The sequence below is a fragment of the Magnolia sinica genome, chromosome 4, assembly GCF_029962835.1.
Source record: "Magnolia sinica isolate HGM2019 chromosome 4, MsV1, whole genome shotgun sequence".
Classification (NCBI taxonomy): Eukaryota; Viridiplantae; Streptophyta; class Magnoliopsida; order Magnoliales; family Magnoliaceae; genus Magnolia; species Magnolia sinica.
In genome coordinates, this window is record NC_080576.1 from 15,991,948 (window position 1) to 16,119,112 (window position 127,165).

The 127,165-nt window shown below is 40.5% G+C and overlaps 5 protein-coding genes and 1 non-coding gene across 13 annotated transcripts; 3 read left to right on the forward strand and 3 right to left on the reverse strand.

The window, feature by feature from the left end:
* The first annotated feature begins 12,594 nt into the window (after window positions 1–12,594).
* On the forward strand, window positions 12,595–24,095 carry LOC131242575 (thiamine biosynthetic bifunctional enzyme TH1, chloroplastic). 3 transcript variants are annotated; one of them, XM_058241302.1, is made up of 11 exons: window positions 12,595–12,747; window positions 13,885–14,223; window positions 14,338–14,412; window positions 20,638–20,713; window positions 20,801–20,876; window positions 21,159–21,293; window positions 21,891–21,955; window positions 22,041–22,133; window positions 22,277–22,401; window positions 22,896–23,152; window positions 23,340–24,095. In XM_058241302.1, the coding sequence occupies exons 1-11, from the start codon at window positions 12,706–12,708 to the stop codon at window positions 23,881–23,883; spliced, it is 1,827 nt and encodes a 608-aa protein (XP_058097285.1). In that variant the 5' UTR covers window positions 12,595–12,705; the 3' UTR covers window positions 23,884–24,095. The 3 variants fall into 3 exon arrangements, with proteins under 3 accessions (XP_058097285.1, XP_058097286.1, XP_058097287.1); XM_058241304.1 differs by lacking the exon at window positions 12,595–12,747 and adding an exon at window positions 12,865–13,022; XM_058241303.1 differs by lacking the exon at window positions 22,041–22,133 and having other exon boundaries at window positions 22,274–22,401.
* Window positions 24,096–27,269: 3,174 nt separating this feature from the next.
* Window positions 27,270–27,342, reverse strand: TRNAA-UGC (transfer RNA alanine (anticodon UGC)). The gene has a single exon. It is a non-coding gene; the product is annotated as a tRNA-Ala (tRNA).
* Window positions 27,343–29,040: 1,698 nt separating this feature from the next.
* Window positions 29,041–40,478, forward strand: LOC131242576 (NAD(P)H-quinone oxidoreductase subunit T, chloroplastic). The gene is made up of 2 exons (XM_058241305.1): window positions 29,041–29,407; window positions 39,923–40,478. The coding sequence occupies exons 1-2, from the start codon at window positions 29,100–29,102 to the stop codon at window positions 40,341–40,343; spliced, it is 729 nt and encodes a 242-aa protein (XP_058097288.1). The 5' UTR covers window positions 29,041–29,099; the 3' UTR covers window positions 40,344–40,478.
* Window positions 40,479–64,565: 24,087 nt separating this feature from the next.
* On the forward strand, window positions 64,566–68,606 carry LOC131242577 (LRR receptor-like serine/threonine-protein kinase RGI2). The gene is made up of 2 exons (XM_058241306.1): window positions 64,566–67,499; window positions 68,015–68,606. Exons 1-2 carry the CDS (start codon window positions 64,667–64,669, stop codon window positions 68,494–68,496), a joined length of 3,315 nt encoding a protein of 1,104 aa, XP_058097289.1. The 5' UTR covers window positions 64,566–64,666; the 3' UTR covers window positions 68,497–68,606.
* Window positions 68,607–80,753: 12,147 nt separating this feature from the next.
* LOC131242578 (uncharacterized) lies at window positions 80,754–98,623 on the reverse strand. 6 transcript variants are annotated; one of them, XM_058241309.1, is made up of 10 exons: window positions 98,348–98,621; window positions 98,187–98,252; window positions 93,538–93,618; window positions 93,348–93,401; window positions 91,787–91,855; window positions 86,875–86,937; window positions 85,412–85,494; window positions 84,006–84,071; window positions 83,795–83,898; window positions 80,754–81,125 (listed from the first exon to the last, which is right to left on the reverse strand). In XM_058241309.1, the coding sequence occupies exons 1-9, from the start codon at window positions 98,591–98,593 to the stop codon at window positions 83,856–83,858; spliced, it is 771 nt and encodes a 256-aa protein (XP_058097292.1). In that variant the 5' UTR covers window positions 98,594–98,621; the 3' UTR covers window positions 80,754–81,125; window positions 83,795–83,855. The 6 variants fall into 6 exon arrangements, with proteins under 6 accessions (XP_058097292.1, XP_058097293.1, XP_058097290.1 ...); XM_058241310.1 differs by having other exon boundaries at window positions 80,754–81,193; XM_058241307.1 differs by having other exon boundaries at window positions 80,754–81,131; window positions 98,348–98,620.
* Window positions 98,624–101,512: 2,889 nt separating this feature from the next.
* LOC131244047 (endoglucanase 10-like) lies at window positions 101,513–116,780 on the reverse strand. The gene is made up of 7 exons (XM_058243713.1): window positions 116,619–116,780; window positions 105,793–106,249; window positions 105,417–105,727; window positions 103,978–104,436; window positions 103,120–103,255; window positions 102,486–102,658; window positions 101,513–101,896 (listed from the first exon to the last, which is right to left on the reverse strand). The coding sequence occupies exons 1-7, from the start codon at window positions 116,778–116,780 to the stop codon at window positions 101,513–101,515; spliced, it is 2,082 nt and encodes a 693-aa protein (XP_058099696.1).
* Window positions 116,781–127,165: the final 10,385 nt, after the last annotated feature.

The window sequence follows — 127,165 nt, forward strand, 5'->3', positions numbered from 1 at the left end:
CAAAATCCAATTCTCCTACAGTTTCACTAATTTCGATAAATTTTCATTCACCTCTATGTCTTCATCCCCGAGTGGGTTGGAATTATCAAATTTGGTCCAGTATTAAGTCATTTGGACTAGGATGATGACTCCGTTCGTCTAATCACTCAATTTCCGGCTCGCTCCTATCAATGTCCCGGAAAAATTAACGGACACAGTGAAGGTAGGTGAAGATTTTAAGGGGATAGGTTGGGGAGAGGAATTTGACTTAGGCTGGTTTGGCTAGTGGCATTAAGCTGTACGAAATGAGATTACAATGCTAATCCCAACTCACGATTAGGAAAGGCATGTCTAGAATGAGTGTGGGATGGGATTCCAGATTAACTTCCTAGGCTTGCTAGATGAGCCTGGTGTTGAGAGGCGTGATGTGAGATTTTCAAATCTCATGATGATGGACTTTCCAAGTAAATTTCAGAAGGAAAACCGAAAATTTACCTCTAGTTGGATACATTCCAACAGGTCATCATGGAACATGGGATGCGCTCATCCCATGGACAATACCTTACACCTACATTAATCGTTACTCTAACATTCATTTCACCATAATCCCACCTACTTCAGTTGGCCCAACGGGCCCTAGGAATTTGGTGGACTAAACTAGCTAAATCTCCTAGTCAATCATTTCGAGTCTTGCCATCAACTTTCCAATTTCTTGCCCGGGAATGGGCCGTGGTATTGTAAGACTCTCGGATCTCCCTTTCTAGCATTATTATTCCATTTCTCACTACCCATTCCTAACTCCTTGGAAGTCCTACCCTCAGTCTACAATTGCTGGTTCAGGGTCTGGGATGGTTCCTAGCGTTCTAAGTTCCTATTACGTTTCCTAATACGTATCCTCTCAAGTCAGCGGACGCGTTAGTGAGTTCATAACCCATGGCCTAAGGAATTCCAAACTATTGCTCTGATACCATCTTGTAAGACCCTGAAAATCGGGGGTCGTGCATACGCTCGACTCTCGAGTTCCCGGGGTCGCTTATAACCGGTTTTCATTAATATGCGATTAATCCAGTCTAAATACGCATTCTGGAATTTCTTGGAACATGAAGCACAACCACACAAGTCTACTGAAATAGAAGAAAATCAATTATACTTATATATACATGTTCAAAAGAATACAAACGGGCGCACAAGGTGACGCCCTATAAAATCACAAAAAGAATGGCATGTCCCAAGGAATAAAGCTGAGCCGCTGCTCGGCGATCCAACGACCTATCTACTGATCCGACGGGGTCCTGCTCATTAACTTGAAGTAAGGGAACTCGTCCTCCTCCTCGAGGTTCGCATCGCCAGGCTCCATGAGATCTGTATTACCTGCATCTATGAACGGGTCTGGTTGGTGTTTTAAAACGCCGTCCCAGAGTGGGAGTGAGTGATCAACTCAGTGGGTGCTATTAGCCTTAAGTTGCAACAAGCATCAATTACAATAAGAATTTAATGAAACGCAATCAATCATAAACATCTATTTAGTCTTGTTAATGTGCATGCATGCAGGATGATATGATGTATGCCCTCACCACAACGCTCCCTCGTGCGACAACATCTAACGATCGCCAATGCCAACACTCCCTCAGTGTGACCTTGACTGCCGAGTCGCCAACCTAGCTAATGTCATGCAATGATGATGTTAACTGGGTTCTTAGTTAAGTCCATTCATCCAGTAGATTTGGGAATCTGATACACCCCACGTATCAAATACCCTGAACTAGTTGCGAGGCCAAGACCCCCCAATGTGTAAGGCCGAGACCCCGCGATCCTTGACCCCGTCGGGTTTCCCCCATCCCCGACTTCAAGCACATGGGGGGTGCTAAATGTGGGGTCGCTCGCGGTCACTACGGGGAGGCGCGTCACCCCAGCGTAGGCCGACAGCTCGGACATAATGTCCCATTCCACCATGCCCTGCTCATGAGACTATGGATCAATATTCTATCCGGTATCGATGGGCTACAACGGTGGTGGGGTGTTCCAGTTTCCATACATGTGTGAGCAAACAAGGTTAACAAACTAGGTGGGTCAGCCAGTGGACTGAACCGCACGAGCTCAGGCAAGTATGTGGCGGAACGACATCGGGTACAAACGACCCATGTAGCCTAACTACTGCCGCCCACACGTACTCGTCCAAACTCATGGGTTTAGCCTCAAGGTGGTCCTACCAACGGAACCACCTTCGCTCTCCTCATGTTCCTGACCAACCCAAGGGTAGGAATAGTGACTTATAACATGCCAACTACCAATATAACATCAAACATATTCAACACCTTGATCTCATATTGCTTAACATACAATTCAAATTTTTCTACAAGCAAATCATTAATATTATAAATAAAGTGTATGTGTGTGGTGTGGGTTATCGAGGAAGTTAACACTTCCTCCATGTTGAGAAATCATACACACAAGAGTAATGAAATCATACGAAATATGAAGCAACAACGTATAAAAATCAACACAGCATGAGCATATGATCATCCATACATCAAATCATGTGAGAAACATAAATGACATCATGAGAGAGAGAGTCAAACATATAAAACCATACCATTTCAACCAACATACAATTCCTAGGATTTTCTAGGCTTTCAAAAATAACATCCAAGTAATCAAAATCATTAATCTCGTATTAAAATTGGTGCTAGGTCACCTAAGAGTAATAGTTTGCACCTATGGATCGTCGAGATCTTGGAAAACGACCTAGAAACGCCAAACTTGATGTTGATCGGCCGGAATCCTAAGACAATGCACTCGCATGTTATGATTTCATACAAATCCTTGCTCAACACAAAAGATTACAAAAAGGATGGGTGCTTACCTCCCCATTCGGATAGAAGTGGCTTGCATTTGTGGATGTGGGGTTTCTTAAGGAAAGGGAAGAGGGGTTTCTAGATCTCACCTCCCTTTGGCCCACCTTTCTCTCCCTTCTTCCTTCTCTCCTTCTCTCCTTTTCCTCTTTTCTCTTCTTCCTCTCTTCCTTCTCCTTTTTCTCTCCTCTCTCCCTTTGCTCCTTAGGGCAAATTCGTATGGGGGAGGGGGTGCCCCAAATAAGGTCTTTATATAGTGCCAGGTTTGATGGAAATGGCCCTAAGTGTTGGGTTTTTACTATACTAGACCTATGAGAGGATTTTTCTAAGCTCTAGGGTCCACTATGAGGTGTACAAGTTAATATACACCGTAGGATAGCTAGCTCTAATGATGATCTACGTATGGATATGATCGGCCCGCCATTTGGATGCGCCGATCGACAGATATGGTAAGAAGTCTGTTCAACGGTCACCGATGGTCGATCAGGGCCGCGGCTATATGGATATGAGTAGGAAAATATCCTTACTCCATGGGTAAAGTTTGGTCGTAAACTGACGCTCCGAAATCCTCAACTTTGCATAAGAGTGGACGACTCAATTCACTTAAGTTCCAACCCCTTCCTTTAGGGTATTTGCACTTCTCATGCACTCGTCCTTCGGCTCAAGTTGACCGGTTCTGGACCGTACCCAGGTCCGATTCCCGCGATAGACGTCAAGCCCAATGAGACGGACATTATTCTATAGTTTTGGAACTAGTGGTCCACCAACGAGCGGTCTAGAGCTTATTTGGATAACTAAGGCAGTTTTGGTGGTCCTCTGGCCATGAAACTTATAGAATAGGTGCTCCATGACCCGATGAAGGGCCATGCAAAATTTGGGGATGATCGGATATGGGGTTTGGTCGCACGGGTCTGATTCGCGATCAACGGTCACCGTGCCACGATCGGGACCCAGATTTTATGGGCGGGTGTAGAAAAATACATTAGACTCTCATCGTAAATTATGAAGGAATCTGATGACTGAAATATCTTACATTTTAGTTTTTATTTACACGTGCCAGATTCTAATTTTGGCATTGGTGGGGCGCATCTGGCAAGTGCCAGATTAGACTTTTGGGTGTCCACTGGGTCCGTGGTCCGCGATGGTTCCCAAGCCCAGTGAGATCTATGCTCCCCTCAATTTTTATAATTTTCTGACCTTCCCATGTCGCGGTATAGCCCGCACGGGCTGCTGCCAAGTGTAAATGGCCATTTGGCTTGACGGCCCGCACTTGACCCAATCACAACCCGATTGGTCTACTCTAATGGGCTAATCCTAACTTAATTTAGTTATGGCACCAAACCATGAGTAGTTTAAACGAACAGTCCTGCGACAAATCCTATGAGGACGCCTCAGTACACTGTTCTGGTTGGACAGGACGTTACATGATTAACCGGACTTGTGCGGTTCTTCACTAGTACACCCTGTATAAATTGACATTGAGTGCTAATGGTCATTAAGTAATATTTAGGTTAATTAAATAAAATAAAAAAAAATTGATGGATTTTTTTAGAAATCTAAAACAGTGAAAATTCAGGATGTTACAGATTCGACCGCGAAATGCATGCAAATGACCGTGGAGTGAAGGGAATTGACCGCGAAATGCCTTAAAACAACCATGAATCAACACGGAATAATTTGGGACGACCGTGAAATGCATGGGAATGATCATGGTTTGAAGCGAATTGACCGTGAAATGCATGCAACTGACCATGAAGGGAAGGGAATTGACCGCAAAATGCCTCGAAACGACCGTGAATCAACACGAAATTGTTTGGGACGACCGTGAAATGCATGAGAATGATCATGGTTTAAAGCGAATTGACCGCGAAATGCATGGGAATGATCATGGTTTGAAGCGAATTGACCGCGAAATGCATGCAACTAACCGTGAAGAGAAGGGAATTGACCGCGAAATGCCTCGAAACGACCGTGAATCAACACGGAATTGTTTGGGATGACCGTGAAATGCATGGGAATGATCATGGTTTGAAGTGATTTGACCGCGAAATGCATGCAAATGATCGTGAAGTGAAGGGAATTGACCGCGAAATGCCTCGAAATGCCTCGAAATGACCGTGAATCAACACGGAATTGTTTGGGATGACCGCAAAATGCATGGGAATGATCATGGTTTGACCGCGAAATGCATGTAAATGACCGTAAAGTGAAGGGAATTGACCGCAAAATGCCTCGAAACGACCGTGAATCAACACGGAATTGTTTGGGATGACCGCGAAATGCATGGGAATGATCATGGTTTGAAGCGATTCGACTGCGAAATGCATGCAAATGATTGTGGAGTGAATGGAATTGACCGCGAAATGCCTCAAAACGACCGTGAATCAACACGGAATTGTTTGGGACGACCATGAAATGCATGGGAATGATCATGTTTTGAAGCGAATTGACCGCGAAATGCATGCAACTGACCGTGAAGGGAAGGGAATTGACCACAAAATGCCTCGAAACGACCGTGACTCAACACGAAATTGTTTGGGACGACCGTGAAATGCATGGGAATGATCATGGTTTGAAGCGAATTGACCGCGAAATGCATGCAACTGACCGTGAAGGGTAGGGAATTGACCGCGAAATGCATCGAAACGACCGTGAATCAACACGAAATTGTTTGGAATGACCGTGAAATGGATGGACATGGTTTGAAGCGATTTGACCGCGAAATGCATGCAAATGACCGTGAAGTGAAGGGAATTGACCGCGAAATGCCTCAAAACGACCGTGAATCAACACAGAATTGTTTAGGACGACCGTGAAATGCATGGGAATGATCATGGTTTGAAGCGAAATGACCGCGAAATGCATGCAACTGACCGTGAAGGGAAGGGAATTGACCGCGAAATGCCTCGAAACGACCGTGAATCAACACGGAATTGTTTGGGATGACCGTGAAATGCATGGGAATGATCATGGTTTGAAGCGATTTGACCGCGAAATGCATGCAAATGACAGTGAAGTGAAGGCAATTGACCGCGAAATGCCTCGAAACGACCGTGAATCAACACGAAATTGTTTGGGATGACCGCGAAATGCATGCAAATGACCGTGAAGTGAGGGGAATTGACCGCAAAATGCCTCGAAACGACCGTGAATCAACACAAAATTGTTTGAGATGACCGTGAAATGCATGGGAATGATCATGGTTTGAAGCGAATTAACCGCGAAATGCATGCAAATGACCGTGCAACTTAAGAGACTAGAAGAAGCACACTATGAACACAACTTGGATAACATAGAGTGTGTACCGACATGGGTGTGTACTAACAAGCTAACATAAAAAAGCAAAACAAAATATATATATATATATATAATAAAATAAAAAACACATTAGAAAAAAAAACGGAAAAATTATACTTCGATATATCGAATAGAACATGATATATCGAAACTCTTTGATATAATCGAAGCCTAATCGATTAATGGTAGAGTAAGTTGTCGATTATATCGAAATCTAGTCGATATAATAGTAGTAAGTCATCCTTATAACCGACCGATATATCGATTATTATTCGATTGATCGAAAATGGTCACACACTGTCCAGCGACAAAATACTTTTTAAATTATATTATCGATATAATCGAGTAGATGTCGATATATCGGGGTATCGATATATCAACTAGATTTCGATATATTGAAAATTGTCAAAAAATATCCAGCGTCAAACTGCTTTTTAGGTGCAATTATCGATTATATCTCTGATATTTCGATATATCGAAGTAAGTATATATCGAGTAAATATTGATATATCCAAAATGTACCTCAATGGTCCAGCAACCAGAATCTTATTGACTGGGGAAGGGTTTCAAGTGGAGGAGGTAGGCCACCATTCGCTGATCGAGAAGCTCGATTTAAATGAAGAAGGGGGAGGAGATGGTGATGGAATCGAGGGTATGTTGTTATATGGGTCAATTGAGAATGATTGTCCATCATCATCTGGTAAAGAATCTCTATTGATCGAAGTGCTCAAAGAAGGATATGATAATGGACTGGAGGATGTGATATTGCATCGGTCAATAGAGAAATCATCAGGTGAAGGATTTGAAGTGGAAGTAGACCACCATCCACCGATCGAAAGGATTAATTTGCATGAACAAGGGGTATAAGATGATGACAAATGCAATGATATATCATTTGATGAGTCAATAGAGAGAGGGCCAGTTTCATCATCTGGTGGAGGTTCTGAAGTAAAGGAGGTGGGCCACCATCTTAAAATTGAGGATATCTATTTGCATGAAGGGGGAGAAGGAGATTGTAGTGATTTAGAGGGTGTGTTATTCCATGGGTCGATAGAGAACGAACCACTATCATCATCTCAAAAGGTATTTGAAGCGGAGGGAAGCCACCATCCACCAATCAAGGGTCTTGATTCACGGTCATCCCAAACAATTCCGTGTTGATTCACGGTTGTTTTGAGGCATTTCGCGGTCAATTTCCTTCACTTCATGGTCATTTGCATGCATTTCGCGGTCAAATCGCTTCAAACCATGATCATTCCCATGCATTTCACAGTCATCCCAAACAATTCCGTGTTGATTCATGGTCGTTTCGAGGCATTTTGCGGTCAATTCCCTTCACTTCACGGTCATTTGCATGCATTTTGCGGTCAAATCGCTTCAAACCATGATCATTTTCATGCATTTCATGGTCATTCCAAACAATTCTGTGTTGATTCACGGTCGTTTCGAGGCATTTCGCGGTCAATTCCCCTCACTTCACGGTCAGTTGCATGCATTTCGTGGTCAATTCGCTTCAAACCATGATCATTCTTATGCATTTCACGGTCGTGCTAAACAATTCCATGTTGATTCACAGTCGTTTCGAGGCATTTCGCGATCAATTCCCTTCCCTTCACGGTCAGTTGCATGCATTTCGCGGTCAATTTGCTTCAAACCATGATCATTCTTATACATTTCACGGTCGTCCCAAACAATTTCGTGTTGATTCACGATCGTTTCGAGGCATTTCGCGGTTAATTCCCTTCCCTTCACGGTCAGTTGCATGCATTTCGCGGTCAATTCGCTTCAAACCATGATCATTTCCATGCATTTCACGGTTGTCCCAAACAATTCCGTGTTGATTCACGGTCGTTTCGAGGCATTTTGCGGTCAATTCTCTTCCCTTCACGGCCAGTTGCATGCATTTCACAGTCAATTCGCTTCAAACCATGATCATTCCCATGCATTTCATGGTCGTCCCAAACAATTCCGTGTTGATTCACGGTCGTTTCGAGGCATTTCGGGGTCAATTCCCTTTCCTTCACGGTCAGTTGCATGCATTTCGCGGTCAATTCGCTTCAAACCATGATCATTCCCATGCATTTCACGGTCATCTCAAACAATTCCGTGTTGATTCATGGTCGTTTTGAGGCATTTCACGGTCAATTCCCTTCACTCCACGGTCATTTGCATGCATTTCGCAGTCAAATCGCTTCAAACCATGATCATTCCCATGCATTTCGCGGTCATCCCAAACAATTCCGTGTTGATTCACGGTCGTTTCGAGGCATTTCGCGGTCAATTCCCTTCACTTCACGGTCATTTACATGCATTTCACGGTCAAATCGCTTCAAACCATGATCATTCCCATGCATTTGACGGTCATCCCAAACAATTCCGTGTTGATTCACGGTCGTTTCGAGGCATTTCGCGGTCAATTCTCTTCCGTTCACGGTTAGTTGCATGTATTTCGCGGTCAATTCGCTTCAAACCATGATCATTCCTATGCATTTCACGGTCGTCCCAAAATATTCCGTGTTGATTCACAGTCGTTTTGAGGCATTTCGCAGTCAATTCCCTTCACTCCACGGTCATTTGCATGCATTTCGCGGTCGAATCGCTTCAAACCATGATCATTCCCATGCATTTCGCGGTCATCCCAAACAATTCCGTGTTGATTCACGGTTGTTTCGAGGCATTTCGCGGTCAATTCCCTTCACGTCAAGGTCATTTACATGCATTTCGCAGTCAAATCGCTCCAAACCATGATCATTCCCATGCATTTCACGGTCATCCCAAACAATTCCGTGTTGATTCACAGTCGTTTCGAGGCATTTCGCGGTCAATTCCCTTCTCTTCACGGTCAGTTGCATGCATTTTGCGGTCAATTCGCTTAAAACCATGATCATTCCCATGCATTTCACGGTCGTCCCAAACAATTCCATGTTGATTCACGGTCGTTTCGAGGCATTTCGTGGTCAATTCCCTTCCCTTCACGGTCAGTTGCATGCATTTCGCGGTCAATTCGCTTCAAACCATGATCATTCCCATGCATTTCACGGTCGTCCCAAACAATTCCGTGTTGATTCACGGTCGTTTTGAGGCATTTCGCGGTCAATTATCTTCACTCCACGGTCATTTGCATGCATTTCGCAGTCGAATCGCTTCAAACCATGATCATTCCCATGCATTTCGCGGTCATCCCAAACAATTCCGTGTTGATTCACGGTCGTTTCGAGGCATTTCGCGGTCAATTCCCTTCACTTCATGGTCATTTACATGCATTTCGCAGTCAAATCGCTTCAAACCATGATCATTCTCATGCATTCCGCGGTCATCCCAAACAATTCCATGTTGATTCACGGTCGTTTCGAGGCATTTCGCGGTCAATTCCCTTCACTTCACGGTCATTTGCATGTATTTCGCGGTCAAATCACTTCAAACCATGATCATTCCCATGCATTTCGCGGTCATCCCAAACAATTCCGTGTTGATTCACGGTCGTTTCGAGTCATTTCGTGGTCAATTCCCTTCACTTCACGTTCAGTTGCATACATTTCGCGGTCAATTCGCTTCAAACCATGATCATTCCCATGCACTTCACGGTCGTCCCAAACAATTCCGTGTTGATTCATGGTTGTTTCGAGGCATTTCGCGGTCAATTCCCTTCCCTTCACGGTCAGTTGCATGCAATTGACCGTGAAGGGAAGGGAATTGACCGCGAAATGCCTCGAAACGACCGTGAATCAACACGGAATAGTTTGGGATGACCGTGAAGTGCATGGGAATGATCATGAATTGATGCGAATTGACCGTGAAATGCATGCAAATGACCGTGAAGTGAAGGGAATTGACCGTGAAATGCCTTGAAATGCCCGTGAATCAACACGAAATAGTTTGGGATGACCGTGAAATGCATGGAATTGTCCGTGAAGTGGAGGGAATTGACGGTGAAATGCATGGAAATGACCACGAACTGATTGAAATTGACCGCAAAGTGAATGAAATGGATTTTCGACCATCGACCTAATGGAATCTTGGAAAATAACTAGGTTAGTTGGCTAAAGTATCTTCTCCTACCCCAAAATCATATAGGGTACATCAAGTAGCTAATTTTGGTTTAGAAGATGTTCTTGTTAAATGAATAGAGAAATAAAATAGAAAAAGAGAGAAATTTTTTTTATATACTTATATATACATATATTATATAAATATGTATTAGAGAAAATTGTAGGTAGAATAAAGTTATCCATGTAAAAAATAAAAAATAAAAAAATAAAAAAATTTGCATAGACTTTTATGGACTGTAGTTATGGCTACAGCTATAATCTGTAGCTATATCTTCGATACATATCGAACACACTTCGATTAATCGAAAATTGCAGGATTTTTTATGCAAAGTTGCTGGACAGTTTTGGACCTTTTTCGATTAATCGAAAGACATTCGATATATCGAAGTACATATCGAAAGATCTTCGATGCATAGTAGAGGACATAATAAAAAAGCATTGGCTGTGGTTATCTCTACGGTTATAATCCGTAGCTATAGATACCAGCTCTTTTTTTCCCTGTTGTAATCCCCACCGCCTTTGTGGGTCCTTTTATGAGGTATGTGTTATATCCAAATCGTCCATCTATTTGGCGAACTTGTACTAATGCTTGGGAAGAAAAATAAGATAGATTTAGCTATCAAGTGGACCACACTGTAAAAGGCTGTGGATGATTGAACGTCTACCATTGAAAATGTTTTAGGTGTCACAGAAGTTTTGGATCATTATGAAATTTTTTTTCCCTCTTCATCCAGGCTCTTGTGACCTTATAAACAGATTGGATGGAAAATAAATGTTATGGTGGACCCTACAAAATTTTTAACGGGAAAATCAATTTTCCCGTTGCTCTCTGTGGTGTGGTCCAGTTGATCATTGGATAAGAATATTTTTTTTTGATAATGCTCCCAAATGATCTCGAAATATGGATGAACGTTGTGGATATAATAAATACGTAACAGTGGGCCCATGTAACTTTGATATCTTTTGAACCATTCGTACAGCTCGGAGTTCGAGGAGTGTCAGCGCTCGTCTTCGAGCACCACCAATCCGCTTGAAGGAACAAGCAGCGGCATTTTCGTCCTTTGGCAAGCCATCCGTACAGCTGGGGCGTATTCTCGCAAAGGAAAATGAGGTGGGCTTTGTCTCCTAAATGGGCCATAAATGGGTCGTACAGTCGCAAATTTCTCGTTTGGACAGGGCTTGGCCTGGCTTTAACCTACTCCTTGACACCCCTAATTCTTGGTGATCTGGGCACTGGTTTTGTAGTCCGGACCGCATGAACTTACACTATTGTTGGAAGCTAGACAGGCCTGCCGTGATGTTTGTGAGAAATTCACTTGTCCAATCATTTTATCTGCTTATATTAGGTAATGAGCACACAAATGAGGTATATAAAAAACTCAAGTGGCCATGCCACTTGAAAAAGAGCTGGGATGAAAATTGACTACACTTAAACCCTTTCTAAGATTTAGAGTGATGTTTATATGCCATCCAAGCTGTTTTTAAGGTCATTCCCACCTGTGTGAGATGAAACCTAAAAAAAAAAAAAATTCCCGATTCAAAACATTTTATATCTCTATGAATGCCGGGAGGATAGGCGTCTACTTCACCTTGTTTCTTGACTCACTTGAGTTTTAGATTTACCTCAATTTTGTGCTTAAAATCTTAGCATGAGCTGTCAGAACAGGTAAACAGACTAGACTTTTCACAAACATAACGGTGGCCCCACTTAATTTCGGGTGTCAATGGGCCGAGCTCGGGCCTAAATATTAAATAAGGCCGGTCTGACGACCCGGCCCAAGCAGTTCAAAAATTCGGGCAGACAACCATACCCCGGGCCCGGCTCGTTGACAGCCCTACCTTCAAGCCCATTTAGTCTCGCATCTGTCGCGACTGAGGATGCAGCGTCTGTCGCCGGACACGGATTAACTGCTGACAGCGTTTGAAGTGACGTCACCAAGTCATGTGAGCCCTACCGTAATGTATGTGTTTTATCCACTCAGTCCATCCATTTGGAGGGATCATTTTGGATGAACGGTGTGGATACAACACATACATTATGGTTGAGCCCACGGAACTTGGTGGCGTCTCTTAGTAGCGAAACCCTGTGAGTAGCGAATCTGCGTCCTCTGTATCCAGCATCCGGGGCCCACATGCTGAGATAGTCTGAATTGAACCGTCCATTGCATCGTTGCTTCCATAGACAATCCACCATCCCATAATCAAGCTTCATCGATCAGCCTAACCTTTGATTGTTAGAGTTAGTACGAGCATACAATTTTTCTCTTCATCGTTCTAAATTCATCAACAGATAGTAAGTGTCAAAGTCATCCGTTCAGGGCACGTTCTCTCAAGGTGGCCCGTATAGCCCAGAGTCCAAAACACGGATGGTTCCGATCATCAAACCACTCAATAGGCCACACTAGGCCGCGACAGATGGCTGGAATCTCAGTCGCGACATATGCAGAGGTTACTCTTTCAAGCCCCGTTTCCCTCCTCTCTCTCATTCTCTTTCTGAAAGCCTTTGCCCTAGAATTCCCATTTATTTTATGGGTCATACAGAAATATTCTCACATTCCTTCTCTCTCCAGGTAAGAGATATGAGGGTATTATTGTAATTTCATCACATATTAAGGTTAGACTTTTTCTTTATTTCTATAAATTCTGTAGAATACATGGCTTTAATTTATTATTTATTATTGTTTTATCTCATTTTCTTTTATGAATGCCGTTTCTGGTTCCTGTTTTTTCTTTTTAATTTTCTATTTTCATTATTTTAGGTCATTTGAAGCTTGTACTAATCCGGAAATATGTTTCAAATTGCGAAAATGCCATTTCTTGGTTTTCCGTTGCTGACTTTGAGATTGTAAGCTGCTGTAGCCTGCAAAGTCTCTATTTGATTTTCTTTTTTCTCTTTATCAACGATTTTTTTCTGTAATTCCTTTCTCATTTTCTAATACAGTGAAAAGTAGCAATTAGTGTTTGGATCTGCTGCTTAATGATACGTTTTTAAGTTGTAGTTTTTTCGTTCACCGCAATCTGGACCATCCAATCATGGACCCGAATGTGGACAAAGCATAGCCTGAAATTCACGCTGACAGAATAATATTTCTCATTTTATGGCACTCGTTGCATTTGGATCACCGATGGTTCTACTTCCGCCTATCAATTGGGCAGTTGGGATTGTTTGATGATTACAATTTTCTGTTTATGCTCGCTCGTCAATGGGCTCTGCTACTCGGATGGCATGAACTGGGCATGATTCCGGAACTTAAAAAAGCCATTGTGATTCATGGACGGGCTTTGTACTTGCCACATGTAAGATCTTGATAACTAAATTAAATGTTAGTATTTAGTGCTGGATCATTTCCGGTAAGGGGTCATTTGGCAATCTGGGATTTGGGGCATTTGGAATTGGATTTCCTAAGTAAAGAGTAAAGCTCCCTTTTCAATTCGTCAAGAGAGGCTAGTATTCCAGCTTAAAAGTCAAGGTTTATGTGCTAGTTTGTTGATATAATTTAGAAAAATTTCTGCATCATTATGCAATCATTCTCAAAGGTATCTTCTTCTATCGGATGTTCTTTAGCTTTATGCCACTTCTTTAGTGCTATCCTGTCTGCACTTGGTTTCAGTTATATCCAAACAGTTTCTTGTGTGGGTTTTTCTTTCTTTCTTTTCCTTTTCTTTTATGCTGAAGTTACCAAAAATGTAAGCGCTTTTCTCTTCAGACATATTCATTCAGAGATCGTATTGACACCACTCCAAAAGTCTTTCAAACTAAAAGAAATCCAAGTGCCTGTTCACGGATTGCAATAAAAATTACCAGAGGGATGTCCAAAAATGCTATGAGTGATAGGACTTGGACTCTCATGGCAATGCTGGAAGGAAAAGCCACCAGCACCAACGGGCATTCCAAACATAAAATTCCACACGTCTTGACTGTTGCGGGTTCCGATTCTGGAGCTGGTGCTGGAATCCAAGCTGACCTCAAAGCCTGCGGAGCACGTGGAGTTTACTGTTCGTCTGTAATAACTGCAGTTACCGCGCAGAACACAGTTGGGGTTCAGGTTGTGTCCTAATACCAGACAGAATAAATACTTCCCCAAGAAGGCAATATTTTCTCGTGCCACTACTCATCTTGAAATGAGGTTTTTCTAATGGAGCCATTCTCTTATAACCAGGGAGTTCATCCTGTTCCAGAAGACTTTGTTGCCGAGCAATTGAGGTCTGTGCTTTCTGATATGCAGGTTGATGTGGTAAGTGACAAATAATCAAAAGCAAGTTATGATTAGCTGCCATCTGAAGCTAGTTCCCATATCCAACACCTTATTGTCTTTGTTGGATTTATCGCCATGTAATCCCACCTTGCTCTGCAACTATTAATGCATAATACTTGTAAATTTTTTTATTGGTTTTGGCATCTAATGGCAAATCTAAATTCTGTCGTGATATCTGTTCATATCTAATATTGGCCGGTCAAGCATAAACAATTGTCTAAATTGTTTTGGTCTCAAATACCTAACAAAACGAAGTTATTTCTTTTCTAACTGGCTGAAGGAATGTTGGGAATGTAGGATCTATAAATGTGATTTAATTACTCATATGATATCTGACTGTTATTTGAACTCCGATCCATATGGCATACTTTATTATTTGTAGGTGGTTGAAGGTTAATAATGCCTTCAAGTTCTCAGTAATTTCAACTCCCACCATATGCAGCAAAATGTAAACCATAAATATTGTGTTAGCTGACAAACATTATTAGCCCTGTTTGTTGTTTCACTAATTTCAATGTTGTTAGCTCCAGAAGTGCTGATCCACCTACTGCCAAACACTTGAATTGTACTGCATCTTGATTCATTATCTTACTGGGGATCACGTCTTTCCTTCCAGTGTCCTTCAAGACCTGATTTTGATATACCCAAACCTAATCTTGTCTCTCATTGACATGAAGGTTTGATATTTTTCAGATCTGTGTGTATTCAGTTAGAGATGATAAACATTTATGATGCCTTTTACAAAAAAAAAAATATTTCATGAAAAGTTGTCGAATATTGCTATGAATTTATTAGCACATGTTTCTCTTTACAAATACACATGTGAGAATGAACTTCACATTAGTTGAGGCTGAGGAACTTTGTAATAGGGGTGAACATACTTGCAGTGCTGATGCAGTTAAGCTTGGACTAGCTTGACAGGTAGGCATAAGGTGCGTTTCACTGACATATCAATGACTTACATTGAGTTTGTTCTGACTGGTAGACTAGCTGAGAGGAGGGTGGATGCTATTACAAGATCATGGAACTTTGAAATGGTGTAACAGGATTCATGTAGCTGACCCCAATAATTGGGATGAGGCTTCGATGATGATGATGATGAGTGAACTTTGAAGTGTGTGTGTGTGCACGTGCGTGCATGTGGTTTGAACATCTATGGCTTTAACGTTTTGGTTGCGATTGGTGTCCTTCCTTTCGTCTTTTCTGAATGTAAATGAATTTCAATTATTAGTGATATAGTTTGTGAATGGGAATTTGAAATGCCAAACGTTTGCAAATTCCTTTCAATTTGGTTTTTGATCACTTAAGTTCATCATCATCATCCAAGCCTTATCCAACTACTTGGGGTCAGCTACATCAATCCCTTTCCGCCATTCCACTCTAGCAAGGGCCATAAATTCAGTTAGACCATATGTCATCAAGTCTTCTCTTTTGACCTCCATCCATGTCCTTTTGGGCCTTCCACTTGCCCTTTTAGAGCCTTCAACTTGTACCAACTCACTTCTAACCGAGCGCAATTCTTGCTCTCCATTGCACATGACCTAACCGTCTAAATCTACTTTTCCTCATCTTATTACCTATTGATGCTGCTCCTAAATTCCTTTGAATGCATTCATTTTTAATTGTATCCTTTCTTGTCTTGCTACTAATCCATTTTAACATCCTCTTTTTAGGTACACTTATCCTATGAACATATTGTTCATTGACTGCCCAACATTCTTGTCCCACAAAGCATAGCTTATCTTATAACCATCCTATAAAATTTCCATTTCAGTTTGAGATATGGCGATCACATAAAACTCTAGAGGCACATCTCTTTTTCTTCCACTCTAGTTGAATTCTATGGGCAACATTCTTCTCAATCTCTGCACTCTCATGAATTATCGACCCAAGATATCGAAAGTGGTCATTTTGGGAAACTTCTTGGTCAGCAATTTAACTAATTCCTTGTTCCTACTCCTATTGTTACTAAAATTGTACTCCATATACTCAGTTTTAGTCTTTATTAATTTTAAATCCTTTAGATTCTAAAGAATGCCTCATAAATCCAGCTTTATGCCTTTTGTCGTCCCTCATCATGTTAATTAAAACTATGTCATATGCAAACAACTTACTCCATGGGATCTCTTCTTGCAAATGCCTCGTTAATTCGTCCATAACCAATGCGAAAAGGTATGCACTCAATGCTAACCCCTAGGTTAAAGAAATAATAAGCATACCATCTTATAAAATGAGGGAATTTGCAACAACAAGGTGGGTAACATGTTTTTTTAGTCTTTGCATGCCATTTAACAAAAAGTTGGTGCTTCCGATGCAGAATCAAAAGAGGATGATTGAAGTCAATCATGAGGAATATATGGTGTGAAATGTTGGTTGGTTGGTATGGTTTTAAAAAAAAAAAACAAAAGAGAGAGAGAGAGAGAGAGAGAGAGAGAGAGATTGAGAAAAAATAGCTTTGAACCTCTTTGGTTTTTGCTTGTGGGAATAGTCCCACATTGGAGAGAAAAGGAGAACTTTTTCTCCTTTATATATAGAAGCATGTGGTAAGCTTATGTTGAGCTCTTGAGAATGCTATGTCATAAACCACACGTGTGCGTCCGCCGTGCCGCGTCGTGTTGTGCGGGCTTGAGCTTGTCTACATGATTCATTTTTTTTAAAAAAAATTTCTGTTGTTTTTTTCTCTGCAACCAAGTCCTTTGCAGCAATATGTGGCATTTTATCGCAATGTTTTGTACTGTTTGTAAAACGGATGCTTACGTTGGCGGACACCTAGGACTGACACCTAAGCGCCAGGTGTCCGCCATGTCAATTCTTTGATTACTATAAATAGTAATTCCGTGAAAAATCTAAGAAAGCATGTAGCCGCGCAGTCATTTTTTCCAAAAAAGTTTTTTTTTTTTTTCCTCCTTGACTAATAAAAAACTCCATTGTTTTTATCTTTTTCCGAATTGGTGGAGGTATTGTGGGCATCAATCACTTGGTGTTTATGTGGGTCATTTCAGGCCAATTAGTGGTTGTATCCCAAAGGCTCTTCGTTGCAGGAGATTTAGATCGATTATTCAGGCCATCAAAAGGGTGTGAATAGTCTTCAGGAAAGCGACATGGTTCTGCGCCTCCACCGAGTTTGTTGATGCTATCTTCTAAGCATTTCCTTCATTCATTGATACGTTGCTTTCCTTCTTTTACGTTCTGTGAATTTCAGATCTTATAATCTGGCATTATATTCATACATCTTTAACTTTATTTATTAATTTCTGTGCATTGGAATAACAATATGAAGACTACATCGGTGCACACAAATTATTTTGCGTGTAGATCTGTTTCCCTTTGCTTCAGATCTGTAGATATTCCAGTTAGTATTCTAGATCTGTTAACATGCAAACCGAATATGTATAGATTTGTTTCCCTTGGCTTCAGATATTTAGATATTCCTGTTTATATTTCAGATTTGTTCCGTTACTTATATCTACAAATTTATTTAATTATTTGTTTAGATCTGCCTTATAATACAAATCTCTGGTAGAATATGACATAAATTTAATTATTAAATTTTTAGTTACTTAGATTTTATAATTACTCTGCATCAGTTTATCAAATCTTGCTATTACATAAATCTGCAACTGTTACGTTAGATCTGTTATTTTAAATTTTAGATTTATCTGTTAATAAGATTCATCTGATTTTTTGATTTTGCCTTTATAAGATTCATTTGATCTGACAAGTCTAGTCTGCATTAATTTTATTTAAATGGATTGTTATAATTGTTTTGCGATATATTATCAATTTGGACTTAGAAATTTAAAAAAAAAGAAAAGTAATTGGTGTCCTCTTCTAAGAGTTACTCTCTCTCCTTTTTGATAATAAATTTGTTTGATGGGTCGAATTTTAAGAGGTGGGTGAAGAAAATTGATTTTTTCTTAAGAAAAGAGAAATCTTAAAGGAGGAATCAGATACTAACTTGATGGAACTTTATCGGTCCTGGAGACTTAAGAAATGGAAAGAAGATGATGATTTTTGTAAAGATCATATTAATCTACAAATGTTAAGTGTGATTTGTTATTTTAGATTTCATATTTCAGATTAATCTGCAGCTGTTACGTTAGATCTCCAAGACTAATAAAGTTTCATCAAGTTAGTTTCTGGTTCCTCCTTTAAGATATATAGAAGTTTCTCTTTTTTTAAGGGAAATTCAATTTTCTTCTCTCACCTCTTAAAATTCAACCCATCAAACAAATCTATCATCACAGAGGAGAATAAGTGACTCTTAGAAGAGGACATCGTTACTCTTTTTTTTAAAAAAAAATAATTAAAATTTCTAAGTACAAATTGATAATATATCACAAAATAAATTTTGACAATCTAATTAGATAAAATTAATACAAACTAGACTTGTTAGATCAAATGAATTTGATAAATGTAGGATTGGAAAATCAGATGAATATGATTAACAGATTAATATGAAATATGAAATAACAGATCTAACGTAACAATTGTATATTTATGTAATAGCGGGATTTGATAAACTGATGTATAGTAATTATAAAATCTAAGTAACTGAAAAATTTAATAATTAAATTTATGCTATATTCTACCAGAGATTTTTATTATAAGGTAGATCTAAATAACTAATAAAATGGATATACATATATTAGTAATAGAACATGTATAAAATATAAACAGGAATATCTAAAGATTTAGAGCCAATGAAACATATTTATAGAGATTTGGTTCGCAGGTTAACAGATCTGGAATACTAACTGGAATATCTACAAATCTGAAGTAGAGAGAAACAGATCTACACGTGAAATAATTTTTGTTCACTAATGTAGTCTTCATATTGTTATTCCGATGCACAAAAATTAATAACCAAAATTAAAGATGTATGAATCTAATGTCAGATTATAAGATCTGAAATTCACATAACGTAACAGAAGGAAAACACCTGGATTAATGAATGAATGAAATGTTTAGATGATAGTATCAACAAACTCATTAGAGGCGCGGATCCATGTTGCTTTCCTGAAGACTATTCGCACCCTTTTGATGGCCTGGATGATCGATCCAGATCTCTTGCAATGAAAAGTTTTTGGGATACAACCACTAATTGGTTTGGAACGACCGATTTAAACACCAAGTGATTAATGCTCACCATACCTCCACCAATTCGAAAAAAGATAAAAACAATGAGGTTGTTTATTAGTCAGGAAGGAAAAAAAAAAACTTTTTTGGAAAAGATGACTATGTGGTTGCTTATTTTCTTAAGTTTTTCCTGAAATTAATAATCAAAAGGTTGACGTGGCGGATACTTGGCACTTAGGTGTCAGCCAACGTAAACATCCGTTTTACAAACGGTCACAAGACATTGCGATGAAATGACACGTATTGCTGCAAGGGACTCGGTCAAAGGAGAGAAAAAAAGCAACGGAAAAGAAAAAATGAATCATGTAGGCAACCCTGAGTCCGAGCCCGGCTTGGCCGCACAACATGGCTTGGCAGGCGCACGCGTGGTTTATGGCATAGCATTCTCAAGAGCTCAACATAAGCTTACCACACACTTCTATATATAAAGGAAAAAAAGTTCTCCTTTGTCTCCAATGTGGGACTATTTCCACAAGTAAAAACCAAAGAGGTTCAAAGTTTTTTTTTTTTTTCTTCTCAAACTTCCTCTCTCTCTCTCTCTCTCTCTCTCTCTCTCTCTCTCTCGTTTTTTTTTTTTCTAAAAACCATACCAACAAACCAACACGAAAAACCTAATACCTTGGAAGACTTATAATTCTTTCCAAGAATAAAACATAAGGAATAGCTCTAGTCAGACAGTTTTGTCAAAGAAATCTTTGTTGGATTAAAATATCTTGACCAAAATGACTTTTCGCACTAAGATCCAATTCTGGCTGCCTTTTTTTTGAAAAATTATTTGGAACCATGGTTTATTCACTTATTTCCACATGCTATTTCATTACTTTCACCCATACAAAAGCATATATGGTTAAGTGGTTCAAGCAGTAGTCATGTCTATCTAATTTTTATCCACCACTTCCAATGCATGCAATTATTTTTTGCTTGCTGCTTTCAAATTAAAGCATATAGCACAATCTCTATAATTCAAGCTCTGCCATTTTTTTTTTTCAGTTGAAACCTCAGGATTTATGCTGCTTGCAAATTGATAATGCAATTGATCATAATGTTATTTTGGAAATTCCTCAGGTAAAGACAGGCATGCTCCCTTCTATTGGTGTTGTGAAAGTTCTATGCCAAAGTCTCAAGGAGTACCCAGTTCGAGGTATACATGGATATCACAAATGGGTTTGAATTGCTTTCGTAAGTGGTGTGGCTTGTAAATTGATACAATTTTTACCTTTAAAGGCAGCTTTAGTGGTTGATCCTGTCATGGTATCTACGAGTGGGGATGTGCTTGCCGGTCCTTCTATCCTTGCTGGATTTCGGTATGAAAACTTTTTCATGTGAAACTTCATTACCAGGTTGATTTCCATGCTACTTTGTTCTACCGCTCGCATAATGTACAACAGTGTTTTGTTCATAGACTTGCTGTTGGTGTTGAATACCCTTTTGATTTTAGTATATGTGTATCAAGATGCAAGTCTGACATTATGCTGCATTCTTTGTTCTTTCAGTCAAGGATGAGCGTTTCCATTCTTTCCATTCTCATTAAGTATTAATTGTTTGGGGAAGCTCATGCCATTAATTCTGCGGAATCTGTACTGCAGAGAGGAGCTTCTTCCAATGGCTGATATAGTGACCCCTAATCTGAAAGAAGCTTCCGCTTTACTTGGTGGCGTGCTATTGGAAACAGTAGCTGACATGTGTTCTGCAGCAAAATCAATACACAGTTTGGGCCCCAGGTCAGTGATTGTAAATCTACCTTTGAGCTGGTCCTATTTCTCTAGAAATGCTTTTATTTTCTGCCAGTAGAGTTTCAGCCGAGTCATTTGTGTCTATATGAGTCATAATCTCTAAGCGTTGTCCTCATTAATTAGGGTCGGCACCTGTGTTATATGAGTGCCTATCAAATAATCATTTTTTTTTTCAGATTATTTCGAAAAAAGGAAGTTAATCTAGACCTTAAAAGGCATGACCTCTAACAGACATACATAATTTTTTTCCCTGCTTCTGACCCTTGGAGACAAATGAAGATGCCCATGTAACCAAAATTCTCATAATTTGAGAGTTCTGTGGAATCTGTGCTCTCATCAGAATAATTTAATAACACCAGGCATGTTTGCCCCTTTTGCCTTTGCTACATGGTACTCATTTATCTAGTTCAGATTGTGCCGGCCATGTGGCGCATAGCTCTTCGATTTCAGCTTCCTATATAGAATCATATTTCGATATTATTGATAGTGTCAATCAGTGAAAATAGATACTTGAATATAACTATGATGCTTCAATTTGAAAGAGGATGTGCTAAATCAAGAACCATGTGTTACTTTCTGTTGCAGAAACGTGCTTGTGAAGGGTGGGGACCTCCCAGATTCCTTAGATGCTGTTGATATATTCTTTGATGGTACGAGATATATTTTTTTGCGGGTCATCAAGCATTGCCAATGAGTTTGCATTCTTCCCATTTTTTACTTTGCCACACTTTTAAGGTTATGTTTGGAGCATCCTGGTTCCCAAGGAAAACATGATGACGGCAAATCGCAGTTTTGATTTGGGATGGAAAAAGATGCCCACCTTAGTGAGTTCAGTTTTCCATGATGCCCCAAACTCCAATCCTACCTTTGTTTGCTTGGAATTCCTGCTAGTTGTATTTTCATGGTACATCCAAACATTACTTTAGGAATCAGATTTTTGAAACATTCATTTTATTTATCTTGTGCAGGAGAGCATTGCCACGCACTCCGCGCATCGCGAATAAGGACTCGTAACACACATGGAACTGGTTGTACTCTAGCATCATGTATAGCTGCTGAGTTAGCTAAAGGCTCTCCGATGCTTCCAGCTGTGCAGGTAGTGCTTTCTCAATGGGAATTTCCAGGTTTCAATATTACTTGGGCTTGTTCAGTTCAGAGAGTCTCATTCATTTGTGGGTAGGAAGGCCTGAAATGCTTGGTTTGCATTGCTCTTCTTTTGGCACGAAGTTCTATTTGGATGTTGCAATGGTTTGGATGGATTTAACCTGAGCCAGTTTTTGTCCAACTGCTCATCTCTAAACCCATCCATTAGTGCAGTTGGTAGTTCATTTCGACTGTTCTCTGTCTGTAACATCCAAGGTGTTTGGTCGCCCCTAATTCCTGAAATATCATGAAAATTCACACCAAATTAGACTGACTAATCCTGAAATTTCATTATATTTGGTGCAACCAAATGCACCCTTAGATTTCAATTATGGCTGATGCTGATTCCATTACACTTATTGGCAAGTTGTGAACTAAGTTACTGATTTTGATTGCTCTCTCTTGGTAATCTAAATTTCTCCAAAATTTTCTTCTGAGCTCCTGCAGGCGGCTAAACGCTTTGTTGAGACTGCTCTTCATTACAGCAAAAACATCGTCATTGGACATGGGCCTCAAGGTCCCTTTGACCACTTTTTCAAGCTTAAGAATCACATTGGCAGTCCATATTCAAGGCGGCAATTTGATCCTAATGACCTTTTGTTGTATGCGGTTACTGACTCTAGAATGAATAAAAAATGGGGACGTTCTATTACAGATGCTGTTAAAGCAGCCATTGAAGGAGGTGCCACCATCATTCAGCTAAGGTTTGTTATGTTATCATATGTGCATGTCATGCTTGCATACATGATGCTGCATTTGCTAGGTAGCTTAGAAGTCCTTTCTAGTATTACAGAATTTTATGTTCTCGAGACACTGAGTTTTGACTCTGGGTGACATGGGTCGACTCTAGTATTATGTTTTTGTAAACGTGTTCCTTTCTTTTCTTTTCAGAGAAAAAGAGGCGGAAACACAGGAATTTGTGGAAGCTGCTGAAGCGTGTATTGAAATTTGCCGATCCCATGGAGTTCCCCTACTTATAAATGACAGATTGGATGTTGCTCTTGCTTGCAATGCAGATGGCGTGCATGTTGGCCAGTCCGACATGCCAGTGCGAGTAGCCCGCATGCTTCTCGGGCCCGAAAAGATCATTGGGGTCTCATGCAAGACACCTGAGCAAGCCCAACAAGCCTGGGCTGATGGTGCTGATTACATTGGCTGCGGTGGTGTTTATCCGACAAACACCAAGGAAAACAATCTCAGTGTCGGTTTGGCGGGTCTGAAGACGGTTTGTATGTCTTCCAAATTACCAGTGGTTGCAATTGGCGGTATTGGTGTTGGGAATGCTAGTTTGGTCATGGAAATTGGTGTTCCGAATCTGAAAGGTGTTGCAGTCGTGTCTGCTCTTTTCGACCGAGAATCTGTTTCCAGGGAGACTCGCAGGCTTCGTGCAGTGCTGATGGCTGCAACTTTGGCTGCAACTTCGACTGAAGAATGATTGGTAAGAGTTTATTATATGTTTCAATTAAATGAATGGATAATCTGAGATAGAACGAGAAAAAATGATATTATTTTGACAATCACCATCGCTACCAGTAAAATCAGAAATGACCCTGAAAATGTCGGAACTGGTTTTTTGTATACAGGTCTTTTCTTGACCGATGTACACAATAGATTGATAATGTACTTGCAAAGGGTGATTTTCTTTGATATGGAGGCTATTTATGATTTACTTGTTTAAGTGTGTTGGCTGATTTCTTTCCTTTTATATTTCAAAGCACTTAATTATAGGAGCAGGTGTGAATTTTTAATGGGATTTTTACTGCATATTCCTCTGAAAATCAGATTTTACAAAATAATGCCTCCATGAACTGAATTTACCAGGTAGTGATTCTCAGGGAACGAGAGTAACATTTGAACACACACACACACACACACACACACACACACACGTGTGCGCATGCATGCACGCAGTCCGATCTTTGTGATAGGATTAATCTATTGGATGGTTGGATGCCATATGCATACAATGTAGGCCCCAAAATTCTTGACCTTAACACTTTTTTACCCTCTAAAGGTAGTGTGTTTTTTTTTTTTTTTTAATAAATTTTAAAATTTAAATTTAATTTAATTTTAAATGTTCTTGGAGGCATTATTTCATAAATTTCGAAGTCCTGAAAATTTTGTGGTAAAAATTCCATTGTTAGTTGGTTACAGTTTATTTTATTTTTACAGCTAAGCTGGGCACGAACCTGAGAACTCAATTTTGAAACATGTCCTTGCCTCCACAAGTGGGGCCCAAAGTTTGACGATCCTGGTTGTTGATCTGATGGCCTCAACCATCGATACACTATCACCAAAAATCTCCCCTGAGGGATTGTCCTATTCATCCAGTGCAGGATGTATCATGTCTTGAGGCATCCGAATCTGTACATTCAGGTCCCATGGTACGGTTATCCAGGCCACTGATCCAACTGGTCCCACCTTGTTGGGTATGGGAAATGCCAGAAATCTTCTAGACTGAAGATCATACAATTCCTAACGCATCTATTGATGCTGCAAATTGGCATTTGAATAGCATCCACTTCCAGTGGAAAAAATGGTGTAGGACTGGATGCCAGGTAGGCCGTTAACGGGCTGGGCGAAATAAAACATTTGAATCGGCCTAGCCTGTCATGCCTGGACCAAACAGTTCAAAGTCCATGCCGAAGTGAACCCCAGGCCTGGCCCGTCGACAGCCCTACTGCCAGGATCTTCCTATTGGTGTCTTTCTTCCTAACCTTGGCCTTTGTCTCTGCTGAAGGTGGCTTTTGTTTTGTTCTCATGTGTAGGCAGCCAATCAAAGGGTTAGTATCTTCAAATTTGGAAGATTTTCAGGTCATGTACCATCCATGCCATGACCATCAGATCAGCTGTCAGGATCACCAGATCCTGTGCCCCCACATGTTTGGAATTGGGAGCCATAGCGAACTGCCCATTTGATGAAGCTGGGTGCCTTGTACTTATTCATCTGTCCTCTCACAATATCTCTTCACCGGATGGATTTTCCCTCATTTTAGTTAATTGTTACACTGTATTAGAGATCGTGTATCTTTGGTAAGGATTAAAACTAATCTTGATAACCAACAATCAGGATATCTAATACATAATCATGATTAACTAAAATGAGATGAATTATTTTTTAGGCATTTACTCTTCAAGCAGAAGCACTGTACTTGTGAGTTATGATGAATGTTTTTTCTTGAGCCAAATGCTCAGTTGAAAGAGTTCTGGGCTTAATTTTAAGCTACACATGATACAAGCAAAGGAACCGCCTCGACTGCAAGGTCTGTGGGGCCTCTGTGCTGTCTGTGAAAAATCTACTCCAATTGTTAGTTTGGCAAGGTCACATAGGACAGGGGAAGTCAGGCGGGCCGCGTGACAGGAGAAAGTGTGAATGGAGACATCCGCCGTTGAAACCTTCATGGGCACACGAGTTTCGGATCACACTGGTATTTGTGTTTTCAGTTCATTCCAGTGGGAATAATGTTACAAACAGTTTGGATGGCATATAAACATCATGATGGGCTGTGGGAAGGTTTCAATGGCAGGTGTCTCCATTCTCACTGTTTCCAGTTGTGGCCCACCTGAGTTTTGGATATGCCTCATTTTTGGGTGCCTGTCTTATTGTGAGCTTGCGAAGCTGATGGAGGGAGTATGATTTCTCACTGACACCACGGTGGGCCCCACATACCTTCTGCCTATAGGACTTCCAGTGAAGGGTGCACTGGCAACTGGTGTCCCTGTCCCGGCCCAAACAGCCTTTTACAGGGTGATACTTCGATCTGCTTCATTTGGCTTCTGTCGTATTGTGAGTACTTGGATCTGCTTCATTTGGCTCCTATCGTATTGTGAGTTTTCGGAACTGATAGACATTAGACAGTGGATTTCCCAAAGACATTGGGGTGGGCCTGACATAGCCTCCGCTCAGGGTTACTTTCCACTGGTGGGAGCATTAGAGGCCCATATCGGATGTGAATGATACAGTGCCTCACGCAATCTTGCTGCAGTGGCATTGTCCAAAACTGTAGTTGGAGGTCATGCAATTTTCTGTTTTTCTGTCCTAAATTATAAAGGGTCAATTAACAGTGTGGATTGAGTATGAATTGGAATCGATGTGAATTAGAATTCCTAATTGTATTCTGCACAATGCAGATAAACTTTAGTGGAATAAAAAAATTGTGTTTGGCAGGATGCATTTTATGAATTCTTACACGTGGCCCACTGTGATGTTTATGTGAAATCTACTTTAATCACCAAGTGCGTCACTTCATTTTAGTTATAAAGTCCAAAATATCAACAGAGTTTGTGATTCAAGTATACCATTAGATTAGAAATAATATATAGGATAATGCTCACCCTTATTTTACTTCACTTGAATTATGGGTGAGCCTGACTTTTAATCCCAAAGACTTAAATTTTCCTTCATGTGGCCCACTTGAATCATTCTGATGGGGCCCATTAATTCTTAAAGTGAAATTACCATTCAGAAGCTGACTAACGTCACCACATTGTGTTAGATTCACAACTTCAGCTGCTGATTTCAAAACGGCTGAATTGGGGCTGCCGATTACAAAAACTTTTTAATACGCCACACCGATCACCACTAAATCTACGCTGCCAAACGACCAATAAGTGAGATATATACAATAGAAGTTCCTATAGCCACTGTTTGCAACTTTGCATGGTACTTACCCTGGGATGATGGGTGGTTAGGATCTCTCCACTTGATTTAATCAATTGATCACCACCAACATCAATGTAGAGAATTCTGGAGATGGTCCATTGGATGGGTGGTCTGGATCACAGCAGTAAAATAGAAGGCAAAAAAAATAAAAACAACGATGGAGATGCGGGGTATCGAACCCCGTACCTCTCGCATGCAAAGCGAGCGCTCTACCATGTGAGCTACATCCCCATATGATTAAATATTCTGATTTATTCATTTTATTTTAAGTACAAAATCCATGCTGTATGGAATTAACAAGACGTTGTAGCCTTGCATACAGGTGATATCCTAAATATTACACAACACCCAAAGCTTCCAACAACCTGGACCGTCCATAAGTAGGTCGTACTATAGATGGTCACTGGAGGATGAAATCAGCGTCTGATCCAATGACATATCCACCGTACACGCTAGTAAGCCGTACATTGGCCTGGAGCAGGGGCAGACCTTCATGTATAGACCTATCAATAGCCCCGGCGTAGGTGTTACCTGGGCAACAGTTTAGTGGGTGTTACCCCTACCGTAGGGCCCACATTGATGATGTTTTTTATATCCACGCCGTTCATATGATTCTCTAGTACATTTTAGGAAATTGTGCCAAAAATTATACATATATAAATCTCAGGTGGACCACACCACAGGAAACAGTGGTGATTGAGTGTCTCACCATTAAAAATTCCAAAGGGCCCACCGTAAAATTTTCGTAATGTTTATTTGCAATCCAAACTGTTTATAATGTAAAGAAGCTATGGATGATGGGAACATAGAAATATCATATTGATCCAATACTTTTGTGGCCCACAAAAAGTTTAATGGTTAGTAATCAATGTTTTTATTGGTATGGTCCACCTGATATTTGGATCTTCTTATCATTTAGAATGATATACTAAAATGAGATGTAAAAACAGATGGACGGCATGGATATACAAAAAATACATCAAATTGGGCCCCACACGGTTAGGATAACACCCAGTAAGCTATTACCCGGGTAACAGCTAACTCGCTCCCCAGAATGTAGGTCGAACTGGTGCCGTGACGGGTCAAAGGAAGCAAGCACGAGATCTGGGCTGTTCGGTGAGTGGGACCCACCATAGCATGATATGCAACAAAATTCCCTTGAAACTCTAAACGGGCCTGGCCCATCGATGGGCAGTAAGAGATAGTCCAAGCCAGGCCCGTTAAAACGGGCTTAAAGTTTACGGTCGGCCCGCCATCGGCCTAATATTTCGGTCCAACCAGGTAATCGAAGCGGGCCAGGCCCAAGCCCGCAAGCCAACCTGGCCCAGTGCTCTCAGAGCACTATAAAAATGCTCCAGTGCTCTCAGATCACTATATGTTATGGTGCTCCTACTCGCGTGGCTTCACTTGGACAGTCCAATCGATCAATCTGAACTGTTCATTAAGTCGAGAAAACATATTTCGGCGGCCAGATGATCTAATCCATCCTTGAATTTGTCCTTTTTTCTATAGCCATCCTTTTCCCAACCAACGGACAGGATGATTACTATTGCCTAACAAAATCAGCTCTTTAGAATCAAAATCAATCCATGATGGCCCCTACAGAAATTTATAGATCAAATGGTTGATTTAACCCACTTATACAAATAATCTTGACCGTCCATATAAAATACGACTGATCAGATGGTAAATATTTTAAACATCAGTGTAATGTTTATACTGTAGCGCATAAAATGTGCATTGGACCTAATGAACGGTCCAGATCAATAAATTGGAGTCTCTAAGTGTTCCAATATAACTAGATGCACTACAACTTACAGTGCTCTGATAGCACTGGAGCATCTATCTTTTAAAATTCCACCACAGATTTTTGAGTGGTCAGTACAAGAGGGAGGAGGGCCCAATATAAAATCTCCAAACTCTCATTACAGCCAACCATTCTTCCAAACTAACTTGCACTCCTCCTCAACCTCTAACAAGCCATAGCAATGGCTTCTACAGCAGCTCCTTCCTTCTCTCTTCTCCACCATACCCGAAAAGGCGAAAATGCCAATGCCCGAAGACGCAATCGATGTATGCGCGTCTTCGCAACCAATGACTCGGGAGAGCAGCCGCCGGTTGGCCAAAGGAAGGGTAACCCAGGTGTGGATACCAGAATTCACTGGGAGAATCCTGATGAAGGGTGGATTGGGGGGAAGACAACCAAAACCGATGGAGGAGATAGGAAGAAGGAGGAGGAGATTTTAGGAGAGAAGTTTGCTGATTTGCTGAAGAATTCAACTGATTCTCACTACCAGTAAGTGCTCTTACTACTTCTTTGGTGGTCCCGATTTCTATTTTATCTTTAAAAAATCGCCGATGTATTGCCGATTTGAATTGAGCGGTTGGTGCGTTATTTCAGTTTTTACGGTTATCCCTTTCGGCGTCGTTTTGGAAAATAATGAAGCTGCCACGTGGAGATTGAGGGGTGTAGAGTCGGTAGACTGTGAACAGGGGTCATGATCTATTATCGGAACCGTCCATGTCGTAGATCCTATCATGGTGGGCGAGGATGTGGAAATCTCAGTGATTAGATGATGTGGGGTGAGTTCCACCTTGGCAACGAATGTTTAAAGAGTAAAAAGTCCTTTAACCAGGTGGACAGGAGTGACAGATTGATAAATATATTTGACCTTGAGACATACACGATGGCCATTGGATTATGCTGGGCCTATTTTATAGTGGTGGAGCCCATGGACCGGCGTTCGGCCTAAAAAATTATACCTAGGGTTAGCTCATTGGTCTTTAATTTCACCCAAACCATCCTAACCTAAAAATCATACCTAGGCTAGCTTAGCCCATTGGTCTTTAATCTCACCCAAACCATCTTAACATCGGCGGCTCTTTCATCTTTTAGGTGAGTATACAAATAGGTCTTTTAGGTGAGGATACAAATAGGTCTTTAACCCACTATGTTACTTGAACAAAAAACTAAGTGGCCTGGTTTCAAAGTTCACCCCAAATTACTAAGGGCTCATTTGGAAGAGTGTATTAGGTATGAATTAGAATTTAATTTGCAATTAGTATGGAATGCATGTGAATTAGAATCTTTAGTTTTGTTTTGTGTCCTCTAATTGGAATTCAATATTATTCAAAAATTATATTTGGTAATCTAGAATGAAAATGCATTGAAATTCTGTTATATATATATATATATATATATATATATATAAAAGAACCTAAATCTCATTAAGTAAATCAATTTTAATATCTTAAATTCATGTGTGTGTGTGTGTGATATTTGACATAATGATTTTAATAAATTTATCAAAATACATATATTTTAGCAAAAAAAGAAGAAGAGAATTTTCAAGCCTTAGTTGAGCTTAGAGCTGTACATTGAGTCGAACCGAGTCGAGCTTAGCCCAGCTCGGATTGGTTTGGTCGGCAGCCAACCCCAGCTCGAGTTCAGGTTGGCTTGTTAACCAACCCTGATTGACCAGCTCAGCTTGGCTCAATTAGCAGCTCGGGCCAGCTTGAGCTTTCAGGACAAGTTCGAGTTTGAGCTTTTAAGTTGAGTTCGTTTGTTTGAGTTCGAGATCAAGCTTTCAAGTTCGAGGTTGTATATAAAATTTAATCAATAACATAGTAGAAATGAAAATAAAAAATAACTAACAAACTAAAAAGTAAAAATATTACAATTACAAATTTATAACAATATTATATGCATTTCTTTTCTGTCGTTGTTTACTACAGGAGATGAGATTCGTTTGCTGAGCTCGAGCTGTTATCCAATTCTTCATATACGTACTTGTTCACATTTTTTGAATCAGAATATGGAGAGAGTTTTTCATCATGCTCTTGTATTCTGAATTAAATTGTTCAAAATTTTTTTGTGAACATATTTATACGCAGTTCCCAACACTCTCTAAAATGCACCGAGACTAGTAGAAAGAAACATGAATAGTTTGTTACTCTTTTTCTTTTTTGCTCGTGCAACTTGATCCTTCTTCGGCATCATGTTGTTTTGGAGGACATCATTGATGTCTAGAAGCCTCTTCCATATTACATTTTGATGCGATTTATAATTAATTTTTTTTTTTTTTTGTAATGCTAATAGTCTTACTTTCTCCTCTACCTTGGAAAGTTTGGATGGGGTGGAAAATTTTTTATTTGAATATAAAAGGGCCAGAAAAAAAAGTTGGACATTTTTCAGAGTTTTATGATATGGTTTTGTATCTCCATCCTCACATTATAGGTATATTTTAAGCCGATTAGTTTTGTTAATAAACTTGGCCACATACAAGTGACATAAAATCTTCAATTTTTTGAATTTAAGAGAGTGGACTGAGGAGCCGTAGTTGCAAATGTCGGTCGAGTCAGTAAACGACTAATCTACAATCTATGTGTTAGAGAAATTAATATTTTTGTAATAATAAAATATGAAAAATAAAATAAAAATGAAATATAATAAATAAAAGCAGTAATGAAATATGAATTATAAGATAAATAAAGACATAATATGAAAATGAAATAAAAAACATTACTGCATTACACTTATAGCGTCCTTCAACATTACATTCAAGTACATATTATGTTAGTCTCAAGTTTCAACAAATTAACAATAATTTTTAACCTAATCTTCTTCACATTTCTGTTGTTGCAGGTGTAGTCTTATCTTGAGACTTGTTCTCCTCCCCATCATCCTCTTCCTCAATATTAATACTATTACTTCCCTAAATCAAATGCAACTAATCTTGTGTACAAATTAATGTTTCAACTGTTTTTTTTTTTTTGAAATAGAACTTCGATGCTTGCTCACGACATTACTTCCTGTGCTAAAAGTAGATTCTGGTGCCACTATTGAAATGAAAATTAATATTATGTCTCGGGCTATTAATGATAGTGTAGGGTATTTGGTTTCACTAACTCTTATCTTTCATCACTCCAAAACATTAAAGTTTGAGTCCTAATGCCTTACGATTAGATCTTTCAGATACAAGTTTAATTCTGATTCATTCGTTCGATTATCCGTATCTTCTTATGCTACAAAAAATATATATTTATCGTTGATCATATTACCATTATTTGTAGAAACATTAGGAGCTCTAACTTCTTTATCACCTGATGTGGCTGTGTATAAAGTAAAAAGATATGAAGTGTATATGAAAACTTTGCTATCTATCATTCTAAATGGTTTTTCTTCAACGATCACTAGTTTTGCATATTACTTTTTCAACTTCTTTTTGTCAAACTTATGAGTGGAAAGTTTACCTTGAGACTCATACTCTTCAGACTTGGTAAATGAAAGTAACTGTTAGCATGAAATTGAGATTTTTGGTCTTTTTGAATAAATTTGTTTGTCTATTTAAATGAATAGTTGACCCTTCAATATTCTTACTATATAATGATTTGTAGTGCATATATTTAATTTTCACCAAACCATTAACTAGAACTTCTTTAAAGCCATTTTACACTATTGATCCTCTCTTTCCTTTAGTTGTAGTTGGAGACCATTCTCCCTCCACAATAAGAAGGCTGATACATCGGCATTAGGGGTAGTTAGGACTTCTTCACTAGCCATGTATAAATATAAAGTCAGGAAAGCTTTTAAGCACTTATCAACATAAAGTAGTATCTACTTAAATGTTTCTCTAAATTTTCTAGAATTGCCTAACTGTCTAAATCAATCACCCATTTAAGGTTAAATAGATTATAATGATTTCATTTTTTAATTTAAATACTATGCTAAAATTTTGGTAGCATCTCTCCTTATTTCTCCGTATATATTAATCATGTATTTGATTCTCACATCAAGTCTCCACACTTGGCGATGGAAATAAATACAAGAACTATATCTAGAGAGAAAATGAGAGATGAACCAGAACAAGCATATGCATTTAAATTAGAATAAATTAAAGCATTCTTATCTATCAAACCTTAAATTGTCCAAGAATGAAACAATTTGAGAATTTCTATGCCTTAAAAAACACATTGAATTTATGCTTAACAATATACAAATCCTCAAATGGACAACCGATTATCCTATACTACAACAATAAAATAGAAAAAAACAATCTAACTAATTAAACAATAATAATAACATTAATTTAACATTAATATTAACAATCTAACATTGATATTAACAATAACAAAAATAAAAAATTAACATTAACATTAATAATCTCACATTGATATTAATAATAATAAAAATAAAAAAATAATATTAACATTCTAACATTAATATAAGTGTGTGTGTGTGTGTGTGTGTGTGTGTGTGTGTGTATAAATGTAGACACCCTACTTAATATCAAGCGGCACAATTTGACCCCTTGCTTCAGTTGGATTGAACCATCGGGAGAACGCTAGATAGACCCAATCATCTGATAAGATGTCAGTTGCAAATAGTGAATAAAAAATAATGAAAAAACACCTCATTAAATGAGGTATGAAAGGGTCTTCTTAGGAACAAAAACTCATCTCTGCCGCCTTCCACCGACAACTTATATTTTCTAAAGAAAACCTAGCCTGTAAGCCCCACACTCTCTGACCAACAACCTAAGAGGGCAACTATTGAAACCATCTTGACTACTGGTTTTCATCTATAAAAATCTTTTATGACAACCATTTGAAAGGGGAAAGAGTGAGAGAGAGTTGCAATAGGGGAGGCAAAATGAGATTATAAGAAGGATGTTTAGCGGAATGTTCAAAGGTGATGACAGTTGCTTAAGAGTGATATAGAGGTAAATCCTGTTTTTTTCTAACTCTACTCGTATAAACTCAATGGAAATCTCCAAAATGGTTGATCATCGAAGTAACTCAAGTGAAGAGTAAGGGTATGATCGGGGACGTCGGGTCATCTCTTTTCAAATAAAAGTGTCTAATTTCTCATTTCTTCCCGTCTATTTAAGACAGATCAATTCCAACTCAACACATTACAAGCAGTTCTCTTCATTTATTTCTATATTTGCTCATTTCTTTTATTTAATTTTACCCATCTGACAAGTTATTATAGAATCCCTAAAGAAATTAATAAAACCCTGTCAAATAGAGCAGAAAAGTGTGTTTAACCCATTTCTTTTCCGTAACCGTGGCCCTTACTCAGCATCTATGGTATAGATCAATACATAAGTTATTCTAATTGAGGGTTCCTTGGACGTCTCATCCATTCAGTAATTTTACGGGTTTTAGTTGACCGTATATTTTGAAGACAGAATTTGGCTGGTGGCAGCTCCAAAATATTCTAATAAAGCAGATGTGTCATTCTAACTGTATTGGAAATGTATTGCACAACCAAGGAGGTAAAACTAAATCAAATTAATCATCTATACTTGAACATTACCCCAAAAGTGACACAGCATGTGGACTTCCGTTCCTTTTGTCCTCATCATAGGACATGACGATTGAAAAATCTAGCGAAGCAGCACTCACAAATAATATATTATATATTAACTAACATTAATACTAACATAAATAACATTAATATAATATATACATATACATACATACATATAAATATATGTTTATGTGTGCGCGCGCGTGCCCTACGAATTTCTCAATTGTCCTGTCCAGTGATGTGGAGAGAAGGAATGAAAATTCGCGTGCCATGTCACTTTTGGGATGATGCTCAAGTATGGGTGATTAGTTTGATTTGGTTTTACCTCCTTGGCCGCTCAATACCTTTCCAAGAGAGTTAGAATGACAAATCTAGCGTGTTAAAATGTTTTGGAGTCGCCACTAGCCAAATTGTGGCTTTAAAACCTACGATTGACCGGAATTCATAGAATTGCCGAATAGATGAGAGGTTCAAGGAACCCTCTATTAGAATGACTCATATACTGATTTACATCATAGATGTTGGGTAAGAGTCACAATTACAGAAAAGGAAGGAATTAGGCACCCTTTTCCGCTCATACACCTGTACGGTCTCTACTTAGCAGAGTTTTATTAATTTCTTTAGGGATTCTGTAATAACTTGTCAGATAGAATAGAATTAAAGAAAATAAATGAAGAGAACTCCTTAGATTGTATGTAGTTAGAATTGATTTGTCTTGAAAAGTCAGGAAGAATGAGGAAATCAGACATTTTTCTTTAAAAGAGATTATCAGACGTCCTTAATCGTATCGATATTCTTTACTTAAGTTGCTTCAATGATCGGTCATTATGGAGCAACTTAAGTGATCGATCATTTAGAAAAAAAATCCTAGTTTTCACTTTACGTCACTCCTCGGCAATTGCCCTCACCTTTGAACATCCCCCTAAACACCTCTCTTAGAGTCTCACTTTGCTTTTCCCGTTTCGACTCTCACTCTCTCCATCTTCTCTCGAATGGTTGTTATAGAGGATTTTTATAGGCGAAAATTGGTGGACGAGCTGGTTTCAATAGCTATCCTCTTAGGTTGTTACTTAGATAGCGGGGCTTACAGGCTAGGTTGTCCTTAGAAAATGTAGGTTGTTGGTGAAATGTGGCAGAGAGGAGTTTCACTCTTGAGAAGAGCCTTATTTAATGAGGTACCTTCTAATTTAATGATGTGTCCTCTTTTCTATTTATTAATATTTGCCACTAAAGTCTGATTAGATGATCGAGTCCCATCTGGCACTCCCAACGGCTCGATCTAAATGAAGTAAAGGCCATGGTGTACCTCTTGATATTAGGTGGGGTGTCTACAATATTATATATTATAATATACATTAGGGTTTAGACCCTTTAGGCTTTTTAATATAATATATATTTATATTATTATATATTTATTAAAATATATAATATATATCATATATATAATATTTAAATATTAATAGGTTGGATAACACTCGGCTAGGTTGCAAGGGTTTAATATTTTTATTTTTAATATATATATATATATAATATAATATAATCTATTATCTATATAATATATATAAATATTAATTAAATTTGACAGTTGACACTTGGTTGGGCTGCCATGGACAGCACCTGGTCAGGGGTCTAAATACAAAGGCTCGGTTAACTAACAATCAATAGCAGTCCTAATCCAAGGCCCTACGTACACTCCGACGAGAGGCTCCCCATAGAGATTAATACGTACACACCCATGTCCGGTAAATTCGGCCCCACACAAGAGCTTAAGTTCTATACAAGAACTTATAGTTTGAGTCACAAACTCAACACTCAATCATACATAAAAAAAGAGTGCATGGACTCTACAATTGACAACCTTACTTATTGGATTGAGCTCTTTTGTAGCATTTTATTTAAGATGCTTGATCGATGCTCTCTTGTGCTTCAATCAGCTTCTCAAATACTACTCCGATCGTTGATACTGAGTTTCAGCTCTTACGATCAACCGTATTGCATATGATGTCCTGATGAGGTGACCAAGGTGGTGGGAGGATGGTGGAATCTCCTACAACTAATTGATAGTTGATTTTCAAAGAGGATTCACCTACACGGGTCTCCTAGAGGATTTAGACAATGATATATCTATATGTTTAATGTCTAATCTCTCGAGAATGGTGGAAATCAAGATAATCTTCATCATGAAGGTTGAAATTCTCATTAGAGTGGTAAAACTCAAGAATATTACTTATATCTCATTGGTTTAGAGGCTTAGGATGAGAGATATGAGTTGAGAATCACCTAGGCTTATATTGCACCAAAAACACATCAAAATGCCCAATAACCAAAGGCTCGCTTTATAGAAATCATATTATAATGGTTATAAAACGGTTAGTTAACGGCTTTGTCGATAGGATCAAAGATCCATCAATAGGATTGAACCGTCCTTCGATATCATCGAGAAAATCTATAAATTTTCTATTTAGTTGTTGGATTGTTTTTTTAATCGCATCGGGTGGTTCTTTGATTCCATCAAGTCCCATCGATAACCTTTCGATGGAATTGATGAGAACTTAAAAATTGCTATTTTGAGACATATGATTTATAACAACTCTGTATATTTTTTAGCATATCTAATCATGTTTCAATTAGAATCCTAAGGCTAAGGAATGATTAACAAAATTTACCTATAAAGGTTAGAATTATCTAAAGGTTAGGTTGTTTTGAATCTAAAGTTAGAGCCACAAATGCATATCAATTTATTTATTCTTCATTCTTTGATGTGTCTTGTCCTCTTGTATCTTCGGTTTTCAGCGTCTAACAACCTAACCAATTCACTGACACATGAACGCACATGATTGACAAATAAGAGTACTAACAATACTAAGTAACTACAAATGGAGTATAAAATCAAACATATGAGTTTATATTAATTATCTGATTTGTCCCTTTGTCGGATTACTTAATATTTTACCATAAAACCCAAGTGCTTTCAAAATCAACCTACCTTAACAACTTATACCCAATTTTTAAATGGGTCTGCCAATCTCGACCTAACTCACACCTAAGAAAAAGTGTTTAAGTATGCATACACCCTCATTCTCTTTTAGACTCATTACACTAGTGCTTTACTAATTTTAATTAATTATTTTTTTATGTTTTATGTGGTTACCCAATCAATTGCTTGTGGCAATCTAACTTCTCCAATTCGCTTGTAGAATTGGACCACTGGACATTTTACTTTTGCTATCTAATTTGATAGACACCACTAATTGGCTGATATGAAATATTATGTGTGAAAAATCAATTATAATTGTTATACTCGAATTAAAATAAACTCATACTCAACTTAAATAAACTCTTGCTTTCTTTACCGCATTTTGACTCAATCGCATGGCAAAGGTTACACGCCGTTTACAAGCATTCGCGGGTTCGAAATGTGGTGAGAGGAGAGAAGAGGGGGAATGTTGGGAGGTATTTTAAAATACCGCTTTTTTTTTTTTTTCACACTTTTTTTTTTGTTGTTGTTGTTGTTGTTGTTGTTGTTGTTGTTATTGTTGTTGTTGTTATAGCATGCCGACTTGGATCCTTACTCGTTTAAACAATTTGTCAAGGGTTCGAGTATCCATCGGTGGTGAAATCCCACTATGGCGTGAGTGTGTGGTGGTGTGTAAAAAAAAACTTAAATTCTACCCATGGATAAACAGATTGTGTTTAATGCCTTCACTATTTTATTTGTTTATTACTTTGATTTGACCCAGACCCATCCAAATTTTAATGGTGGAGTTAATGTCAACCTATTTCTCAAATGGGTTGGGTCTGGACCTCCTTTGACCCAACCCAACCCAACCCAACCCAACCCAACCCGACCCCTTTGTACTCCTACATGTGGGATCAGTGATTTTCTGATTCGTACAATAGATATAATGAGTGACTGTGTATTAACCATCACACTCTGGCAGAGTACAAAATACAAGAGAACATTTTGCAGCCAGCTCTCATCTTCACTGCACATAACGTGAGTAGCATTTTTTGGTACCTTTCATTATATGGTACTGTCATGTGCCGATGATATGGAACGTCCAATCAATAGGCCACCACTTGGATTTAATGAGCCATTGCATCGAAACTTTAAAGATTGGAAACTTTCCCATTCTTCAGCTCTTCTGGGCAGTCCAAACAATTTGGAGCAGTTGTCTTAGTATAGATGGATTTGCAAGGATCACTCAATCAGTGCAAAATTTAGGAACTAGCACATCCATGATGTGGCCCATCAAGTGGTCGGTCCAGATTGATTGAATGGCACTCACAGCGATGGAGAATTGAGAAACAAAACAATCCCTCATATGGCGTTTACACTTAAAGTATGGTATATAACAATTTACCAATTAAACAGATAATTCACCTATTTTATGTACATGTTATTCCCCACGTCTGATCATGATTGGACGGATGTGATTGGTGGGACCCAACTTAGGATTTGTCTTGCCTACCGACCAAATCTGGTCCATTCCTCTGGGAGACTGGACCCCACTCATCACCACATTTGACAAGTGTGTAACTAGGACTATCTATGGGCCGGCAGTGTCTGTCATATCCCAGCATGCAAAGTAAAACCTACGCCTAGGGCTGAAAGTTGGGCGGGTTCAGCCAGACTGACCCGTGACCAACCTGACATTGGGTTGGGCTTGGGCAGGATGTACCAGGTTTGGTCTTGAGCTTGGGCTATATAAACACCAGCCTGATAAAACTTGGGTTAGGCTTGGGTTGCCCGACCCTATATATATATATATATATATATATATATATATATATATATATATATATATATATATATATATATAGATACTTACAAATTATAATTGAGTGTGGATCCTTTATGTTGAAGGCACAAGAAATTTCAATGCCATCGGGTCTCATTGGTCCACACCATTTGCGATGACTCAAGCTACTGAGATATGCTAGATTTATCTCTACCAAATAGATAGCATGCTACACAACATGACTTTTAAATGAGTAGTTATCCTGTATTTTAATTCATTTGTTTAGAAAAAATAAAGTTTTTTTAAAATTTTTTTTTTTAAATTTTTACCGTAAATAACTATACATATAATTAATAAAATCATAGGTACAAAAAATAAGATGTGTATTGAAATATAATAGACTAATGCAATAACAAAAATATTAGCATGTATCCACCCGACCAACCCGACGGAGCCCGCTTGGGTTGGTCTTGGGTTGAGAATTCCCATCCCGAGATTGGGTTGGGTTAGGATTGAGGAATAGGAACCTTGAGTTGGGTTAGGGTTGAGCGCTAACCCGACCCAACCTGCCCGACTTTCAGCCCTACCTAGGCCGGGCCCATGAAAGATCTTAGCTGTTCCTAAAATGAGGCCCACCATGCATGATAAATGACCAAATTGCCCTTGAAACAAAAAATGAGCTCGATGGGCCAGCCCGGTCCATTGAATAACACAAGATCATTGATGTCGGATTATATTTGTACATGATGATCAGATTCTTAGGAATATCGACCGAAGCTGACCTGGAAGAGATCAAAGCCGCGTATCGTCGGCTATCGAAGGAGTACCATCCCGACACAACGTCGCTCCCTATGAAAGTAGCATCTGACAAGTTCATGCAGCTGCGAGAAGTCTACGACGTTCTCAGCAATGAAGAGAGGCGTAGATTCTATGATTGGACATTGGCTCAGGAGGCTGCAAGCCGACAAGCCGAGCGGATGAAGATGAAGTTGGAAGATCCTTATGAGCAAGATTTGAAGAACTGGGAATCGGTACCGGACATGGTCGATCGGCTCGGTGGGAAGAACTTGGAGCTGAGTGATCAGGCAATGACGGCTCTCACCATCGACGTCGGTATTATAATTTTTGCAATTTGTTGTATCATTTACGTCGTTGCCTTTAAAGAACCATATTAGAAGGAATAAAGGTCAATTAACATTGTATAAAGGTTAGTTTATTTCCACAAATGTGAGAAAATGTAAAGTGATCAAGATCATTAAACTACTGGGCCACTAGAAGAATGCAATAAAAAAATCATAACAATCTGACCATCTGGGCCACTTATTAGGCCTGGCAATGAGCGAGAATGGCCCATTAGATCTTGGCCCAAGCCCGCCACAGGCTGGGCTTGGTGTGGGTTGGGTTTAAGATTGATTTTTGGGACATACTAGGCCTGGGTTTCAATTTAACAACATTTTCTATTGCAGGCCCAAATCTTGGATGTTTACATCTATCTGATCGCAGTTCGGGAACGGCCTAAATTTCAGGGCCAAGATGTAAATGGGCCAGGCCTGGGGTTTTCCTCAACCCAGCCTGTTGATAGGACCTACAGATTGCGTTGACGATCAACTGGCCTCGGCCATTGATCTTCCAAGCTAGGCCCACCATAGGTGGCCTGGGTCCTAACTTAATGTCTTGTTGGTTGGGCATGGCCCAAAATTTTAGATGGGCCAGACTGAAGCCCAAGTTGATAACAATAAAGCTGTACACGAACCGAGTTAGCTTGGTTAACTCGCTTGACTCAACTTGAAAAAGCTTGACCTGACTAGGCTTGAAACTAAGTTCGTGTTGAGTCCAGCCGATTTTTTAAGCTCAAAAAAATTGAAAGCTAAGTCTGAGCTAGATCGAACTCAACTCAACTCTGCTAGAAACTTAACTCGATTAGAATCAATTCAACTTTGATAGGTTTACTTAATATAAATATTTTGTAAATATTTATATATTTAAATAAAATATGTATTATGCCTAATGCTCAACTGCTCACCAGTTCGTATGAAACTCTTGTGAACTTTTTTAATAATTCATTATACGTGATGTGACTTCAAAATCTAAATAGTCCACGTGAAGCAACACCTCACGAAACCCCCCAGGCTCAATTTTTACTTTGATCCAAAACTTTGGTAGGCTATGAAAAATGAAAACGGTTTCTTCGCTTAATTTGCATTTCTCTTTGTTATGGCCCACCAAAATTTTATATCAGGGTGAAAATTTGTCCCTTCGGCTTTCATGGGATTTCGAATCACATGGATCATTTGGATTAGACATCTATGACACGTGTACAAAGGTGCGCATGTGCATAGGTGCATAGGTGAGCATGCCTCTGTGTGTGTGTGTGTATTATATTAAAAACTCTAAAACTTAAACTTGAACTCAAATATAAGCTCAAACTCAAACTGAACTTAAGAGATTGAGCTCAGGCTTTGTTCAAACTCAGCTTAAACTGGCCCGAGTTACTGAATGAGCTGAGCCGAGCTAGTCGATTAGGCTTAAGGGCTGAGTTGAGCCAAGTTTTGATCTAGGATAGCCTGTTGGCCGAGCCGAGTTGAGCTGGGCCAAGTTCGACTCGGTTCAGCTCATCTACAGCTCTAAATTTATTAACGAATGAAGCCCATCAAAGCCAAGGATTTAATTTCGTCTGTCGTTGTCACCGAATGATCCCGGACCTTGATCCATACCCAATAAGTATGTAGGCCTAACATCCAGGAGAATCAAGACCGATGACTGTTAAAAATCAATGGTTTTTCAAAATAAAACGAAAATTTTGAAATTTTCAAAATTTCGAGAATTTCTCGCCAAAACGCATTTTGAAAATTTTAAATTAAAAAGTGCGGTGTGTGTGCTTTGTCCCACATCGGAAATGCAAAGTATGATTGTGTGGTTTATATAAAATGTTGTGAAGAGTATTCTTACTTGGAGTTTTTGGAGGAGGTGATACTCGGGACTGGAACATACACACGCACGCACTCGGGCACAAGCCTGGGCTCGGGCATGGGCAGTGAGGCAGTGAGGCTGTAGTGGCGATGGATGGCGCACTTTGTACTTCGCACGCGCGCATCGTGTCGCAGAGTGGTCAATCTGAAATGGTCTGAGTTTTATAGAAGACTGAGAATGGTTGGATCATAAATCCGAAACGTTCAGTAGTTTCTGAAAACGACTCTCTGCTTTGAAAACCAAACAGTCCGAAAACGGATGGACCATGATGATCCAAAGGTCAGATCCTTTGATTCGACAACCAGAAACGTCTGGGATTAATTGACAATGGCCAGAAACGTTTTCAAACGTTCTGGACCATTGAATACCACAAAACAACTTTGCTATACCTGATGCCTATATAAACTGGACCATTCCGGTCCGATTTCATCATCTCAACACATCATCCCTCCCATTAAATCAGATACAATCCAAATATCTCTTATATAATACTCTGAAAAATCTCTACCGTCTGAGTCTTTCAGACGAAATCTGCTACATTAAAATTGTTCCATAGTGGACCTATCGTGATTGCTGCACGCTGGATCCAGATAAGGCTTGTCTTATCCTGAAAGCAATTCGTCTGTAACCCATCAGCAATTGATAAGGGGGCGAATCACGCTTTAAGGACAGCGTATTTTATACATGATTCAGCCTAGTGAAATATTTTTCGATTTATTTTTTATATTTTCGATGTATCCAAACGTAAATTCCTAACAATGACTGCTAGGGCCCATCTTGATCCTGAAAGGCCCACTGCCACCCGCATTGCTGATGAACATGGTTTTAAGGCTTGAGACTCTGCCAAGCTCATCATTCAATTCTGACACACGGTGTCAAACGCGATCCATTCCGAACAGAGTCTGAGTCAACTAAGATGAGTTGCACTGGCTCGTCCAAGCCTTAAAACCTAGATAGTGAATAAAAGAAATATATGAAGAATTTGAAAATAACATGTTACCATAAGTGAAGTTAGATTGTCCAATGGGGCCAACCCCACCTCCTTGGATGATTACGACGATGTGATTTTGACATGATCTTTGCAATGAGGTTGTGGCCCACATCCTTCGCAATTGTTGGCGAGATTGAAGACACAAGCTCATTGGTCACAGATCGTGCGATCATTATGTTCTACACATGTTGATTACATTAGCGTTTGAGTTTGAGTAGCCCTTGTTAGCATCCGGCATGAATGGTTCATGTCATGGGGAAAAGTGGGCCAATTTATAGGAGCATGTCAGACCGAGACTTGGCATGACCCAATGGGCTAATGACAAGGAAAAAGTTGACCGTCTGACTCCCATCTAAGGAGGGCACAACATGGGTCGGCACAACTAAGGTCGGCCTAGAGGAAGGCACAACTCAGAATGAACTCTTCGGAAATCAACCTAAAGAGGTTATCGGAACTCACGCAGAAGTTAAAGGCGACAGAAATTAGACATCATAAAGATGTCCTATAAAGATGTTCTTTCTAATTGAAAGAACAGGTCAGCAGCAGCAAGGAGGAGCTCATCCAACCTTATCTGAAGGCCAACCTATCTACTTCGACACCCAACTGATGTCCGACCTTATCCACATCTGTAGTCTGATCTTATTCAAGGGAATGGTCCAAGATTTTTTCCAAGGATTCTGGAGTGTAATCCACGGTTACTCAGGATCTCGAAATATCCGCCGAGGATCTCGGAAGGATCTCTTTACGTTACTATTCTTCCTCAACTATAAATAGGGAGATTTACGATGGTAAAAGGTACATACACATATTGTCTCTACCCTTAAACCAATTGTATTAGACCCAAATTCCTGACTATAGCATTGGAGGATTCCCTGCACTAGCTAGGGTCTTCCTTATTTTGTTCTTTGTACAAGCACTCAAGGGTCTGGGAAGAGTTAACTAGAATACTGCATCAACAGTTTATATGCTACTTGATTACGTAATTACTTGTAAATCTTGGTATTTTAGACCATTGGATGAACAAAGTGGATGAAGTATCAATCTGGACCGTCAATCTAGTTGGTCCCACAGTGGATGATCTACATGGCTAAACACCCGTTGGTTATGGACGCTCATGGTCCATGCACATGCTGACATCTAAACATTCATGAGGTGGGCCACCCCTAACATTTCTAGTGCACATGTAGACATTAATGACAGATATATGGGATGGCATAATGGTTCGTAGCTCCACCTTTGAGAAATATTAGTGGGCCACGGTGCATTCCATGTCTGATGCATGAATCCAGGGTTTCAAACGTGCATTTGAGTACGTATGTCGCCCCATGAGGAAGCCCAACTACTCCATAACCATATAATGCCCAATATTGGTAGAAAATATTGTAAAATATTTGTCCAAACATTCCTTAAAACAAAAAAAAATAAAAAATAAAGAAATAAAGAGAGGGAGCTATTTGATACTCTGGCACATTATGATGGTTGATATGTAGGTGTCTAGGAAGTGTACAGTGGCATATACAAAGTCAATGTAACCGTTCAAATTGTGGAACCTATTGCAGATAGGTTGTCATAAAAAAAAAAATAAAAAAAAAAAACTTCATTTAAGAATTATAACTTCCGATTAGTGGTCATTTGTACGTTAGATAGGAGGCGTTTCCTGTTTTCCATTCAGATCATAAATTAATTTAAATAAAAAGCTGTAATTTTAAATTAAGGTCCATCTAAATTAGAGCCAGTATTTGAATGACTTGATTTTATTTAACTGTATAGCATCTGTACAATTTATTAGTGTCTGCGTATCAACGATAACACTCCGCCAGAGTATCGAAGTGCTCCTGAGAAAAATGGGGGATAAGGATGAGCGCGACCCTCCAACCAGAGATGTGGTGAGACCCTGACCATAGGGCCTACCTTGATGTATTCATTGCATATCCAAGACGTCCATCTGTTTTTCCAGATTTTTTTAGAATGTTATCTCAAAAACGAAGAAAATAAACATTTCATGTGGACCACACCACAGGAAACAGTGGTCATTGAACAGCCACCATTAAAGACTTTCTAGCGTCTATCGTAATGTTATTGACGATCTAACCTTTTGATAAGTTCACTCATGCCAACGTGGCATATTCCGAGATGTGGCCCATTCAACAGGTGGGACTCACCACGAACATGCTTCGATCCAAACCTCAGGCTGATCTAATAATCAAGTCAGCCACAGATAAATAAAATCCATGAACCGTTGAAGTAATACTACCGGCCCACATGAAGAGCGGCCCAAATGTCAGACAGACACCGAGCATATAAGAGGTTACATTCGGTGAATCCGCTGCTTCAATCTACTGGCTCGTTTGTGGTTGCCCCACGTAGAGGTCTTCCCCTTGAATCTGAACCATTAGCCGTTTTCCATTTCTCGCCATCCATTTGAAGGCCACAAATTGGACAGCTAGGATTGCATAATCGAAGGGATTTTCACCAACGAAAGATCATTGTATTGGTAAAGCTCAATTGTAGGAACCACAAGCAATATTTTGATGAGGCCCCACCCAACAAGCCCAACACGTGGACAGCCCATACACCATGGTGAACTACGGCTAGGTTGTCAATGGCTGTAAATGGGCGGCTGGGATTTTTCACGATGGGCCCAATCAAAATTTTATCTCTGCACGTCCGGTGCCACAACCTGGTGGACCGTACGATCTCACTGGTGCACAACATCAGTACCGTGATGATGGTGGGTCCCATTATAAATATCACCATTCCACGAAATCATGATGATTCGCTTCATAGGTAGGATACACATGTATGTTGAGTCGGACGGTCGGTTGTCCATCGATTCCAACGTTGTGGCCCACCTGATGATTGTTTTATTCCAGGTTATCTTGAATGTAGGGCTAACCGTTTCAGCGGCACTGATTTTCTACAAATATGGTATGTTAGTGGGAAAGGTGGTGCAGGACCACAAGTTCTGATGCTTGCACTGTATCCATCAGTTCAACTCTAGAAACGAACAAAACCCAGAGAAAATGCTACAATCAAACCGTACGATTTGGGCATCTTTCTCAATGGAGATCGAGGGAATAGGATTGGCTACTCCCCCAGCTACCAGCCAAAGGCTGATAGTCGATGCTCTGTGGGCCTCACCATGATGTATGTGTTTCATCCATGCTGTCCACCTATTTTTCTAGATCATTTTATGATATGTGACCAAAAATGAGTATATCCCAATCTGAAGTGGAGCACATTACCGGAAACATTGTTGATTGAACATCAACCATTAAAAAATTTTGGGGGGCATAAAAGTTTTGGATCAAGCTGATCTTTGTTTTTCCCTTCATCTAGGTCTGTATGACCTAATCAACAGATTGGATTTCAAATAAACAGTACGGTAGGCCATAGAAGGATTTCAATGGTGGATATCCAATCACTATTGTTTTCCTGTGGTGTGGTCCACCTGAGACTTATATCCCTCTCATTTTTGAGATTAAGTCTAAAATGATCTGTCGAAATGGATGAACGGCATGGATGAAACACATACATCATGGCAGGGCTCACAAAGCACCGACCATCAGCCACAGGGCTAGTGGCAGGGGGAGTAGCCAATCCGTTTCCGAGATCAAGCTCCTGAGAATCATGCTGGTGAAGATTCCAGGTCAAATGGGTCTACTATGCAGTTGGAGTCCTTAAAATAGACGCTGGAGATTAGAACATTGTAAAACAAGGGCCATGATCTTAGTAGACGCTGGGACCCACCTACGGTCAGATTGGGCTGGACTTGGACCTAACCTAATTTTAACGGGTTTGGGTCCAATTTATCTTAACCCTTTCAGAAATCGGGCCTGGTTTTAGTTTGCCAAACGAAATGGGTCTAATCATGTGTAGGTCGGGTCCACCATTTTGGACCCACTTAAAATTGGTCCGCTTGGGTATAGTTGAATTTATTATTTACACTGATATGCAAATTTACCCACACCATCTGTTTTAGGACTTAGGAGTAACTAAAACCGTACCTATTTTGGGACATGGAAGGATTTTTACCAAAAAAGGTCCTTTAATTAATATCACGTGCAGGACTATCCACCATCTCTTTCACTTCTGCTTTTAAAAAGAGAAATTTTTATACTGGACAACATGTGATGGATGCATGCAATCTTTTCTAAATAACTTATAAATAACCTATATAGGATGCAAGTCAAAATAAACTTTATCATGAACTATGAACAAAATGTTACCATTATTTGATCACCTAACCACTGGATTGGTGGATATTATTCATCCTCATAATAGCCTTATTCTAACTAATTAGAAACGGCTATATGAATCTTTTTATGATATTTTACTTTATGAAGGGTCATAATTTCAGTTAGATTATAGGTTATGAAGTATTTATTATTAATATTTTCATCTCCATTTGTTTGCGTCTTTCTATACTAACTCACGCTTGATAATATAATTTTTGTTCTTTGTTGTACGTGATTAAAGTATCTAAGTCGACTTTTCCTCATCTTATTACTCATAATGTCACTCTTAAATTCCCTTGGATATATTTATTTCTAATTTTATTTTTTCTTATTTTGCCAGTCATTTATTTCAACATCTTTATTTCAACTACAATTATCTTATGAACATATTATTCTATAACTGCCTAACATTTGTTCTATAAAGCATGAGTAGTTTTATAGTTACCCTTTAAAAAATTTCTTTTATCTTTAAGTGATACAAAGCAATCATGTAAAACTCTAGAAGCACATTTTCATTTCTTCCACCTACTTTAATTTTATAGACAACATTCCTTTTAATTTCTTTACTCAAGAATTATTGACCCAATATATTAAAAGTGGTTATTTTGAGCAACTTCTTGATCAACAATCTTAACTAATTCCTTATTAACAATTTTATTGTTGTTAAAATTGTACTTTATATACTCCGTTATAGTCTAATTAATTTTAAATACTTTATATTCTAAATCCTTCTTTCATAAATCTAACTTTGTATCTAGGTCTTCTCTTCTCTTGTCAATTAAAACTAGGTCATCTGTAAAAAAAACTTACATCAGGGGATTTATTCTTTTTCTTCTTATAAACGTCTTATTTACTTGTCTAATTTTAAACTTTTATTGGACAATTAAAATAAAATATATCTAATGGTCATATAGTGTTTATAAATCAAAGCTTATGATTATTCAACAAATCTAATTTTGAAATTGTAACTTGGTGACAATGGGTTATACAATTTAATTGGTTTGGTTAGATATTATGTGCCAGATATATTATTTCTATATGCATGCCTATCAAGCATCATGCTTTGTTGGGTGGGGAAGACAGTGACTGACTATGACTGCCTAGGAGACATAATTGATATGCCGACATAAGAAATTTATACATCTACAAAACCATGAACTCAAAATAAATCATACAAATCAGGGATATTTGATTCATATGGACCTTAAACATTGTCATATAATGACTTGGTTCATTAACTGTTTCATCAATGGCTAGTTAATGGACAGCGAAAGAAAACAATCAATGGTCCAATTTTGATAAATAAATACTTACCATAGATTAAAAAACATTAAATCTATCAATTTTGGAAAAAAAATGTATTTAATATGGGCCTCACAGTTTAGATGATTTGATTTATTTGATACCAACTCTCCTCTCCCACATGTCAAAACCACTTTCATCTGTGTGTGTGTGTGTGTGTGTGTGTGTGTGTTGCACCATTTGCCACATGGGCTAGCGTGTATTAATTGTTCCAAAAATGGAATAAGGTATGCTAGGGACACCCATGTAAGAGAACATGTTGGCACCTTGCACAAGTAAGGTGTGTTATATATATGATCTATCCATTCAGGTGGACCCAACCATGTAAATGCCTTTATTTTGGGAGTACCTAATTTGAACTAGACCTAAACCCAAGCCAAAGGCTAGATCCAACGAACACCTGATATGTACATGAACCTGATTGAATCTAGTCTGGGTCTCAAAAACAAGACGCGCACCAGGCAAGACCCAAACCCAATCAACCCAGGCAGAGAACTTTAGGACCTGATTCACTCACAGTAAAGATTTTCAATCTTTCTTTCTTTCTTTCTTCTTATTTTTCTTTTTCTTTCTTCTTCTTCTTCTTCTTCTTTTTTTTTTGTAAATTTTATTTAATTTACACATGCACTCACAGCCTACACACACCATGCACTCACACACTATAGTGGTTTTTTTATACCACAATAGGTACTTGAACCTATGACCTCATGTTGAAACTCCCAAGAGTCTATCATTGGGGGCAGACAACTCTAAAGGTTGAAGGCCCATGATTACGAGTAACTGGGCACAAAAATTTTCACTGGAAGTTTTTTTTATGGTTGAGTAGCCAAGGGTTCTAATGCATAGCTTAGTGGTAGATGTATTACATTTTAACATTGAGGATATAGTTTCAAATTATCCATGTGGAGGCCGGGTATATGTGTGAAAAAAGAAAAAAGAAAAAACGGAAGGATTGATTAAGATGTAGATTGCATGCTTATGACGCGTGATGTTTGTGATAAATTATCCACCCTGTCCATCCATTTTGCTAGTTTGACCTACTGTTGAAACTTTTGTGGGGTCTATCAGAATACACCAAATAAAGAAAACTTAGGTTGATACAAAACTTGTGGCTATACAGAGTTTAATCACCATTATTTCCTCTCCCGTATTGATGTTTCAATGTTGCCCATTTAATCACTTCGGTAGTTTTTGATCTGCCTTATTTTTGTCTGTCTTAGAATGAGCTGGCAAAGCAAACGGACAAAGTGGATTTATCACAAAAATCACGGTGAGCCCCACCTAGCTTCCCTTGGCAGGCAATTCAGGTCCAGCTGAGCTTGAGTTGACCCTCAACTCAGCTGGCCCACCCAATAATGGTTTAGCAATTTTTTTAGGTAAATAAATAATTTTAGCTCATTCTTTTTCATTATCTCCATCTTTCATGCCATGATTATTGGAAGTTGATCCATGCGTTCATGCCCGTGAGGTAGCACATCTAAATGGCCACCACATGCACTGAGATCCAAGCTGTTCATCATGCAGATTATTAGTTGTAAATCCCCTTGCTCTAAGATCATATGGGTCCAGTGATCAGGACGGCCATAGTTAATGAAACAATTGGACATCTAAGTTTCACGCTCTCCAATTTCAGTAACAACATAGCTCTCACTGACCAATTTTATATTTTGAGCAATTTATCTATTTCATCAATCAAATCAACGGTTTAGATCTAATCCATAGAAGCCCCACATATAGCAATGACATTGGATGTACAGTACTTCCCGTTCCTCCAAAAGCACTGGATTCGTTCCTATAATCTAAATTTGAAATACACGAGCATTTGCTGGAAAACTACTAAGATTTTTGTCTGATTTTTCCTGAAAACAAGGCGGAGTTTTATTCATACTCAAACATCTAAATGGAGTCTTTTATGATTATTACCTTTGATGGTATTAGCAGCAATTAAGGTGCATTTGGATGCATTATCCAATTGGATTGCAATCACTGCTCAAATAAAATAGACATAACTAAACCTCAATTTCCTTGCTTGGCAATTACAAACATGAATGACTTGGTCACAAACAAGGCTATCAGACTGTTCATCTGATAACAACCACAATGAACGATTGATGTGGCCAAATTCCCACTCACCAGACCATCTGCGTCTCCTATATGTATACTAAATGAGTGGTTATTAAAAAGTGGACGTCAGTACAATTTGGTGGGGTAACATCACATTATTCAGGCCAAGATTATCCAGATGCTGCTATGTTTTTTCCAACTTCACCTATAGATATTGTGGCCCACATGGTGGACAGTTCAAATGCCCATCACTGTGTCCATGTCACAAAGTACAGACACCACACATCACACTTACTACCGGCAATCTGCAAATTGCACACTCACCTTTTCCCAGTACTGGCCCAAGATTACCCACTATAGGAACGATCCAGTGGGACGGGTCCACGCTAACCTATCGTGCCCGTATTCTCGGTCGGATGTCTATCATATAAATTTAATCAATCCCAACGTGGCGATCACTATACCCGACAGCCACTTGATCGGTCTTATCAAGATTAGACAACTGCAAAGATGTCCCACCTGACCTTTCATCAAACATCATGACTTGTCCTTCAAGCGAAACATTCCCTGAAAGATTTATGCGACATCTACTCAACTATCATTTGTAAGCATAACTCAATTTTATTGAAAGATATAAAGCTAAAGATGAATTTTGTTGAAACGTATCTCTACTAATAACAAAAGTCATATCAGGTCTAAAGTTGCTTTCTACAATTAATTAATACCATAACAGCCTTACTAATCATTTGTCATTAACATTGAGATGACTGCACTTGTGTCTTTGCATATATGTTTAGGTTCTTGATTCTCCCAGGTGGGGTCCATGGTTGGATAATCTAGATCATATGTCCATTGCTTCCTACGGTGGATGCGTCTTAATATTTTGGTTTGTGGCCAGTGGGTGGATGGTTAAAAAAAGATATACACCATGGAAGTTCATGCAACTAAAAATGAATTTGCAAGATAGCTTGATGGCATCTTCTAATTAGAGAGATTCTTCGCAATCATTCAGTCATGGTGAGAGTCAATAGATCAGTGGTCAGTCCCCACTTGGCAGACACCACATGTATCCTGCAAAGATGCCAATCCTCTCTACTTTATAATGAGAAAGGTCACGGGCAAAAGTTTCCATGCAATTGATTTTGGAATTTGGAAGTAGAATATTGCATCCTGCTCTTGCTTGGATGTGATGGGGTTTTTCCTCCTCAGTACGCCCTGCTCGATAGGTTGAGCGGGCTACTCGACCAGTCGAGGGTTCACTTGACTAGTCGAGGCCACTCGATTCAAAGTCCAGCAGGGGTGTTTTTTGGTGCTCGACCAGTCGAGGGCCTCGCTCAACCAGTTGAGAACCCGGCTTGACTAGTCGAGGGTTACGCAGATTCAGTACGGATTTGGTGCGGATTACGTAAATTTGAGACGGTTTTCGTAGAGGTGTGGAAATGAGTTTCTTAAACTATAAATAGGGATCCTAGGGTTATTCGAGGGCAATGCAAGAGGGTTTCCTAAAGCTATGTTAAAGCCTCCTTAAGTGATTCTAGAGGAAGAGAAAGAAAGAGAAATGAGAGAGAAGGAGCTTGTGGAAGGGAGGGTTCTGCTCGTAGAGGTGATTTACTGCACAGTCGATGTTTCAGCACTTTTATGTCCTCGTGATTGGTGAGATCTCTCCGTTTTCTTTATTTTCTTATTTTTCATCCGCTCCTGCGTGAGCGAAGAACGTTTGATCCAAGCGGTGTGTGCTTGTGATCGGTTGTGACGTTCTATTTCATAGTGAATTGTTGCTTTGGACGAGGTCCCGTGGTTTTTACCTCTTCGAGGGTTTTCCACATAAAATATCTTTAGCACATTCATAAGAAACATAAATATAGTATAGTTCATTAGATAAAGTATTTAGGATATAATGTTTGTAGTCATTGGGTTTGACTGTGATGGTGGCCATTGTTTATTGTTTAAAAACAGGTTTTAAAACCAGTTCGAACACTGATTACAAGAAGTTCGAAGATGATTTCTCTTTTTGAATAGATAATAACACTGTATGAAAAAAAGGTTTATTGTTTCTAAATAATTTAGTTTCAAGATTGTTGGAAATTAGTATTGAAAATAGTATACATATTTTTTGAAAAACAAAAACAAAAAACAAAAATAGAATATAAAAGACATTAAAAGAGGACTTATTATTTTGACTTAAGGCATAAATGAGTCACTCGGCTTGAAACCAAATTTGTCCTCCTTAAATTGCATTCCAAGTGCAACAAAAGTCATGCCATTGGTCTTCCGGATACAATGACTATGACATAGTTCTAGCGGTGCACTCATTTGATGAGGACATCGTGCACACGCACGCTCGCACACCACCACCCTTACGCACGTACGTACGCAAAAGGAGGACCCCACTATCGATCTGGCTCAATGACGACGTCCAAGGAGGGCCTCCTAGCTAGAAGCCAAGTTTTGGTTTAGAAAAGTGCCCCGATAGTCAAGAAAAGCCCACCATGGGATCTCATGATCGTGGCCCACTCGTAGGATTAGTTTTATATTTTAAGTTTTGCTTATTATTATTATTTAGAACATCGTGAATGCTTTAGATTTCCTTGTTTGGTTTTTTATTTTAGTTTACTTCATCGCCAAGTAATAGGTGTCGCACATGGTGCGAGTTTTTGAGTATAGAGTTCTCCCTATAAATAGGCACCCTTTGTAGTTCTTTTCACTTCATTGAAGTTAATAAAAAATTTTTACTTTATTTTTCTGCTCTCTTCGTGAGTTGTGGAAGAATTCAAAAGTGGGTGCGAAGCCCTCCCTTTTCGAATGGCTAACTACCGTGGTGCGAAGTCACATTGATCCCAATTCACCCCCATCTTCCATCATCTTTTTTTCCATCTTCCCCCACCATCCGTACTTCGAATTTATCCTTTTGTTGCATCAGATTTCTTCATTACAGCAGGTTTTCAGATTTCGGTCCGTATGCGAGCTAAAACTTCGGCGGAGCACCACGCACAAACCGTACATCGGATCGAGCTGAGATTTGAGGGTTTTAGAGTCCATCCCTGGCCGACCAGGGCTAAGGTAGCCTTTTTCTGAATAGTGGGCCTCACACAGTGCGGCTGGAATCACACGCACGTCCATCTGGGCCATTGTTGCTGTCCACACGCGGGATCATCTTTTGGCTCAGATTTTTATCATCTTTTATCCTCTCATAACCATTTTTCATGAATCCTAATCCTAAATTACATGATCCCTAAGTGATTTACCCCTTTTTTTATCATCTTAGGGTTCCTTGAATTGAAATTAGGGAATCCCTTGGATTAGAGACTGATTTTTATGCATGAGTAGTTGATTTTATTTCCCTTTGACATCGTTTGGTTTATAATTTTTATTAGTGTAGTCCTAGCCTGTATCGGCTTGGACCCGCATAGATTCCCCTTTTAATTGAATGTTTGGATTTTCATGTGGGACGTGGAATTTGTGTGATTGTTTCTGAATTGGTAAGATCTAAGCCTAAAATCTTGCATATCATATTTAATTTTCCATGTCCTGCATCATCATTGTACATAGGCTTGAATCATCACTCTAACCCAAAATGAATTGACTCGGTGGTGAACTCAATTGCAAAAACAACAATAAACTAGAGACTTTTCAACAGGCATAAAGAGAAACTTGTTTTATATGCATGTAAAAACTACGTTTTTGGATTGAAAAAGCCCCCCGCCCAAACCTTAGACTTAGCTCAGCATAGCTCTATGTGTGCGCGCTTCATAAAAATGATCCAACCCAAACATCCATACCTCTTCGGCGGCTCAAACCTTATACAACCCACATTACTAATTGTATGCTAAAAAATTATAATGTTCATTTTTAATATGGGACAATGAGAGCCACTAAAAGATAAAACATCTTTTACAAATTGAAAGAAATAAGTAAACTTTTTTGAAACACAACCTTTATTTAAAATTAAAAAAAAATAAAAAAAAAACTTTTTAAATACAACATCTTTTTACCTAGCTTAGGTAGGATATATCTTCGTTTTCTTTTCTTTTTTCTTTTTCTTCCTTCCTTGGATTGGGGTGTGAGTTTTTATCTTCTACCCTTGGTCTCTTGTGATTTTTTGACCATTGGTCCTTTGGGATTAATAAATTTTGCTGATCTTCTAAAAAAAAATTTTAAAAAATGCAAAATGACATGGTTTGTAAGGCCATCAAAACTCACCGAATCTCCTAACTAAATGTACATGTAACACCAGCAAAAACCAAACCATGCTCGAATCTCATAACCACCTGGTGGACAACCGATCGAAAACCATTTTCCAACCTACTGTTTAAAAATGGACCCCACTTTGCTTGTAGAATGGTTGAGATAGCTATGGTGACGGCGACACCACCTATAAAGTGCTGTTTAGTAAGAAGGCAATTTCATTTTCTAATCCATCTTTAGCTTGCTAATTCTGTAAGCAAATGAACTAGTGCTTGAACATTAGGTCACAGGTCTGATATTTTATAGGTCCCAAGTTCACTAGATCCTATCATTGACCAGCCATGTGGGGCCCATTTCCCTAAGTCATCAAAACATTTATGTGATGGCGGGCTGAGCGTGGATAGACATGACCCAGAAATTCCTTAAGACTTGAGAATATTAGCTTCAAGATATTTGGCCTTTTATGGTCTAATTTCAACCTTCTTGAAGTGCCTAGCTAGGCTATACCTATTTGAAGGGTTGGAACTTTTTCATGTGGTCCGGCAGTGGGGCCCATGACATGAACGTTTTGGACCACTGATGACTGGACCATGTGCCTAACATGTACAAACTGAAAGCCGGGATGGCTTTGTACAAAGGTTTGGCGAGCACTGTGGACAGATCTGAATGGCTTCTTCTCGGTGGCATTATATGCAAAGTGAAAAATGGATTATGGTGTGAGTTTGCCACTGTTTTGTAAATGGTGAGAGAGTCATCTACGGTGCAAAGAGGGTATGTTCTCATCAGTCCATACCGTCGACTCGACTATGGACGGAGAGTATATCTGGAAATTAGATCGATCGGGTGATCCTAACTATTCCATCAGTGTCCATCAAATGGACAGTTCAAAGAAATGCTCAACAGACCAAATTCAACAGCGGTTATCATACGGTTCAAATGGTCCGATCATTGTAACTCTGGGCAATGCTCCATCCATGATGGAGAACCAAGATTTGGACGGCCTGGATCGGCATACATGCCTGACAGGTCTAGATGCATGGTTGAAGAATAGGGGGGGTAATTTGGTCATTTTAAAGGAAGTCGTGGAAGGGATATGAGGAAAAAAGAGTGGATTAGGTGCGTCCTTTAACGTGGGGCCATCTTTTTGTATGTATTATATATCCACGCCGTCCATCCATTTTTCTAGATCATTTTAGGGAATGATGCCAAAAATAAAACAGATCCAAATCTCAGATGGACCATACCATAAGAAACAGTGCTGATCGACCATTAAAAGCTTCTTGTGGGTCACAAAAGTTTTAGATCAAGCTGATATTTGTTTTTCCACTTCATTCAGGTTTATGTGACCTTATCAACAGGTTGGATGGAAAATAAACATTACAAAACTATTACGGTGGGCCCTATGAAGTTCTTAATGGTGAGGCGTTCAATCACCACTGTTTCCTATATCATGGTCCACCTAAGATTCCAATACGCTTCATTTTCGGTCTCATGCCCTAAAATATTCTGAAAAAACGGATGGACGGCGTGGATGTAGAATACATACATCAAGGTTTGGGGACCACATGAGGAAAATGTTTAGGGACCATCACATTCAAATACAAGCTGTAGAGCTTGTATTGTCAATTGGGTGCAGATGGTTCATGTATTTTTGGAGGGGCCAGAGGTTCATGTATGAGGAATGGGTTGGGTGGCCCATCACATTCACATTCATCCACAACAAACTACAAAAAAAATCCTCATCCTTTCGAAAGGTCAGCTTTTTGCTTGTCCTTGATACTGGATCTCTCTTGTAGCTTTTCCTCACCTTTTCCATGATTTTTGGATTTTTCCAACATATACCGAAATTATTTTTTTGTTGCTATTTTCCTTAGGGGAGTTTTTGATACTCGTGAGATGGATGTACTTGATACTCGGGCACTCGATGTTCTACACGTGGCATATATTAACTCAAGTTAGAGTGTCTAAATTGTGGAACCTGCTGCGTTGAGTTACAGTCCCAAAAATCAGATTGGTTGAATAATCTGATCTGTGGACACTTGTTTATTGAAAGAGGACCATAGGATTTTTTATTTTTAACCGTCCAATGTGTGTCCACTAATCCCATAGTGATATGTTCGAATAAGCTTGATTTTTAGTTCATGATAAATCCAAGCGAGGAATAATAATTTTGACGGTTTAATTTGATTTATCTACATGGGATGTGCAGAATTTCCAATTGCCTGCGTATCATCCATCATGCTCTTCCAGAGTATCAAAGTTTTTCTCTTTCGCTTAAGCTAATGCTAATCGTTTGGGGCCCAGTCCAGTTGTCTCGGGCACACCAAGTTGGACGCGGATTTCCTGCCAAAGCCTTTCGCAGGAAGCTCCTGCGCTGGGAACGCACGTGGGACCCACTGGGATGTTTGTGAGAAATCCTCACCGTCCATCCATTTTGTGAGTTCATTTTAGGACATGAGGCCAAAGATGAATAGTATCCAATGCTCAAGTGTGCCGAAAACGTGATAATTAAACATCCACAGTTGAAATATTCATGGGGCCACAGAAGTTTTGAATCACGATAATATTTGTGTTTTCAGTTCATCCCAGTAGGAATGACGTTATTAACGGTGTGGATGGCATGTAAACATCACTTTCGAACCCAGGGAGATTTCAACAGTGGGAATTTCCCTAAATACTTTTTCTTTTAGTGCGGCCCACTTGAGTCTTGGATCCTATTCGATTTTGGTATAATTTCCTAAAATTATCTCAAAAAACGGATAGACGGAGTGGATTCCTGACAAACATTACAGTGGGCCCCATCTGCATTCCCAGCGCAGGACTTTCGCAGGAAATCCGCGTCCCACCAAGTTGGAGCTCAGCGGTGCTCTTTGGAAGCGGATTGGCTGGTGTACGGCACACAGCTATATTGCTGGTGTATTGACGTCAGCAAGTTTTGTGGGTCCCATCCTGAGGTATGTGTTATATCCAAACCTTCCATCCATTTCTCGAGCTCGTCGTGATGCTTGAGACAAAACATAAGACAGATCTAACGATCAAGTGGACCACACTGCAAAAAGCAGTCAGGGATTGAACGTCTGCCATTGAAACCCTTTTGGGATTCACAGAAGTTTTGGATCAATATGAAATTCGTTTTTCCTCTTTATCCAGGTCTTTGTGACCTTATGAACAGATTGGATGGAAAATAAATGTTATGGTGGGCCCTAAGAAATTTTTAACAGTGAAAATCATTATCTCCGCTGCTATTTGTGGTGTGGTCCATTTGATCTTTGATACGATTATTTTTTGGATGATACTCTAAAATCATCTCGAAAAATGGATGAACGGTGTGGATATAATAAATACATCATTTTGGGCCCATGTAACTTTGATCTCCTTTGAACCGTTCGTACAACTTGGAGATCGAGGAGCGTCAGCGCTCGTCTTCGCAGGACACGTACGTACACCAGCTATATAGTTGGGGTGTGGTACACCAGCCAATCCGCTTCCGCTTTTGGATGAGTGGAGGGTCAAATCATCGATCTGGGACGTATATTGGATTTTCACTCACGTTTTTATGGGCCCCACGAAATTTTATACCTATCAGATGAACTTTTTCATTTGATCAATTGCATGCAAAATGGACGATCTGGATCAAAGAAATTCCAGTGGTCAATACGAATAGGATTTTTTTGGGGTCAAAATAAGGAGGATGATTTGATCAGACGGCCATAAACATCCCTATGTAGCTTTGCAAACTGAAGTTCATAAAAAGAGAGGTCAATATTTGGACGGTTGGCATCATTCGATGAGGGAGATTATTTATTTATTTATTTTTTGTGGTGTCACATGAATAACAGAGCGAGCCCAATGAGCGGTCCAGATCAATGATTAGACTTTCAACGTATTGTGTGGTTCCGCAGCCACTTAAGAGCACCATTGCACAACCGGGACGACATGGAAGCGGATTGGGTGGGGCCCAACACCACTGCGCAGTAGGGACCATGGCGATGTATATGTTTATCCATGCCGTCCATTCATTTTTTCAGCTCATTTTAGGGCATTAATCCAAAAATGAAGAGATCAAAGGTTCGAGTGGATCACACAACAGGAAACAGTGATGATTTTACGTCTACAGTTAAAAACTTCTTGGGGACACAAAAGTTTTGGATCGTGTTTTTCCTTCGTCCAGGTCTTTTTTACCTGACCAAAGATACAAAAGTAGCCGATATTCGTGTTTTCCCTTCATCCAGGTCTATTTTGGCTTATCCCCATGTTGGATGTAAAATAAACATTACAGTGGGCCGTAGGAAGGTTTCAACTATGTATGTCATTATCCCCCACATTCCTATAGTGTGGTCCACTTGAGATTCTGATCTACTTCGTTTTTGGAATCATTTGCTAAATTGAGCTGGAAAAATGGATGGACGAAGTGGATATTAAACACAAGCATCATGGTGGGCTCCACAGAGCCCAACATCACCTAGCTGGGTGGTGTTGGGTCCCACCCAATCCGCTCTGGCCCGCACAGAGCCCAACACCACTAATCCAGCGGATTGCCTGGTGTATCACACATCACCGACCTGTCTGGTCTGGGTACGTGTCGTCTGATGACGAGCGCTGACACGGAAACGGATTGGCTACTCCCCCTGCCACCAGCTCGGTGGCTGGTGGTCGGTGCTATGTGGGCCCCACCATGATGTATGTGTTTCATCCATTCCGTTCATCCATTTTTACAGATCATTTTATGGCTTGACTCCAAAAATGAGAGGGATATAAATCTCTTGGATCATACCACATGAAAACAATAATGATTGGATATCCACCATTAAAATCCTCCTAAGACCCACTATACTGTTTATTTGACATCCAATCTGTTGACTAGGTCATTCGAGCCCAGATGAAGAGAAAAAACAAAGATCAGCTTGATCTAAAACTTTTATGGTCCCCAAAATGTTTTTAATGGTTGACCCTTATTCTACACTGTTTCTTGTAATGTGGCCGACTTAAGATTTGGATATACCTCATTTTTCGACTCATATTATAAAATGATTTCTAAAAATAGATGAATGACATGGATGAAACAAATACATCATGGTGGATCCCACATAGCACCAACCATCAGCCATTGGCCGGTGTCAGTGGAGTAGCCAATCCGTTTCCCGCTGACACCCCCTGACCTTCGAGTGAACGGTTTAATGGAGATCGAAGTTACATAATCCCCAAAATAATGTATTTACTATATCCACACACTGTTCATCCATTTGGAGATATTATTTCAAGGAATGATACAAAAATTAAGTTATATCCAAAGCTCAAGTGGACCACACCACAAATAGCAACGAGGACAATTATTCTCATCATTAAAACATTTGTAATACTTACAATAACGTTTATTTTCCATCCAAAACCTGTTGTAAGGTCACAAGGACCTGGACGAAGAGGAAAAACAAATATGACATTATCAAAAACTACTGTAACCCCACAAGGGTTTCAATGGTAGACGTTCAACTCCCCACTGCTTTTCACAGTGTGGTCCAGTTAATCTTTACATAGTCTTATTTTTTTAGTCCAAGCCTTAGGATAAGATCGTCAAATGGACGGACAGTTTGGATATAACACATTCCTCGTGATTGGACCCACATAACTAGGTGATGTCAACACATCAGCCAGGCCGGTGTGTGTGAGCCAATCCGCTTCCCTATCGATAGAGCTGGGCATCGGACCGAGTCGAATATGATTAGGCCCAACTCGACCAGGTCCGAATTTTGTATGGCCTAATCTGAATTCGGTCGGATCCGAGACCAAGTCCTAGTCCTCTGACCCAATCCGATCCTAACCCATGTTGCCCTGGATCGATTCGAATTCGACTCGGTCAGAAAAACCAAGTCGGATCAGATTGGGCCAGATTCGAATCGATTGTTTTTTTGTGGCCTATAAATAGTTTTTAATGGTCATTCATTATTGTTTTTAGTGGAATAGTCTTCTTGATATTTGAATTTTGTTTCAATTTGGAGCTAGAACCGCTATCATCATTCAAAAAAAAAAAAAAAAAAACAAGAAGAAGAAGAAGAAGAAGAAAGAAAGAAAGAAAGAAAAAAGAAAAAAGAAAAAGAAAAGAGTACCTGTCATCATCCATATCAGAGCGAAGAATGCCATCATCCATTCCATCTCTATCATTTAGAGAAGAAAGAGATGATGACCCATCGAGGTGTTGCTGCAGCAACTTCTCTGTTAAATACATCTCAACCATATCATCATCATCATCTAGAAGGTGCTCAAGCTCATCCCGGTCCTGCAAATTATAGTTGTCAATCATTTATGATAGACAACTTGAAAGCATGAAAAGAAAATAAAAAGATGGTAGATCCTCTATTGGAAGGAAATAGGAAATATCCACCCATCCATTCCCAAGTTCATTTCAATTCACTAAAAATTTCTCAAGTCAAAGCCACATGCCCAAACTAATTTTCTGCATTTTCCAACAATTTGGTGGAAAGACTACATCCAACATTTACAAATCTATCATTTTAGTACGCAGCTCATGTTTTAAAACCCATCCACACACCATGAAAGCAGTTTGCACCATTTAAATTAGCAAAACTCATTTGGAGCCAGAACAGCTGCTTCGAGACTTCTACTCACCTTTAGTAGAAGAAATGACAACCAGATTCCGACCGAGCGACGAGAGGAGAGGAAGAAGAAGAGGAGAGGAAGCTCACACGTTCTCGTTCAGGCGGGAGAGTTTTGGGGAAAAAATCGGCTAGGGTAAAAAGAGGGAGAGGTTTGGGGTAAAAAACGAGCTAGGGTAAAATGTTTGGGTGAAAAAAAAGGTATTTATACTATACTCGACGTCATTCCGGGTCAGGTCTATTCGCGTTGGTTCGGACCCATTTGGTCCGGGTATTCGAACCGGATCTGTTCGGATATAGTGCTATCCGAACCTGATTCAAAATGCATTCGGATCTGGACCATCAAAATCAATCAGGCCCGATCAGACCGTCGATTCTATTTGGAACGGTACCGAGTCGGGTCTGATCGGGTTGGATCCACCGGATCGGGCCTAAGTTGCCCACCTCTACCTATCGATGCCGGATTTCAGGACACCCCCAGGTAAAAAGATCCATAGTCCACGGTACCAGTAGTCCTAGGTCCTCCACATGGTTCCCACGCTCAATTATCAAAACGGTTCACCCTGTTGGCCCACCAATGCTTGATCAACGCTATATAAAAAAAAAATTTCACTTCGTCTAGATAATCTGCTGGGCCTTGCAAATGAACTGTTAAAAATAAAAAGGTCAAAATCAGACGGTGGTGATCACTGACCACGGATCAGGACCCGTCGGATCGGTAATATAGGGTTTTATTTAGTGGGTTTGGTGATTTTCTTAACCGACTATGCAAATCCACGTCCCTTATTATGTTGTTCAGATCGTACGGATGAAAGTACTTCAACCAAACGAGCAGATCCTCCAAAGGCGGGTCATGTATGGTAGTGGGCCCATTGATCACAGTTTCAGGTGGTAGCGTGGACTACTCCGCCTGTCCCTGAACAAAATAGGCTAGATCCGGTCTTCTGTTGCATCATTTTCTAAATGGTGGAGTCTCATCCAACGTCTCATCCAGGCATCCACTATGCGGGCCCCACTGGATGAAGAATGGAAGCGGATTGGCTGGTGTGGAATCGGATTGCGTACTGAGTTACTCAGTACGCTCTTATGGTACTGAGTAAACTTTGTTGGGCCCATCGTGACTGCATGTAGTCTATCCATGCCGTCCATCCGTTTTTCCAGATCATTTTAGTGCTTGAGACCAAAATTTAAATATATCAAAAGCTCAAGTGGACCATATCACAGGAAACAGTGGAAGTATTGATTTCCACCATTGAAACATTCCTAAGGCCCACAGTGGTGTTTATTTGCCATCCAACCAGTTCATAAGATAATACAGACATGGATGAAGGGAAAAACCAAATATAAGGTTGATCTAAAACTTCTGTGGTCCCCAAGAGCTTTTCAACTATAGATATTCAATTCACGCTGTTTCATGGGGTGTGTTACACTTGAGTTTTTGACATCCTTCATTTTTGGTTTGAACACCGAAAATTATCTGGTAAAGTGGATGGACGGAACGGATGAAATGTATGAATGACATTAGGCCCCACATGGTTTACTTAGTACGCTAAGCGTTGAGTTACTCAGTACGCAATCCGCTTCCGGGCTTCCGGCTGGCGTACCTCACACCAGCTATATAGCTGTGGTAGTAAGTTCTGTAGGTCTGATCACGAGGCATGTGTTATATCCAACTGTCCATTCATATCTCATGTTAAGGCTTGAGATGAAAAATAAGATAGATCAACCACACTGAAAAAAGCAGCGGGGATTGAACGTCTACCATTGAAACTCTTTTTAAGGTCACAGATGTTTTGGATCAATAGGAAATAAAATTTTCCCTTCATTGAGGTCTTTGTGACCTTATGGACAGATTGGATGGAAAATAAATATTGTGGTGGGCCTTATGAATTGTTTAATGGTGAAAATCATTATCTCCACTGCTATTTGTGGTGTGGTCCAAATGATCTTTGGATATGATTATTTTTTGGGTAATGCTCTAAAATGATCTCTAAAAAATAAATAAACGGTGTAGATATAATAAATACATCACTGTGGGGCCATGTAACTTTGATCTCCTGTAAACCGTTTGTACAACTCGGAGCTCGAGGAGCGTCAGTGCTCGTCTTCGCACGACACGTACCTACAGCAGCTATATAGCTGATGTGTGGTACACCAGCCAATCCGCTTCCATGAAGCATTGGCTACGAGTATAACTATCAGACTATCTTAACCACACGATACCGTCAGTTGAATTTGGATCCCTGATCGATTTATTTTTATCCGTCCATTTGACGGCCTCCTATTTAACTGTTAGGATTATGCAACCAAGTTACTTTTCATGCAGTGTTCCATCAATAGTACTTCTCACTATTTGAACGGTTTGGAATCTACTCCATCAATAGTTCTCACGATTTGAACGGTTTGGAATCTATGGATCAACGTATCCTGCTACTTGCCACACGTACAGCAGTTGGGTCACCACCATTTATGCCAACCGTCCAGTCCTTTCACGGACTTTTCTCGTGATGTAACCCGACCGCTTCCAGACGGTCGACCGAGTCGAATCGGACTCGGTCGAGTTCGATCCGGTTCGTCACTGCGACTCGTAATTGAGAATAGTGGTTGACTCGGCCCGAATCGACTCAGGACGAGGAATTCTCCGGTGGAAAACGATATACCGAAACTCAGTGTATATAACCTGCACTGTCCAACATGTGGTCCATCACCCTAATCTAGTCCGTCCAATTAGTGGGCCACATCTTGGATGGGCCATGCCAAAGATCTTCACCTGTCAGATATCTCCAACCGTTCGATCAATTGAATTTATTTTGGACCTTGCCCATAACATCCATTGATCATCCAAAACCAGGCCATTGATCTGACTGTCAGGAACATAAAATCAGCAGTCTCTTTGCACATACCTCGCAGATCGAACGGTCCCAAATCCCCAACCTCTGAAATGGATACTGATCCAATTGCAGAGGTGGTTATACACCAAGTTTCAGTCTATAGTCTATCCATGGAACCAATCTGGAACTGAAACTGGAGTAATTGGACAGAAATCCAACATGAATTTCAACTGCTGGAAGCAGTAGTTCCATTAGAACTATAACTACTGAAGAAAGAGAAGCATTACACCAAAACCAAACCTCCCAATGCCTTCAAGCAATCCAATCTCTTTCCTACTCTTCCTTCTCAGCCTTTCAATCTCCCTTCCCATTTCTGCATTGAACCATGAAGGACTCTCCCTCCTTTCATGGCTCTCAAGCTTCAACTCCTCCTCTCCTCTCTTCTCTTCATGGAACCAATCCCACCAAAATCCATGCAATTGGACTTACATCACATGTTCTAGAGATGGGTTAATCTCAGAAATCAAAATCAACTCCATCAATCTCCCTACCACCTTCCCTACTCAGCTATTCTCCTTCAACTCCCTCACCACCATCATCATCTCTAATGCAAACCTCACCGGAGAAATCCCACCATCGATTGTGAACCTATCATCATCGCTGACCACGCTTGATCTTAGCTACAATGCTCTCAGTGGGAGAATCCCACCCGATATGGGAAAGCTATCCGAGTTGATGTCTCTCTCATTGAATTCCAATTTCTTGCAAGGCGAGCTCCCCCCGGAAATTGGCAACTGTTCGAGTCTCCGGAGGCTTGAGCTGTTTGACAACCGGTTCTCTGGAAAGGTCCCAGCAGAAATTGGACGATTGTTGAATCTGGAAATCTTAAGGGCTGGTGGGAATGCGGGAATTCGTGGAGGAATTCCGGCTGAGATTTCAAACTGCAAAGGTCTAGTTTTTTTGGGTCTTGCAGCTACTTCAGTTTCGGGTGAGATTCCAACGAGTTTTGGAGATTTGAAGAATCTCAAGACACTTTCGATTTATACTGCAAATATCTCGGGCAGGATTCCTCCTCAAATTGCAAACACCTCTGCTCTTGAGTATCTGTTCCTATACCAAAACCAACTTTCTGGGGAGATTCCCGCCGAATTGGGCCTGTTGAAGAATCTTAAGAGCATTTTGTTGTGGAGTAACAATCTGACCGGGAATGTTCCTGAAGTGTTTGGGAATTGCACTGATTTGAGAATTATAGACTTGTCTTTGAATTCTCTGACCGGTGAAATTCCACTCTCATATTCTAATTTGGGCAGGTTAGAGGACCTTATATTATCTGAAAACAACATCTCCGGGAGAATTCCGCCTTTCTTGGGGAACTTGTCAAGCCTGAAACAACTGGAAGTGGATAATAATCAACTTTCCGGTGAGATTCCAGTGGAAATCGGGCGGTTGAAGGAGCTGACTCAGTTCTTCGCATGGCAGAATCAGCTCCATGGTAACATACCGTCTGAATTGGGCAATTGCGAAAAGCTTCAAGCATTGGATCTTTCGCACAATTTCCTTACTGGGTCTCTTCCTAATTCTCTGTTCAATCTGAAGAACTTAACTAAACTGTTGCTAATCTCGAATGGGTTTTCGGGAAAGATTCCTCCGGACATTGGCAATTGCACTGGATTGATCCGTCTACGACTGGGATTTAACAGGTTATCAGGCCAAATCCCGCCAGAAATCAGTCTTTTAAGTAGCTTGAGCTTCCTGGAATTGTCAGAAAATCAGTTCTCCGGCGAAATTCCACCAGGAATTGGAAACTGTACTCGTCTAGAAATGCTTGATTTGCATGAAAATAGGCTTCAAGGCAAGATTCCTGCATCCTTTGAATTTCTTGTTTCTCTCAATGTTCTAGACCTTTCAATGAATGGGATCTCAGGTTCTGTTCCTGAGAGCTTAGGAAGGCTCACGACGCTGAATAAACTCATTTTAAATGGCAATTATATTACCGGTACGATTCCCAAGTCCTTGGGTCTTTGCAAGGATCTGCAGTTGCTGGATATGAGCAGCAACAGAATGTCTGGTTTGATTCCTGATGAGATTGGCAATTTGCAAGGACTAGATATCATGTTGAATTTGAGTTGGAATTCTCTTTCGGGCCCGATCCCGGAAGGATTTTCAAAGTTTTCAAAGCTCGCGTACCTAGATCTCTCGCACAACATGTTAGTAGGGAATTTGAGTGTATTGGGTCAGCTCGAAAATCTTGTTTCTTTGGATGTTTCATACAATAATTTCTCAGGTTATCTTCCTGATACTACATTTTTCCGAGAGCTCCCATCGATCTGTCTTTCCGGCAATCAAGAGCTTTGCACTGGTCGGGATGAATGTTTTGTTCAAGTTGGAGATGCCCATGTCAGTGAAAGGCCCGGTCGAAGAAACTCAACTCAAAATGCAGTTCTCCGTGTCGTGCTTAGCATTGCTATAGCTCTGGGATTCATGCTTCTAGGAATACTGCTGGTGATCCGAGCTCGGAAAAGGGCAGTTGGAAGTGATGAAGAAAATGAACATGGGTGGGAGTGGAAGATCACTCAATTTCAGAAGCTGAATTTCTCTCTTGATGATATCGTCACAAAGCTATTGGATTCAAATGTTGTTGGGCAAGGCTCTTCGGGCAAGGTTTATCGGGTTGAGACTCGAATTGGACAGGTGATCGCAGTTAAGAAGCTGTGGCCAGTTAAGATTGGAGAATTTTCAGAGCAGGATTCATTTTCTGCAGAAATTAAGACTCTTGGGTCTATCAGACATAAGAACATAGTAAGGCTTTTGGGTTTTTGTACTAACAAGAATACCAGATTGCTCTTGTTCGATTACATCAGCAATGGGAGTTTGGCTGGATTGCTTCATGAGAAGAAGGTTTTCTTGGACTGGGATTTGAGATTTAAGATTGTTCTTGGAGCAGCACAAGGGCTGTCCTATCTTCACCACGACTGTATTCCTCCGATCGTTCATCGCGATATCAAGGCCAATAACATCTTGATTGGCCTGCAGTTTGAAGCATATCTCGCAGATTTTGGCCTTGCAAAGCTCATTGATTGCTCTGATCATACAAAATCCTGCAATACCGTGGCTGGTTCTTATGGATACATTGCTCCTGGTAAGTGAAAGAGTTTCAGATCTTTCTTTCTTCTTAGTTTTCAGTTTATAATGAAGAATATGCTGATTCAAGAGTCAGAGTACTTGATCAAGCTTTTCCTAACTTAAAATCCTGGTATCATCTGATTATTTTAATTTTTGAATAACAAAATGTCTGAGCTTCTAAGATGAGTTTCTTTCAATTATTTTCTAAGAGAGGCCAATCGAGTTTCTTTGGGTTTTACAAGAATGAATTACCCTTTTAACTCGGCCCGAATCTGGATCAAATCCAGTCGACTCAGTCAGTTTGCAGGAAGACTTTTTAAACTCTAGCTGATGGCTCTTCTGGAATGAACTAAAAATACTAATGCTTTCAGTTTCCGCCGATTGCTTACTTGCAAGCTATTAAATTCAGCAGAGGGAGAAACTGTAATTGAATCTTAGAAATCTCTTCTATGCTTATAACTTCTGCCTGCACTAGCAACATGAGTATTTCTGTTCAACTAACAATCTCTTTATCACCATCATGGATTGCAGAGTATGGATACAGTATGAAAATCACAGAGAAGAGTGATGTCTACAGCTATGGTGTGGTGCTCCTAGAGGTCTTAACTGGGATGCAACCAACCGATCATCGCATCCCAGATGGGACCCACATTGTCAATTGGGTCCGATGGAGACTGCAGAAAACAGGCAGACAGGCCATAGACGTGCTCGACAAGCAACTTCAAGACCATCCAGAGTCTCAGATCCAGGAAATGCTTCAAGTTCTTGGTGTGGCCCTTCTATGTGTGAACCCTTGTCCAGCAGAGAGACCCACCATGAAAGATGTAGCCGTGCTGCTCAAGGAAATCAGGCATGAAACAGAAGAATCCACCAGAGCTGATATGGCTCGTAAGGGATTCATAGACAACACAAAAGCAGCCCACTGCAGCAGTTTCGCTAGACCGTCTGAACCTCTTATCAGATCACCTTCCTTGATCTTCTCTTCCAGTTCCAGTAGGGTAGCCTTTCAGTAAGGAGATTTGAATTGTATGATTGCATGTATGATTGAATCATTAGGTTGTGCAGATTTAGTCTTCCCAAGAGATGGGAGGAGTAGAAATATGTTCAATTGCAGGAAAAATAATCCATAAGGGTGCGTTTGGATTCACATTTGAATCAAATTGCAATTATGAGTCTCATGAAGCAGTTCCCTTCGCATTTCAATTGAGGTTACAGGCTCCAAATTGCAATTACGTTACTTTCAAGTTTGAGTTGGACAACATAAACTGCAATTTTTGTCATTTCTTCTTTGATTAAACTGAATTTTCACAATTCAATTCACTCAAGCATCCAAATGCTTCCTAAGATTTTCATCTTTACCCACTCAGAAGATTGCCCTCCCACTAAAATTGCTAGAAATTCCTCGTGGTGCAAATTCAATGGAGTTTACGGGTTTCTACCGAATCTTAACATTTTCATTTGTTAGTTTACTCTTTTGGCTTATTAGTCTTTAAATCACGAAAATGATTATTTTGAAGAGCTTCTAGGCCAACATGTAGGTTCAAAACATCAAAGCCTACAGATTTATGATGGTTTTGTTTACTTTACCACAACTGGCTGTGGTGGTGGCCTCATTTTTGGCTTTTGCCTTGCCTAACAAAATAAAAACGAAGTGGGTGTATGGAATCTAAGCTGACCCCACAAGTAGGATTTCGGGAATTTCGACTGCTGATGTAAAATAGGAAGATAATGAGAGCATATAAAGATTCTCATTGTTTCTGTCCTTCCTCTTTCAGCACCTAAGAATCTTCATTAAAAAGAAAGATCCAACATTGGATGAAAAGATTCTTTCTCAACACACTCAGCAATATCAATCAAAAGAAAAACAGGGAAAATATGCAAACCACAACACAGAGATTTAAGTGTGGTTCCCTTTCGGTGTGGATTCACACCAATCTACTATGCTCTAAGGCAAAAAACCGAAGAAACAACTCTCAAAACAATGATGTCTTTCTCATTCTCACAACAGAATATATATTACCCCAAAAATGAACTAGGGTTTACATAAAAACGTAAAATTATGAAATTTCCCTCTGGGCAGGAGGAGAATCCCCACACCCCCCCCCCCCCCCCCGGGGCGCGGCTCAACCCAGTGAGCTTAGTACAGTGCCAAATAGATGAACAATACATCTCTGATGATCAGGCTCCACCGATCCTACCACCCAACTACAAGGCATACACCAAAACTGGTGTAGCAACTGCCTTTGGCATCCCATCGGCGAATGTGCCCATTGATCAAGGCATCCAATTGACAGGCCACCTCCTTGATTGGATGAACATTACTTTCTGATCTATGTAGCCGTTCAGATTTTAGACATCCATCCTATAGCAGCTTACTGATCAGATGTTCGTGAGCATCTAATGGGTGCTGCTTAAGTTATGGCTCATTCAAGAGGTGGCCCATGGACTGAATGGCCAAGATTGATGGACATGTGCACTGATGGGATAATGTTTTATAAAATGAGTTTTGGTGTAAAAATTTCCACATAGGATCATTCTACTCGTAGACATACTTGTATGAAACAACCAATGAAAATGACCATGCACACACCAGAAAGAGAACGCCAAAACACCTCTTAAGCATCTGGAATCACTAAAATTCTCTCCTCTTAGAAGACCATAACGCCCTCCCATCGCAGTCTCGACATTGTGGGGCGGGTCCCAATGCCATCTGATTTCCAAGGATGAACGACAATGGCCCTGGCCCCGGCACAAAAACGCTACACCATATTCGGCACTTGATTGAATCTGCCCATCAGCAATTGCACCTTTCACAAGGGGTCCACCGGCCACACACGTAGCTCTCCAACATGTGCAGCTGTCTACAGGCATGGACCCAGAGAAAAGCCATGTTGATAGTAGGATCTCGGTTGGGAATTGAAGTGAAAGGAATGGGACAACAGCCCCATCACTCCACTTGAACAAAGATAAGGACTTCCATGCACCATGTCCAAGTCCTTGGAATGTTGCTTTGCTTGTGGTTGTCTATCCCATCTTTACAGTTGGGTGAGCTTCCCCACACGCCATCATCCTATAATAGCTGACAATGCAAGCCACAATCAAACACAAATGTCCTAAATACTATGGGACACTGCCCTCACAAGTAATTAGGATTTTAGTAATCAATGTTCTAGAATTTTTCAGGTGTACTACAGGTTTCTACACCATGGAGCAGAGCCCTGAAAGTAACCATTTGGGGGACCCGACCATCACATCATTGACGCCATGGTTTCAACATCAGATGACCCACCAAAGAGAAAATGTCACTGTTCAAATTATTATTTTTATTTTAGATATTTTTTAAAATTTTATTAGATATTTAACTTATTATTTTAGTTTTTTAATTACATATTAGTTGGATATTCAATTACTAAACTATCTGGCTTATATCTGAGTTCTTTGGATAACATCAGTATACAACTTATATCGGACTACGGATATTGCAATATTTGCCCCATATTCTACTCATTTACAACTCAATCAAGTGGGCAACGGTTATTAAACTTCCTCCATTATATAGAAAGATCACTTGTACAGAAGCGTAGGAAATGAACGGAGCGGGATGAATCTTGACAATTTGATGAGATGATTTTTATGATTTTTTATACAACCAAACTCACCTCAAAGGAATGACAAAGATAAATTACATGCAATAATGATATTAATGATAAAGGGCTCTCACATTACCCTCTTGCTTTATGTGGCAAGCGGGATAATTTTTTCCTCAAAATCTCATAAAGAGGGATACAGCATGAAGGATGACAGCATTATCATGAGTAGTCGGGTACTCCGGAAGGAAAATAAACAAGAATTATTTATAAGTGTGCAAATGGGACCCGATCAGATAATGATGAGTCTTGGCATGAAATTGGACCCACCAAGTTCCGTCTAGGCCCCAATACCGCTCCAATCAAGTCCAAAACCTCTCAAAATCGACCCAACCATGCCTAGAACCTGACTTCTAAATGTGTTGAATCTACCCAAAAATAGCCCAGGTGTCACGCCCCAAACTCGGAAACCAGGCTCACAAAATTTCCGATTGCCGAATCCGGTGCCGACAGCCTCCGTAGTACCCCATTCTCGGCTCCCAGCATTCATACGCCAAATTCCGATCCTGGGATCCTACAAGGAGGATTTTCAACATGAATTTGTTTCGTAAGAAGCATAACCACAAATATACCAAAATCATAAGAACAACATCATCACTACATATCCACTAATATAATCATTTGAGTACAATACTAAAAAAGAAATACATGCATATAATAAAATATTCAGAAGCTCTGCCGCACGTTCCTGCCCCAGCTTGACTGCGTCCTATCGTTACCTGCACGCATCTATCGTGCATAAGCTCATAGAAAGCTTAGAGGGTAGTGTAAGTGTGTGCACGAGATAAGCGTTAAGCATTCAATACAATGCCTTAATTATACAATATCGGAGTTACTGGCATGAATCATACGATATCAAAGCAAGCGGAAATACTGCAAGTCCATAAGAATATCATCAACCTCATCCAGGATATGCGATGAAAAGACATAACAATTCAATGTCATATACTAAGAAAGTAATGTAAATTGGCTATGTAATGCGGAAACACAATGAACTAGATATCAGATATCGAGGATGCAATGCAATATGCAATTCGGGAGAGCTACAAATACCATCAGCCTTATCTAGGTCATATAAATGCAGAAATATAGTAACCCAAAATGCCATATGCCGTGGATGTAATGCGATGTGCGGTGCGAATGGAATGACCATACTAGAGTGTGAAGTCAGGATGATAGTACGTAGTATCGCAGGCTATGAGGTCCATCAGAAGGGACTTCTATCCAAACTAGTCTCATACCTAATTTGGATAGTCAGATTCAATGTGGCAAATTCCTGATCTTAGGTTAGTCGCGCACCCCAACTGAAATCTTGACCATTACAAATGTACACGTAACAAATAGTTGCGCACCACCAGCCCAAGTGGATAGTGAATGAATGAATATGCAACTCCTACTCAATAAGTCCACATATTAGTACTGTTCATCTCTGGGATCATCACCGGAGTCTAGTACACTCTACACCAACTTGCCGCCACATCAAGCGCACAACTGGATAAGTGGAAAAGACCTCACTATCCGCCTGGCCAGTAGTCAGCCAATATATACCCGGCATATCGATAGCGGACCCATTCATGAGCTGGTCAAACTCAGTCTAGCTATGCCTACTCCCTCAGGCGGGTAAGGACACACCCCTCCCAACCGACCACGACACAGTGGGAGACGCAGCGTACTAGTATACGGCCCTCATGCGCTCATATATATCGGTCTAGATATTGAGGCATCTTCTGGTACCAAGAGGGTGTAGGAATTTTCATCCAGGGCCATTTATGGCAGCCCGATGCTAATAACAGATTTTCAGTATCTCATCTGTCCATCCACGATGTGCCTGTGAAGGCTACAACCCTGATGTCGCTAGGGCGTACAGTAATCACAATACACAATGCAAGGTGCATGAGTCATACAATTCAGTCATGCATCAATTCTGAGCATACCGTGCGCTTATGTGAGATAACCTCTGCCTATCTGAGAGTCTCATAACAACTTTTCTAATGACATATGCAATGGTCAACTACATCTCATAACAAACATACAGATGATGCGTATGGACATGTATCATGATACTATACTGTCACATACTCATAATCGGTACCAATAACCGGCATCGACAATCGACATCGACAATATGGACATTTAACCAACATTGCCCCCAAGGAAAGACCCACATAGAGCCTAACATATAGTAGACCCATGGCCTCATACAAGGGCTAAAAATACAACACCATGGGCCTCACTCAAGAGCTTAATACACATCACGATGGGCCTTTCACATTAGCTTAGCATAACATCACAATGGGCTCCATAGCCTGGCCCTCAAATGCACCACAATGGGCCTCATACAATCAAAATGGACCGCGTCACATGGGCCTAATACACATCACATGGGCCTATATACATCGGATGAGCCACGTCCCACGGGCCCTAAATATATTACAATAGGCCACAACCCATAGGCCCCAAACACATCGCAATTGACTTCTCACACGGATTCATTATGCATCACATCAAGGTGGGCATCAATGGATGACCATAAATACGTCACATTGGGCCTCATATACATCAAGTGGGCCACATCACATGGGCCACATATATATCACAATGGGCCTCTAACACGGGTGTAATATACATCACAAAGAGCTTCATCCCATGGGCCTTATATACATTACATTAGGCCTCGACAATCGAAATCGACCTCAACAATTGGAATTGGCCTCGACCAACGGAATCGGCCTCAACCAAACGGAATCAACCTCGATAATCGGAATTGGCCTCATCAAACGGAATCGGCCTCAACCAATCGGAATCGGCCTCAATAATCGGAATCGGCCTCGATAATCGGAATCGGCCTCGATAATCGGAATCGGCTTTGATAATCGGAATCGGCCTCGACGAAACGGAATCGGCCTCGACTAAACGGAATCGACCTTAATAATCAGAATCGGCCTTGATAATCAGAATCGGTGAGAATGGGCTTAACAAGGCCTAAGGGAAGGTCACAATGTGGACCTCCAACCATCATTGCCCATCAATGTGGACATTTAACCAACATTGCTCCCAAGTAGTAGCCTATATGAAGCTAAACATATAGTGGGCCCATAGCATCACGCAAGGGTCTAATACACATCATTATGGGCCTCACTCATGGACTTCATATACATCACAATGGGCCGCAATACATGGGCCGAAAAATACACCTCATTAGGTCTTACCAAATGGGCCGGAAATACATCACAATGGGCCACGACATATGGGCCGAGTATACATCTCAATGGACTACGACCCATGGGCCTCAGATACAACAAGTGGGTTGCATCAATGGACCGCACCGATGGGCCTCATATACATAACAGGTGGGCCCTACTCATGGGCCTCAAATACATAACATATGGGCCCTACACATGGGTCTCATATGCATCAAATGGGCCATGCATCTGGGCCTCGAATACATCAAATGAGCTACGTATTGTGGGTCTAATACATATTAAAATGGGCCTTATCCATGGGCCTCGAATACATCACAATGGGACTTGTCCATGTGCCTCAGATTCAAGCAAGTGGGCCCCATCATATGGGCCTTAAATACAAGGCAAGTGGGCCCTATCACATGGGCCTCAAATATACATCATGATGGGCCTCATGGATAGGTCACACCAATGGGCCTCAAGTGGGCTTGGACCACACCAAAAATCCCGATTCAAGTGGGCCAAAACAAATGGGTCAATCAAATGAGCCGATTCAAACGGGCCGAATCAAATGAGGCGAATCAAATGAGCCAATCAAATGGGCCAATTTAGATGGGCCGAATCAATGGGCCAAGTCAAATAAGCCAAGTCGAATGCACCATTCATCCATTGTCAGAGATCATTATAGAGCATAAAAGAAATGAATCATATCCAAAGGATCATCTGGGCCATACCACAAATGACAGTGGTGATAATGATTTCCACCTCTAAATTTCTAGTGGGCCCACCATAGTATTTATTTTCCATCCATACTATTCATAAGGTCACAAGGACCCGAACTGGGAAGGAAAACAAATATTATATTGAATCAAAACTTCTGTAACCCAAAGGGGTTTCAAGGGTGGGCGTTCAACAGCATTGTTTTCTGTAGGGTGGTCCACTTGATATTAGATCTGCTTTATTTTTAGTCTCAATTCCTGAGACAAGTTTGCCAAGAGGATGGACGGTAGGGATATAGCACATGCATCATGGTGGGGCCATACCTGGCGTGGCACGCCAGTTGATGGACGGTTGAGATGGAAAAATAGTTGGACGACATGGAATGAAACTCATACAACAGGGGTGGGGTCCAACCACGTGGCCCACCTAAGACAGCTCGCCAGGTGAATGGATGGACGGTGTAGTGCAAGACCCATACATCATAGGGGTCCCACGGAACTTCCTGACGTGAATGCAGCTGGTGACGCACACCAACCATCCCATCAGCAGGTGGGTCACACATGGGGCCCACGATACACACGTCCAGGTGGCCCACTGTAAAAATGGATTGACAGTCTGGATAACATAACCGTTGCACCGTCCAACAATTGGACGGTGCAGATATAAGCATATATCATGGTACGGTCCACGTAGTGGCCCACTGAATATACATTATTAATATATAAAATATTATATAATATAATATTATATACTATATAAGTCTGCACGTGGCAACAGATTACCCATGCCCACCGTTCAGATGCATCTGGATGGTGTAGGCTTCATGATAAAGGTGGGTCCCATGTAACAGTGGCCCACCACAGCATTCATATATAATATATTATATTATATAGCATATATACATAGTAATATAATATCATATACAATATTAAATATATAATATAATATCATATATAATATAACATTATATATATATAATATATCTGTAGACGGTGAGATAAAGGTGGGTCCCACGTAACAGTGGCCCACCACAACATTCATATATAATATATTATATTATATTTTATATATATATACACACACACACATATATACACACACATGTGTGAGCCATGTAGTGGCAGCGTCCAGCGTCCAGAGATGCTGGACGGCCTGGATGAAAGGGGCCCACCTAATGTTGTAGGCCCCACATGAATGGACGGCGTGGGTTAACACATACGTCAAAGGTGGGCCACACATGTCCAGATGGACGGTTTGGATGCACAGGGAGGTGGATCCCACAGAACTTGCCGACGTGGCCTACTAGAGTTTAGGTCAAGCTAATATTTGTATTTTCCCTTCAACTGGAACTATCCAGATGGGCAAGCCAGCGGCCTGCCACTGGATGGTCCAGCAAGGTGGGCCTGTTATATGGATGGCATGGATATAATACATTCTTTATAGTGGGCCACACACACACATCAGGTGGGCCACATACCTCTACATCATACAAGAGAGAGAGAGAGAGAGAGAGAGAGAGAGAGAGAGAGAGAGACGTGAAGGGAAGGGACCCCGCCACTATTGGGCCCTCCCTATCCAATGCATACATCAAGTGGGTCCCACAACAAGTGGGCCCTTAAAATAGAAATCAACGGTGGATCACCCACCTATCGGCCTCCCTCTATAACTCCTTGGACTCCTATGATCCTTGCCTTCTATTTTAATGGAGGTTGATGGAGAATGACTGATTGAGATGGAAGATGAGAAGGTAGGAAAGTGGGCCACACTCTTGGATTTGGGAAACTTGGAGAGCTTTGGACATTGAGTGTTGCTTGAGAGGTTTGAGAAATGAGAGAGAGAGAGAGAGGGAAATAATAGATGATAAGGAAAGGTGAGATGGGTGTTGTAAGGAATAGGGATGAGAAGGTATGGGTTTAGTTGAAAATTGTGTAAAAGAGGAATGGGTGGGGAGAGAGAGAGTTGACTTTGGAAAAGGAAAGGGATGGGGTTGCTTGTACTTGAGGTATGGAGTGTACTTGACTTAATTGATTAATTGATTGATGAGATATATTGTAGAGATTCTCTCAGAATTCGCAACGAGCAGCGTTTCTTTGGAATGAACGCGGGCCCACATCTCCCGGTCTAAGTATCAGATCGGTGCGCGAGTCGCGGCATTGGAACCGGGGCAACGGCGTGGTCACAGGAGTACAAGTTTCAAGTCGAGTCAACTCCAATATGCAGGACTCGGCTTAGGATCATGCGTAAACATCGGATACAGGTTGAGGGTTGCCAAAAAATACTAGAAGGGCCGCGGAGGCATACGGAACGGTACGGGCTTAAGATACAGATCTCACACCAGGTCACCTGAATTCAATCAAAAACCATCCCTTAAAATGATGCTTTAAGGCAATTGACTAAACACGAAGACCTGCTTAAAGAAACACTGCAGTTGGACGCTTAACAGGAAATCTATATTAAGTGTAGAATTAAATATCAGACCAACCCAACTTAGACCAATCCATAGATAATTTGATCAGGTCTACATCCTCTTAGTCTAGACCCAACCCAAACTCGCCCAAATAGGAGCAAAAATGGGATAGGTTCGGTCAGGTTAGAGTTAGCCCAAACTTGACCCACCCTGTGGCCCAACCTGACCCACTTATGATTTATCCAGCCCAAGCATGATCCGAACCACCTATGCGATCCAAATCAGCCAGGCTCAATGGATCAACATAAGTCAAGTCAGGATTAAAAATGGAATATGGGATTCACACACACACACACACACACACACACACACACACACACACACACGATCATGTGTGTTTATATATATTCATCTTCTATTATTTTGTTTCAGGTCATGGGTCAGGCTGGGTATCTGATTCAGCCCATTGATAACCCATATGGGTGGGTTGGGCAGGGGTCCTATCCAAGCCCAACCCATTACTCAAATGGGACACATTACTAGCTAGAGTCAGACCCACTATGCATTTAGCTTGGCTTCAACCAGCCACAAAAGCGGATCCAGCGAGTCAACCCATGGGCTGACACAAAGATTGACCCAAACCCAGAGTACTGGACTTGGACCCGTCCCAGACCCAACCCAGATACTAATGGATTGGGCCTTGGGCTGAAATCTAGGCTTGATTATTAACGGTTCAGATCTGGGACTCCCCCTGACCTGACACGACCCATTTGGGTCCCTAAGTTTTTTTTTTTTTTTGGCTAAATGAGAACAGAGGAGGGGGAAAAATAAAGGAAATATCATAAAGAAAACACAGTTAGAAAAATACTCAATTGCAATACAAAAAAGTAACAATTTAGATCATTTTGATTGTGTATAAATAGATATTGCAAAGGTTTTCATTAGTTTGATTATGTTTTAAGGAATTTTGACTTGATACCTTGACTCGATCCCTCGCCCTCCACTTGATTAAGGAAAAATTAATGTGGTCAATTTATTAAGGGTGTGTTTTGTTGCAACAAATTACATGAAATATCATGAAGTTTTTGAACAAATTAGACTGATTAATCATGAAATTTCATGATATTTGGTGCAACCAAACACACCTTAAAATAGCACAAGAAAAATAAGGGAAAAAAAATAAAATAGTATGCATATGTACATGCATCACTTGAGATAGAGGACGACTTAATAAATAAATAAAGTAGTTTGCTCAACAGGCATTCTCACCATGGAATACTATAAATCTGCGAGGAAGTGCATGATGTTGCAGTGAAGTATGCTGGGTCATACTTTTGGATGTATAATCTCTACATGAGGCCCACATGTACATCAATCCAGACGGTCCAAATTGTCAGCCCACATTGGATGTGAAGGGGGTGTTACAAAAAATCACACTGATCAGATGATCATAATCGTTTCTGTTGCCAACAAATAGAAATCAGAGAGTCAAGATCACTTGATCATAATGCTTTTTGTGCTTTGTGCTTATCCACAGTGTGGTCCATCATTTTGCTATCGAGAGTGATGTGGCTTGCAAATGTATCATAGTTTTTTTTTTTTTTTTTTAATTGCTTTAATTTGCCAAAATTCTTAAAATATGGAACTATATATATATATAGTTCCTTTTCCCATACACAGCTCCTCACGGGAGCTTATCGTGAGGTCGAGCACATAGTACCTTTTCCCATATATATATGTGTGTGTGTGTGTGTGTGTGTGTGTGTTTAAAAAAGATATTTCCAATATAAAAATTCCCAAAGTAGTTTGTAGGAGGTATTAATACAACTTTAAATGACTTTATAGATGGACTGTCCTGCACTTGTTTTGTAATTTTCCTGAAACAATGCTTGAAACTTTTCAGGAATGGTGAGGTGGTATTGTAATGCTTGCTGACTAAATTAGGACATAAGTTTCTCTAACCTGTTTGGGAGCTTGGTATAATAAACTGAGTGGAACTAGCAAATCCATTGATTTGAAAAATGTTAAACTCAACAGACCATATTATGGAAGATGTGGTGATGAGAGAGAGGGAGAGAGAGGGTTGTGGTATGTATCTCCGGGTTGTGGTATATATCTCCCCTCAACAATAATCTTCTGACTACAAAGGGATAATGAGATCATCATCATTTCAATCAAAACTAGTCAAGAATAACTAAAAGATAACAGAGATATACACCACCAGTATAGTCCTCTGCATGTACACACAAAACAGTGTACACCACTAGTATGGCGTTACTCATGCCTTGGTGGTAGACTCACAAGAGTTTCAACACGAGGTCATGGGTTCTGAGTACCCATTGTGGTGAAATACCACTGGTGTGAGTGCATGGGTCTGTGTGGGGTGTGAGTGCGTGTGTTGAGAGAGAGAGAGAGAGAGAGAGAGAGAGAGTCAAGAATAACTAGAAGATAACAAAGAGATACAGCACACTAGTATGGTGTTTTGCACGTACACACAGAGCCATTTACTTGACAAAAAATGTTAATTCCAAACACCTGATCTTCAAGCGCCAAACACAAACACAACATTTGCCAACATGGCAGGATCCAGGAGGTTCATAGGGTGGACTGCAGTGAATGTTCCTTAACTCGAGTATCAAGCCAGTACATTAATTGGGTAGGTTACACATACAAAGAAATGGATGGTTAGATAGCCAACGATCTATATTCAACGTGCAAACTGCTTTGCTTACTTGATGAGTGGGCTAGCCTGATTTTTAGTAAAGGACACATGCACCACGAGACCACTATGGAATGTAGGATTCCTGTGTTTAGCACTTGAAGAAAGTGTCTGGAAATAGCACGCCCACATTTGATTCTAAATTACAGTGGGGAATCCATGATCCAGGAGATTGTTTTCTGAGGTTTTCTAGCCCGAATGCATCCCTTTGCAATCCACATGCAGCCATACATGCCAAACGGAGCCCGTGTATCCAAGCCACATACTAAGTGGGAACCAAAATCTCAGGTCATTTAACCATCAGGTAGGCTACGTGTCCCTTGTTTTCATGCACATGTCGCCTTCATGATAATTAAACAGACCGAATTTTCAGCCAGATCACCAGTACAGTAGCTCCCATTTGACACCCACTCAGATGTCCTACACATCCAAGTTTGGCAGATTTGGGGTGCATGTAGGGCTAGTAAACCTCTTGTTTGTCTTACCCTTGAATGGTAAAAACTCCAGGTTCCAGCTGAAAGAACATCTAATGCATCCGACATCAAAGTTTCTTCAAGTGATCCGAAGCTCGTTACACACATCGGAATTAAGAGGATGAAAAATGCTAGAAGAAACCCATAAATCATGACGGATTTCTTGAACATCGCCATGCCTTGCAGTTTTTAGAGAAAACATGCATGTCTTGACACCACTGTGATGTGATATATATCATAGGAGGCACAGCGGCATTCACACTCCATTGTTTGAAATCAAATAGAAAAAGTACAGAACATTAATACCATTTTATTTGGGAGTAGCAGATACAAGTGCAGCGCAACACTGGTCACATGCCAGTCATCATTTCCTTGCTGCATTCTTTTCAGGCACTGAGGTAGAAAAAATGCTTCCAGGGATTTTGAGGAACAATGTTGACAGTCTAGACCACTCAATTCTTCAAAGGGAATTCAAGATGGTTTCATCTCCCTGCCTGAGACTGTCAAATGAATCAGATTAGCGGCACACTCATTCACCACTGTATCTTTCAGGGAGACCAGACTGTGTGGCCATTTTAGAGGAATAAGGGGGGAAAATCAGACAAGCTAAAATCATCCAATTGCACCCTTTTGTTCCTATTTAGGCTGCATTGGATGCTCAACTGAATTGAATAGCAATAATTCAATAGAATAAAGTGGAAATGACCAAGTAGGTCTAGCCCCCCTAAATTCACAACTAGGAACTAGCCCCCAGCACCCCACATTGCAATAAAGATCATTTCAGGCACCATTTGAAATGCATGAAATTGCAACCATGGGTTTGGAGATCATTATGAATTAAGTCAGCGACACCATCAGCTCGGTCATTTCTTTTACACTGAATTGGCTTATTCACTGTAGCACCAAGATGGAAAATGAATTAGAGAAGTATCGATTCAAGTACATAACAATTCTAGAGAAGTATGGATTCAAGGGGACAGAAGTCGGCTATGTAAGGACATGTGGATTGGGGAGTTTGCTTGCTGACACGTTTCTAGATTTTTTTTATTTTTTATTTTTATGTGGAAGAAACTGAATTTTATTGAGCCGAAATGGCAAAAAGAAACCAAAAACAAAAGAAAGAGATACAATGGAAAAACATCCAAAAAAAAAAAAACACCCAGGCCCTTTAAGGCACCCACTATACCTAATACACCAGTGAACTTTACAAATGAACCCCAAAGATGAAGAACTTCTATTCCAAAAGCAGCAGGCATTTCTCTCGCCCCAAAGAGACCAAATGACAGCTAAGAGTGCAACTCTCCATATAGGGAGATCCTTTTTCCTGGGAATGCCCGCGTGCCATGACCAAAATAAACAGAGTGGCTTCTCATAAACAAGTGTCGGTGAAAGAGTGCCATGACACGTTTCTAAATTTATACAGAGTGGCTTCTCACAAACAAGCATCAGTGAAAGAGTGCTGCAAATTATAGCAGGGGAGTTAGGGTGGAAAATGATTTTCAGAAGAAACTTGAAAGGTGAAGAAATCTCCAAGTATACTGAGCTTATGAGCATCCTCGAGGTGGTTCATCTTTCGGAAAATGAAGAAGGTTTGAGGACACGAAAATGGTCGACAGCAGGTGAGTTGTCGCTCTCCCTTTTCCCAAATGCATAAATGAGGAAATCTTAACAATTGATCACGGGAAAAGAAGGGGGGTTCACCCTACCTAACTGATGCATCAATAAGTCCATCATGTGCTCATTCACTATCCCATGGCTTCATATTTGTGGGATAGTTTTTCAGCCTGTTCTTGTCATCGAGTCAACAATCAGAAAAAAAAAAAAAAAGTGGATGAATTTTGCAATATCTGTGATTGTGATCCATTTAAGATTGGTGGCAAAATTCCATGGCAGCTTCTTCCCCTTGCTCTGTTTGCAGATATCGCTCAACCAGATGGATCTGTAAGGAAGCATCCTCAGTCCAGAAGGTCACTGAGAAAACTAAGATACGAGTGGAATGGGTGGGGTTCTCTTTGTTGACAGCAGTAAGATATTTTTCATAGGGGTTTGCCCATCAGGCTGAAGTGTATGCTCATTGGGAAGCTGTCAGGGCAGTCCGTAATCTCTTTTGTGAGTGCAATGTAATTGTCAGAGTGGACTCGATCAATGTTATAAAGTGGGCCAAAGCCCAAACCCAAAGGGTTGGGTGTGAACCTTTGAGTCTTTCTTTTGTTCTCAATGAAGGTGGATCTCTGGCAACTGGACTAAGTATTTTGTTTGCTCACGTCTGCAGAGAAGCCAACTCCATTGCAGATGTTGCTAAGGAGGGGGCTCCTCACCCTTCTCTTTGTACTGGGAAATCCTTTCTCCTCATTTAATTTTTAATGCATCTTTGTTATCTTAGCCCAATGATCAGCAAGAGATTAAAAGAAATGACAAATAAAGATAAATATGTGGAATCGCTCAACACAAGCTCAATGGTGTCAGGCCAAGGGGGTTCTAGAAGAATCGCACCTCTAGGTTTCTAGAAAAAGGAAATAATTTCAGTTCATTAAAAAACTCTCATAATGATCTCTAACAAATGTGTGGCTACATTTATATATAACCTTTACAAATTCCTAATTGAAACCAAAGAAGCCAAGGCCTATTCACCCAAATAAGAGTTATTTGCTAAACTATCTCCAATGTGTAATTAAAATGGAATCACCAATTAAAATTCCTGATAAATATCCACACATTAAACTACTGATTGGACTTCCTTGCACAGATGTATGGGATATTGGATCTACACAGTTTATATAAAAAACTGACAAATACCAAAACTCTTTGGTATATATTGGGCTATTTAATGGCCTACAATTGATATGCAAGTCCAGATTTGGAATCTGGTGGGGCTTATGAGCCCCAGAGTCCAACTGTATGGTTATCTGGCCATCTGATTGACTCTGTGATCCCCGCAGGTCAATTGGACCATCAGATTTGGCATCCAAATGGATCTGCGGACCATACAATCCAGTCGGACCACAATTCAAGGCCTGATCTTGCATCAGCCAGACCCTATCTGATGCATTGTAGGGTATACTACATTACTGTGTTCCAGTTCAGTAGAGCATCCAAATGCATGCTTGAGATGTAATATGTTGATATCCAATAAAATATCAACCATTTTGAGTAGAAAACACACCTCAAATATAATTCAAATGTGTAGATTATGATCTCCAGAAAGTTGAACTATCCACTGTGGATCACTGACTCTTTTCAGGGTGCCACTTTATACTGCATCCAACGCTTTTGAGACACAACAAAATGACCTTGAGCATGTAAGACAGGAAGAGAAGCAAATTCCACTTGAAATGTACAGCAGGAAATTACAAATAGAGAAAAATAAAGGCAACCTGGGTTTTTGCCTTGAGGATAATGGTTGGCCGCTGAGAACACAGTCTATTGCAAGACTCAAGTCCCTATACACATTGAAGAATTTTAAATACAAAATTAGTTGACATTTCTAACTTGGATGCAGATCCAAGTCTATATCGGAGAAGGCAACCGTGAAAATCCAACATTTTTTTTTTGGACATATAGTTAACTGACGATACATTAGTTCATATAAATATCATCATCAACATCTTAGTCTTTCTATGAGAATTTTGGTGTTGGCTTTTAAATGGTAGATTGACAAAAGTTTTATGATCTGTCCACCAGACATCAACCTTTTGTTTTACTCGTGCTCTTGGAACCAGGCATAGGAAGAGGTTCCCATTGACACCACTCACATGCCAACACATCCCAACCATTATTGATCCCCACCTCAGCTATTACATGCACAGCCCAGAGGGTGAGAAAGAAAGTAGGGTCATGGAGGGGTGGTTGCCAGGAAAACCACTAAGCACAAAGCACCATCACATATGAAAGGTCGTGCTTCGGTACTTGGCTGCAGAAAATATCAAGGGACCTGCCAATACTTGATTACCAACATGACTCATATGCCACCACAGAGGTCCGATGCTGCACCTTCGCACAGCTATTACCTACCCACAAAGGGGAATTTGAGAACAGTTCATGTCTAGAGCACGCAGTGACAGACGAGCCCACTGAGCACAAAACTGGGCCTTTTTTTTTTGAAAGAACAAAACTGGCCATATCAGTATATAATATAAATAAGATGAATTATATGATCCTCAGCTCAGGATATTTTGAGTTTGTAAAAGAGGGCCCATAGTTAATATTAGGCTGTTGAATGATGGGACCTGCTGTGGACGGGCCATGCCCAAAGATCCCTAAGTCTAACTCTAGGACTCAATCCTAACTATCCATTCTTTGGCCACCTCAGCTGAGTGCGGACCATTTTTGTTTTCTTTTTAACTGTCCACTTGCAGGCAACTGATCGAAGGGCTAGATTGTCCCATCAGGGAGATCCTGCAGCATGGTTCATCCATGGTGGGTGTCATCAAATCCATAATTTTAGTCACCAACAATGGGCCCCTCTTTCATCTTAATGTCAGAGGATAATATACATGTACTTGGGCCAAGGATCATAAGAAAAAGATATCCAAATCAACAGAAGTACATTAACATCATATCCATACATAAATATTATATGAAAACAAGGGGGATAAAAGATAGCATGAGCTTGTCATAATAATCTTGTGGGTGACCATACAACAATTATCTAACATGTGTACCTGGCATGACGATTTCAACTATGCATTTGAATATCCTTTTCATAAAGCTTTTTTACAAAACAACACAAGGACGTGAAAAGAGGTGCAACAACAACAGTAGGCAAGTCATAGAAAGGCACCTCCCTGTGATTGGCACATTATTACTTGGTCGTGAATCATCAAACTGTCCATGGTAAAACAGCTCAAAAGGCCTCCGTCCATCCTGTTGCAAATTTTGTGTGAGAAATTGTTTTGCACGTACGTTAAGTAAATCGTGTAATTAGAAAGGTATCAGAACAAGACTTAAGACTTGAATGGAGACAATGTAAACCTGTTGACAAAAAAATAATTTCCAGAATGTAGATTTATTAACTAAAATGTTCTTCCAACATATATTTCTGCAACGGAAAAGGAAGGTAGTGTCCAGTGCTTTTGCGCCTGGCCCCCTTTCAACAGCCCATGGATAGATGGGGTTGGCAAGTCCACGAGGACTACAATCTGCAGACTCCTAAACCAGGCTGCTTGGTGAAAAAATGACAGGTATGCTTTTTTTTTTTTTTCTCTGATCCTTTGACGAAAAACAATGGTTAGATCAAGGAGTCTATGGCTACAAATCCTACTCTCCTCGTACCTGTGAGCATGGCACATTTGTCAAAGATTGCCACCGTTCATCAGGTTGACCCTACCATGTATATTACATGGCCAGACAGATCTCGGTCATTGGATGGGTCACATGTGAGGGTGTAAGTTAAATGTGGACCATACGTCATCTAAAAAACGTCCATTTTTTTTTTCAAGCAGATGGGGTCTACCTGATGACTGGACCAGATTTTTTTCGTTCTTTTTGCCATGGCAAATACATGGTGCAGCCCACCAGATGAATCCAATCTTGCCACATTGGCATGTGTGGGAATGAGATTCGAATGGTTAGTAGGCATCACATTTCTCCGGTTGGACCTCATGAAACTGGACCTGTTTGGAACGTGGGATTAGGTGGCATGGAATTGCATTTGGTCCCATGCAAATTCCATCTGGCATTTGGAAACAACAGGAAGGATTGGATTAATTCAAATATCATATCATCTAGTCCCAATAGTAGATACCGTGGGATTTCTGGTGGATTTCAAAATCCACTACATCTAGGCCCTACATCGATGCATGTGTTTTATTTGTGCCGTCCATCCATATGTGCCCTTTACACATGACATTCGACTTGCATATCCGCACAAGTGGTCGGCATCAGTTGTGAAATCTGGTCTGTTGGTTGCAATTCTATGGTCCACCAAACACAGGTTTCACTAAATACTGTTTTTCCTAAAGGAAGAATTTGATCCCAATCGTGAGATCAGATTATCAAAATACCATGGTATTTCCAAACATGAAATCATTGTGCAATAATGGTGTTGATTCCATCTAATGCGATGCCATACCATTTAATCCCCTGTACCAAACAGGCCCTGAGGAAAAAAAAGTCTGCAGGAGTCACAGACCAGCTGCCCAAGAATGAAGGCCAAGATAATGAAGCACTCAAGCAGGTTCAAAATCAACTTCCCTGCTTAAAGCAGTAGATTAATAGGAGGTGCTTGCAGACAAACGGCATTACCTTCTTGAAGAGGAAAAACTCTGGCGTGCAGACAGCTCCAAAGGCCCGTGCAACATCTTGCGACTGCATGTGAAAAACAAAAATCCAGTAAGGCAATGGTATTTGTTGGTAATACGCAACTTATTGCAGATAGACCTTCCACTAAGACGTCTTCTGTAGAATTAACCTCCCTAGATATTTGAGGAAAGGAAATATTATGAGAGGAAGCTTTTTCCTTTATTCATTAACAAGAAAATCACACTTTGAAGGCACCTTGCAACATCCAGCAGCCCAAATGATTGTAGATTTGGAGCCGCCTTCCAAAATTGTAGGGCCTACAAAAAATAGTAACCTTGGAGAATTCTACCTCCAAGGGGTTGATAAGGAAGGGCAAGAGGGCTCAAAGCCTGGTCATTTTCCTAGCAGGTATATGGCTCTACTAGCTCATCTAACGAGCTGTAGACAGAGGCCTCATATATTTTGAAAAATGAAAGACTAACCCCAACCTTAACCACCTTCAACTCCACATAATCGGAATCATGTATACTCGCAAGGCTGGAGGAAACTACACAAATAGAGCCTCTACCATGTCTTACAACTCAAGTGACACCTGTACCACCTGGGTTGCCCTGGGAATTACCATCGAGATGTAGCTTCCACATACCTGTTCTTATGAGGATTCAGGAGTCTTGGATGACTCGTCCCAGTTTCTATGGAAATCCAATGTTGCCATCCCTTTGAAATCTTTGGGCGTTAGCCGGTAGCTAACTATATCGCACACTTGCCACAACCTGGTCTATGGCACAGAATCTGTACAGAACTCTTTTATTGCATTCCTTCAAACCCTCAAAATGGTTGCCATCAGAAGTGATCTCCATAAATTTTATTTTATTTATTTTTTTGAAAGAAATGGATATAAGTGGGAACAATTTACCTATACAAAGACAGGAATGACTAATGCAAAATCTAGCCAGAGAGGCCGCAATCTCGATGGCCTCTCTACCCACATAAGCAAGAGAAATGTTTATCCCCGAGACAAAAAAGCAGAACTCATTAAAAACAAACTCAAGTTTCTGAGGCTCAGATAACTGTGACCCAGCTAAAGTGATATCCATAAGATTTTGCCACTGGGTTTGAATGATCCAGATGGCCCCACCCTTAAAGAGGTCCAGCTTGGTAAGACGGTTTCTTTTTTTTTTTTTTTTTGCGCCCTCGCATGTGTGGTTATGCATGTGTGGTTATCATTTTAATGTCTACCAAACAATGTCTTTTAGCTTCTTCTTTTTTTTCCTTTTTTCGTTTTTGTTTTTTTTGTTTTTTGTTTTTGTCTCAATATGCATTGACAACTCAGGCGCTATGAAGGAGTCAAAGCCAGTTTCTCAGTGACCATCTCAGTTGAGCATTTATGTCACACAAAAGACATGGGACCATGGTTCCCTTATCACTTTTGGATTTCCATAAGGTTTCTCTCTCGGTACACTGACCATCTCTCTTCTGCTATCTAGACATAGAACTTGTTCATGATTAATACATTAGGTAGTTTCTTTGTTACATTCAGCAAAAGCGGGGCCAATAATGTCGTAGCTCTTTACAAGTTGAGAAAGCAAAAGCCCTGGAGTATTCATGTATCCATGTTAGAAAATATATATTTGTAACTATAAGTAAAATACAGAAAATTAGCTTTTCAGCAAATTAAGTAGCTCAAAAAGAATGTTAATAATTCGCAAATATCTGAAGTTACTTGGCTTGACTGAAAAACACAAAATTCTAGCCTAAAGGAGTTGTAGGAATAGACAGGATAAAGCATATCCTTGCCATCGAGAAGACTAGCTTCATCCCCATCCAATCCGAAACTCATTAGCAATATTGAGCCAACCTACCTTTCATCCAGCGTTGATTGGAGGAGGAGAAAAAGTGGTATCTAAGGCCCCAATGAGTCCATTGGTTGCTTTAAGCTTTGAAGCCATAACTTGCTACTCGCTTTGGACTGATCTGTCCCTTGATCTGTAGCCATGAATCAAACCAGATATTTGAGGTAGCATTTCAGTAGGTGGGGAACAGAAGAGAACTTTGATTCCGAACTGCCTTCATCAGCCGACCATAAACAATTGAATAACTCCAAGCAGACCTCGCTAAATACTCCATACCTAGGTCAATAATCGTTCCATGGCAAGCAAGAAATCCTCTATTTCAGGCATCAGATTCAAGAAGTCAGGAAAGTCAATGATTCTTCCTCCCACCTGATCACTCTTAAAACAGATGTTAGATGGATGCTTGAATTAGTGGTGGCGGTGCCGGGAGACAAACTCGTAGCCACAATCTCAAACATGAATGAAGCCACAGAATTTTTCGCATGAGCTAATTCAATCAGAAACCATATGGAGGGAAGGAATTGACGCAAAAGTGGTGTAGCGTTGAACCGCTGCTTGCTTGGATGTTGCCTATGGTTTGCCAAATAGCATTCGAGTCCACTTTATGACTCTCCCTTCTTAAAAGCAACTGAAGCCCCATGTTGTGAAGGGGAGAAGACCTATCATCCAATTCATTAACCTACATCAAATACTTTCAAAATAATGGGACAGATGTGTGGGGATGTTTCACTCTGAAGCGATCTTTCACTATGTGGGGCGGTAAAGTAACTGAACCATGAAGTCTAATATACTCAAGAGTTTCATTCTCAAGGTGGGGTTACCTCCGCTTATGCGGGTTTTGCCTCTGCCTCAGTAGTCACCTTTGCTTATGGTAGATCTGTATCTGTTGTTGTCTTCCTAGATATGTCATGGTGAGTACTCCACTAGGTTTGATGGGTATGAAACTACTTTAGTTGCATATAGCTAATGAAGGTCGGGACTGTCCTATAGGTGCAAGGCCCCTTGTTCCTTCCACTTTCACCTTCTGGCCAAACTGATGGTGGATATCAATAGATTTCTTTTCTACCTAGGTCAAAGGGGTATGTTGCTATATATGATACACAGAAGTATGCTCCTAGGTAACACTGCTAGCTTTGGATCTGCCTTTTGAGCACAAGATCATATTCATCAAGCTATTGATCATGAGCATTAGAATCTGATGAATCACGCTCAAGAAAATCCGGGCATGGATCCTACTGGAGGTATTCTGTTGATAAGTTGGGGTTGGACCGAAGACTTCAATGTTGAAACACGCCCTGTACCATTGAGAAACAGGCTTGAACCCATGCTGGTGCAACAAAGAGGAGGTTCTTAAACAAGGAAATTCCAAAATATTGGGTAGAAGATTTAACCACTATTTTTTTTTTTCAGAAGCAACGGAATATATATATCAAAAAGAAAGGGAAAAACAGGAAAGGGAAGAGTCTCCTGAGGGAGCAGACTCAACTAGGCGCCTAAAAAGCGAAGGTCAAAGCCCTTCAAAAAAGAAACATTAATAGCCCATTCAATAAGGAGACCCTTAGCCCTGGAAGAGACAGATTCCACAGAGTTGGATAAATTGTTGAAACATCTACCATTTCTTTCTTCCCAAACAGACCACCAGATAGCTAGGATAGTCGTTCTCCAAAGGCACGATCTTTTTTTTCCTACCCTGATCCCGTGCCAGGCAGACAGTAGATTGTGAACCGAACCGGCCACACACCAGCTGATGTTGAAACGCTTGCAAAAGTCAGACCAGATTTTCCAACTAAAAGGGCAGTGAATGAGCAAATGATCCACCGTTTCTTCATCCTTCATGCAGCATAAGCAGATATTAACAATCTGCATCCCCCTCTTTCTTAGATTGTCCACCACGAGAATTCTTTTCTTGCCTACCAACCAGCCAAAGCAATTGTATTCACGGGGAGCCGGGTAATGCTTCTCATATATCTTTCTTTAGGTTTGCGTCCCCTAGGCCTGGTGGCACGGCATGCATGATAGTGGAGCCGCCATGCGCATGGCATGCATGACCGGCTACCTATCAGTTCAGCCTTGCTTGCATCAATTATAATACACCGTCTAAAAGCATTTTAATTATATTAACTATTCTTCAAGATTCACTAAGCTTACTCATTTTGATGACAAAAAGAATCTCGTTCATTGCCTTGGCATTGTAGTCTTTTTATTTCCACATTTGAAGCCAATCAGCTACTCAATCTATGCATCATGAGTCATGGACTCATGATAACAGTGACTTCAACCCAAAGTTCCGGCAATCCCAAGATCCTTGCTCTCAACTGCATTATTTATGTTCATCAACACTTCCATTTGTTCAAAGCATGTCCTCAATTCATTTCTTCCCACTATACAGCAAGAAGAAACTCCATTGAGGCCTTTGTTGCTCTGAGCCTGGCATTAATGGCTTGCTAAAACATCTCCTATTAAAACAACGAATCCCGGCCGTCTATTCAAAAGCCATACTTGCTAAAACAATAAATGGCATGAACATATGGTATGTATAGTAGCATACTTAAGGGTGCAGAGGTACGCGTACATTGCAAAGTAATTTGTGTATAGATGTCCAAGCTTAAACTAATTCAACCTCAAACTTGCATAAATGATCCACAAGATCCCTCATTTTATTGGCATCTATTTTAAAGGATCCATCAATGCAGCACAAGTTTGGAGACTTTGTTAAAGTGAACATTTACAAATCCTAATTATTATGGAAGGCTAAAAAACATAAAATTCTCCATGCGAACTGAGCTCTTATGTCAAGGGGTGAGATGACAGTTGTTTGAGGAGCTTTTTTTTTTTTTTCAAAATAAGATAACAGTACCAGGGATTGAACCATGGATCACTCTCACACACACCAGTCTCTACCAGCTCATCCATCCTTTATCTTTATGAGGAGCTGTGTTCTTCATGTTAAGTGAAAATGGTGCATTTCTGCGTATCTTAAAATACTCAATTAAGCAAAGGAAATATGGCTTATAGAAAAGAAGGTTAAAAGCAAGGGTTGATGAAAATTTGCACAAGATTACCTGGTCATAAAGATAAGGGAAAGGATATTTGAATAATTTAGCTTCTTCAGCCATGAAGTCGGGTCCATCCTGTGAGAACCAACATGATGTAGAATGTAGAGATAAATAAGCAAACCACTTGAACAGTTAATCAGTTACTAGTGATATCACATAACCAACTTGATGTTTTTACTGCTACCAAAGCAAAAGGAAAAAAGGTATTGACAAAGGGGATTTCACATGCAACTCTACACAAAGCCGCTACCAGAGTAGGACACCCAAGCCGTGGGCGGTAAGTTTTAGCCAGATCATATATACATTAGGTAGGGCTGTGAACAGCTCAGATTCAAGACAAAACAGGGTTGATCCAGATCTGATCCAAATGGAGAAAAGACCCACCTGGATCCGAGACAGATCTGAACTCCCAGATGTGAGTTGATACCAAGATCCAGATCGGAGAGAAACACATCAAGGTAATGCTTTTGCATGAGAAGGAAACAAGAAGAGGGCCATCGCCTCAAGACCCTCAGTGAAAGAGAAGATGGATAGTAGGTTGCAGAGATAGAAACAGGGAAGGGGCTGCATACGTGTGATCACCGGGATGGGATGTTATTTTTGGGAGGAGTTATTTGTTAAGACGACATCATGTGGCAGCCATGTGCATAAACTCAACATCATACACATGGGATACATTTGATGAAATCCAAACCACTAAAATAGTAGGGCCCTCTGTAGATGGGGCATAGTTCCAACAGGAGATTTCTTAGACAATTTTTTACCTTCAATTAATGAGCATTTCTTTATTGAATTTGTATCATTGTCCTTTCCAGCTTAACTATACATTAGATGTCAAAAAATTGGCAAGTTAGAATCATAGGTTCCATCGGATTTATGGGTTATGATCCATTGGGTCCCATGATTTAAATGGTTTAACTTAAGGTATATGTGTGCCGGTGCAGAATCGTCTACATGATTATAAATCATTCCAGCAAACAAGAGTATCAATGTTTATCTCCTGTTGGGAAACCCAAAATTCCTTTTCAAAAAACAACCACCTGCGAGGCAGCAATTGCCTTTACCTAAAGTGATTTCTCTCTTTTTAAATGTAGCAGTAGGATCTAGTTCCAATCCATGCTTGAGGAAAGTATTTCTTTTCAAATGCATTAACAAATGGATTCCTATATTTAGGATTTGACGGGGTCAGACCAACCTCGACATGGAAATGACCTGATGGTTAACTGGATCCAGGTTGAAACTTGAGTCGGGACCAGAATCTGAGCAGGATTGGCTTGCCAGATCCTCAGGTCAACCCGAACCATTGACAGCCATAACAGTAGGTCCCACCTGATGCATGACTTGGATGTCTACGTGTCAAGGTATATGTGAAGGGTGCATGTGGGGCTACATAGCCTCTGGACAAAGGTGTAAAAGAGAAGGATCTTCTTGACAGTCTGTTATCAGCAAAAACTGCTGAAATTCTTTAGTAGAACAGATGAATGATACACATAAGTAAATAAATTTTACTGGACCTAGCATCATTTGAATGTTAGCGAACAGTAAGGTATTCAACATTATAAGATACCTGTGGATGAGTAGCTACAGAGTTTGATGAGATTGCAACAACTGCAAGTCCCTTCTGCAACCGCGTATGAGAAACACATAAGCAGTGGGCCATTTAGTGTAATGCTCAAAACTGAATCCTCCAAGTGAAAGTAGGATAGAGGGGAAAATTGACACAATCTATATGATTAAAGAGGATATCATTCACAAACCTTTATATAGAAATTTGATAGCTTTACAATATCTTTCTTCAAGTGTTTGACAAATGGGCAATGATTGCAAACAAACATCACCTGCACCATCACATTGCAGTAGTGCATCATCTCATCCATTCAAACAGTGAGAAAACAATAGCAGTGAAACATATGTTGTGGGTAGTAGCCTCTCTAATGATCATAGACACCTCTCTCCACCAGAAGTTTTGTTACAAGCTCTCCCCTTACATTAATGATCCACTCATAGCAGCGTCTTAATGTAGGCAAATGGCTACAAATCCATTGGTTCTTCACGTTTTGCATGAAAAATCATGGAGTTAGGGCTTTGATTTCGATATTCATTGGTTCTTCATATTCCCCATGTTTTTTTTTTTTTTTCTCCGAAATTTTCCTTCAAGCAGCTGTCAATTGAGACTAATTTCGAAGTATTTAGGAGTGTTTGATGAAGTGGTCATCACATACACTCTAAATGTTATACATTCAATTTGAATATAGTTGCCTTAGTTCAGTCAAACAGCACATAGCTTAGGACCCTATACAAAGGAAGCGTATTATGCGCACTTCTTTTTTGAGATGTTATGATTTGAAAGTGTGTGTTAAGATCTTTTTTAACAATTCCTGAAGTTCCATCAAAAAATTCAACTATTTTCCCAATGTTTCCCCATATTTCCCAAAAATTGTGATAAATTATCAGATACAAAAGATATATCCCGTGTGATAACCGATACGTATCTGTATCCCAAGGATGCAATACGTAACACAATACCGATATTTCGAACATTGATTGCAACACCATTTTAATTATTTAGGTGAAACAATTAGCCATCACTTCAATAGGATCCTTGACGGAATCATCATTCTACATGACAACTTTCTCAAGCCGCCAGGGAATGAGGTATCTCTCGAAATAATGAACAATACGAAGTTTTTTTTCCTCCATATTTTCGGGTTAGTAAGCAACATATCTTTTTCATTTCATAATAATATCTTTGAAAAGGGCATGTGGTAAACTAATATAGGTGATAAAACTTTTTCAGAGTTGTGTTAGAGCCATAGATGGTACGCACATTCCAGCGATGATTCTCTAAAAAGCGCAAGCCAAAGTGGAATAATCGAAATGGATTTGTTTTCCAAAATGTATTGGCAAGTTGCTCTTTTAGCTTAAAATTTCAATATGTTCTTACTAGGTGGGAAGGGTCAGTTGCAGATTTACGAATGTTAGCAAATGCACTTGCACAGAGAGACAAGCTCATTGTTCCAAAAGACATTACCTTCTCATGGTACATGTCCAATAAGTTTAGATGAAACATTTATAGTTGAAGTAAAACGTATTATTTTTTCACTTTGTACGTAAATATTACTTAGTGGATGCCGGTTTTGTGAACCAGCCTAGTTTCTTAACCCTATTTTGTAGGGTACGATATCATCTTAAGGAATTCATGCAGCATAGTCAACCCCAAAATATGAAGGAGTTGTTCAATCTTAGGCATTTGTCATTGCAAAACGTTGTTGAATGTTGTTTTGGAGTGTTGAAGGCACGATTTCCTATACTGAAGATAGCCCTGGCTTATCCATTATGTACACAAGTGAATATAGTAATGGCATGTTGTATATTATATAATCATATTGTAAACGAAAACCATGGCATTGACCTTAAATTAGAATTAATAAACGAAGACACTGAAGAAGAAAATGAATGTGACAAGGATGAAGATACCTTTAACCATGCAAAAAATGAATATGATGATGGTGGCTTAAATGAAGAAGTCGAAGAAGAGCCAAATGAAGCTATTGATGAAAGCTATGTGGCGAGAGATAAGAGGGAGAGACAAAGATTGACTAAGTTTGGGTTAAGCATCGGAAAAGCAATGTGGGACAACCTGGACAATGTGTTGATTAATTCTATTTTGTATTTTTGTCTTCATTATGTTTGTAATTTGGACTGTTGTAGTAAATGATTTTTTTTCAATATCAATATATCTTCTTATAGATATTCAGATATCAATGCAAAAATTCACTATATTTCTTGCAATTGATTTTCTTATCTTTTAAGATTTAGAATGTCATGACATTCGAAAGCAAGCAACAGTCAAAAGGGTTTCATCTCTTGGACTGACCAAATGGACAAGTTGATGATTGATATTTTGATTGAGCACGTCAGCCATGGGTAAAAAGTGATAACGGTTTTAAAGCTTTTACTCTGACTACAGCAACAAAGGCAGTGGTAAACGTCTCCGGTATCCATGTGGATTGGAAAAACTGCAGAAACCATATTTGGATTTTACAAAAAAAAAAATACAATTTGACGAAGGAAGCATTAAATCTAAGTGGATTTGGATGGGATGAGGAACGTAAATGTGTAACTGCAGAAGAAGAAATTTGGAAAGAATTCATTAAGGTTAGTTAAAAGCATAATATCTGATCATGTAATATTTGTTTGTATTTGTAATATAAACTTTAAAATGAATGAATTTAATATATGAACTACTTTTATGTACAGGCACACCCTGTTGTGGCTCAATAAAGAATAGGCCAAATCCACTCTTCCACGAGATGGATATAGTTTTTGGAGAGGACCATGCGACTGAAAGCATGGCAAGCACTGTCTCCAAACTTGCAGAAGAGACTCCATATTACCTAATAGATGATATTCCGATATCCCCATCACCATTTGAAGGAATGGGATCAAATACACCATCGGGCGATGAATACTTCTCGGAGGAGACATATCTACAGGCTGAACAAGCCGAGGGAAGTAGTCATCTAAATGTGAGATCGTCCGCTCTAGTACGCAAGAAGAAGAAGAAGCTAACTCCACAAGGGGTGTAATGCAAAGATTGGACCACCTATGTGACACAATTGAGGAATTCCAAAGAAATAATGGGAATTTAACGGTCTAGGTATGGGCAGAGTTGAAAATTCTCACAATCATCAACAATAATATGATGTGGAAGGCCGCCAACTATCTTACAAAGGGACCAGGTTTATTCGGTGGTAGATTTATTTTCCAAATGCGTATTTGGTTGAGTATTTCAATATGTATTTGGATTTATGAAGACATGTGTTTCCTATTTTTATTTGAGTGTGTTTATGGTTGGAGCATTTATATTTAGTTGTTTGGCCTTATAAAAGAGCATTTGAATTCGTGGGCCCACTTTCTATGGCTCACCTAGTGCTTGATTTTATATGAGGATCAACCCTAAGCTTTAGTGAGATGGGCTTAACCCAATGATCCACTTTAAAATCCACTCTTATATGCCATTTGAATGTTTTTAAAGGAATTACTTCTCTAAACTATCCCAATTACAGGATATAAACCATTTACAGGCTATCCAAACACTGTAAATGATTTGCCTATAAATCATTTACAGCTTAAAGCCAAACTGTCCTTTACAGCCTGTAAATGATTTACAGGTAAATCATTTACAACTTAAACCATTTACAAGCATCCAAACGACCCCTTAGGGCCGGTTTGTTTTTCAATTCACGGGGGTTAAATGGGGGTGTAAATGGGCAATTGTTACTTACCCCTGTATTTACCTTCAGCAGTGCCCTTTAACAGTGACTTCACGTTGACAGTGGGTTGAAACCAAGGAAATGAGGATATTTTAGTGGGGCCCACTTTTATATGTGTGCTTGATTCATGCCGTTCATTCGTTTTTCCCTCTCATTTTAGGGCATGAGCCAAAAAACGAGGCAAATCCAAAGCTCAGGTGGACCACACCAGACGAAACAGGGGGAATTGAAAACTTACCATTCATTTCTTCTTTGGGGCCATTAGAAGTTTTGCATCAAGCTTATTTTTGTGTTTTCCCTTCATCCATGTCCGTATGACATTATGAACGGTTTGGATGGCAGGTACACATCCATGTGAGTCCTAGGCTCATTTTAACTATTAACAGTAAGAGTTGGTTTCCACCTGTTTCCTGTGGTGTGGTCCACTTGAGCCTGGTATATGCCTCATTTTTTTGGCTCACCTAGAATAAATAGACGGTGTGGATCAGACACATGCATGAGGATGGGCCTCACAAAATTTACCACCATAATTTCAGTCAAATAACAACGTTTTCTGCAACAATTTTTTAGGAAAATTTACAACCGCATTTTGTCTTTTCAAGCAGCTGTAAAAAGTAATAATTACCCATTTACAGCTCATTTATGTTGCATTTAGAAAAACAAAGAGGCCCTTAAAGAGCCGGATATTTGTAGAGAGGTTAACTTAAAAAATCAAGAACTTTTTGGAGGAAGATCTAGTTCTAGAATATTTGGCATTGCTTTTGTAGAGTTTGAACCGTTGCAGAATTTCCTATCTTAACCCTCTATTTGTTTGGCAAAGTATTAAAGGGACATGATTTTCCATCTGGAGATTTTTGGCACACGTCATCCACCGTGGGGCCCATAGTATCAACGGTTTGGATCACAGAACAATGGAACCCACTAGTACATACCATAAAAGCGGACCGAAATGTACCAAATTTCGTACAGAATAATGAGTACGACTACTTAAAAATTATAAAGTGCAACACTAGGAACCCAACATCATGCAATTCAAAACAAGAACATAGGAATCATATATACAGATTCTTAAAAGAATGACTGAAATCAACTGAAAATTCAAACAAAATTTTTGAAGAAGAGGGTATTACCAGCAAAGCAGGATATGATTCAAAATCATCCAATTTCCACATTTTCCCAGTCAGCGGCTCAGGAAGCTGTCAAATTCAATTCAAGAAAGAAAACCCACTAAAATTTCAGCATAATTTGAAGAAATTGCAATCACCCGTATGGATTTTCTTTCGAAAATTACCTCAAAATCAGGAGCTCTGAAGCCTACGGAGAGGCCTTTGGACTCTGTTCTTGCAGCTCGGATTTGCAATTTTCTTGCAGGAGGAGAATATTTGAATTGCAGAGGAGGAGAGAAGGAAGGGTATGAGGGAAAAGAAGGGAAGAAAGAGGAAGGCGTTTTGATAGTTGTCGTGCGCCGCAGAGGAAGTAATCGTGCGCATCCAGGGAGGAGAATGGCCGCTGAGTACACTGTTCCAGCAGCTGCCATGATTATCGCTGCAAGGTCGGATTGGCCTCCCTTCGTTTCAATTTATCCCCGTCAAGGGTGTTTTCGTCATTTCGGCCTTCATAGTGTACTCTTCTGCTACTTGTCTGTGCTATGTGGGCCCCATAATGATGTATTTGTTTTATCCACGCCGTTCATACATTTTTACAAATCATTTTATGCCATTATAAATAAAAATTGAATCAGATCAAAATCTCAGGTGGACCACACCACAGGAAAACAGTTGTGATTGAACGCTCACCATTAAAAGCTTCCTAAGGCCCACTGTAATGTTTGTTTACCATCCAAACTTTTGGTTAGTTCAAAAAGCCTGGATGAAGGGAAAACACAAGTATCAGCTTGATCCAAGACTTTTGTGGGCCCAAGAATATTTTAACGGTGGACGTTCAATCAACACTTTTTCTTATGGTGTGGTCCACCTGAGATTTCGATCTACCTAGTTTTTATTAAATGCCCTAAAATGAGATGGAAAAATGGATGGACAGCGTGGATAGAATGCATACATCATGGTGGGGCATGATGGGTCAGTATGAAATCCGCGTCCGTATTAATCTTCTCTTACGCTACTGTGATAGTTCACCACTATGTTCAAAATGGCGGTTACTCATCTTCCGTCAGTTTTTACGCTCATGTATGACCTTTCAAATCGTGGGCCAAATTTTGGTTGGATCGTATCCATAAAATCACATTGAACGAGAAATCAGAACCATCCAATTGATGTCTATCAAATGGATGGTTTAAAGTAAAATAGCGAGTGGTCAAAATCTGGTTATGCTCCTTCCACGATTCGGTCAGCGAAATGTGCGGTCTGATTACCTTACAAGTATACCAGTTGGGTACTCATGTATGATTATCCAGACCATCCAAATTGTGGGTGCAAATTGGATGAATCAGATCATGAAATCACACTCATCAAAATATCCGAACCATCCAATTGATGGCTATGAAATGGATGGTTCAAAGTAAAATGGTAAGCCGTCTAAATCTCAAGGGAAAATCAGATGATATCGGTGTAATTATTTGGCTATTGTCCATCTACATTTTAGGCCAGTGAATAATGGTTGCTCGGATCAATTTACAACTATGCGCCCCGCCTGGATGGACTGGGTCCTGGCAGGGCTCTGTGGGGTCCATCGTGATGTGTAAGCTTTATCCAAGCCGTCCATCCATTTTTCTAGATCATCTCAGTGTATGAGCCCAAAGATGAGGCATATTCAAGGTTCAAGTGGACCACACCAAAGGAAGCAGTGATAATAGTGATACCCACTAATGAAACCTTCTTAGGGTCCACCGTGATGTTTATTTGTCATCCAACCTGTTCATAAGGTCACATAGACCCGAATGAAGGGAAAAGATAGATATCAGCTTGATCAAAACTTCAACAGTGGGCATTCAATCCCCACCGTGTGGTTCACTTGAGCCTTGGATTTGCCTCATTTTTTACCTCATACCCTTAAAATGATCAGAAAATTGGATGGACGGCGTGGATAGAACCTATACATATTGGTGGGCCCATATAGTCCCTGCGGGGCAGGACGCAATCCACTTCCCCCCAGTATGCCATGTATGCGGTTGACAAGCCACTGGCCCACTACCATTTTGAAATGGTGGCGAACTATATCATGGACGGCGCTCAATCGCACGTCTTTATTTGTCGCAAGCACACTGAGAGACTTAGACCATGTAATCCATTGATCTAGACTGTTCACCAGGTCCAAAGCACATTTCATGTGGAACTATGCAAGCATTACACCAATCTGACATATATTCACCATTCGATCAATGCTCTTTGATATTAAGGGTCAAGATCATTTACACAAAAATAAATCTAATCAACAATTTGATACACCTGTTTTGTAGACACCTTCATGGATTGCTTGTGATTATAAAGAACCACTCTTTTAGGCAATTGTAGCCTTCTCAGCTATGGCCTTGAAAAGGATGGCTACGGAAAGTAAAGCCCACATCAAGCATGGATTGGACCACGCCCAGATCCATAGCTCAATTGGCAGACTGAGTGGAGATACCACGTTTCAACACTTGGGACATGGAGTGTGTGTACTGACATGGGTGTGTACTAACAAGCTAACCCAAAAAAAAAGGATGGATTGGATCATGGGCTCAGTATGTTTTTGCATGGTGACAAAAAAAATGGTTTGAAAAATAATTTTCTGTATGTATTTTCTCCATATTGGTGGTATATATATACATTGAATGAGCACAACAAACATTTGTCAAAAATGAAAATTTCAGATTTGGGGGCCTTGATTGATAATCAGCTAGCTAATATCCTTAAAAATATGTTCAAGGGCCATTGATTGATAATCAGATTTTGAACGGTCTAATTGAACTGATGCAAGCACTATAACTCATATTGCTGTAATGGCATTGGGGCATTTCTTGTACCATATAAAGTGCATGCACATCCCTGCCTTGAAAAGGGTGGTCCACACCTTGAAGATCACCTGGTGCAAAAAATCAGGATATATACCATTCATCTATGGCCACACCATCAAAACAAAGAGACAGCTGATGGCCTGACCCAACTTTAGGTGTGGCCCACCAAGTGATTGGATCTGCCTGATTTTCATGGATCTTAATCTTCATGGTGTGACCCATCTTTTGCAAGGCTTTGATGTACTTCTCACTCAACACATATGCAAAAGTCTACATACAGTAGTTGTACGTGTGATCATTTTCTCATATTATGAACTCTTAAAAATACCCATTTGAGATTGAAACAACTTAAAATTCAATCAATGTCATGTAAATGCCTAGCAATTAATGAATTGGAACATCCAAACAACAGCAATATCATCCAGTCACAGGCCCATCAATAAAATGTATGCGGATCAGTCCCTCAAAAATCAAAATTTCACAAAGATGGACCAGTGGACTGATCTACATGATGTTTGCAAAGATACCCATCTGATCAATGCCTCCATCAATCTCATTCGACGTCGAAGAGGGGGAAGTAGGATCATAAAGTGCGATCAGGGCCGCAACTAGACCAGCATTGCCCGATAAGCTAGGCTCTGTGTATTGGGGCGCATCCCGCTCGTCCGAGAACTTATCATCCTGATCTGGGCCAGCTACCATGGCACCTATCAAGACATTTGGATTAGGATCTCTTGAGTGGAGCCATCTGCTCCCTTCAGCACAAGAGTAGTATTGGTCGTCCCAGAGAATTGATGCAGCCCTGTGGTGTACTTGGGTTGGGAAATGGTCTCCAAAACCCACCAAGTAGCTCATCTTCAATGGGTTATTTCCTAGTATGTATTGCACCTGAAATATGGAAAATAGAGACCACTTCAATGAGGTTTCCTAAGCCCACAAACCTGTACAAGAGAGACCATATCATGGCACACGTGTGTGAGATCCATGCCATCAATGGGTGGGCCCCACCTTGAGAGTGGTGCTGTACAAAGACCAGGGCAGTCCACTAATAGGAGTATAAAAACTGGGCTAAATGTTCTTGGGTCTCTCACACATCTGCCAGATTATCCCTTTAGGGGATGTTAATATCAAGTTTGTATATAAGATGTAAACAAAATTCACCTTGTTTCCTTTTAATGCAATACACTTGGTAACAGATCCTTACTGTCCAATTCATGGACCACCTCTTGGATGAGCCATACCCAAAAATTGTGCTGATCAGAAGTTAATTATCTGATCTGTGACCTATTTTTGGATGGCCCAAGAAAAGTTTAGGACAGTAGTTCAGATGAAAATAAAATCTCCAGATGGAACAGTTATAAACAGGTAACGGATGCATTTTTTTACCATTAGCCCATCCATGAGGTGGTTGATTAGTTATTTGATTTTGATTAATCAATGTGTTAACCAAATTACTGAAATACTCTCAATATATTACCTGAGATGTAGAGAAGGTGTTTAACATTTGTAGGGAAAATGACTGAGAGCCACAACTCCCTCCATAACTCCTAATAATACCAAGATAGTCTTTGTATAATTTACTAAGAAACGCCGCAGCCGCTGCAAACTGGAGTGGGCCACCATGATCAGGCCTCAAGAGAATCAACCCACCTATACAATTAAGAGGGAAAAAAATAGCATTAGTCTACATTCAATGAAAACTAAGCCAATAGTCAAAGTTGTACCCATCAAACCCATGATCGACATCACTGAACTATGGGCCACATATGCGTGAGATCGCAGAATCATACACTTGTTAAGACAGGGGACCCTGTATATCAGCTTGTTGCATGAAGGGGCATGCACCATGTGATCACAAACCTGAGTATGCAAAAACTCACATGCAACTCTCCACACTTGGAAGGTCTGTTTGGATGCCACTTAAAAATGAATTCGTCTCATTTTAGTTAATCTTGATTACGAATTAGAGAGGATATTTCTTTCTTGTTGGTAAGAACTAAAAATCATCCTAATAACCTAACACACAAGTGCAATTAAAATTGAAATGAGATGGACTCATTTTTTAAGTAGCAAGCAAATGAGTTTTTTTTTTTTTTTTTGTTGGCACTTACCTCGTGTCATGTTGAAGTTTTGATGAATAGAGAGATAAGAACACATGATCATATCAGTCATGTTTGAGCTTGATCTTAGTGTGGCTTCAAATGGGTGGCCAAGATCGTGGAGATATCTTAGTCTTGTTAGCAAAACCTACAAAAAAACAAGAGAGAGGAGAAAACCCACAATTAGAACAGAACAAAATACGAACCTGCAATAATTCAAAGTGTTTGAGGGCCCGTTTGGCCGGGTGGATTGGAAGGGATTGAATGGTATCAGGGTGGATGGCATGGATTTCAAGCTAATGATGGTGTTGTCAGTGGATTGTCTTAAGATCCATGGGATTGCTATATCGAGTCTGTTTGGCACGCCCGGCCAATCCCGGGATTAAACCTTCCCATCCCTTCCAATCCTTCGAACCAAACACGTCCTAGGCAAATTTGAACTGATTAGGGTGGATTGGATGGGATTTAAAGGTAATGATGGTGTTGTCAGTGGATTGTCTTAAGATCCATGGGATTGCTATATCCCGTGATCAGATCACCCAGTCTGTTTGGCACGCCTGGCAATCCCGGGATTTAACTTCCAATCCTTCTAATACCATCCAATCCGCCCGGCCAAACGGGCCCTAAGAGATTTAGACTGTGTTTGGATGCCCAAATGAAATTACATTGAAATTTATCAAGTTTTGTAGTCCTATGGCGATCAGTCACATTTGTTTCAAATCCAACTTGAAACTAATGTAGTTGCAATCTCGATTCCGGTCTGTGGATGTCAATGCTAAGTAAATTACAATTGGGTTCTTTCCATTTAGATCAATTGTCGCATTTCAATTTGGTATTGCATCCAAACACACCCTCGATCAAGATTACTACCGCAGCTGCCGGAAGCTTATTATTCCAGTAAAAAACTCCTGTATCAGCAGTCAGCTCCGCTTCCATGGCGGACTCGAACATCTCAGTCGCATTTCTAAGGTATGAATCATTTCCAGTGGCGAAAAACAACCATGTTCCTCCCCAAACCAACTCATCCAAGTAACCAGAAGAATTGTAGAAATTTTGTGCTTCAGCTCCACAATCTTTATCCATGGTGTAGCGTCCTAGGTTTTCTTCATTTGTTGCAAATGCAAATAACTCTTCTGCTACCTGGATTAATTCTTTCGAGTAAGCCTTTTCATCCTTGAAAACTAATGACGCTGATGCCAATGCTGCAGCAGTTTCTCCAGCTAGATCAGATGCCAACTTACACATGGAAACAGGCCGCGGGTATTCCATGTCTTCAGGTCTTTCCCAACAAGTAATATCACTAACCACATTAGTGCTTGTACTTCCAACCTATGATCACGGGTTTGAAAAGAAAAAATGAAAAAGCAATCAAGATTATAAAGAGGAGCGTCTATAAACACATTAAGTATTAAATTACAAAAGTGCAATTATAAAAGTTAAAAAGGATAATTAATCACTTGTTCTAAAAGTTGGAACTGACAAAGCATGGCAAATTAATCCCTTTATTTCATAGCCCAGGCCTCACATCGCATGAGTTACAAGCCCCACATCGCATGGGTTAGGATATCGGCTAAACCTCCTTCGTGAGCCCCACGTCACATATGTACCGCCTCACACGAGCCACCGGCCCCAAGTACCTGTACATCCCATGGGCATCCTCACTCAAACCCGGTGTGAAAATGCCCCTGACCTCCAGCTCTGATATCACTTTCATACGTGACAATTAACCACTTGCTCTAAAAGCTCGATTTGATAGAGCATGGCTAATTAATTCATTTATCTTGTAGACTAGGCCCCACATCATATGGGTTACGACCTGAGTTGAACCCCCTTGTGAGCCCCACATCACATGAGTATCGCCTCACACAAGCCACCTACCTCACATGAGTGGGGCCTGTCTTACACGAGTCACTCACCTCACATGGGCTGCTCACCCTAAGTATGCCGTTGCATTCCAGTCGAGCCCCACGTTAATTCATACACAATTCTCCTATAAAAACTTACGAGCTGAAATTCTTGAACCGGGAGGTAGTGCCCGAGACACCAGGGCATGCCTCGGGAAAAGTCATCTTTTATTTTCTTTTTCTTTCTTCGTACGATAGCTTGTTCGTGTAAAAGATCGAAAAACACCACATATCGTGTGTTGTTGTTGTTCTTCGATGCATCTTTAATGGCTCTTAAAAATCCGAAGAACCAAGAACCTCTCATATCCATATAAATATATACATGCATAAAATATATATCTCCAAAAAATGCTAATAGAATAGTAATAAAAAGAAAGGCAACTGCAGACACCACCGATCACTTACTTGAGAATACAAGACGGCGGGATCAGTAGTAGAATTGGAAGGATGGAAGACCTTAAGCAAATAATCAGTTCCCCATTTGATAATGTTCCTGACATGATCAAGTTCATCCATCGCAGTGTATTTTCGATGGTATTCAATTACTGACCAACTCAGTAAAGTGATTGTATAAGCCGTTGGAAATCCGAACTTAACGTTATTGCCCGAATCATAAAATCCACCAACAAGATCAACATGGATTTTGCCTGAATACCCGTCTTGCAAGCCCGAAACGCCACGAAACTTCACTGTATGGTTCTCAAGCAAAACCCCAGCTGCAAAAACCAATCTTCTTCAATAAAATGTAGAAATTTAAAAAAGAAATGTATGAAGAACTTACATTTTTGCGCGTCGAAGAACAGAAGAGCTTGGTTTAGTGCAAGAGCAAGGTTCTTGGGAGACTTGTCATGGGAATGCTTGTGAGGTAAAAATCTCAACAACAGAATGATTGTGATGATAATGAGAATTAGCGAGACCGAGATGTAGATGAATCGCTTGAATGCTTGTTTATCGGCAATAACAAGATTGCAATCAACGGATTTGGGGTAATTGGAAGGAAGAGAATCGCATGAACGTGACTCTGGGTGTAGGCCAAAATCAATCTCGATGGAATTCCAACGGCTGGCGGATGGGAGAAGACGGTTGGCCTCTGATATCGAATGAACATAGCTAACTGCATTTTCCTCCATGCTAGTTGATGTAGAAGCATGCAAGGGAGAGAGGAAGATTTGGATTCGGACATAGAGAGGAAAATGAGAAGAAAGAGAGGTAATGAATAAAACCATGCAAACCAAGAACTACAAATGATATGGAAAGATTACCAAAATACCCATACATTACTTAATAATAAAATGCTAATAATTACATAATTGGGTTCCTTCAAGTTTGAATAATTAGCTATAACAGTTTGTATTTCAAAGCCTTGCTAACCCCACATGCCTCTTCAAGTTAGCTAATGCATGCACACGTCACCACATATGCAAGCGCACACAAGTGCTAATGGATGGCTTAATGCACAAATGTTGCGGGGAAACAAATTAGGTGTGGTCCAACGTTAGCCTCACCCATGATGGTGCGACCCTTACCGTGGGACCAACCTTAATATATGTATTCTATATTCATGATGTCCATCTATTTCTCCATGTCATTTTAAGGCATAAGCCCAAAAACCAGAATGTAAGACTCCTATTAGGTGAGTCACACGTGATCATTGGTTTAGATTTAACCGTTGAATTATTTATATTGAGCAATTCAATAGGTCTCACTGCAATTGTGATCATCGTAAATAAGTTCAAGGCAAGATACTTTACTGTTATTAAGTCATGTATAAAAACCTATAATATAGATACCTTAGAGGAGAGAAGTGTGATGGTTAAGCTTTTCTGGCCATCTTCCGTATAAATATATATCTTGGTCCCTTCGCTAATTAACATAAGAAATAAAACCTTAGTCTCATTGAGAGATTCTTCTAAATGGATGAAGTATGGAAGATCAAGATTTCCGTTGGCTACATTGAGACATTAAGAATGTCTTCCTAATCAAGTACACTTTAAAGTTATGACATTGAATCTTCGTTATTGATGCATAGACAATTCGTCAATTTCACAACACAAATCTAATACAAAAATAAAATGGATCCAATTCTCAGATGGATTATGCCATGGGAAACAATGGTGATTATCCATTAATGAGCTACAAAAGTTTTGGATCAAGCTAATATTTACTCTCTTTTTTTCCATCATTTATGTTTATATGACCTTATCAACAAGTTGGATGGCAAATAAGCGTTACAGAGGCCTTGGGAAGTTTTTAATGGTAGGATGTTCCATCACCACTGTTTCTTATAGTGTGATCCACCTGAGAATTGGATCGTCTTTATTTTGAAAGTTATGCCTTGTGAAAAAATAGATGAACGGAGTGGATATAGAATAAATACATCAAGATGCCCCACGGTAAGGGCTGCACGGTCTTGTGTGAGGCAGGGACCACACCTAATCCACTCCCATTTGGTGGTGGTGTGTGTATTAACTGACATGTTACACGCGCGTGGGCTTAGGAAAGCTCTGAACTTTAATATTCTTTAAGCTGGCAAATAGACATTGACCATGGTACGACTTCACATAACAACCTTGAAATTAAAGGAGGTTTTGCATCCATGTAAAATCCTAAGGGCAGTTAAGTAATTTGGACTCATCTCCAGTCAACCTAGTAACGACAGAAGATGGTGAGACCGAAGGAGTAAGGCCATTCAACGGTCGTTACAATGCCGATGGTTCGTCTGTTTATGCATGGTGGTTTGTGGATAGGGGTATGTGCGTTTATTTGAAATAACCGGAAGAGACTTAGAGAGAAAAGCGTGTGCTGTTGTACATGGAAGAATGATGTGCGCTCGCCTCACACGTGGAAATGAGGAGCACGTGTGCGAGATCAGAGCCGTTCATCAGGTGGTCCTAATATGTAGATTTCGTGTCTTAAAAGTGGTTTGCTATTGCGGTTCTCAATGGAGCTGGAATAATTGGACCCCACCGACCACTAATCACTCATTTAGGTGGTTCCCTAGATCCATTCCATGACTCCCATTAGTCAAAATGATAAATTGGGCTTGTTTCATGCATGTGTCCATCAGTCCTCTCAATTTCAGTATATCATGACTCCACGTATAGTGTCCGCTTGAGGGGCACCCAAAAGTCAAGCTCAATTTTTGGCAGAAATTTCAAATGTCGCACCTCAGTGCCTGTTACCCTTACGGTGGGGTCCACATTGATGATATGTTGTATATCCACGCCGTCCATCCTTTTTTTTTATAGCTTATTTTAGGAGGTGGTCCAAAAAATTAAGTCAATCTAAATCCTACCTCAAGAAGCAGTGGTGATTTAACACCCACCATTAAAACTCCTTAGAGCCCATCCCACCGTAATCAAATCTTTATTTGTCATCTAACTCATCAATAAGGTTAAAAACACCTTGATAAAGAGAAAATACAAAAATTAACTTAATTCAGAACTTTTGTCATGAACAAAAAGTTTTTAATAGTTATTCACCACTTTCTCTAGTGTAGTCCAACTCAAGATTTGGATGTAACCTGGAAAAATGGGATGGAAGGTGGGGATATAAAAAACCTTCATCAAGGTGAGCCCCAAGGATAACACCCTATAAGGTATCATTGAGGTAACACCTAATCTACTCCCCATATTTCGCAAGAATAGATTGGTCAACTTATATTAAAGATGAGCTGATATTTGATTGGTCCACTTACATTTAGGATGGGCTGATATTTAGGGTATGGTAATTTGATGACACGGCATGATATATATAGATAACTTGAATCATGCATGTGTAAGAGCATGCTAAAAAAATATAATAATAACAAATAAATAAATCCATCACCTAATCTCATTTATAAAATCCTTTTAGACTAGGGCCTATTGATTTCGCCAATTACACATAATGTAAAGAAGTGTGTCATGTTGGAAAACATGAAAAATAAAAATAAAAATAAAATAATTATTTTTTATTTATCGGGTTGAATCACGTAAAAATTACGATGTCTTTAAAGCGTGATTCACCCCCTTATCAATTGATGATGGGTTACAGGAGAATTCCTTACAGGATAAGATAAGCTTATTTGGATCCTGTGGGCAACAGTCACAAAGGGTCTACTTAGAAACTTTTCAACACAGTTGATCTTCTGGCAGACTCAAAACAACGGACATATTTGCAGTATTCTTATATGAAGATGATTTATGTGAGATCTGCTGGATGATGAGAGATTTGTTGAAGTTTATTTGTTTTTGGACTGGAATAGTCCAGTTTATATAGACACAAGGAGAGTAGACCGTTGTTAGGTGGCCATCAATGGTTTAGAACGTTTGAAAAACGTTTATGACCGTTAATCATTAATTTGAGCAGTTTCTGATCGTCGGATCGAAAAATATGATTATTGGATTATCATTGCCCGTTCATTTTTGGACTGTTGTGACTTTTTAAGGTTGCTAGCCATTCTAAAAAATGATTGACCATTTTGGATTAATAATCTAACTATTCTTTGTAACTTATAAAACCAAGGCTCATATCGGACCCATCACACCCAGACTCATTTTAGACCACTCGCACTGATTCGTATAAGGTCGCGAGGGAGCGATCACTCTACGACGCGACGCGTACGTGCAAAGTGCAAAGAAGTGTGTCATTGTTATGATTTTGTATAACGCCCTAAAAATTGAGGGTCGAGCGGATGCTCAACTCCCGAGTTCCAACGCATCACTTATGCAACATAGATAATGATGATTAGATGTTGTCCATATTTGTTCATTAAACATGAGTGAGATTATACCAAATTAACATATCATACTCCAGAGATGATTAAATTTAGCAAGCGGAAGACTGCGATAGATATATAAAGTGTATAGGTGGATATAAACCCCAAAGTATGATCATGTCACCAGGCTGAATAAGTACATGTATGTTCTAAAATATACAAAATGATAAAGTGTAGTGTCATCTAATCCATATCCCTGTAGCCCCGGTGACGTAACTCCAGGTTTACATAGACCCGCTAAAGAGTTGCAGGTAGGAGAATTCCTCCTCGTCGTTGTAAAAGGTCGGCTCCAACTCGTAAGCCTCGCCATCATCTGAAACTACAACAGAGTCTGGTTGGTGTTTTAAAACACCATCCCAGAGTGGGAGTGAGTGATCAACTCAGTGGAGCTATAAGGCAAATGTTAACATGTTATCAATTCAATCAAGCAGTAATGATAAAGCAGTACAACAAGCATTCCTAAGTACTCTGGTTAATGTGAGGATGATATGTATTAATGATGCATGCCCTCGCCTACACTCCTTCTGCGACATCATCTCACGGTCGGGCATGTTAAACTCTCATTGTGCTCAACACCCACGCCAAAGGCACATGCAATACGGTACATGGTCGTATTAACCAAGTTCTTAATTAGACTTATTCATGCAACAATTTTGAAAAGCTAATGTACCACCCTTTATATCATTTACCCAAACAATGATCCATCTAGGGTCGTCAATCCTAGTTAATCACATACGATAGGCAAGTTCGCAAGCTTACAATATAGGTTGCTACGGGAGGCTCGTCACCTCAACGTAGGCTTAATTCACACTCGAGGTCACTACGGGAAAAGCTTGTCACCTTACCGTAAGCCGACAGCTCGAATACAGTGTTCCATACCACTATGTTCCGCTCATGAGTTTAGTTTGCTCACTGGACATTATGGGGAGGCTCATCACCCCAACATAGGCCGACAAGTCGACCACGGTGTCCCATACCACCATACCCGACTCATAAGTCTTAGCGGATCGTGGTACCAAAGTTAAACAGGTTTTTCAATGGTAAGTGTTACCTTAGGTTCAAACAGTAACGTCCGCACATGGTGAACATATATTAGGTCAATCAGGTTACTTGACAAGCTCGACTGGTATGAGCGTACGTTGAATTAATCGACATGAGCGTGGCCTAACCACTGTCGACAAACGGCGTACGACTTGGATTCATCGAACGTGTCTTGCGTGGCGAAACAACCTCGGCTACTAGTTCAAGAATATTTACCGATTTCTTGGACTACGCAGTAGTCCCAATCATATTCAAACACAATAGGTATTCATATGTGATAATCAAATAGCATGCGACAACCAATTCAAATATAAATCTTATTTGAGCATTTTAACAAACACATAGTACACATGTTGTCATACATAAGCATTTCATCCATAAAGCACGTAGTAGTAAGATAAGTTACATGAAGGAAACTGTAACTATAGATAAGGTAATTGAGAATCATATCTTAATACCTTTATTAAATGCATTTCAACAAGTATTTTCTCATTCAGGCATTTTATCAAACACTTAGACTACACATATCAACATGCATGTAATAAATTTGTTATGACATATATTATAGCAAATCCTTTCATAAGGAGTTGTCACCCATGCAACAATCATATATCCTTTTCAATAATCATGGTAAGCACAAATTATAATTTCATATTCATTCAAACATTTCAACAGACACATGGAATGCATTAATTTCGACATAGTTCATATATATATATATAACACACGAAAAACATCGCATCTAAGCATATGTGATAGCAATCAAGTCAGTCATAAATCATTAACTGACGTTGAAAGCCTTGAAAACCATAACCTAAACATTTATAGTCCGCACCTTCTGTCGGTAAACTTGTATCGAATTCAATTCGAACACTACGCCTTTGTCTACGGCACAACAACTACCAAATCATGAAATAGGTTAGCTATTTCACCATTCTACCTATCTAGATACCTGAAACATATTAGGGTTAGGATTCCTTACCCAAAAGTGGAGTCGAAATTGCCGGTATAGCGACACGGAAGAGGTGATTCAGCACGTGGAGTGGCGGGAACGAATCTCAGCAACTATCTCTCACTCTCTCTCTCTTCTCCTCACTCTTTCCTTCTCTTTTCTCTCTTCTCTCTCTTAGGGTTAGGAAATTCGTATGGAATGAGAGAGGAGTGGGTTAAGGCCCTTATATAGGCCCAGAACTGATGTCAATGGCCCCAGGGCCATGGTATACTTAGGTTATAACCAAAAGTTGTATGTTTCGGGCCAACGGAGCTCATATGGAGGTCCATTTTCTGCATACGGTTCGGAGAAAGTTTCCTGGCAATGGATCTATGCCAGGTTAAAGTTTCGGTCCGATCGGGTTTGTAAATCGAACACGAAGGACCAATTTCAGTTCAAGGGTCATCGTTACTCGATCAGGGCCACAAGTACACTGACATGTGTAGGGAAATTTCTCTGATCCAATGGTGTAGTTGGGTTAGAATCTGACGGTCCGAAACCTTAAATTTGGCCTGCAAGCGAACGGCCTAATTCACTTAAGTTTGAGTTTATTTTTTAAAGATATTCGTGTTTCTCACACACTTCGCTCCGGGCTCAAGTTGTGCGTTTCTGGATATTATTTGGACTTGATTTCCGAGAGTTGTCAAGCCTAGTAAGGCGGTCATAACCGTATAGTTTCGTGGTAATCGAACTTTCGACGCGCGGTCTAGGTCCGATACGGAGTTTCAAGATGCTCCCGAGAGCAACTTGGCTTTGAGATTGATCCTAGGTTTTTAGGTAATGTAGAGTTAGCGATTCTACTAGTTTTAGGTCTTGCAGTTCATATAGAAAGTGATTCAAGCTAATTCACCGAGTAATTCAGTTTAGTACTTAATTAATTTTCATCTAATTTCTAAAGAATTCGATCCTTAGTGATTTCTGCCAGAGGTGGTACTTAGGTCTTTGTATGAATTTTTTCGAGATGTTATAATCTACCCCCCTTAAAGAAAAATTTCATCATTGAAATTAGTACATTTTCGTACTCCTCGAGAATTTGAGGGTAGTTCTTACGGACTTCGGCTTTTGTTTTCCAAGTAGCCTCTTCTTCAGTATGATGTGTCTATAGTACCTTCACAAGTGGAATAACTTTACTGCACAGAACCTGTTCCTTCCTGTCTAGAATACGCGTCGATCGCAGTTATAAGTAGCATCTTCACTCAACTGTACCTGCTCCCATCTGATAATGTGGGACGGATCAGGAACGTATTTCTTCAACATGGATACATAAAATACATTGTGCACGCCTACGAGTGGTGTGGGCAAAGCAAGGTGGTATGCTACCACACCCACTCGATCTAGTATATGAAATGGGCCTATGAATCTCGGCGTGAGCTTCCCTTTCTTTCCAAACCTGAGAACTCCCTTCATTGGAGAAACCTTGAGGAATACGTGGTTCCCAACCTCAAACTCTAGCGGTCGCCGCCTCATATCGGCGTAACTCTTCTGTCTGCTCTGTGCTGCCAGGAGTCGACACCTGATAATGTCGATCTTCTATGAGGTTGCTTGTACTAACTCTAGGTCAATCAAAGTCTTCTCGCCAACCTCTGCCCAGCAATGCGGTGCTCTACACGAACGCCCATACAGTGCTTCATAAGGGGTCATGCCAATACTCGCCTGAAAGCTGTTGTTATAAGCGAACTCAGCATAGGGAAGACAGTCATCCCAACTGTCCTTGAAATTAAGCACACAAGCTCGTAACATATCTTTCAACACCTGATTCACCCGTTCCGTCTGCCCATCCGTCTATGGGTGGAACGCGGTACTGAACTTCAGTTTCACACCCATTGCTTCCTGAATATGAGTCTAGAAGATAGATGTGAATCGCGTGTCTCGATCCAACACGATCTCCATAGGCACTCCATGCAGACGTACTATCTCCTTGATGTACAGCCTGACCAACTCGTCTGCGAAGTTTAAAACTCTAATCGGGAAGAAATGAGCCGATTTCGTCAACCGGTCCACGATCACCCAAATGGAGTCATGCCCCTTCCTCGTTTTCGGTAACCATGAGATGAAATCCATAAAAATGAAATCCCATTTCCATTCTACTATGGGCATGGGTTGAAGCAGTCCAGGAGGTCAGTGGTGTTCGGCCTTGACCTGTTGGCACGTGAGACAACGGGATACATAGTCTGCTATGTGGGCCTTCATATTCTCCTACCAATACGAGCGCTTCATGTCTCGATACATCTTCGTACTACCAGGATGCATCGCTATCTTCGAATTATGAGCAGCTTCGAGAATTTTCCTTCTCAAGTCATGAAGATTTGGGATGCATAGGCGGCCACGATAACGTAAACCCCCATCCGTACCAACTCTCCATTCCGAATATTCACTGTCACTCACCTGCTCTCTCATCTTTGCCAATAGTTCATCGTCTTTTAGTCGCAATAATCTTGTCATCAATGAGTGGCTGCACACGAACGTGTGTGATGCTCTCGAACGGCTCCTCTACCGTGAGCTTCTGCTCGAAGTCTCGCACAAATTCTACCATGTTCCACTCGTCTATCATTAGCGGAGCCTCAAATTTTATTATCTTCTTGTGCCTCAACACGTCTGCCACAAGGTTAGCCTTGCCAGGATGGTAAGAGACCTTGAACTTGAAGTCTTTTAAGGTTTCCATCCATTGCCGTTGCCTCATATTCAGGTCCCTCTGCGTAAATATGTACCTGAGCCTCTTGTGGTCGTAAAAGAGCTCGAACTCCTCTCCATAGAGGTAATGTCTCCAGATCTTCAATATAAAGATGACGGCCGCTAACTCCAGGTCGTGTGTAAGGTAGTTTTCCTCGTATTTCCTCAACTGTCGTGATGCATGGATAATAACCCTGTCCTTCTGCATCAGAACACAACCCAAACCAACACGAGACGCATCGGTGTATATCATATATTTGACCCCTTGCTCTGACAATACTAGCACGGGTGCGGATGTCAACTTGTCCTTCAGTTCCTGAAAGGCTGCTTCCCGCCTTCTCATTCTAAGCAAACTTAAAGTCCTTCCGAGTGAGTTAAGATAATGACCTAGCTATCTTGGAAAAGTTCCTAATGAATTGGCGATAGTAACCTGCCAGGCCAAGGAAACTCCTCACTTCAATAACTGAACCCGGCTACTCCCAGTCCTGAATTGCGGTCACCTTAGCAAGGTCCACAGCTATTCCTTTCTTAGATACCACATGTCCCAAGAACTTGACTTCTTCCTTCCAGAAGTCACACTTCTTGTACTGGGCAAACGATTGATTCTTCCTGAGCGTATCGAAGACTGCTCGCAGGTGTTCCTCGTGATCCTCTCGACTCTTGGAATATATCAAAATGTCATCTATAAACACGATGACGAATCGATACAGATATGGCCGAAACACCCGGTTCATTAGATCCATGAACACGGCTGGTGCATTCGTAAGCCCAAATGACATTACAAAGAACTCGTAGTGTCCAAAGCTTATTCTAAACGCTGTCTTCTGCACGTCCTCATCCCTGATGTGCAACTGGTGATACCCTGACTGCAAATCGATCTTCGAAAAATACTGTGCCCCTTTCAACTGATCGAACAGATCATCTATCCTGGGTAAAGGATACTTGTTCTTCACTGTGACTTGGTTCAACTTGCGATAATCAATACACAATTGCAGTGATCCATCTTTCTTCTTCACGAACAACACAGGTGCTCCCTAAGGAGACATGCTAGGTCATATGAAACTTGAATCCAGCAGATCATCGATCTGTCTCCTCAGTTCCTCCATTTCACAAGGAGACATGCGATATGTCGGTAGGGAAATAGGTGTCGCACCAGGCACAAGGTCGATGGTAAAATCGATCTCACACTGAGGAGGTAATACAAGTATCGTCCTGAACACATCCGTGAAATCTCAGACTACAGGTGTGTTCCCCAGTGTTGGACCATCAACATTATCCAGTAAGGAAGAGTAACAACTTATGCGGCAGGGCAAATTGACCTGAATTGGAAAAGTAAAGGCCGTGCCCTCAGGTGCATGGGTCGTCACCACTCTGGTATCACAATCGATCTCTGCCTTTATCTCGGTGAGCTAATCCATATCGAGGATAACGTCGTAATGGTATAGTGGGGCAACGATCAGGTCAACGAGTACCGTCCTGCTTCTTAAGTCTATCGAGCAATCCTTACAAATCTTAGTAACGTCTGAAAAGGTCCTTGTGGCGGTAAGGATTCTCATCCCCTTCGTAGGGACTGTTTTCAACACTAGTCGCTTGACTGTTGCACGTGATATGATTGAAATAGTGGACCCGGTGTCCACCAATAAGAAGACTGGTATACCTTGGATATGTGTCGTGACTTCAAAAGCCAGCGGTGTTGTAACTACCGTCTCGGATGTTTCAGCTGAAAGTGAGTGCACACGAGCTTGTTGAGAACGGTTCGACTGCGGTGCCATAGGTTGCTGAGGCGGCCTAAATCGATGTGCAGGTGGCTTGTAAGAAGGCTGTGCAGTCGGTACAGAACATAGAGGTGGAGTCGAGATAGTTGGTGGCATCTGACGGTTAATCTTCTGAAGGGGCATGAAGCCATTATTCCTCATCCTGGTGAAGCAATAAGTGTCAAAATGGCCCGACCTCTTGCAGTAGGTATACCATACATCAGGTCGTCTAGGCTATGTTGATGGAGCCATAAGCCGAGGAGGAGAATCTGTACGAGGCCTCTTGCCGAGGACAGCATGCTCGGCAAATCTGGCCAAGGCCTAAGAATCATAGGTACATGTGTACGGGATAGCCTATCCCCATCCTGCTCAGCTTGCAGGGACATGCTCACTAGCTCAGCATAGTTATTAATGCTAGCATAACACATCTTCGAGCGGATCTCAGGCCGCAAACCCTCAGAGAATCGCCGCATCTTCATTGGCTTGCTTGCTTGGATCAAAGGAGTGTATCTGGGCAGCTCCGTGAACCGGTTTTCGTACTCTGCCACAGTCATTCTTCCCTGTCGGAGGTGAAGGAACTCTCCCTCCTCATTACAGTAGGTGAGAGGAAAATACTTCTCGTGGAAGCGTGTCTCAAAAGCCTCTCATGTCCATACGTAACTAGCAGCAACTGTCCATAGGATGTTGTCCCACCAGAGACTGGCCTCCTTCTTGAATATGTAAGTGACCAACTCGACCTGGTCTGCCTCAGTGCAGTGCAGCGGCTTCAACATCTTAGAGATGCGGTCAAGCCAATACTCGACCTCCTCAGGTCTGTGAGTACCCACAAACGTGGGAGGCTGAAAGCGATGAAATCATTCAAATAAGCCGCTACCACTCATATTCCCAGCAGGGTGCATAGGTGATGCAGGCGGAACCACACTCATATTCTGGGTAAGGGCCCCTACCATGGTGGTCCAAATCTGCTGTTGCTGCTACATAAGGAGCATCATCTACTCCAACCTATCAGGAAGAGGGGCTGCCTGAGGCACATGTGGTGTCGAGGTAGATGCGTGGTTCTGCTCTGGAACCGGTGGTGTAAAAGGTGTCAGCCTATTTGTAGGGCCAGTGGCCGACTGAGAATCTGGCATAGTCTCGTGATTCGGGCTCAAACTGGGGTCCATATGGCTATCGCTTAAGGGAGGTGCCCCGTCAATCGAGTCGCCAAGTGTAAGACGTTCCGTACTCCGTGTGGCCTTAGGTGGCATTCCCTATATACAACATAGGGTTCTACGTACGTGAGATTTAGCATACAACACTCAATTTCTCAAGCATTCTACACATTTCATAACAAAAGGAGCTACATGCGTTTCATTCAACCAAAATTGTCACAATATATGAGATGTAGTATTACATGGATTATAACAGAAGATGCATGTGAGCTAAATCTAACAAAGCTTTAAACACCAAACACACCATCAAATCTACCCTACTACTAAGCCTATTAAGGCTATAACATAAGAAACAGGAAAGCAAAGAAAACCCAAAGATGACTACAACATAGGACTAACCGTCTGAATCTGGTGATGGAGGAGGAGCACCCTTGTCCTGCATACAGCACTGGATAGCTTTTAAGGTGCGAGACACCTTCTTGAATTTCTATTTCATGAAGGTCTGACTCTCTTCAAGCTTGGCCCCGGTCTCACTGACCTCCTATCGCAGAGTAACCTGACCCTCCTCGATCTGAGCTAAGCGGGCTTCTATAGCAGCCCGATCACAGTGGGACTCATGTGTAGTAGGTGGAGAGCCCCCATCAGAGTCTTGGGCCTCCTCTTCTTCCTCTTCCTTGCTTTCTTCCTCTATCTCATCTCCGCCTTCTTCATCACTCTCTTTCTCTTCACTTCCCGTCTCATCCTCACTCTCATCGAGTCGAGCTTGACGTTGTCGTGGCCTAATACTTATGTTGTTGATAGTAGTGTCGTTGATGAAATGGATTAGCGCGAGCCTTTCTAAGCCAAGTCTGTAGCTGAATTCACGAGCAAGCTTGCATATAAGTCATCCGAATGGGAGTGAAATGTCTGTCCTAGGAGAGCGTGCGGTCTAAACTATCTGTAGTAGTACATACGTAGGCAGGCACAGCTTGTCTCCTTGCCCGGTTCAGTATAGGAAGTCCACCATCAAACACATGCATTCAAAGCGATTGTTCCATCTAGGATACACATTGTGCGTGAATATGTGGTGGAGTAGGCGGAAGTCGTGAGTCATCTTGGTCGCTAAGATGCAGTTGCCTCGACTCCAGTGGACCAATCGGCCACAAAGAAATCGCGTATGGTGATCTCTTTCACGCATGCTCCTGAGATTTCTCTCGCTAACATGTACCTCTTCACGCGGCATCCCCATGATTCAGGCTATCAACTCCACATTAACAATAGCTTCTCGCCTTCCCACGAGGATAGAGAACTGTAGAGGCTGCAGCAGTGGCTCTTGTATATGGGCGTAGAAGGCTCGGAAAGTGCTTTCATTCGCACGAGACTTGTCTTCAAATATGGGACCCCACCCGGCGTCAAATAGGAGATCCATCACCGGATAAAGCCTAAATAGTTTCTCATCCATGTGTGCTTCAAATAGAACCCTACGGCCTTGAAACCTTCCATGTGCCATATCTGCCAGTAGAGTTCTTTCGAGAGGAAGCTGGGGATCAAGATCCCGCTTCATCCTTAGCTCCCAATCGACGCTTGAACGGGTAGGGCGGCTAGGCCTGACTTCATCCGTGGGAGCCCTCTTCTTTCCCATGAGGGAAAGAAGTGTAGAGAGGGAGAAGATCACGGCCACAAGCTTAAAAAGAGCCATGAAGTCAAGGGAGCATGAAAGATGGAATGGGTTGGTGGATTTGGAGGTGTATGAGACACAAAGATGACTTGGTGTGCTCAAATGAGAGCGATTAAGGGAGGTGGGTGGTTGTAGAAGATGGGTTTGAAAGGATGGTGGAGGTGGATGAGAGAAAAAGGAGGAAGATGAGATTTGAGGGGAAATTTGAGAGAGAAAAATGAGGTTTTTTAGAGGTTTGGAAAGCTTGGAGGGGTGTAAAAGGAAGAAATGAAGCAAATGGGGGGTTATAGGGGCCCTTACATGATTTCATGGGCCCCACATGCATGTACAATGGCCGGCCCGCCAAGCCTGCAATGACCCTACCGGCCCGCTGTCCATGGACCGCGAGGCCACGCCCTAGGCCCGATACCATATCGGTCCGCTGGACCTAAGGCGATGGCATCCTCCCAGGTGCCGAAAATGTGCGAGACCCACCTCGGGTCCCACTGTTTTATGTGGTTTAGGCCCCTGAGCCCGTTTAGTGCGGTTTCGGGTTCCATCTCGCATATATTCATGTTTTTCGGATTATTTGAGTGTGGGATACACTGAATCATCGCCTAAACCTATCGATGGACGGTATGGAAAAGAATTGGGATCATCTTGCATGATTACAGATGCGTACGGTCTGATTTCAACGGTCAGTTTTGCCCATCGGTGAAACTTGGAATCCTACGACTGTTTTTATGTTTCATCGCCCCCTCCTAAGTCAAAGTATGTTAGTGTGTGTCGTGTTACCATAACCTAGGTCCAGTTTAATCCAAATCATGCTCTGATACCAATTTGTAACGCCCTGAAAATCGAGAGTCGACCAGATGCTTAACTCCCGAGTTCCAACGCATCACTTATGCAATATAGATAATGATGATTAAATGTTGTCCATATTTGTGCATTAAACATGAGTGGGATTATACTAAATCAACATATCATACTCCAGAGGTGATTAAATTAAGCAAGCGAAAGACTGTGATAGATATATAAAGTGTGTAAGTGGATATAAACCCCAGAGTATGATCATGTCACCAGGCTGAATATTTACATGTATAGTTCTAAAATATATAAAATAATAAGTGTAATGTCATCTAATCCATATCCCTTTAGCCTCGGTGATGCAACTCCAGGTCTACTTAGACCCGTTAGAGAGTTGCAGGTAGAAGAATTCCTCCTCGTCATCGTAAAAGGCCGGCTCTAACTCGTAAGTCTCGCCATCATCTGAAACTACAACAAAGTCTGGTTGGTATTTTAAAACACTGTCCTAGAGTGGGAGTGAGTGATCAACTTAGTGAAGCTATAAGGCAAAGGTTAATATGTTATCAATTCAATCAAGCAGTAATGATAAAGCAGTACAACAAGCATTCATAAGTACTCTGGTTAATGTGATGATGATATGTATTAATGATGCATGCCCTTTCCTGCACTTTTTCTGTGACATCATCTCACGGTCACACATGCTAAACTCCCACTGTGCTCAACACCCTCGCCAAAGGCACATGCAATGAGGTGCATGGTCGTGTTAGCCAAGTTCTTAATTAGACCTATTCATACAGTAGATTTGGGAAGCTAAGGTACCACCATTTATATCATTTACGCAAACAATGATCTATTTAGGGTCATCAATCCTAGTTAATCACATATGATATGCAAGTTCGCGAGTTTACAATATAAGTTGTTACGGGAAGCTCGTCACCTCAATGTAGGCTTAATTCACACTCAAGGTCACTACGAGGGGCTCGTCATCCGATCATAGGCCTATTTTATACTCGATGTCACTACGGGAAAGGCTCGTCACCTTAGTGTAGGCCGACAGCTTGAATACAGTGTCCCATATCACCATATTCGACTCACGAGTTTGGTTTGCTAACTAGACACTATGGGAAGGCTCGTTAACCCAGCGTAGGCCGACAACTCGATCACGGTGTCCCATACTACTATGCCCAGCTCATGAGTCTTAGCAAATCATGGTACCAAGGTTAAATGGATTTTTTAATGGTAAATGGTACCTTAGATTCAAATAGTAGCATCCGTACATGGTGAACATACATTAAGCCAATCAGGTTACTTGACAAGCTCGGCTGGTACAAGCGTACATTAAATTAATCGACATGGACCGCGTAAGCACTTCACGTGGCCTAACCACTGTCGACAAACGGTGTACAATTTAGAATCATCGAACATGTCTTGCATGGCGAAACGACCTCGACCACTAGTTCGGGAATCATTACCGATTTTCTAGACTATGTAGTAGTCCCAATCATATTTAAACACAATAGGCATTTATATGTGATAGTCAAACAACATGCGACAACTAATTCAAATATAAATCTCATTTGAGCATTTTAACAAACACATAGTACACATGTTGTCATACATAGGCATTTTATCCATAAAGCAGGTAGTAGTAAGATAGGTTACATGAAGGAAACTGTAAATATCGATAAGGTAATTGAGAATCCTATCTCAATAACCTTATTAAATGAATTTCAACAAGCATTTTCTCATTCAGGCATTTTATCAAACACTTAGACTACACATATCAACATGCATGTAATAAATTTGTTATGACATATATTATAGTAAATCCTTTCACAAGGAGTTGCCACCCATGCAACAATCGTGTATCCTCAATCAATAATCATGGTAAGCACAAATTATAATTTCATATTCATTCAAACATTTCAACAAACACATGAAATGCATTAATTTCGACACAATTCATATATATACATATATATATATATATATATATGTAATACGTGGAAAACATCGCATCTAAGTATATGTGATAGCAATCAAGTCAGTCATAAATCATTAATTGACATTGAAAGCCTTGAAAACCATAACCTAAACATTTATAGTCCGTACCTTCCATCGGTAAACTCATATCGAACTCAGTTCGAGCCTTTGTCTATGGCACAACGGCTTCCTAAATCATGAAATAGGTTAGCTATTTCATCGATCTACCTATCTGGATACCTAAAAAAGATTAGGGTTGGGATTCATTATCCAAAAGTAGAGTCGAAATCGCCGGTATAGTGACACGGAAGAGGTGATTCAGCAGGTGGAGTCGCGAGAACGAATCCCAGCAACTATCTCTCACTCTCTCTTTCTTCTCCTTACTCTTTCCTTCTCTTTTCTATCTTCTCTCTCCTAGGGTTAGGAAATTCATGTGGAATGAGAGAGGGGTGGGTTAAAGCCATTATATAAGCCAAGAACTGATGTCAATGGCCCCAGGGCCATGGTATACTTAGGTTATAGTCAAAAGTTGTCTGTTTTAGGCCAAAGGAGCTCATCTGGAGGTTCATTTCTTGCATATGGTCCGGAGAAAGTTCCTTAGTAATGAATCTATGCCAGGTTAAAGTTTTGGTCCGATCGAGTTTGTAGATCGACCGCGGAGGACCAATTTCAGTTCAACGGTTATCGTCACTCGATTAGGGCCACAAGTACACTAACATGTGTAGGAAAATTTTTTTGATCTAAGGGTGTAGTTGGGTCAAAATCTGACGATCCGAAATCTTAAATTTGGTCTAAAAGCGAACGACCCAATTTACTTAAGTTTGAGTTCATTTTATAAAGATATTCACGTTTCTCACACATTTCACTCCGGGCTCGAGTTGTGCGTTTCTGGATACTATTTAGACTTGATTTTCGAGATGGTTGTCAAGCCCAGTAAGGCAGTCATAACCGTATAGTTCCATGGTAATCGGACTTTCGACGCAGTCTAGGTCCGATACGGAGTTTCAAGATGCTTCCGAGAGCAACTGGGCTTTGAGATTGATCTTAAGTTTTTAGGTAATATAGAGTTAGCGATTCTACTGATTTTGGGTCTTGCAGTTCGTATAGAAAGTGATTCAAGCTAATTCGCCAAATAATTTAGTTTAGTATTTAATTAATTTTTGTCTAATTTCTAAGGAATTCGATCCTTAATGATTTCTGCCTGAGGTGGTACTCGGGTCTTTATACGGATTTTTCTGAGACGTTATATTTTGTTACCTCAAACCAAATAGAAAAATCATTAGTCAATTGCAGAGGTATTAAAAAGCAAGTGGAGGAATTTATAATCAGTGAACTTTTTCATAACATTATTGTGAAAATCTCAAATCCAAATAACAATATCAATATATTTTAATAATGATTTGATATTAAACTAATATAAAAAACATTAACATTTTCATTTTATTGCCGAAAAATCATATATGTGAATGGGCGATCAAATACAGGTGTTGTTAGGAGAAATATAATTTTTAATCATTACACATTTCTCTTACATTACCATGGTAATTAGTGAATTACAAACAACCCTAAGTGTTTAAAAATGGCCTTTAAAAAATAAGTAGGTTAACAACGAGTCACTATTCAACCAATAGATACGATCTAACATGTCGTGCATGTGAGAAGTTGTTCATTCTAATAAGTTGCCCACCATGAGATTTACCTACGGAAAAAATTAGTTGGATCCACTAGTTACTTTGAATACCACAGAAATTAGTAGACAACTGTGTGATATAATAAAAGGGTAAATGCGTGGCCCATCTGATGGGTGGAATTAGGCTGATGTTGTTGCATAAGATGTACTCATATTATGTATACTTTTATATTGGGATATTAAGTTCTTGATAAACATGATTGGATGGAGATTATATGCATTGGACCATAATAAAGGAGTCCAACTGGTTGGACATGACCATCGCGATTTATTCTCTTTATTAATCTGGGGGTTCCTTTTGAAAATTTTGCTCCAATGTGCTATGTGACCATCCCATGCATAAAAGCATTATAGAATAGATACTGTTGATGACTAAATTTGGATGACCCTCCACTCCGACTCGCGAACTCCGAATCGCTTTAGCCTCCTGGACTTGTACACTCGCAACGAGCAAAGAAGATCCTGGTCTAAGTAGGGGATCCTCCGATGCCTAAGTCAGGTCAAGGGAATCTGGGTCTAAGTTGAAGAGTAGAGCGAGAGTGCAAGATGTTGCATCCCTTTCAATGTAGATGAGACTCTTATTTATAGTGAAGATAGGACAGTGTGGTCCGTAATTCTAGGCATAATTTCAGCCATTACACGAGATATCAGGAAGTGATGGATGCCGGCAGTTACGCAAGAATCACGTCGTGGGCGGTTACTCTTATCGTGTGTCATTGGAAGAGAATCCCGAACCTAACCGATCTGGTCAAGCCGAGATGACCGAGGCCGAGCCGAGTTGACCAGCTGAGGCCAAGCTGACCTGCCGAGGCCAGGTAGACTTGTTGAGGCGGAGCTGAGCTGCCAAGGTCGAGCTGAGCTGGCGAGGCCGAGCAGAGGTGCTGAGCCGAGCTAATTTTGGCCGACATCTCTACCTTGGCCATTGAGAAGCTCATTAGTCATGACCAGCGCTGGCCGACCTCATCTCCTGCTGAGCTGTCCGAGCCGACCTCTTCTCTTTAGTAAGGCCATTTTTACCCATAACAGTAAGCCCTCTACTTTCGAGCTCGCTTAATGGGCTTAGAAAGTAAGTTGGTTTTGTTGAGGTCGGGCATTTTAGTCGAGTAGGAGCGTTGGAGTGAGCTCTTGCTTCTCAATTGATCTTGTTATTTACTTTTGTTGAACAGATGGGTTGGCTACAATGACCCCTTCATGAGAAGCCAAGCAGTTTACTTAGGATGATTATTTTCTCTTGCACTAAGAGTTCCTCATTGTAGATCGCGCGATCCGAATAACATTACCAATTAGTGGTCTGACCTCTTCTTTAAGGGTTAGACAACTAGTGAGGACTGTTTTTCCCTTACACTAAGAGAAGTCCTCAGTAGTTCGTGTAGCTCAGATTGTAGAAAAAGAGATTTTCTTCCCGATCTGGGGAAGCTCTTCCATAGTAAAATTCTGGTAGAGGACTTTTTTCCTTTTAGAAAGGGAGGTCACCCTTCTCGAGTAGGTCAGTTAGTCGACGCGCTCCTAGTCAAAGGACCTCTTGAGTCCCCAGGAGTAGTAGACCTTCACGTGTTTAACATCCCATGGGCGGGATAAGAGCCCCTCATGTCTTCTAGTCGATATATCGCTCAGTATTTGATGTCAAGGTCAGAGTTGACCAAAGAGCCTCATTGTCGAGGTTAGCTATTGAGGCCGAGCTGACCTGTTCAAGCTGAGCTAACCGAGTTCGAGCAGAGCTGGTGAGGCCGAGCTATCATGCCAAGGTTGAACTGACATACCGAGGCCGAGCTGACCTGTCAAACCGAGCGGGCCTGTTGAGGCTAAGCTGAGCTGCCGAGGCCGAGTTGAGCTGACCTGTTGAGGTCAAGCTACTCTGTTGAGGCCAAGCTCGCCTGCTGAGGCTGAGCTGAGCTGACATGTCGAGGCCGAACTGATATGCCGAGGTCGAGCTAATCTTTCAAGGCTGAATGGGCCTGTTGAGGACAAGTTAAGCTGTTGAGGCCGAGCTAACCTGTCAAGGCTGAGCTGAGCTGACCTATTAAAACCAAGGTGAGATGACCTGGTGAGGCCGAGTTGACCTGATGAGGCCGAGTTACTTTGCCGAGGCCAAGCTGAACTGTTGAGACCGAGTGGACCTGATTGAGGCCAAGCTGACTTGTTGAGGCCGAGTTGACCTGATGAGGCCGAGCTACTCTACCGAAACCAAGTTGAATTGTCGAGGCCGAACTGACATGCCGAGGCTGAGCTAACCTGTCAAGGTTAAGTGAGCCTGTTAAGGCTGAGGTGAGCTGACCTGTTGAGACCGAGGTGAGCTGACCTGGTGAGGTCGAGCAGGCCTGTTCAGGTCAAGTTGACCTGATGAGGCTGAGTTGCTCTGCCGAGGCTAAGCTGAATTGTTGAGGCCGAGCTGACCTGATGAGGCCAAGATGACCTCTCAAGGCTGAGCTGTTATGCCGAGGCCGAGCTAACCTGTCAAGGCTGAACGGGCCTATTGAGGCCAAGCTGAGCTGTCGAGGCCGAGCTGAGCTGACCGAGGTCGACATGACCTGTTGAGGTCAAGCTGCTTTACTGAGGCTAAGCTGGCCTGCGGAGGCTAAGCAGAACTGACATGTTGAGGCCGAGCTAACCTGTCCAGGCTGAGCGGGCCTGTTGAGGCCAAGCTGAGCTGCTGAGGCCGAGCTGAGCTGACCGAGGTCGAACTGACCTATTATGGTCGAACTACTCTGCTGAGGCCAAGCTAACCTGTTGAGGGTGAGTCGAACTGACATGTCGAGGCTGAATTGACATGCCAAGGCTGAGCTAACCTGTTAAGGTTGAGCGGGCCTGTTGAGGCCAAGCTGAACTGTCGAGGCCAAACTGACATGCCGAGGCCGAGCTAACCTGTCAGGCTGAGCGGGCCTGTTGAGGCCAAGCTGAGCTGCCGAGGCTAAGCTGACCTGACTAAGGTCGAGTGTAACATCTTGAAAAAATCCCTACAAAGACCCGAGTACCACCTTAGGCAGAAATTACTAAGGATCAAATTATGTAGAAATTAGATGAAAATTAAGTACTAAATTGAATTAATTAGTAGATTAGCTTGAACCACTTTTTCTACGAACTGTAAGACCCAAAACTAGTAGAATCGCTAAATCTACATTACTTAAAAACCTATGATCAATCTCAAAACCCAGTTGCTCACGGGAGCATACTGAAACTCTGTATTGGACTTGGACCGTGCGCCGAAAGTCTAATTATCGTGAAATTATATGATTATGACCGCCTTACTGGGCTTGACAACCATCTCAGGAATCAAGTCCAAATAGTATCTAGAAACGCACAACTTGAGCCTAGACCGAAGTGTGTGAGAAACGCGATTATCTTTAGGAAATAAAATCAAACTTAAGTGAATTGGGCCGTTCGTTTGCAGGAAAAATTTAATGTTTCAGACTGTCAGATTCTAACCCAACTACACCATTGGATCAAGAAAATTTTCCAATACATGTTAGTATACTTGTGGCCCTGATCGAGTGACGATGATCGTTGAACTGAAACTGGTCCTCTACGGTCGATCTACAAATCCGATCGGACCAAAATCTTAACCTGATATAGATCCATGGTTATAGAAATTTCTCCAGACCGTATGTGAGGTATGGACCTCCAGATGAGCTCCGTTGGCCCAAAATAGACAACTTTTGGCTATAACTTAAGTAT

Bases quoted from the DNA above. Each gene is read 5' to 3' on its own strand.
- LOC131242575 (XM_058241302.1), top strand. From the start codon at position 12,706: ATGGGTCATACAGAAATATTCTCACATTCCTTCTCTCTCCAG. The intron at 21,956-22,040 runs GTACGAGATATA...CACACTTTTAAG, and splicing joins TGTTGATATATTCTTTGATG to GTTATGTTTGGAGCATCCTG. The intron at 22,402-22,895 runs GTAGTGCTTTCT...GAGCTCCTGCAG, and splicing joins CGATGCTTCCAGCTGTGCAG to GCGGCTAAACGCTTTGTTGA.
- LOC131242576 (XM_058241305.1), top strand. From the start codon at position 29,100: ATGGCTTCTACAGCAGCTCCTTCCTTCTCTCTTCTCCACCATACCCGA. The intron at 29,408-39,922 runs GTAAGTGCTCTT...CATGATGATCAG, and splicing joins TCAACTGATTCTCACTACCA to ATTCTTAGGAATATCGACCG.
- LOC131242577 (XM_058241306.1), top strand. From the start codon at position 64,667: ATGCCTTCAAGCAATCCAATCTCTTTCCTACTCTTCCTTCTCAGCCTT. The intron at 67,500-68,014 runs GTAAGTGAAAGA...CATGGATTGCAG, and splicing joins TTATGGATACATTGCTCCTG to AGTATGGATACAGTATGAAA.
- LOC131242578 (XM_058241309.1), bottom strand. From the start codon at position 98,593: ATGGCAGCTGCTGGAACAGTGTACTCAGCGGCCATTCTCCTCCCTGGA. The intron at 98,253-98,347 runs GTAATTTTCGAA...TGAATTTGACAG, and splicing joins TCAGAGCTCCTGATTTTGAG to CTTCCTGAGCCGCTGACTGG. The intron at 84,072-85,411 runs GTGCCTTTCTAT...CAATGTGTATAG, and splicing joins AATGTGCCAATCACAGGGAG to GGACTTGAGTCTTGCAATAG.
- LOC131244047 (XM_058243713.1), bottom strand. From the start codon at position 116,780: ATGACTGTGGCAGAGTACGAAAACCGGTTCACGGAGCTGCCCAGATAC. The intron at 106,250-116,618 runs GTGAGCATGTCC...TATCATTTGTAG, and splicing joins TTAATAACTATGCTGAGCTA to TTCTTGGTTTGCATGGTTTT. The intron at 101,897-102,485 runs GTAATATATTGA...TCCATATTTCAG, and splicing joins ACACCTTCTCTACATCTCAG to GTGCAATACATACTAGGAAA.